Genomic DNA, 119,467 nt, shown 5'->3' with positions numbered 1-119,467 from the left:
CAGGAAGGTGGGGTGTATGTGCTTCGTCAGCTGGAGGGTTGCAACAGCGTCGCAATGCCTATGTTTCTACTGAGTAACAGCTCTTTTTCAGAGAACGATGTTGCTAAATGATAACAGTAAAAATAATGATAAATAACTAGGGTAGCTAGGGAAAAAAGTATCTACTTAAGATATCGTGGAAATAATAGCACTTGATTCTTTGATAAACCCTTTCCGTTCAGAGCAGTTTCTCTGTCTTAAAGTATACATAAACTGTATATATATATATATATATATATATATATATATATATATATATATATATATGTCGGTGAGCGTTAGTACAAAACCTCCCAAAGAAGCGTCATCCTGCTGTAGGGATTAACTAATATGACAACCTTAAACAGTTACAGTCACATATTTTCTTGAACTCCTTCAATCTGAAGACACAGTCTTTTATATTTTCTTCGTATCTCCGGAGGAGCCTGTTCAACTTATATATATATATATATATATATATATATATATATATATATATATATATATATATATATATATTACATCGTTAGATATAACCTTCATTAGCCTCCTCACAGAAGGAAATATCCCCTATGAATGAAATTGGTTGGAGGCTGCAAGATATAAACACACACACACACACACACACACACACACACACATACACATTTTACGTCCCTGCATAGAGCAGATTAAATTGCCATAGGTTTCCTGTGTAATTCTTTTGGTATCGATCTTAGTTATGCTCATATGAATTGTTTGGGAACAGATTATGAGAGGCCCACGGAATGTGTCCTTCACTTTGTTGGCTTAACTCTGGTGGATCTGATCTGAGAGAACATACTCCTATTCTTCGGATATGAATGGAGTGTAATTTAAAGAAGAGTATCCTTATTTTGCATTCAGAATATGAAAGCTATAGTAACACAAGCTACAGTATAGCGGAGTTTAAAGCTTGGGTTGAGTCCTATTATCAAAAGGTGTAAGCAAACCCATAATTTTTGACACTTGTAATTACCTCCGCCAGTGAAAGGCGATTATGTTGTAGCGTACCACTACATGTATTCCTGCCATCCTTTTCTATTCATCTTTTCACCATCAGTCACCATGCTGCCTCGCCACACCTTCCCAGACGAAGCGGGGTCAACCGTCCAGTAGATTCTTATTGAGGAAAGGTTAAGCCGGATTAAACTCGCCGGCTAACACTGATGGCCGGATGCACCTCTGAGTAACTATAGTAGGACTCGCCTCCGTCTGCGGCTGTGGTGTGGCCCGCACCTGTGTACAATGGTGCCACGTTTCCCCAACCTGCGATGTGAAACGGAAGCTATTTATGTACAAGGCAACACAAATACGATAAGTTCAGATGAATAAAACTTACACTTGTGTATTTTGATGGATGAATCAACAGTAATCTTATTATGCCTAAAATATTTATACAGTAACACAGAAACATGGCATACATATTGTACAGTGTTGCTAAAAGAAATTGTAGTCACTTTTAATGTTTTTTAGCGTAGTTTTAGGGTGGGTAATAATATTACAGTTATGGATATAAGAGAATGAGCCTGAAAAAAGAAGAAATATGCCAATATCCAAAGTAAAAGAAATAATTCATATAATTCTTGTGAGTGGCAGCACTGACACACCCGGTGTGGCCTAAGGTAAAGTACGTACCCCTCTGTAGACACAAGGATAGCTTGTACAGGTGTCGCTAGGGAAAAATGCTCACATTTACTGGCTTTTACCGTAATTTTAAGGGCGAGGAATAATCACATTTATAATCGTAAGCTAATATGTAGGACAAAATAGTAGGCATATGCCAATACTGAAGTAAAAAAAAAAAAAAAACATTATTCACTCGCGAGCGGCAACACTTCCACACCCAGTCGGTGGCCTTGACCTCAGGGGTGGTGTGGAGAGAGAGATGGAGGAAGGGGAAAGAGAATGAATGAATGAAAATCAATCATGGTACTGCAATAACTGGTCATCTGTCGCCGTATACAAAAAATGATAAATATCACTAAATATAACAAAACCAAAATAACAAATGAAAGCACAATTATAAACAACTTATAAAAGAATCAAAAGTACTCAGGGTGGCTCACATTTCCCGCCAGGAGAGAGAGAGAGAGAACGGTATAGAAAACGTGGCAACACTGTACACAGGTGCGGGCCACACCATAGCCGCAAACGTAGACGAGTCCTACTATAAGTCCAGTATAAGCACTGAGGACTACATCAGGTCAGCTCACTTCACAGTCACACACGCACACATTGGTACTCGCCCCTTTCACAGCACTGATTACCTTTGTACCACGCTGCTTTTTGTAACTTATCAATACAGAAACAGCTGCTCCAGTACTGAGTGCTTATGTAGTTCCAGATGGCAGAATTAGAAGTATTATTTGCAATAATGAATTTTCTCTTGTCTGTCTGTACTGTACAGTATATCTGTTTGTATTCAAGATATCTCAGAAAGTTGTACCATGTTAATGACATCTGGATACAAAAAAAACACACTGGCAGACGAAAAAAGATGTATTCCAAACAGTTTCGGCAACAGCTGTCGCCCTCTTCAGTGGATCTACAGACCACTCTTGGTCTGTAGATCCACTGAAGAGGGCGACAGTTGTCGCCGAAACTGTTTGGAATACATCTTTTTTCGTCTGCCAGTGTGGGTTTTTTGTATCCTATTTCATGGTCACGATAGTGTGACTCTTCAGCCGTTAATGACATCTGGCGGATTGGTGGAGAGTGGTTCAAGGAAGAGCAGAAAGATTTTGAGGTGGATCCGGATTCGGAAGTAGGAATAAATCTTCAGTACGTCAGCGGAGGTATGCTCTCTCTGAGATTCTGTAACAGGGCATATTAAGACTGTAGAATTAATTGACAGATTAAGTGAGACCGTAAAAATATTTGCCTGGTAGAAACTCTGGAGTACATCGTATATTTACTGGCACTTGCGAAGTTCTACGCTTTGTAAGTGTTTTCTAGTGTTTAGATGTGATAAGCCTGCATCTAGTATTTCTATACTGCGTGGTGTTCCTTCTGACTTTTTCCTTCCAGTTTTCGGCTGGTGGGTTTGGTGTGCAGGGGAGAGCCTTCTTTACTATCCTTGTCTTATTCCAGTATAGTTACTCTTGAAGGAGACAAGGACTAATCACAAACCCTTCGTAGGGGCTGCCTAGCATGGGCCAACTGTCTTACTGCAGTTATTCCCTCTTCTTCTTACATCCCATATATCAGAGTATAATCAACAACGATACAAAACGCTCAGATGTATTCTGTCATAATCATACCTGGTGTTTATCCACACCATAGCGCTGTCAGTTTCAATAAAACGATCGATAGTACGCCACCCAGACTTAAGATGTGACATCACAGGATGGAACAGTATCAGTGTTGTGTAACCACTTACCTATCGTCCCTGGGAGACAAAGGCAGTTTTCTGTAAGAGTTACAACACCTGCCCTCAGTGAGTCTGGATAATACACCAACAAACAGTAGCCATTAACTCACACCGTGTTTAGTGTAGTCTACAGAGCCTCTTGCATCAAACAATAGTCTTTGAGGTAAGTGATATCATTACATAAGGGTTGCATTCTAAGGGCTTCACTTTCGTAGCACCTCTTTCTTAGCTATTTATTTTGCATACGAATATTACATCTTTACAATCTCTTGATTATATATATAATATTACGTCACAGACTTAAGATGTGACATCACACTCACACACACACACACACACACACACACATACACACACACACATATATAAATAAATATATAACTATATAAATATATATATATTTATATATATATATATATATATATATATATAGTTATATATTTATATATATAGTTATATAGTTATATATTTATATATATATATATATATATATATATATATATAACTATAACTATATATAGTTATATAGTTATATATATATATATATATATATATATATAGTTATATATATAGTTATATAGTTATATATATATATATAACTATATATATATATATATATATATATATATATATATATATATATATATATATATATATATATATATATATATATATATATATATATATATATATATATATATATATAGATAGATAGATAGATAGATAGATATATATATATATATATATATATATATATATATATATATATAGTTATATATATATATAGTTATATATAGTTATATATAGTTATATACATATAGTTATATATGTGTGTGTGTGTGTGTGTGTGTGTGTGTGTGTGTCTTATTCCAGTAGTTTAGTTACTCTTCTAGGAGCCAAGGACTATACACAGATCCTTAGTAGGAACTGCCTATCATGGGCCAACTGGCTTACTGCAGTAAATTCTCTCCTTATCTTCTTATATCCCATATTTCAGAGTATAATCAACAATGATATATATATATATATATATATATATATATATATATATATATATATATATATATATATATATATATATAGGTAGATAGATAGATAGATAGATAGATAGATAGATGCTGTTCATCACAACGTTTGTACTACTTTTCCTGGCAAGACTAAGGTTCCCAAGAGGAAGTTCTATTGCGGAGATCACACACACACACACACACACACCATCACTGGAGGGTGATCATGTAATCCAAAGATAAAGTTAATAACACATCATGTACTAAAGACTATGCAGGTAGATATCCCGAGTATTGGAATCTTTACTTATATTGGTTTGGTCATCGTGGGATGTCCTTGAAGCTAGAATACTTATAACCCAGCTGTAGCATTGCTTCGTTTTCTTAACGTGTGAGGGTCACTGACTAATATATGATATGGATAAGTTTATCCACACTACTGTTCCAACTGACATGTAATTTCTTTTATATTTTAACGAGTGGCCATTAGATTAATGAAGATAATATTCAGTTGGCAGTTTCTTCTTCCATGTGGAACCATGTGGATGCTTCGATTCAAGCTAATGCCCCATGTTCCAGGGTTCACACCGCCGAAAAATGAAGATGAAACAATTTGCAGGCTCCCTTTAATGAGGCGCATGTTTAAATGGCATATACGACGCAATGCGGTTGCTTAATATCATATTCCTTTTCCTCTGATATATCAGAATCAGACTTTAAGCTCGGATATAACCTTAATCAGGTACATCAATACATTATTAACGCATAAATTGTGTGGCTGTCCCTTAGATGCAGCGATCATGGTGTGTGGCGGCGGCTGCTGTGGTGGCGGTGGTGGCGACTCTGATGGTGCAGGAGACAGTGGCCTACAGGATTCTTATGCTCACCCCAATCAGCGTTCCCAGTCACAGAATCTTCTATAATGCAATCGCGGAAAGTCTCGCAGAAAGGAATCACTCTGTTAGTATGTTTTATCATCACTATTATTATCATTATTATTTTCATTTTAATGATTAATAATAATAATAATAATAATAACTATAATAATAATAATAATAATGATAATAATAATAATTATTATTATTATTATTATTATTATTATTATTATTATTATTATTTTTGTGGATGGGGCAAGAAAATAATAATTCGTGAAAGGTATGCAATTAGTTTATCTGTTGAAATTATGATTGATGAAAGTTTGATGTTTTGATGGTAAGGTCATCTGAAGAGAAACAAGGCAGATAGGGTGACGGAAAGAGTACGTGTGTGTGAATATGGGAGGAGGGGTGGTAGGTCAAGAAGAATGTTGAGGAATATGGCAAATGAGTGGGTAAGGAAACGGCGTGAAAGAATTAATGCTGGTTGTCTTTCGTGTTCCCTCGTGATCGATTACAGAAACAAAGTAATTACTTAATTACTAATAATAAAAGAGTCATTGATGCAAACGAAACATTCTGCACCCGTAAAATGTATGATCAATTTTGCACATTAAGATTGGTAGTCTTTTGGTTATTCATATATACTGACGTAATGTTGGCTCTTAAATGGAAAAAAGACATCTAATCAAACTTATCTTTCTCTGCTCTGCAAAACAGTTTCTGAAGCAGAACAAATAAGTTTCAATTATCATTGCTCTTGCATAGTATGGTGGGCACCAGGAACTGTATAGCAACTCACTAACTTTTTCTCTGTCCAGCTCCCTAATACAGTTCAGCTTTCAAATTCATGGATTGACCAACATTCTTAGTCAGTCATAAATGCAACTGGTCGACTCTGAAACTGTATTTCTCAGTCTGTATTTCTCTCTGCCTGTGGCCTCCCGTCTATTAAACTCAATGTTTCCAGGCATCTCAGAATGAAAGAATATCGAATTTGGCTTTCTATTACCTGTATTTAGTTTTTTTGGGAGACTTTTTTTTTTTCCAGACTTTGAAGCACTAGCTTTTTTGAAGCACAATAAATACAGATTAATAATTAATAACTAAATAAGTGATAAGCTCACTGGAGGACGACATAATATCATGTCGGCACAGCGATAAGCTATCAAGACCATCAGCCGGTACAACCACCATGCGTAATGGACGATGCCCCATATCTGTCTTCGTGGAAGCTGGTTATCATAGCACTGATAACAGAGTTCAAGGCCAAAAAGCACGGTTCATATTCATGATCGCTGAGATGGCTTTCCAAAATTTATTCTTCAATGAATAATTTCCATACCATGTTGTTTATGCCCGTGTGTGTCAACATACTGTAGATTGCGCTGATAACATACAAGAGAATATAATCTTTTCATCATAGCCTGACTCAGACTTTCATCTTTTTTTTAGGCTTGTTTCACGCAGATTAGTGGCAGAACTTGGCAATACTGCGACTCACATTCTCCATTGCACTTTTTCGTAACTAACATGATATCCTTCTGTTAATCTCTTGTTACAACTGAGCAGTCAAGATGAAGGGATGTTAATTTTAGGCCAAGTTAGAGTAGAATGAGTATAGTGTACCTTAAGCAGAAATAAAACTGATAAGGAGATGGTACAGAGTCTGCTTAACTGACAGGATTATCCAAACCTGACGGCGTGGCGTGGTGACTTGTATTCTTAATGTCTTCAGACGATTTTATTCCTATCAGGATAGGCTTTTTGAACTGCAGAGGATTTGATGTTGCTTTCATTAACTCTTTTAATGCTAGATTTTTTCTAAGTTTAGTAAAGTCAGCTTTCTCTATACTCATTTCAAAGCCAAAGGTGGATAATGTGTATATGTATGCAACGATTTATCTTGCTCTTGTGTTCCTGAACTAGATTCTTCTGAATTCTCTACTCTCTGGCTTAGGCTTTCTTGTCATTCTCTGACTGAATATATCTGTGCTGTTTACTTATCCCCTAATTCTACTGACTATCAGAAATTCTTCGACTATCTTACTTCTACGAAGGAACACATTCTATCCATTTCTCCTTTCTCTGAAATCTCCATTTTACGAGATTTCAATGTTCACCATCACCATTGGCTCTCCTCTTCTTTCACTGATCCACCTGGTGAACAAGCCTACATCTTTTCTATCCTTAATGACCTAGAGCAGCTTGTACAGCACCCTACCCGTATCCCTGACCGCCTTGGAGAGAACTTCAACATACTTGACCTCTTCCTTATAACTAATCCTTCTGCTTACACTGTTAATCTTTCCTCTCTGTTGGGCTCCTCCGATCACAACCTTATTACATTAACTTGCCCAATCACTCCGGTACGGCCTGTGGACCCTCCAAAGAAACGTCGTCTGTGGCACTATGGAGCTGCAGATTGGGAAGCCCTCATACAATACTTCTTTGATTTTCCCTGGAATGATTATTGGTTCCATGGCCGGAAGCCATCTGATTGTGCCTTGCACATTACGGAGGTTATTCTCTCGGGGATGGAAACATACATTCCTTTCTCATATCCTTTGACTAATGCAAGAAAGCCTTGGTTTAATGATGCTTGTTCTAATGCTGTCTGCAACAAGGAGAAGGCCTATAAAAGGTACCAGAGCCAACCCTCCCCTGAATTACACCTTGTTTATGTTTCTGCCCGGAATCGTGCTAAGTCTGTTCGCACTACTAAAAATAATATCATCCGTACTAAGTGCTCACAACTCTCCAACTCGAATTCTTCCCGCTCCTTCTGGCACCTTACCAAAAACCTTTCTAACAACTGTACCTCATTATCCTTCTCTCCACTTTTGTACTCTGATGGTTCTGTAGCTATTTCTTCTACTGGTAAAGCAGATCTCTTCACACAGACTTTCTCCTCCAATTCCACCTTAGACGATTCTGATGCTGTACCTTCATCACTTCCCCCTTCTGACTTGCTGACATGTGGAGGTGTAGGAGGACTACTGGGCCTTGGGATAGGCTACTGCCCCCGAGATATAGGCCATGAAGCCTTTGCCCAGAGTCGGACACATAAAAAAAAAAAAAAAAAAAAAAAAAAAAAAAAAAAAACTTCCCCCTTCTGACTTGCTCATGGCTGACATTAAAATTTCTTCAGGTGATGTATTTTCTGCCATTACAGGCCTCAATACAAACTAGGCATATGGGCCTGATGGGGTCCCTCCTGTTGTCCTCAAGAACTGTGCTTAAGTGCTTACACCCTGCCTAGGCAAACTCATTCGCCTTTGTCTGTCAACTTGTACCTTTCCTTCTTGCTGGAAGCTTTCTCTCATTCAGCCAGTCCCAAAGAAGGGTGACCTCTCCCAACCCTCTAACTATCATCCAATTGCTTTAACATCCTGCGTTTCAAAAGTTTTCGAGTCAATTCTTAATAGAAAATCTTAAAGCATCTTTCCTATCACAACCTTCTTTCTGATCGTCAGTATGGGTTCCGTCAGGGACGCTCCACTGGCGATCTTCTCACTTACCTTTCAGACTCCTGGTCATCCTCCTTTCGGGACTTTGGCAAATGCTTTGCCATTGCACTTGACATCTCAAAGGCTTTCAACCGAGTCTGGCATAAATCTTTAATTTCCAAACTGCCCTCTTACGGTTTCTATCCTTCTATCTGTGCCTTAATCTATAGCTTCCTTTCTGGTCGTTCTACAGCTGCTGTTGTAGACGGCCATCGTTCTTCTCCTAGATCTATCAACAGTGGTGTTCCTCAGGGTTCTGCCCTATCACCAACTCTCTTCCTTTTATTTATCAATGACCTTCTACGCTGTACATCTAACCCTATCCACTCGTACGCTGATGATTCCACCCTTCACCTTTCCATTCGGTTCCCGCAACGTCCATCTCAGCAGTTACTTCAGCAAACAAGGGATGAGGCTATGGCACACCTAATGTCTGACCTGGCTCGTATCTCTGACTGGGGTAAAAATTATTTTGTTTTTAATGCATCAAAAACTTAGTTTTTACACCTATCAACCCGACACAATCTTCCACAGGAATACCCTCTAAGATTTAATAATATCCAGCTCAATCTTGCATCATCCTTGAACATGCTTGGGGTTTCATTCACTCGGGGCTTACCTTGGAAAAATCATATTGCATCTCTTGTAAAATCTGCTTCCAAGAGATTAGGTGTGCTAAGCCGACTCCATTCCTTCTTTACCCCTGCACAGTTGTTGACTTTATACACGGGTTTTATTCACCTCTGTTTAGAGTACAACCCCCATGTGTGGGGAGGCTCCCCTCATACAGCTCTTCTCAATAGGGTGGAGTCAAAACTTTTCGTCTCATCAACTCTCCTCCTCTTACTGGCTCCCTTCAACCTCTGTCTCTTCACCACACTGTTGCATCTTTATCTCCTTTCTATCGCTTCTTCAATGGTCACTGCTTCTCTGAACAATCTGCTTGCATCCCTCCACCTCTACGACGGGCACGTAGCACCCGTCTAGTAACAAATTCTCATCTCGTTTCTGTCCAACTCTCTAATGCAAGTGTTAACCTTTACTCCCAGTCCTTCATTTATGCAACAGGTCAACTCTGCAACTGTCTCCCTTTGTCTGTATTTCCTACTTCCTATGATCTCCAATCTTTCAAACGCAGTGTGTCCAGGCATCTCGAAATGAACGGATCTTGAATTTGCTCTCTTTTGTATTGTTTTTGTTTTTTCTTGGAAGGAACTGTTTGCTGGCTCCTGGCCTTTGGTTCCTTATTTCTTGCATAAATAAAAAGTACGACTTCGTATGAAAAGACTTACAGTATTTTTGGAATGTCCTTTTTTGGTGAAATGGTTGAAAGTTAATACAAGAAATTATGAAACAGATGGGAATTCTGAATATGAACATGGCAACTGCACTGTGCAGTTTCACTGTGATTTAGTGTTGCAGTTTCTTTAGACGATCCTGATTTAACGAAGAGGGCTTATCGTAGAGTTCAACAGACTTTGACCGAGGTTCCTTTTTAGTAGGACTTACCAACATGTATTCATGCTTCTGACAGTAATTTCTAATGGGTGGAAGCACACCCACACGGAGCTACATCACAGCTACATACTGTGGACCGTAGTCCTTATGTCAGTTATTTGTCAGCGTGTGCTTGTTACTGCAGGCCTGTTTACAGTTTTAACATTACTGTCGTTCCCGAGTGCGAGAAGTGATGTTATTCTCACGCGGTGTTTTTCTGCTTAGTGAATCATATGCCCATACTGGTAACTAGAATACAGCGATATCGGCTCTGACAGGTTCCAATACGTTAGTGAAACAGCACCAAACAGCGCAGCTACGATGCTTAAAAGTATCACTGGTGTGTTTCATGAATGGCAACCTATTGGCTGAGGTAGACATAAAATCTAATTTAAGGTACAAACCATTTGATTAAACACCATACTGACGCCTTTTTAACTCAGTTGTAATGTAACTTGTGCTGCATGTTTTTAATGCAAAAAGGAAAGAACCAAATGCTACAAGTCCGCAATAGTTATTTCCAAGAAAAGCAACAAATGAAAGCATAATTAAAGATTCACTGATTCTGAAGTGTCAGAACACAATGCGTTTATAAGACTGGCGGTCGAAGGTAAAGGGAAATACAGACTGAGGAAGACAGCTTCAGAGCAAATCTGATGCATACATGAAGGACAGTATATCGGGTAACTCTTGCATGAGAATGTTGACCCCCCCAAAAAAAAAAAAAGAAGAGGTGAGAGTGGTATGTGGCCGTCGTAATGCTGGAAGGATGTAGACAGTCTGTTCAGAAGAGAAGTGGCTTTTGATGTAGCGATAGTAAAGCGGTGGATCTTAACATTCACTCAGTCTGAGGTTCTACGACGGTATTAATGGAAAGCTTGCCACTTCAGCTTATCAGCACTACCGAACAAAAATGAGCCGAATCACTCACCACTCACGACATTGTAAGATTTTTTTTTTTTTTAATGTACACCACTGACATCAAAAGTTTCTTCACCTGTCGACCCGATGAAACTAAATATGAACGATGTTTCTTTCCTGATTCAGTAGGTAACTGCTCAGCCTAGTACAGTACCATACTAAAGAGTAACAAAATAAACACTTGTGGAGTATATGGATGATTAGAACATAAGCAGCAACACCTCCTCCTCTCTCAAGCATGGCCTCTACTTCTGCCACAGCTCGCGACCCGTTGAGGGGGGCTGATACTGGCAACACTAGGCCTGAAGGAGGAGTGCAGACCGTCACCATCACCGGCACCGTGAAGTGGTACAGCGTCAGGGCGAAGTACGAGTTCATTCGGAGCCAGGATACTGGCGCCGATGTATTCGTGCATCGCTCAGGGATCACTGCTACCTCTTCAAGGCGCCTCTCGCTCTCGTTACCTTAGGGCGAGACAGTGGAGTTTCACATTCACCAGACACCGAAGGGTCCCGAGGCTAGAGACGTCACTGGGCCGGGATGTGCAGCTGTGCAAAGCACTGCCTATGCACGGCGGCGCCCCACGGCCCAGGGGCGCCGGCCAGTGGATCCCCGATGTCCTGGGGATATGGATACCATTGTCGCCATGGGTATCGCGACGGCGAAGGCTTTCTGTGATGATGACAAGGCAGCGATGCTTGTTCTTCTCCCCTAGCTTTTTGAGAATAACGGGCTGCCGCGCCTTGTCATCCCACAGAGCTTCGCTCGTGATACACAGGCAGCCCCTCGTCAGGAACGTCGTTCCGCCACGCTGCAGCCTCCTAGACCCCGCACAACACCGAGGAAAGGCTGCAGCTCGACGCTCCTCTCAACAGAGCGACTGCCTCCTCCACCACCACCGCTGCCGTTGCCATGGAAACCGCCGAGCCCAGAGCCTCACCACTCTCCGCCTGCAGCCGTGGAGAGAGTTGCTTCTCCTGCTCCTTCCATCACCGTGCAGGAAGAAGACTCTCCTCTCCCATCACCACGTGCCACATCTGCTGAGGCTCCAGTGTCGTCTCCAAGAAAAGGCAGAAGAAGAAGAAGGGGAAGGGTAAGCGTCAGGGCAAACCTCCACCCATTGCCCAGCGCATCGCCAACGCTCTTCCGCCCCTCGATTCTGCTACGGCCGCCCATCTAGCCTCCTGCAACGACACTGACCTCCAGGAGATTCTTCTTGACTTGTTTACACCAGCCGACCCCGACGACGCTTCTGCTCCACTCTACAGGCAACTGTACGTCGACCTGAGGGAGGCGTACATTGCACAGTCCATCCCTGCCAGCCTCGAGTCACGACTGTTGGAGAGTTTAGCTGCAGATCCTCCGAGGTCTGCAGTCCTAAATTTTATCGCAGCTCAGCTGCTCTCATAGAGCCCTCACGTATCACCATCGATCTTATCTCTGACGGGCTTCCATCATCTGCCCGTGTCCACTCTTCTCTATGGAGGTGGACGAATCAACAACAACAACAACATAGAACATAAAGTACAGCGTATAACTTAAATAAATGGATGAAGCAGTGCCGTAAAATTGGTCAGAATTTATTTCTGGACTAATAAATTTGGAATTAGCTCACTGAATATTTATAGGCCACTTTGACTGCTCTTATAATCGTTTTAATTTCCAAACTGTCCTCTTATAGTATCTTAATTTCTGAACCTTCAGCTCAAGTTTCTTTAGCTTTCTCTAACCCTACTCATTTGTTGACACTGCATAGAGATCAAAGTCACCCCTGCATGGAAGACGGCTTATCATGTGTAAGGGAGGCCTACCACATAATTCTAAGCAAGGTGGAGTCAACGACATTAATCTTCACCTCATCAGCTTTCTCTTACTCCCTCCAACTAGTCTCTGTTTGTAGCAGTGTTGCATCTCTCTCTCTCTCTCTCTCTCTCTCTCTGTTGTTGCTACTGTTCTTGTTGCTGTTTTCCTGATCTCTGATGTGTGTCTCCCTCAATATTTTGAACCGAGCAGCACCTGTCTAGTTACACACATTCACTCCGCTTCTGACCAAGTCTTTCATGCAAAAGTTAGTAGAGGCTTTTTGCAAGCTTTTTAAACCAATCCAGACTGTCTGGAACCAGTCCCTTGTCGGTACTGGCATGATATTTCTACCAGTCGAAAGGAGGTCAGTGTGGCCCGGCCTCCTAGGCAGGACTGGTTTCGGCCGGTCTCAACTCATAACACGAGGCTGTGCGGGCAGCACTGTGTGACACGGTCAGCCAGGAGTGTCCCGTGGCTCAGAGTAAACAGCTGATAGTACAGCAAAAATAGTGAATGCAAATTATTTATAAATAATAGAAAAAAGTACTATTTCACACATTTGGCGGCCAGCATGGACGTGGGAAGATGATATACAAGGTTTGAAAAACCTGTTCTGATAAAAGTTAGCAAACCCAGTTTCACTTAAACTTCAGTTATCCCTTTCAAAGTACACCCCTCCTCCTTGTTCCGACATTTCTGACACTAACGGAACCATTATTGAAATACTTTTTCTTGATGTTCTTTAGGATATATATATATATATATATATATATATATATATATATATAAATACAGTATATATATATATATATATATATATATATATATATATATATATATATCATTCATTGCCAGACGCCATGTATCCCAAACGGGGTGGTCAAGGGCTTAGAGTTAATTGTTTTACAGGGAGGGGCACTAATCCTCCACCAACCCCACTTGACACGTAGGGATGCCAACAGCATCTGGTGTTCCCAGGCGGTCACCCATCCAAGTACTAACCAGACCCAACGTATATATATATATTATATATATATATATAGTGTGGTAGGTGGTGGCGACCATCATCCACTCACTTGATGTAGAGCTGCCTACTTCTTCCTTAGCCTTTATCATTCTATTTCTGTGTCTGCCCTCCTCTCGTCATATTTCTCCCATCTTTCCTGTCACTTCTTATTGCTTTTCTTTCCTTTACAGGCGGCTTTACGTTGAGTGACAAGCCAAATGCTTTCTTGTAAGCCAAGAAACCATTTACTACGCTGGGTGGTAACCATACAACCAAACCATACGTGCTCCCTACGTGTCAACAATTGGGTTGGTGGAGGATTAGTGCCCCTCCCCATAAAACAAATAACTCAAAGTCAAATGGCCACCCCTTGCGGGATTGTGGCGTCTGGCAAAATATATATATATATATATATATATATATATATATATATATATATATATAGATATATATATATATAGATATATATATATATATATATATTATATATATATATATATATATATATATATATATATATATGTATATATATATATATATATATATATATATATATATATATATGTATAATATATCTATATCTATCTATCTATCTATCTATCTATATACATATATATATATATATATATATATATATATATATATATAGATATCTCTCTCTCTCTCTCTCTCTCTCTATTAATATATATCTATCTATCTATCTACCTATATCTATATCTATATCTATATCTATAACTATCTATCTATCTATCATCTATATCTATATCTATCTATCTATCTATCTATCTATCTATCTATCTATCTATCTATATATATATATATATATATATATATATATATATATCCATCTATCCATCATCCAATCCTTAGTTGCCCCATGAGGAGCGTAGGAGCCCGGGGCTAGGCAGTTGGTCCCGACATTTAAGATGAGAGTGACCAGCCTCACTCATCCCTGAGTTGCATTAAACCCCAACGACCCCTTTGATATAAACCTTCACCGGCTCAATCCGACTGGAGCACAATAATTACCCACTAAACCACCAGGCGCCAAAATTTGGTTATATGGTTACCACCCAATGTAGTAAATGGTTTCTTGGTGTACAGGAAACTATTTGGCTTGTCACTCAGTGTAGGGTCACACACAGGCAGAAGGAAGAGGAACGCATGAAGGAAGAGGGAGTGTAAAGTTACCCGTAGGCAGAAGGAGAAGGAAAGAATAAAGGAAAGGAAGACAGAAGAGGATGGAAGGAAAGAAAGATGGAGGAGAGGAAAGGGCAGACACCCGACAGCAGCACTACATCGAGTGAGTCGATGGTGACATATATATATATATATATATTTATATATATATATATATATATATATATATATATATATATATATATATATATATACTATATATATATATATATTTGAGATCGGATGTTTTCAGTTGTGTGAAGATGGTGTCAGTTCCTTACGGGCTTCAGCTTGGGGGGAAATAAATGCACGGCGAATAACATGGATGTTAGATTAATGAAAATTTTCTCGGTAAAAAATTGTTTGGTAATGAGCTCTGTGTGAACTGATATTCTCATAATCAGTCACCAGCATTCGAATTACAGCATTGTTTGTATCTGACTGCCTCCAGTTTGCGTCTCACTTTCAGGTCTGGGCACCTGTAACTTTACATTTCCTTCCATCAGACTATTATTCCACTTATGACTAAGCAACTACATTCAGCTTTCGAAAGACGACTCGTGTTAAAGGTGTCAGTAACAAACTTTCTTTGGCACAGGTGACCCTGGTGACCAGCGGGCAGTCTTCCCGCGATGTGCCTACCGTCAGAAGCGTGGTGATGCCCGATGGAGACTTCTCATCCGTCATGCCAAACCTCTTCAACACCAGCATAATGGAGGTCTTACTCATCAGTCACGGCTTGTCGTTAGAGAAATGCTGGAAACTGCTCGCCTCTGAAGAAATGAAGAAAATCGAGGAAGAGAAATTTGATTTAGTTATTTACGGTCTTTCTAACACGGAATGTTTATTGCCGGTGGTGCATAGATTACAGGTGAGTGATGTGGCCTTGCTTTATAAAAGAAATTTGTACGGAAGTCATAAGTATCTATAATAATCCACGTCTTCCTTATACTAATGTCTATCATTATGCCGATCTCATCACGATCAGGAGAGTCACTGATGGGTAGAAAACATACCAAACTTCGTTTCAGCTTACAAGAGTTAGTCAGTAGAGTACACGGAGAGTCAGAAATGATGGAACATTAAGCAAAGTTACGTCCCCGACTCCACTTTGTGAGAATAGGACTAAAATGATCTAAAAGATGTAAAAATACCCCTAATTTGTGAACTAGTATAAACATTGGCATTAAACAATACACTACGTATATTGTTAAGGCTTGAACCACCTTGGTCTTACTAAACGAGTATCATTACTTCTTTTCATGTACCACTTCTTAGCAACTTCAGTCCGATGAAGTATTCTTCCACTCCGAGGAAGTATATTTTATTTTATCCTTCAGGTATTTTTATTCAACTAGAAGGAGACTTTTCTAATTTGGTAGGTTAGACGTAGCCTTTATTTATCCTCTCACTGTTAAGGTAGTCTCCTTTACAGTATATACCTTTTTTTTTTTTTTTTTTTTAAGCAGAGAAGAAGGAACCAAGGATATTTCCCCTCCCTCAAGGAAAAAAAAAAAAAAAGAGAGATAACAGAGAGCCAAATTCAAGCCCCATTCATTTCGAGATGCACACACACACACACACACACACACACACACACACACACAGTGTTTAAAGGTCTGGAGGTCTTAGACAGTAGGAAATACAGACAGTGGAAGACAGTTCATGAGTCAACCTATTGCATACATGAAGGACTGGGAGTAACGGTTAACTCTTGCATTAGAGCGCTGGACAGAAAAGGGATGAGAGTTTGCTGCTAGACGGGTGCTACGCTCCCGCCATAGTGGTGGAGGGATGCAAGCAGAAAGTTCAGAGGAGCAGTGACCATGAAAGTAGCTATAGAAGAAAGATAAAGATGCAACTGTGCGGAGAAGAGTCAGAGGTTGAAGGGAACCAGTAAGAGGTGGAGTGAAATTAAAAGCCTTTGATTCCATTTTGTTGCTTGTTGAGAAGAGCTGTAAGTGGATAACCTCCCCACACATGAGAGCTGCACTCCACACAGGGGCAAATAAAATCCCAATATAAAGTCAGCAACTGTGCTGGGGTAAAGAAGGCATGGGATCTGCTGAGCACACTTAATCTCTTGGAAGGCAAGCTTTTACAAGTGAGGTAATATGATCTTTCCAAGATATATCCCGTGAGAATGAAACCCCAAGTATGTTCAGAGATGATGTAGGATTGAGTTGGATATTGTTAAAAATTAGAGGGTAGCCCTGCAGAAGATTTTGACGGCTGGAAGATGTAAGAACAGAGTTTTTGATGCATTAAAAACAACAATATTACTTTTACCCTAATCAGAGATATGAGCCAAGTCAGCCATTAGGTGTGTCATAGCCTCATCCCTTGTTTGTTGACGTAATCGCTGAGTCGGATTCTGCAAGAAGCAAGTGGAAAGGTGAAGGGTGGAGTCATCAGCGTATGAGTGGATAGAGTTAGATATACAGGTACAGTCTAGAAGGTCATTGGTAAATAGAGGTTAGAGAGTTGGTGATAGGACAGAGCCCTGAAAAACACCACTACTGATAGCTCTAGGAGTAGAAAGGTGGCCGTTTACAGCAGCAGAATAGTACGACCAGAAAGGAAACTAGACATGAAGGCACAGATAGAAAAATAGAAACCATAAAGGGACAGTTTGGAAATCAAAGATTTATGCCAAACTCGATCTAAAGCCTTTGAGATGTCAGATGCAATGGCAAAGCTTTCGCCAAGATCCCGAAAGGAGGATGACCAGGAGCCTGAAAGGAAGGTGAGAAGATAGGCAGTGGAGAATCCCTGGCGGAACCCATACTGATGATCAGAAAGAAGGTTGTGATAGGAGAGGTGCTTTAAATTTTTTTTGTCAAGGACAGATTTTAAACATTTTGATATTCAGGATGTTAAAGCTATTGGGCGTATAGTTAGGGGATTGGGAGTGTTCACCCTTCTTTGAGACTGGCTGAATGTGAACAATCTTCCAGCAAGCGGGAAAAGTACAAGTTGACAGGAAAGACGAAAGAGTTTTCCTAGGCAGGCCGTAAGCACAGAAGCACAGTTCTTGAGGATAACAGGAGAGACCCCATCAGGCCAGTATACCTTGTTAGTATTGGGGTCAGTGATGGTAGAAAATTTTTCAATTGACGAAATTTTAATGTCAGCCATAAGGAAGTCAGACGGGGGAGTGATGAAGGAACAGCACCGGACTCATCTAATTTGAAACTGGAGGAGAAAGTGTGAGCGAGGAGTTCTGGTTTATCAGTAAAAAATAGCTACAGAGCCATCCAAAAAGGAAAAGAGGAGGGAAAGATGATGAAGAAGAGTTGTTAGAAAGGATTTTGGCAAGGTATCAGAAGGAGCGGGACGAATCTGAGTCAAAAAGTTCAGAGCATTTAGTAGGAACGAAATTTTTTTTAGAAGAGCGAAGAAAAGACAGCACGATTCAGGGCAGAAACGTAAATGAGATTAGGTTCAGGGTTTGGATGGCTCCGACACCTTTTGTAGGCCTTCTCCTTGATGTGGACAGCATTAGGACAAGTGTGATTAAATATATATATATATATATATATATATATATATATATATATATATATATATATATATATATATATATATATATATATATTGCATTAGTTACAGGATAAGGGAAAGGAATTTATGATTCCATGCCCAAGAGAATAACCTCCGTAATGAGCAAGGCACACTCCATGGCTCTTGGCCTTAGAAACATTAATCATTCCACGGAAAATCAAAGAGGTACTGGCTGAAGGCCTCCCAGTCAGCTCCTCCAAAATGCCACAGCCGCCGCTGTTTGGAAGGGTCCAGAGGCATTACTGGAGCGATAGGATAGGTAAAGATGATAAGGTTGCGATCGGAGGAGCCCAACGGAGAAAAAAACAAAATGACAGCGTGAGCAAGATTAGCTCTAAGGAAAAGGTGAAGTATGTTGGAACTCTCAGCTGTCAGGGATACGGATAGTGTGCTGTACAAGCATGAAAGTCTGACAGAAGCATGAATTAAACAGACAATACTTAGGGGACTGAAAGGATTAATAAGTGTCATTCTGCTGTCCCGGCTGTAACTGTCAGTTCTATCACATGACATTTTTAACTGGTTCATTTTTATTAATTCCAAGGGGTTTTATTAAACTTTCGATAAGCCTCTTCTGTTACACCCGTGAGGAGGTTATGTGTTTGTTCCGGTTTGCATGTCTGTGTGCCTATGTCTGTCTGTCTGTCTTTTTGTCTGTTAGCAAGACTGTGGGAAAATAATCGGATGGAATTACACCAAGTTTGGCACAATGATTTAGGACCATTAAAGGAACAGATGAATAATTCTTTCACTGAAAATGGTCATAAGCCATATGTCGAGGGCTTGGCCAGCAGTATCCGATTTTGACCAAACTTTGTGGAAGGTTTATGGGACAGGAAAGGGTTAAGTGATTCAATTTTGAGAGCAATCAGTCGGAGGTAAAGGCCACAGGGCAAGGGAAAGATTTCGGCTCTACATATAACTCAAATAGGTAAGTTTCAATTTAAATCAACCTTAGTCAAAGGTCTTAAGATTAACCTATGATGAATTCCTACTGCTTACAAAGTGATAGGTCAAATGTCAAGGCCACATGGTCAGTTCAACAAACACTTTTCAGCCGATTTGAACAAGCCTTAGTGGATGAATCGAAGGCCTTAAGGCCCTTTCTCACGATCAGCAGGCACCTGTTGTGTTCGAGCATGCAGCCCATCAGTTTTGAAGCATGATAACGAATTGTTCAATACGCAGTAGATTAGAAGCTGGGAGAGTACTTCAGGTCATCTCCCCGACACGATTATTTTCCCACATTTTATCATTAACATTCTCCGAAAACATAGGTCCACTGGTCGTGTGGACGGACCTGAAGGCAGATTGTAAGGTACGGGCGTTGCACTCTTAGCATTTATTGTTGCCCCATTTATATGGTAAATTTTTACTAATTTCAGATCATTTTATTTAGCTTAGGAAAAGTTTCTCATTTAAGGGGATTAACGAAGATTATATCTCACCCATAAGTTCGCAACCTTAATCCTAAGGAGATAATATTCTGAAGAGAACAAAAATAAACCAAGAACATATCAATGTACTGAAATGATAGATGCTTCTCCCTACCTTTTCAGTGAGTGGGCATAAACTATTTATTTCTTTATTTATTTATTTTTGAGGCGCCAGTGATATACATAACGCCCAACGTGCTGCTGGGCATGATGAGTGACTTGGCCTTCAACCCTCACTTCTCATCCCTCACGTCCGCCTACTTCCTGTCATTACAACACCCACTCACCTTCACCGGCAGGATGGTCAGCACACTCTTTGATACCCTGTGCTTGTGGTCTGCAGGTATTAATGCGCGCAGGTAATTATTCTATATACCTACCACCCTCCCCGTCTCCGTCTGTTTATTATATGGGTTGAGAATAGGGAAAATGATTATGATGATGATGCTGTAGACTCTCTCTCTCTCTCCCTTTCTCTCTGAAGCGATAAATCTGTTTCAGGATCGAAGAGGAATGCCGCGCCCGCCACCTGTGTCCAGCCGATTTACCCCCTTTGGCAGAGCTGAGGGTCAACGCCAGCCTAGTTCTCGTAAACATGTAGGTTTGTGGTTTCTATGGCATAAGAGACTTCGTAACACCCCTTCCTTAGCGATTTATTTTCCATCCTACAGCTTACTGCCATCCGTATGTTGCGCAGCTCTGTTTTAATGGAAATTCCGTGATATCTTTTCCTTGGCGATTTACTCTTTACTTCCTCGTGTATGTTACGTATATATGCTTAATGGAAGCAGCTTAAAATCTCCTCCTTAGCGATTTATTTTCCATCCTGAGCCTGAAACTCTCGTATCTTAGGCCAATGTACTGTATATATGTTTTGTGGATAGACTTTCCAACACCACCTCCTTGGCTGTTTATTTTACATCATTTGCTCAGCTTTCTCTTTTATGCTATGTATATTTATTTTAATAGAGACTTCCCAACGCCTCTTCCACAGCAATTTATCTTTCGTTCTGCACCTGGCTGTTTTAAGTTACGTATATCTATTTAATGAAGTCACCTCACTTGATTCCTTCATCTTCAATTTTCTTTTTCTGTGTCTGCCCTCTTCTCCTCCTAATTCTCCCATCCTTCCTGTCCCGTTTTATTGCTCTTATTTCCTTTTCAGGTGGCTTTACATTGAGTGACAAGCCTAATGGCTAGAAACCATTTACAACGCTGGGTGATAATCATATATCCAACCATACATGTTCCCTACGTGCAACAACAAGTGGGCTGGAGGAGGGTTAGTGTCCCTCTCCGTAAAACAACTAACTCAAAGACAAACGGCCACCCCTTACAGGATTATGGAGTTTGGCTATAGATAGATAGATAGACAGATAGTAATAAAAGGCTATCTATATAGAACATACAAGAGAATATCACAGTAAAATATGCAAAATAAATTGGTAAGGATGAGTGGGTAGGTAGGTGAGTAGGTATGTGGGTAGAGGTGGGTGGATGGGCAGGGTGAGTGGTGGGTGGCTAGGTGGGTGGGTTTATTTTGTGGGTGGGTGGGCAGGGTGAATAGGTGGTTGGATGGATGTGTAGCTTCCCAGAATACAAGGTAGGAGAGGGCTTATGTTCCTAGTTTTTACAGTGGATGAGGAGATCGGCACACATCTTTGTGGCAGGTGAGGGCTGAGTAGTTATGAGCTCTTGAGCTTGTCATGCCAGTCTCTTTTTTTTTTTTTTTTTTAATATTCATACGAAGAAGAGGCTATATTATTATTTTTTTTTTTTACTGAGCTTTTTTTTGTTGAAAGTTGGCGGTTTCAGGGTGAGGACCTTGGAGAATCCGACTTTACCATACACGCCCACGGTGGTCCATGCTGGGGGGATCCAATGTCGCCCCGCCAAGCCATTACCACAGGTCAGTCCCATTACTTGTTGTCCTTCATTGTCTCCGCTAACTACTGTTGCCCTTCACAGTTCCCGTTATCTACTGTTGCCCTTTATAGTTCCCCTTACTTACTGTTGCTCTACCCAGTCTCTCCCTCCAGGTCAGTCCCCATTACTATACTGTTTTAATATACTTTCGCCCAGATTTTTGTCATTTGCAGCTTATGTCACGTACCTCAGTGGCCGAAAAAGACAATAATATGGCTCTACATTCTTTACACATCACCTCTTTGAGATTAGCATCATCTGTTGTTACAACTCAACATTCACGGAGGAGAGAGGGCAATTTTAGACCAAGTTCGAGTGAAAAGCCTTTAGCTGTTGTCAGTATACCGTCTTTCCCACCAGACCCACACATATTCACGTCCTCTTCTTCAGATCAATCACAGTTACCCGAGAAAAACGGTACGAGGTAGTTCCATATTGCCCCAGGGGAGTATTCAGGACCTCAGGAGCGTGGAGGCTTTTCTGTTTGGTAAATCGCCTTAGACCACGATGTCGAGAGGAACGTGAAGGGAGTGAAAACAAGAGAATAAAGCACAAATTATAAAATCGTCAGGGGCCATCCCGAAATAAAATCACTACTATTTGGAATGATCTGTGGAAAGTATATACTGTCATTAGTATATTGTGTTTGTTGAGGGGGTTTTCAGCCTCCCCCCCAAAAAAAAAATAAATAAATAAATAAAATCTCTTCCTTTCCTCTGGTTACCGGACACAGATACTGATAAGATTTTTTTTTTTTTTAAGCTAAGGACTTAATGAAGGTCATCCCTACCGACTACAGCTCAAAAAGTCTTTCCTAAGCTGAGTAAAATCATGTGAGTGGAGGAAGAATAAAATGAAAAAGTCGTACGGGGACTGAAGGGGGTGAGTCTCTTCATTACGATGACGTTTTTTTTTAATGTATTCTTATTATCTCCTGATGATCTTAATTAGACTTGGGAAACGTTTTTAGTTGGAGATCTTAAACTGAACCTTAATTAACCCATTCTCTCCTTTCACGGATCCACCTGGTGAACAAGCCTACATCTTTTCTATCCTTAATGACCTAGAGCAGCTTGTACAGCACCCTACCCGTATCCCTGACCGCCTTGGAGAGAGCTCCAACATACTTGACCTCTTCCTCACAACTAATCCTTCTGCTTACTCTGTTAATCTTTTCTCTCCGTTGGGCTCCTCCGATCACAACCTTATTACCTTAACCTGTCCTATCACTCCGGTACGGCCTGTGGACCCTCCAGGGAAACGTCGTCTGTGGCATTTTGGAGCCGCAGACTGGGAGGCCCTCAGGCAGTACTTCTTTGATTTTCCCTGGAATGATTATTGCTTCCATGGCCGTGAGCCATCTGAGTGTGCCTTGCGCATTACGGAGGTTATTCTCTCGGGCATGGAAGCATACATTCCTTTCTCATATCCTTTGACTAATGCAAGAAAGCCTTGGTTTAATCACGCTTGTTCTAATGCTGTCCGCAACAAGGAGAAGGCCTACAAAAGGTACCGGAGCCAACCCACCCCTGAATCACATCATCTTTACGTTTCTGCCCGGAATCGTGCTAAGTCTGTTCTTCGCTCTACTAAAAATAATTTCATCCATACTAAATGCTCTCAACTCTCCAACTCGAATTCTTCCACCTACTTCTGGCACCTTGCCAAAAATCTTTCTAACAACTTTACCTCATCATCCTTCCCTCCTCTTTTCTACTCTGATGGTTCTGTAGCTATTTCTTCTACTGATAAAGCAGATCTCTTCGCACAGACTTTCTCCTCCAATTCCACCTTAGACGATTCCGGTGTTGTTCCTCCATCACTTCCCCCCTCTGACTTCCTCATGGCTGACATTAAAATTTCTTCAGTTGATGTATTTTCTGCCATCTCTGGCCTCAGTACTAACAAGGCATATGGGCCTGATGGGGTCCCTCCTGTTGTTCTCAAGAACTGTGCTTCTGTGCTTACACCCTGCCTAGGCAAATTCTTTCGCCTTTGTCTGTCAACTTGTACCTTTCCTTCTTGCTGGAAGTTTGCTCTCATTCAGCCAGTCCCAAAGAAGGGTGACCACTCCCAACCCTCCAACTATCGTCCAATTGCTTTAACGTCCTGTATTTCAAAAGTTTTCGAGTCAATTCTTAATAGAAAAATTTTAAGGCATCTTTCCTATTACAACCTTCTTTCCGATCGTCAGTATGGGTTCCGTCAGGGACGCTCCACTGGCGATCTTCTCACCTACCTTTCAGACTCCTGGTCATCCTCCTTTCGGAACTTTGGCGAAAGCTTTGCCATTGCACTTGACATCTCAAAGGCTTTCGATCGAGTCTGGCATAAATCTTTAATTTCCAAACTGCCCTCCCACGGTTTCTATCCTTCTATCTGTGCCTTCATCTATAGCTTCCTTTCTGGTCGTTCTATAGCCGCTGTTGTAGACGGCCACCGTTCTTCTCCTAGATCTATCAACAGTGGTGTTCCTCAGGGCTCTGTCCTATCACCAACTCTCTTCCTTTTATTCATCAATGATCTTCTAAGCTGTACATCTAACCCTATCCACTCATACGCTGATGACTCCACCCTTCACCTTTCCATTCGGTTCCCGCAACGCCCATCTCAACAGTTACTTCAAGAAACAAGGGATGAGGCTATGGCACACCTAATGTCTGACTTGGCTCGTATCTCTGACTGGGGTAAAAATAATATGGTTGTCTTTAATGCATCTAAGACTCAGTTCTTACACCTATCAACCCGACATAATCTTCCACAGGTATACCCATTAATGTTTAATAATATTCAGCTTAATCCTGCATCATCCTTGAACATGCTTGGGGTTTCATTTACTCGGGACTTATCTTGGAAAGATCATATTACATCTCTTGTAAAATCTGCTTCCAAGAGATTGGGTGTGCTAAGCCGTCTCCGCTCTTTCTTTACCCCTGCACAATTGTTGACTCTATACAGGGGTTTTATCCGCCCCTGTGCGGAGTACAACTCTCATGTGTGGGGAGGCTCCCCACATACAGCTCTTCTCAACAGGGTGGAGTCAAAGGCTTTTCGTCTCATTAACTCTCCTCGTCTTACTGACTCCCTTCAACCTCTGTCTCTTCGCCGCACTGTTGCATCTTTATCTCTTTTCTATCGCTACTTTAATGGTCATTGCTCCTCTGAACTGTCTGCTTGCATTCCTCCACCTCTACGACGGGCGTGTAGCACCCGTCTGGCAGCAAACTCTCATCCCTTTTCTGTCCAACTCTCTAATGCAAGAGTTAACCGTTACTCCCAGTCTTTCATTTATGCAACAGGTCAGCTCTGGAACTGTCTTCCTCTATCTGTATTTCCTGCTGCCTATGATCTCCAGTCTTTCAAGCGCAGTGTGTCCAGGCATCTCCAAATGATCGGATCTTGAATTTGGCTCTCTGTTGTGTTTTGTTTTTCTCTTGGAGGGAACTGTTACTGCGGGCTCATGGCCTTTGGTTCCTACTTCCTCGCATAAAAAAAAAAAAAAAACTGACTAATATGGACTGGGGGGAGGGGGTAGTGATAATTTAACGAAAAATACCCAATTACAGTGAACGAGATAAGCGATGATTATTCATTGATATTTTTGCCGCGTTCTGATGACGCCTGCTCACATCGTAATGAAACACGGCCATTTTTTTTTTCTCACTTCCCTGTTCACTTTGCTGTTCTACGCCTTGAAGAAACAAGCCGTTGAAAAATTAATTTTAATATGGTATAATGAGTCCAAGTCCTTCCATAATGACCCATTTGCATGTTTCATTTTGTTCTGACTATCTTTAATTTAGAATTCCAGGGCATACAGTACACGAAGACCTAAATGTTAGTGTTTCCCAGATATAGTCAGAACGTTGTGTTGTTGATTTTTGTTGGATTGGCCGCGGTGTCACTGAGCCGAACACCGGTGCAACGGAGGGAACCGATCTCCTCACCGGATTTCCGGAGATCTGGTGAGGAGATTGGAGGAGATCGGCAACTTGACCGCTGCACTCCCGGTGGGTGAGCTGCCCCGTGACAGCAGCAGCGCTGGGGCACCACACCACCAGGACGAGATAGCTGGGACGGTTTGGCTCCCAGATCTCCTGGGAAGTGGTGCCACCACCAAGAGGTATCCCATTGGCACCAGAATGTAGCGTAATTCTTTCATACTAATTTCATTATTCCATTATTTTGGTGATATTAGTATGTCAGAACAAGTCCAATAAAGATCATGTTGTATTCGATGAGGCGTACATTCTAAAATGTCGAAAGTTGATCAACCAGTACAGTATTTTCAAGCATGGAATTATTTCATTTCCTGCCAGTTATTCATTATCATACAGGTTTATCTTTTTAGGTAATGAGGTCATAAGCTAACAAAGATATTTCTGAAAAGGGCAGTGATTTAACTGGCTGCATGCAACATTATATTAGAAACTTTTTAATTTCACACTAGACAACTTTTGTAACTGGTAGTGACAAAAATGAGAATAGCCGCCGTCTGTTTAGAACTACATCAGGTTCACCTGACACTCATTTTGAACGTGAAGTGAATTCAGATATGCGTGTGTGTATATGTATATTGTGTATATATTCTTCATCAGTTAATAAGTGTTACCATTTTCTTATTCGGATGATGACCATGATTTCTTGACTTACGGCAAAAAACTTGGGACGAAATCATACATTCCAAGTTCAGGGATAAGGGACTTAATAGAGAGGCTACTAGAGATTAAGTAGCGTGGAGAGCCGCCATTATTTGATCAAGGCCGATGCATGCAAACATGTTGGAGTTTTTGTAAACGAAAAGGAATGCAAGAGACTATTTTAGGGCATGAATAATTACTCGAGTTTAGATCTCGTGGTCACTAATAATTATGCACTTCATTGCATGATTTATTCCATCCAAATAATTTTATTTCTCCTTAAAGGATCTGGATGAGTGGGCGAATGGATCAGGTGACGAGGGATTCATCTACTTCAGCCTGGGATCCCTGGTGAAAGTAAAAGAAATGCCAGAGGAGTGAGTACCTTCGCCTCCTCTTCTTCCTCCCAGGTCGTCTCGAGAAATGAGTGATTGTCTTTCTCCTCTGTTATTCAAATTGTCCAGAAGTTTTGAAATGTCTGTAATTGAATTTTCTAACTCTTCCATTTTTATTTCTATGATAAGTCACGGAGCACTTTCCTTTTCTCGGTACCGATGGCTGCAATAAGTATTTCTGAAGGACTGTATAATATTTCAGAACTTAAATAACCCAACCACTGGATGAAAAACAATGATTTTTTGTGATACTGATATAATTTCACAACAGGCAAGTTTTCATTTGAGTCATCTTCAGTCAACATTGTTTGGGCAGCTATTGGAGAGAGAGAGAGAGAGAGAGAGAGAGAGAGAGAGAGAGAGAGAGAGAGAGAGAGAGAGAGAAACAGCTGTTGTAACGATATAAAATAAGTGTCACTAGACACCACAGATTTTCCACTTTGGCGAGTAACAAGTGTTGTCAGATCATTTGAAATGAGCCTATATATTCCACTTGCATCTTATGTCAAAGTATGAGATCATGTGAAATTGTCTAGATTGGTGTCTTGCCTTGTATTTCCTCCTTGAGGCAAATATAATAGTGTTGGAGGCATTTAATGTGTTTTTGCAGGCACCGGTCAGTGCTGCTGAAGGTGTTCGCGTCGTTGGAGCAGCGAGTCCTGTGGAAGTGGGACGAGGAGACCATGGAGGGACTCCCGCCCAACGTGCGGCTCAGCAAGTGGCTTCCCCAGCAGGATGTGCTTGGTCAGTGTGGCGTAGTTGCATAGGTTTATATACCTGTATCTCAACAAATTCATTATGTGTCAATGACTTCTAATATTATTTGTATAACTGTATCTGTTCTTTTACATGGTCTGTAATTCTCGTCCATTCGTAGTACTGACGATCATCTTTCAGCAAAGCCTGGCCTTCCCGTTGCTGACGATCAGATTTTCACTCTTTGCCTAGGTACACTATATTTAAGGGCAAACTTGACCTAAGAAAATCCTTGCACGTAGTATTATATTAGTTGAAATGCATATTATGACAAACGCTTCTGTCCACACTACTCTTTTAAAGACCCTAGTCTACATTTGAACGTCTGTCCACTTTGCTGTCATAAACACATGCAATGATTCTTTTTTCTTGCATGTTACTTAATTACTATAGTCTCCATGTGATCGAATATTTCTATATATATATTATCAGTTTTGGGGAGAATTAGAGGTAGGGAGTTTCCACCGTGCAGGAGCCTACCACGTCTTTAGTTGTGCCAGGTAAAGCGATGTACTGCATTGTTTTTGTCCTCAGCCCTGCATCGCTGAATTCTTCTGTCGAACATGATGTAATTAAACAAGCACTGCACGGTCACTGGTGCTTAAAACCATAAACAAACGTAGGATGAAACTCTTTGTAACAAAATTTAAAGGCTAATTTATCAAAATATATATTATATTATTTCTTCACTTTAGGGTTGCCATATTTTTCCCTCATGTTTATTTCAGCCAAGATAATTGAAAATTTCACAACTTGTAGCATACAAATAGCTCTCTGTAATATATATATATATATATATATATGTTTATGATGTTTTACTTTCATGTATGTTAAATACCGAAACATTTTAAAGTCTCACTTCTCATTTTTACATCAAAGGAATAGAAATCCGCCATTTTTCATAATAACTGTTTGCTCTAAATTATACTTGATAAGAAAACAGAAATAGTCTTTCTTGAAATTTTGATGTTTGCAAAAAATATGTACTAGTATATGATCATATTAACTGTTAATATCATGGTCTATACCAACCTCTTATGGGTAAGAATACCCACGGGTACTGGACATACTGACCAATTCATTGGCAAAGTTACAGATTTGCTTTTCGTGTTTTGTATTTTTAAGCATACCAGTTGCTTGTAAAAAAGCAATTTTCATAATTCCATACTGATTCGTAGCCGTCACATCCTCATCATCTCGGCCTTCACCAAGCTACTTTTAAAGAACAGCATTTAGATGAGGATTTTAGCTAACTTCCCTTTCCTTGATGGGACTCTTGATGATGAGAGAGATGGAATCTTTGTCAATAATGAAGTGAAACAGCATCTGTAGGAAATGATGTGGTCCTTCCTTATACTGCCACTCCCATGGTAATGATGCCCTGGCAGTGAAATGCATGACGGGTTGACTCTTTTAATCTAGATTTCTTAAATGAGTGATATGAAAATTTATGATTTTTTGGAGCTGCAGACTAACAAAAGAATCAGGTAAAATAATTCAGTGCAGAATACACCTTGTGTAATAAGCTTTAAAATGCCATAGAGACCTCTAGAGCACCACACACACACACACACACACACACACACACACACACACACACAAAATGACTGCAGATAATGTCTCTTACTGAAGATATTGAAACACATGCTCAGTGCCATTGTGCTAGCTCATGTGTTTTTGTGATTTAGTTTGGAAAGCTAAGGAAATTTTGGTAATGGTAGACATCCTTTTGACATGAGGTACGAAAAAAATATCCCAAGAAATTATAGGGTAGGGGCACCAATGAAGGTAGGGGACCACTGATTTATATGCTCGGGGTGGTAATTTCTGTTCCATATTAAACATCAACGAATCTGAGTCCCACACTTCATAGTAATGATAAAAATTAAGCTTTTGCAATATACTGTAAGTCCGTAATTTAAACACCAAATCTGAAAAGGAATTGGATCTCTGGTATTAGTATAGCCTTCATTATCCTCATTAACACAAAGCTTCTGAATGATTTGCTATTTGCTCTATGGGCTCTTCATACAGTGCGAATAACCTACAAATTTCACTGAACTCAGACCATATATATGAAGGCAATAAGGGCTTCCGCATGCTGAGTTTGGGCCAATCAGAATGATGCAAGAATATAAAATAAATGCTGTACACCGTATTCAGAAAATGATATAGAACTCTTTTTTCCTCACTGCGAAACGTAACCAAAACACTTATTTCATGAGTGATGCAAGAGCACAATTAAAGTTGCAGCAAAAGATTAACAGTTGTATTGCTGACCTGCACTCCTGTTAATATGGGAATGTTCAGGTTTCGTGCTTATCCTTTTTGTGTTGTCAGCTTATATGCTCGTTTTTTGTTCTTTGTTCTATAATCTATATGATCCGAAAAACTTCAATAATGCAAATTAACTGGTTGTCATCTTTCTTTAACTCTGGAAGTGGTACGAAACGATGGTTAGTCTTATCTTGTATTACATTTCATTGCTACAGAAGACATTTCATTGGGTGCTGAGACGATATTCCAATCTCTCGTTTTCATTGTTTTAAGAAGATAAAATTTCGTGGACTATCTAAATCTAGCCATTCTTAAAGACTGGTCACATGCTGTCTAAGAAAATTTTGTTATTCAGCAGTGACTTGGCCCTGGTATAAGCGGTGAATCACTTCGGTGTTTAATAAGCAAATCAGGTTGTATTGCATGTTTCTTCTAATGCAATGAAATTTGCCTGGCAGTAGCTCAAACAAAGTAAAAAGAAATCTACCCTCGAAGTGAAAAGGCTGATGGAGATTGTTCTATTGGCCAGCTCCACGCTGCCATTCTTGTTAAGCGCGTATTCTTTCTTTCCTACTTTTGGCCGCCTCCATGCTGCCCTTATTTTTAGTCGCATTTTCTTTCTTGCTTGCTTTTTCTTTCTTTTTTGTTTAATTGTGGCAGACACTGCTACCCTTCAGAATTAACCAATTCCTGCCAAACCTGGATACAATGACCAGCCTGTGACCTAGTTGTGTCCGCTTTTCTCGTACTTCTAGCGTTTTGAGCTGTAGAAGCATTACTAATGGGCGTAGAGAGCTCTGACATCTTTAGGCGTAATCTTAAGGTCATTCCCTGTCGGAAGTGTCCCATCCATTTTTTCCCTCTCTCCTCTAGTTTTCGAGTGGCAACCCTGAAGATTGGCTTCAGGGTCCCTAGCAAACAATATTGGTGTTCAAAAATGCCCCCCTAGTTCCCCAGTGGCTCAGTGGAATTGAATGAAAGTTTGCATGCTTATAGACACTGACTACTACTACAACTTTCCATTGTACACCTATGTGCTACATTGGCCAGTTCAGGGATCGAAGGTCATCATATGCTAAAACAGTGAAAATAGCCAAAATCATTACTATGCTCCCGCGAAATGCTAAGGCTCTGAAGATAATTAAGCCAGGGCCATGATTTTTGGGTGGCATGTTGCACTGGAATACCTCCATATAAAAATGACATTTAGTGTCGAAACACAAAGTCGCTGGCAGCGCCATGTAGAAGTTGTATCTCTGGTGAACCATTCCCCCAATTTCAAGTTCCCTAGCACCGCAGTAGGTGGATGGAATCGAATGAAACTCTGCATGCTTATAGACGTTAATGAGTACTGCAGGTGTACTTTGTACATGCATGACCTATATCTGCCAGGTCAGGGATCAAAGGTCATCAAGTGCAGAAAATATGAAAAGTGCAGAATAACGATCTTGCTCACGTGAAATGTTTAGGTTCCGAAGATTAGTAATCCAGAGCCATGAATCATGGGTGGATTGTTGCACTGGAGTACCTCCATACAGAAATGACTTTTAGTGTTGAAACTCACTTTCGGTCGCTGGCAAAGCTTGGTCAGCTTAGAGGTGGCCATCATTACCTACCGGCTTGTTAATAGGGTTAGTTAAGTTGCTATACATCGTTCCAAACTTATAAATAATGTTAACATGGTGTATATCTGCACAGTGTTGAGTATATAATCATATTATTTGTCAACGTAAGTAACAAGCGTCTCTTCACATATCTTTTATGACTGTTGACTATATTGGCAGGTCATCCTCGCCTCCGCTTATTCATGACACACGGTGGCCTTCTGAGCCTACAGGAGGCCACCTACCACGGGGTTCCGATCCTGGGTTTCCCTGTCTCCATTGACCAGAAACACAACCTTGGCCAGGTACATCGAGAGGGCTGGGGCCGGATGCTGCTATGGGAAGACCTCACCTATGAGGCCCTCCGTCACAGTATCATAGACATCATTACCAACACGAGGTATGATCTGACCACGTAACAAAATGAATGAACATCAGTAAAGTCATTTATCACTGAGGAATGAATGAGGAACACACTAAGAATGACCTTACTTTGGGAATGGACAAAAAAAAAAAGTTTTATAGTCACACTCACCCTTGTACTGATCAAAAGAGATTAAGATTATTATTTATTGGTTCATCACTTAAATGACACCCTTCAGTCTCAAAGGTCGTCCTTGTAAAAATAACCTAGTGCCCTGTCCTACCCTGCCCTCTGTATCATACTTGTATTCCGATCAACGACAGTGCGCCGTCGACTAGTGCTCTTGAACTGTGTACTTTTGTGTATGTAAATATGCATGTATATATGTAATTTTTGTCCTACTCATCTGTCATATCTACGGCTATTCTGCAAAAACGCAGGTACGCGGTCGACCATACTCTTTTCATTCAAACTTGGCCTAAAAATTGCCATCTTTCCATCTTGAATGAGTTGTGACCACAGATTAACATTACAAATCGATGCCAGTCATGAAGTACAATAGAATGGGTATAGTGCCATAACAGTGTCTTTTTCTGCCACAGGGTTTCGTGAAATAAACCACAAAAGGACGAAAATCTGGGCCAAGTTATGGTGAAAGACCTATAAGATCCTTGTACTATGTATTACTGTGTGTGTGTGTGTGTGTGTGTGTGGTGAACAGACAAGGAACGTAAGCTCCCAAACATTCTCCCGGAATACGACACGCAACCGTTGATTTTACATCCGGGTACCTATTTTTAGTTCTAGGTACGAACAGGCTAGGGCAAAGGAGACCGTGCCTAAAGGTCTCGTGGTCGACCCGGGAATGTGTGTGTGTGTGTGTGTGTGTGTGTGTGTGTGTGTGTGTGTGTGTGTGTGTGTGTGTGTATTTATATTACCCGCCATCCCTCAACACCTCCCTTATCCCACAAGACCTGGGCTCCATCCTTCAAAACGGTACGGATGAGTGACAGAGTGACACAATAAGGGACACGCTCTGTATTTTGGCGCTGCTGTGGGTGTGAGAAAAGATATCATTGAACTCGGAACATCCCGTATCTGACTGTATGCGAGGGACCACACTAAGTCGGCAGCGGATAAAACAATTTAAAGGCAACCGCCATATCTCGTTTACCACACAGTATAATGGAGGAAGTTGAACGTCGGTCGAGCGTGATGCGTGACCAGCCAATGTCGCCGGGGGCCTGGACCACCTACTGGATCGAGTATGTCATCAGACATCGCGGTGCCACCCACCTCCGTTGCCCTGCCGTCAGTATGCCGTGGTGGGTATTTTAACGAGTCTTCATGGATTCCTCATTTTCTTCATGACAAAACTCATCTCTCTAGTGGATTAGTGGATGCATGTAACTGGATCCTCTTTTATGTCTTCCTTAATCATCCAACCATACTCACAAACGCACCAGTTACATGCAGGGATATATATTCAATAATGTTTGGCAACGGTATTTTCATGAATCAGAGTGCAGTGTTGGTTTGAAATTCAACGTTCCTACCGACTTAATTATTGCCATCGCAAAATCTAACTATTTTAAAATAATTGCTGGATTCGACATAGATTCTTCTGACACTGGTTTCTAAGGATAATGTTGCAACAAAACTACAAACATGCCTGTGACAGTGTTGTGAAGCAGGTCCCAGCTGTTACTGAGACAGTGTTGTAACGCAGGCACCAGCTGTTGCTGAGACAATGTTGTGACTCAGGTACCCTGCTGTTACTGAGACAGCGTTGTGACAGGCACGTGCTCTTACTGAGAGTGTTGTGTCACAATTACCATCTGTTACAGAGACAGTGTTGTGACACAGATACCAGCTGCTACTGAGACAGTGTTGTGACGCAGTTACCAGTTGTTACAGAGACTGACGCAGGTACCAGCTGTTACTGAGATAGTATTATGACTCAGGTACCAACTGATACTGAGACAGTGTTGTGACGTAGGTACCAGCTGTTACTGAGACAGTGTTGTGACGCAGGTACCAGCTGTTACTGAGACAGTGTTGTGACGCAGGTACCAGCTGTTATTGAGACTGTTATGACGCAGGTACCAGCTGTTACTGACACAGTGTTGTGACGCAGGTACCAGCTGTTACTGACACAGTGTTGTGACGCAGGTACCATCTGTTACTGACAGTGTTGTGACGCAGGTACCGGCTGATACTGACACAGTAATGTGACGTAGGCACCAACTGTTACTGAGACAGTGATGTGACGCAGGTACCAGTTGTACAACGTGGACGTGTGGCTGGTGGTGGTGGTAGTGACGGTGGCCGTCCTGTTGCTGACTTCCTGCCTCGCCTACAAGACCCTCACCTGCCTCATCACACGCTGTTGTCGAAGAAGGAAGGACAAGAAAGAATGAAAAGTCTTTATCATTAACATTATTTTCTTGTATATATTCACGTGAGAAGGAGTAATGCTTTTGGTCTCTTCCAGGATATGAATCATAGCGGGAGAACTGTAAATATCGGAAGATCTTCCCTAAGTTGAATAAAATCACCTGAAAAAAGCAAGGATAAAATAAATACGTCATGAGCTTGAAGGGATGAAGTGATTTTTGACCCCTTCAGTATAACTATTTTTTTCATCACTTTATTCAGGCTACCGTCAGACAATTTAATTCAACTGCGGATGGACCTCTATCTCCGCAATGGTTCATGAAGACCGTATCTAAACTCTCAGTTTGGGGAAAGTGAAACCTAAGCTGAATAAAATTGTCTGGAGATAACAAAAACATGATAAAAATACGTTACTGGGGTGAAGGGTAAAATCTGGTCGAACACTGCTAAATATGCTCAAATACCAGTGCACCAGTACATCAGTCCTTTATGAGACAGCCCTAGCATGTATTCAGAACGGACGGTGGGTGTTAGCGCCGAAGTGGTGACATGTGGAGATGTAGGAGGCCTACTGGGCCTTGGACATATACCCGGGCGATAGGGCCTGAAGCCTTTGCCCAGAGTCGGACACATTAAAAAAAATAAAAGAATTAAAAAAATTAAAAAGACAAAGTTTCACTCGAAAGTTCCTCTTCTGTCATTTACCAATACATGTGTGCTTCCTTAAAGGCGACGTAGAGGTTACAGAAAAGCCGATGAGTGACTTAAAGCTTGTTAGTTAAAGTAGATTTTTGCCTGTTGACAGCACACTGCGTAATGAAGACAAATAACCACCATGTGTTTAGGATCTGATGGTAGACTACAGATTCTGAGATCCACTTCACTTTCAACCCCTTGATCTAAAACTCCAATATAGAAGCATCATGGTAAGTTGATAAACTGATTTGATTCACCTGATCGGTTTGTCAGCCAATCCACTCTGCAATTCAAGACCATATTTATGAAGCAGGCTACCCATTAACCACAAAAATGTTCTGCCAAATTCGCAGGTTGTAGTGACATGACATGGAAATGAAATGTTATTAGCATTGCCCAGTTTGTTCAGCTCCCTACCATTTGTGACAGCGAGTCCTCAGGCACTCCATTTTAAGTTTAGTGCAATTTTTACCTCGCCCCGACGGAATCCGGCGAGGTATTGTTTTTGGTCGAGTTTCTTCGTTTCTTTGCTCGTTAGCAACATTACGGAAAAACGGCTGAACGAAATTACATGAAACTTTCAGGATATGTGGGCACTGGTCCCAAAAGAAAGTGATTAATTTTGGAGGCAATCGAGTGACCCTGAAAGGTCAAATTCAAGGTCACGGATTTTCAGAGGGCTATAACTTGAAACTAGATGAAGATAAGAGATATTTACCATTATCAGCATAAAGAAACTCATTTTCATTCATTCATTCATTGCCAAACGCCATGTATCCCAAACGGGGTGGCCAAGGGCTCAGAGTTAATTGTTTTACAGGGAGGGGCACTAATCCTCCACCAACCCCACTCGACACGTAGGGAGAACGTCAAATATGGGATTTCATTTGGCACCAAAACCTTTGACCTTGCGTGTCTTTGAAAGGTTAAACTCAAGGTCACGGTTATTCAAGGGGCTACATCTCTAAACTGGTTGCAGATAGATATTTTCTGTAATCAACTTGTAGGAAGTCCCACATGGACTTTTAATTGGTGCCATGCCCTTTGACCTTAAGTGACCTTGAAAGGTCAAACTCAAGGTCACGGCTAATCAGAGGGCTATAACTCGAAACTGGCTGATGATAGAGATATTTACTAATAACAAGATACAGGAAGTCTCCTATGGGCTTTCATCTGGCACCAAGACCTTTGAACTTGAGTGACCTTTATAGGTCAAACGCAAGAGCACAGATTTTCAGAGGGCTATAATTTGAAAACAGTTGAAAATAAAATAACAGCTTTCGGGAGAGGTTTGTTGAGGCTGGCACCACTTGTACTTTCACTTGTGTTATGCTATTTCCGTTTCTTTTGATCCTACATAATACTGACTCTTCGATTCATTTTTATGTAGTATCATTTTCTCATTCCATTTTTTATCAGTATTCATTTTTGTTACCCATAATTTGCAATGAAATGCAATTAAAGATTTATATATACAGTTTTATCGTTGACCAAAGTATTATGTTCTGCTCAATTCCACCCAAATGATACTACAGCCAATAACGTGCTGAAACGTCGCACTAATAATAAAGGTGTGTGTGTGTGTGTGTGTGTGTGTGTGTGTGTGTGTGTGTGTGTGTGTGTGTGTGTGTGTGTATTCATAAGAAAAATTAAAACTAAAGTTGTAATATCGTGGGTGGGCCCAGTGACGAATGGCATTGGCAGATGATGATGTGGTGTTCACGTACAGTAAATCACTGCTTACTCTCCGATTAAGAGTTTTGAAAAAAGAAAAAGGTTTGGTCGGCGTGTTTAAAAAGTAAATGTAGATATGACTAACGTTATAGTTCATGATGGAGAAAATGACTCTTGGTGTGATGTTAAGTGAATGGAGAGACTGAAATTTATTAAAAATTCTAGTATCTTGGTGCAGAAAAATGAAGAGAGAATCTAGATGCAAAGAAAACCAAGAGTACCACCCCCTGTGGACTGGCTCAGGGAAGACAAGTGGTCGAAGCTACGAAGTCTTTGATGCAGAACTGAGAGGTGAGTATGAAGGTTGCAAGACGGGCGCAGCGCATGAAGAGGAGTTACTGCGTACATTATCATGCAGGTATCAGACTACGGTACAGCATGAATGCGAAAGGAAAAGGAAAGAGCAATGGAAATGGAACTGTTAAAGTTTGTGTGGATGACTTCGACTGGAGAAAAAAAAAAAATCTGCAAAGTATGGAATACGAAAGTCTCTTTATTAGGGAACAGAAGAGGGATTAAACGAGGTGGTACGGTTGTATACTGCGCCAATTAGATAGCATATTATTTACAGCTAGTTTATTTCACTAGTCTTAGATCTGTTTAGTAGTGAAAGCAAATCTCTCCCTCCTTCTATCGTTTTCTCCCTCCCTCCCTCCCTCTGTCTGTCTGTCTCAACTAATCTGTGAAGTGATGCACATTACGTAATACATATACCGGAATAAATTTTCAGTCTAAGCACGAATTTGATAAGAACTCGTGTGTGTGTGTGTGTGTGTGTGTGTGTGTGTGTGTGTGTGTCCTCGTGCTAATCTCTCCTTGATTGGTGTTTCCATGCTCACTTGAGTTCAAGTGTAGTTATAAATTTGCTTAAGTCGAATTTTTTTTTTCTTTAATATTAATCAGCTATCAAACATGCCACAGCCAAAGTAGAGTAGGGAGTAATAACGCAAAAAAAGCGACAAATTAAAATCGTTTTTGAGTACATTTCAGAGCTGAGAGAGAGAGAGAGAGAGAGAGAGAGAGAGAGAGAGAGAGAGAGAGAGAGAGAGAGAGAGAGAGAGAGAGAGAGAGAGAGAGAGAGAGAGAGAGGCGAGTCGTCAGTCGCTCCGCCGCTCCTGCCTCTCCCAGTCTGAATCTTCATAATTCACCGCGTTAAGGTTGGTATTTGTCTTTAATCCGATTTATTTTAATATTACATCATTATAAGTGTGACTGCAGGACATACACCTAATCATTTTCCCGACCTCTTTTCTCCCAAGGATAAAGTAAATCCAGAAACCAAGAAAAACACACACTTCCCAAATAATAAAACTGTATAAACATTAGCTGCCTGACAACAAACCGAACTGTATAAAAATGGTACTGAAAGACGTGTATGGGATCACAATGTACCAATGGACAAGCGTAATAAATCAAATTGCATTACATATATTTGATTCTTCCTGTACAGTACAAATAAGCCATTGCATGTATTGCTTAGTGCAGTGAAGAGGCAGGAGATGTTTACCACACTAACTGGACGATGTCACTCAATCTTGAAAAAAAAAAAAAAAAAAAGGTTTATGAAGGGTTTATTTAGCCACTTAGTTCAAAAATTCTGTCCAGATTTGAATGAAAAGTGTAAAGGGATAATAAAAATAATAAGATAAAGAACAATGACCTCCTCGGGTTGAAGGGATAATTATAACGAGCAGGATTGTAGCACTGGCAGTAAGGTGCATTAGTGGCTTTCAGATGTGGAGGTGTGGTGGCGGCAGGTATGATACTGAACTGTGTGGGTGTCCCTCAGATGCGGCGGTACGGTGTTGTTGCGGCGGCAGCTGTGGTAGCGGTGGTGGCAACCTTGGCGGTGCAGGAGGCAGAGGCAGCCAGGATACTGTACCTGGCCCCCATTGGAGCCAAAAGCCACAAAAATTTCCATCTGGCAATCGCAGAGAGTCTGGCCCAGAACAACCATTCCGTGAGCACTGATTATGTTTTATTTTTCTGCTTCTGAATAGAGGAAGTAATGAGTGAAAACTGTCTGCATTTCCGTTTGTTGATGATAGATGATGCAGTGCTAATACCCGTAGTCGATGAGAAGTGCAAGTTACAGTGTCTGATAGAATACTCTGGCGCGCGTGTGTGTAAAAGTGACTGATGTTTGAAAGAGGCACAGAAATGAACTGTAGGCTGAGAGTATTTCGTACCGAAATAAAAAATATGCTGGTGTTCAAGTATTTGCTCGTATGTAGTGTTGTGAAGAGATGAATAAAAGGAAAGGGTGCATCAAGGACAGAAAGTGGCTGGGGTTTTAAGAGAACTGACGAGAGATAGAAATACAACTGTGCATGGGAGTGAAGAGGCATTGCATTGCAGTTAAGTTCCAGCTTTAACACACCGTAGGGATGTATGGATAAAGCTTGAAGATACCTGTTGAAACAAGTAACCTGAGAGGTGATTGTGTGACATCGTCGTATAGGTTGCTACAGTGGAGAAATAATAATAATAATAATAATAAAAAAAACGGCGTGAACTGTTTTGGTCATGTGGAGCGAATGAAGCATGAGAAATCTGTTAAAGATTGCATGAAAACGTTGTGGAGAGGAGAAATTGGGAGAGGCCAGGAAAGAGACCAAGGTATAAGGTAATGAGAATATGTAAAGGAGGATGTAGTGTGTCCTGTCAAAGGATATGATACTGCTAAGGGATAGAAACGCCTGGAGTTCTTCTTTTGAAATAAATCTTCACAGAATGTGACGTCAGACTGTATACAGTATATATTCGTAATGAGAATGCTTTACCTGGCAAGGATTTTTAAACGTACAGTTTTGCACAGTATCACTACACTTTTTAGCGTAGTAATATAAAACTCCTATGTCATGCCAAGAAAAATCCAGTGAGCTCCGAAGATTGTATCACTGAGTTTCGAAAGAAATTGCTTCGTAACTGTACTTGTCAGTCAAATAAGTATTTACAGCGGCCTACATAGCCACACAGAATAGAGCAACAGCCTAGACCAGGGTTATGAAGGAAAGCGACTCATCACACATGGGGCGGCCTCTTATCATCTGGCGGGGTAAGGTTGGGAGTGGAGGGTGAAGCCATTTCTCAAGGGTAAATACTTAATTGATTTATTTAGCTCCACCTCTCTTATGTCAAACGGGATATCATATTGACAGATACAAGTTAACAAATACAGGAAAATGACTATTGTTTAAAACTGAACTGCTTCTATATTTTTCACTTGTCGACGTTGTCGCATCGGCCACTTCATTACATATAATTATCTATCTATCTGTCTATCTATAACCAGACGTTTTCTCAGTCCTCCTTCCAACTCACACACCCCTCTCATATATTTGTCCACCCCATCCCTCCATCCCATCCTTGGTCTCCCCCATTTCCTCTCTCCCTCCACCTCACTCACACGCACTCTCCTAGTCAGCTTCTCATTCTCCATCCTCTCCACACGGCCAATCCCTCTCAAGGGTACTCTTAACAGTCTTTTTCATAACAAAACATGATCTTTTAGTTAATGACCTTATCTCAAAGACTTACGCGATCCTTATCTTGTATACAACCCAGAATGCTGAAGGCTGGACAGCACACATCACAAGGTATGATGTGATAAGTAGGGAGGGGGAGTGGTGATAATCTAGTGATAACAGTTATCTGTAATCACGACAATAAAGGAATTTCACTTGGTCTTGAAAAAAAAAACTGGTAGCACGAACATAATTCAACAGGGAAACATTACTTGGGAAGTCGACGTATTTCATTTAAATAATCCTACTAATGGTATTGTGGTATGTACTGCAGTGTGATGCATATGTTACGGCAGCGGTATCAGAAAAACTAAATTGTACTGTAGTATGAATTTATTATATTTAAAAAGCTACCTATTTTTTCACATACAAAACTCACAGTAGTTTAGTGATTTAAATATATTATATATTCCTTTCATAATATTTAACTTGTGCATATTCGAGGACTGTAGAATTGCCTTCACCATGAGCGAAAATCTCATAATAAGGAAAGAATCTGAACTTCTGAGCTAGTCAGATGAAAGCTGCACCTGGCTTCATCCTAACGACAGTTGTGAGCATGGTTAATGGTCTCTTGAAACATAAACATAATTGATTTATCGAGCATGGTTTTTGCACACACACACACACACACACACACACACACACACACACACACACACACACACACACACACACAAGGAGGGAGAGAGAGAGAGAGAGAGAGAGAGAGAGAGAGAGAGAGACTCTGCACCCTTACACTATTAAAAGACGTCACCGTTCTGAAGAGTTTAACAGCAGACTAACCCAGGACTCGTATACCTAACAGGGGATAATATGGAATGGCCTGTTAACACTTCTGATCCCACAGGTGACGTTGGTGACCAGCTTCAAGTCCTCCCAGTCCCGCCTCAACATCCAGGAGGTGGTGCTGACGGAGGCTGACATCACCGAACACATGCCCAATCTCTTCACCACTGGACGCGCCTCATTCCTCGCAGGTGCTTCAGTCCAGACTCTCGTCACTCACCATTCAGACTCCCTTCCATCACATCACCTAAATGTCCCCTTGTCCTCTCTCTCCATTCACCATTCAAGCCTCCATCAGTCACATCGCTTAAATGCCCCTTTGCACCTCGTCACTTAACATTCAAGCCTCTTTCAGTCACACTAATACCCCTCATGCCCCTCTTCACTTACCATTCAAGCCTCCTTCAGTCCCATCACCAAAATGAACCCTTGCGTCTCTTCCCCCAGCAGTATTAACATCTTCATTCGCATCAACAAATTGACCCCTTGCATCTCCTCACTCACCATTCAACCCTCCGTCTGCACAGTCATCAAAAAGACCCCTTGCACATATTCAACCAACATTTTCAGTCACATCACCAAACTAATCTCTTGCTTCTCTTCCCTCACCAGTATTACTCCTTTCAATCACATCATCAGGAACATCGTCAACCTCCATGCCAATAGATACGGTTCCTTTCCCTCACTTGCCTCCCATGTGCCCTTCTTCACCCACCAGTGTCAACACCTACAGTCACATCACCAAGCACATGCCCAGCCTCTTTACCGTTGGAAATGTCTCAGTCTCCTCAGCTGCCGACCCCTGTAGTGGAAGCTGTGTGCCTCAAATAGATCATTTTCGTTACACAAGTTATGCAAATATCATATCTTCGCATGAACTACCTGTTGGTATGGTAAGGTGAAAATAGACAACACTAAGAAAAATCTAGCCATGGTTTCTGTGATAAAAGCAGCTACAAGGAAATAGTGTGCAGCATATGACGGGCTTAAAGCTTTCCAAATGACTTGGGTTTACCCTCTAGCATAAATTTGTAAGATTTTCATTTATTTTATAAGTATATGTCCATTTCTTATCACTGTTCTTGAGTTGTACAGACAGTTTCTGCTACCGCTCGTACGTGCCGGTATTATTTAATTTTTGCCAGAAGCAGCCAAAGTATGTGCAATACTGTACACCACAGTAGAATGCCGTGCTTGATCAAGTGTGTCTGCATCTCGGCACACGATTATTGGAACTCCTTGTATGAGAAGATGGACAAGTTTGTGAATGCTTATGTAACTGTACTTGTAAAAAATATAATTCAAGGTAAATCAAAGTAACAACGTCTAGCCTTGGTAATGTATCTTTCAAACTGAGCATAATAATATATTTGGCCTTCTGTGAATAAGCATACCGGTATGGAGGTTATGTTTCAAATAATTCTAAATTTAGATTTTACCTGCAAATTAAATATGGGCATGGATGTTTTAATGCCCAACTTGTAGGGACTTAAGCCATGTAATTCTTTGCAATGAGCTCCTGTAGTCCGAGGACGTCAGACAACGATATTTAGCTGAGGATCGACTGCATGGAGTCATGCAATAGTTGCAGCCTCAGGACTGATGAGCGTGGAGTGAGTGATCAGCATTTTATCAGACTATCTAGGTAAAACAATGCAAAGTAGCAGTGGAGGAAGGTATTTTAAAAAATACCAGTAACTCCCTAAGCCAGATTGTGGTGCTGCAGATTTCCAACTACACCGATGGGGGCTAATTACTGCACCACATTTCGTAACAGAATAAAAATTCACTTACAGATATTGACAAAAATTAGGTACCTTCATGCACAGCAACATAAGTTTTCAGCTATACAAGATATACCGTACCATGAGAGTAAGGCTTGGGGACGTAATATCTCTTTATCTATCTACCTATATATATATATATATATATATATATATATATATATATATATATATATATATATATATATATGTGTGTGTGTGTGTGTGTGTGTGTGTGTGTGTGTATATATATATTTATGCCTTTCAGTTATTCATGGCTGCCCTTCTAGAATTTTGAACCTTAAAAACTGTCAGTATCCTTATAGGAAATCATTTTATTCATTTCCAATCCTAAAGTTGTAATTCAGTAAAAATAACACTTTTGTCACTTGCATAACAATAATTTGGGTTGACATCGCTCACTATTGCTCATTCTCACCAAAGAGTATATGTGAAGACCCGTGACAAGATGCACATACTTTTGATCAATTCCTTTTTGCAACTTACAGTATTATTATTTTTTTCCCCAAGAAGGACAAGGAGAGTGCGGCATCTTCCAGTGTCTCTTGTTCTTCATTCAGAATCAATTTTAAGATACACGAGAAAAATTTCGCCAACTTTTTTGCTTCGTAGGCAAGACAGGGAAAACTGAGTAGTCGAAACTGTTTACGCCTCTTGTTCTTCGTGCAGACAAAAACTTGACTTCGATTGATGGGACTTTAGTGTAATATCGGGTGTTTACAAGTCGTGTTTCTAGGTAAGATCAACATAACATAAACCAGACGTCAAACATTCTCTCAAGGAATCCCCGTAATTGGGGTTGGCTATGTGACGCAGATGATGTCCATGGAGTGGAAGCTACGCCAAGTGCCAAAACCAGTTAATAGACGGTGGGGAGATTTAGGACGGCATTACTCGTCTGTTAAGGAAACACCCTAACACCTTTTCTTAAGTGACTTATTTTGCTTATTACACCTAACTGTCCACCCTGTGTTACATAAATCCTCCCAGTATTGCCATACACTGCTGATATAATTTACACAGGGGTATTAACTAACCATAGCCCCCTCCCCCCAAAAAAAATAAAATCGCTAGGGAAGAGATGCTAGGGAGCTTCCTTACCCAACAAGGATACGGACCTAAGACTTAGCAAAAATTGATTATCTGGATTAATTACCCTCGTACAGTCAATAGGCGTAAACCCTGCCGTGTTCACTTACCAGTGTCATAATTAGGGACCTGGATGTAATAACGGATGTTCTGTTCCAGAGTCAGATTATGACTCAGTAAAAGATTATTTTTTGCCTTTATAGGCCTCGTGCAGTCGATAGGAATAAACTTAAGTCGTTTTCTTTGCTTCCCGCCAGCAGTATAGGCTACAGTAAATGCAGACCTGAATGTAAAACTGACAGTTGCAGGCCGTGTTCGAGGGGAATTATTGTAACTAAGTAATACCTGACTGCCTGGATGATCTTTGTGGAGACGATAGGTATAAACAAAGCCTAAGCTCTTCTTCCTCAGATGTGTACCAGGTGATGGTGGACAAATGTTTCATCGCGCTGGCCTCAGACCAAATGCAAAAACTCCAGACTGACAAATTTGATCTGGTGATGTACGGACTCTTCAACACGGAATGCTTGTTGCCTGTGGTTCATAGGCTGAAGGTAAAATACGTGACCTTTAATTCTTGTAGATATATATATATATATATATATATATATATATATATATATATATATATATATATATATATATATATATATATATATATATATATATATATATATATTCGTTTATTAAAAGTACTAGCCATTCTAAAATGTGTAAGTCTTGGCTACCTGATAACTGTCCTCTAAACTGCTGAATGTATTGATGCATCTCTGATAAGTTCACTAACCTCACCCCAAGTCTTCTTAGGACTGCTCCTTGGCACTCTGCATTCTACACTCATATCCATCAGCCTCCTCAGTTGGTCACCTCTTATATTTACTCCCAGTGTCCATACCATGTCAGTCGTCTCCATTGCATCACATCACTGATATATTTTATACCCTACCCGTTCCCTCACTGCTGCTCAATCCAACGTGTCCTTCTAGGAGGCATAACTCATCCATCCCACTATCTTCATTTCAGTTCCTTCAACCTACTCGTATTACCATCCTCGTCCTCATGATTATGATGCTGCTAATCTAACTGTCCCTCATGAACTCTCCTTAGATGTGTACAATATATGTCAGGCTTCTGTGATCCTAGTGTCGAACGCCCTGTTGATACCATAATTTTAGGCATGATTATTGCAGATATATATATATATATATATATATATATATATATATATATATATATATATATATATATATATATATATATATATATATATATATATATATATATATATATATACTGGTATGGCGTACACAACTGCTAACTACCTGCCTCACATGAATTTCTCTGTTAATCCATCTTTCTTATATGAATTTTCTCTTGATCTAATTCTCTCACATGTCTTTTTCTAGTATTCGAAATGCCTCATCTGAAATTTTTCCCACTCTAATTCTCTCATGTTTTTTTCCTAGAATTCTAACTGCCTGATATGATTTTTCCTTGTATTCAAACTGCCTTATATGATTTTCTAGTATTCTAACTGCCTCATAAACTTTCCTGCTATTCTAATGGCACCAAATGATTTTTTCTAGTATTCTAACAGCGTCATGTGAATCAACTGTTACTCTAATTTTCTCAGACGAAATTTTCTGTTTTTCCAACCACCTCATACGACTTTCTATTTTATTTCACCTTCCTCGTAGGCTGCAAGTTATCAACAATTGTAACTGCCTGGAATGTTTTTTTTTTTTTTTTTTTTCCGAATACGAACTTTTCTCTGGTGTGGATATTTCAGGTGCCAATGATCCTAGTGTCAAACAACGTGTTGACTGGGACGTATAGTGACACGGCCTACAACCCTCACTTCTCCTCCCTCACGGCCAGCTACTTCCTGGAACTGGCACACCCACTCACCTTCACCGACAGGATGATGAGCGCCCTCTTTGACAGTCTAGTGCACTGGATTTACCCCAGCCTTGCACTGCCTCAGTAAGTGTCATTTATCATCATCATCATCATCATCATCATCATCATCACTATCATCATCATAATAAATAATCATATTCATCATCAACATCCTTCCCTTTAATTGACAGGATGGGAAAGTTCCAGAAAAAGGAAGAGGAAACCACCATCATCATCATCATCATAAGTCATCATCAACCTTCCCTTTAATGAATGGGATGGAAGGGTCCCAGAAAAAGAGAAAGGAAAATAGAAAAGTCAAGCAACTATCAGACGGAGGATCCAGTGAAACGGGCCACACATCTACTCACTCATCTTTTAAGCCTTGCAAAGTATCGTCTCTATCTCACAGACCAAACGACCCATACAAAATTGTGTTTCATTAACTTATAGTGACTTGTTTGCATTTTTCCTTCGTCACAAACTGGAAGTAGCTATTCCCGTGCAAGCAGCAAACGCACAGGTCCCAGCGATATCTGTTACTTATTCATAGTGTGACCAATCAGGGGCCGGCTTCACAAACATATTAACTGTAAATTTTCATTCATAACATTATTATATATATATATATATATATATATATATATATATATATATATATATATATATATATTTTTTTTTTTGTGGGGGAGGAGGTAGAAAACAGTAATGGAAAATGCACTGTCTTTTTTATAGTCGCAGTAACAAGGAAGGTGCATAACCATTCCGTGCATCTAGCTGTGCATAAAAAAAAAAAAATCATAAGTTAGGACAGGGAATCAGTCATAAATATGCTTAAAATCTCCCCAAGGTTATTCGTGTTGAAACGTCGCTGATTTTGGTGTCTTCCCTAAGGTAAGTGTAACAATGAATAAGTATAGAATATTGTTGTTTTTGTATATTCTCTGAAACACTGATGTTATAATGAACTCTGGCATTTAACATGTAAGATACATTTCATGTGAACTAGAACAAAACTGTCAGATAGCTATAGTACTGATGCCACTTTTGGTCTACGTACTATCCTCAATATCACATAATTTGTCTTTCCTGCTGAAGCCACATATTAACCCTTTCATTACGATGACGTAGTATTTTGGTCCATTCTTGCTGATTTTTTTTACTCAGTTTAGGATCTCTCGTAGTTGTTCATGTTGTGGACTCAGGTTAATCTGATATGACCACCGTAGACTGCATCAGGGCCGTGCGAAGGATATTTGAAAGAGGAGGGGGTTTAAAAAAAAAAAAAATCATAACATAATTTATTAACTTTATTTCATTCACTCATTCATTCATCATCTAATTCTGTGTTGCCCCATGAGGAGCAGGGGAGCCTGGGGCTGAAATGCCACTCATCCCTCTGTGGCATTACGTGAGCAATAAACCCTAAGCACTCCTTGGAATTTGTAGAACTTTTTAACTTTTTCTATTATTTTTCTATCTCGTAACATTCTCAACAGGATTGAATTAATTTAATGAGTCGAGTTTTTAGTATTATCTTCATTCGAATTTTTCATTCTCCCCCCCCCCTCCCACGTGTGCACTGCCTTGGACTGCAAGGCTGAACTTGCTCTTCTTTTTCCAGTCTACTGTTCTCTTTTCAGGGGACTGGGGGGGAGGTGAAGATGTTTGCACAATAACGGGGAGTTAAGTCACGCGGATTTATTGGTGCAGTCACATGAAGGTTTCACTCCCCAGCTCCATCTTTTTTAGTAATGGAGTTAACCAATAATTGTATTTTGAGAAGTCTTACGCTGGCGTTCATTTATACTGAATACAGGGGCATGATTTACGAGACTAAACAATATTATAAATAGGGATAATAGCAAGACATCACAGAGAGGAATCAGCTAATATAACTGCTTTACATGAACTTTATCAAAGCATGCAAAACGTAAAATGAAGTAGCTCTAAGACAAAAAAAAAAGTAGCACAGTTTGTTACATGAGCCCACCTGGCACCACTCATCATCACACTGGTTCTTTTAAAACTGAGCCTGTTACACCAGATCAACAAACATTTTACGTTGTTTTATTATTTTTTACAGTTTCAATTTTCATGTTTTGGAAATGACTACATTTTCAATGTAAAGGCTTTAAGATCCTTAGTGTAGCTGTAAGAATAACTTTGCATTTTTGAGGGAGTATTTGAATTGCAGGGGGAATGATTGCATAGAATAACCCCTCCCTCCGATCCAGTTGTAGAGGGGATTTGTTCCCCCAACCCCCACGATTTACGCCCATAATTCCTAAGTCAATTATAGTAACTTGGAAATCACAGGATTAACTTAAAATATAAAAATGACGTCATTGCCAAAGCAGCTTTAGTATAATACTCCAGCAAAGACTGGGCAGTGGACTGACAATGTAAATTCTCTCACCATTAACACCCTCATGGTCATGACAATGCTACTATTCGGTTCAGAGGCAGGCTAAGCAAGATGTGCGGTGAGGTCAAATGTGGAGTTCTCCACGATAGGGGACTGAACAGAGAAATGGTTCAAGATGGCGACACAGGGCGAGCGGCGATAGGGTGAAAGAACCTCCATATTCTTTACTCGTTTGACTGGAACGCGGCGTAAAATTGCCACCCCATCATCTTGAAAGCTGAATAGTAGGAAGAGATTAAAACGAAAAAATACAATGGAAAACATGGAGAACCAAATCATTGTCTTTTTCTACTACTGAACTACTTGAAATAAGTTGCTTAGGAACGAGAATCTGGACTGTTACGGTGAGGAGAGTATAATATGGTTAATGGTGTCTAAACGTTAAGGTAAGCGAAGGAATGAGTCCTTATGAGCCTATATTTTACCTTTATTTCAGAATGGAGTCAGAGTGTCGCGCCCGCCAGCTGTGCCCAGACGACATGCCGTCCTTCTCCCAGATGAGGTACTGGAGCAGCCTTACTATCGTCAACAGGTGAGGCAGACGAAGTAGAACAACAAGAATGAGAAGAAAATGAAGACTGTGGGTATAGGGTCATATTCCCCGTTCCTCGTGGCACTGAAGGTGTCACAGCAAGTTATTGTTAACAATTTATTATGCAATTATATCTTCACATTACTCGTTTGTTACTTTGAGTGTTTTATAGTGGACAGAGTTAGCATTAATACAGACCACAAGAGGATATTCAGGTATACTGTGCAGAACAGTTTCCCAAGGATTTTGTGCTCGTTGTCTCCTTTGCCACCTAGTATACAGATCATACGAGCGTATTACTGTTGGCACTAAGGCTTCGTACAACCTTTTTCTTCTAATATTCTGTTCAAGTTGTGAGAGAAGCCCATTTCCCTCGGATGAAAACAAACTGACTATAGTAAAACGGTGTTTTAAAAAGTCAGTCCTTACTGTAGTAATTTCATCCAGCCCTTTTTTGCCCAGTCAGGAGCACAGCAGCCCGGGGTTGGCAACTCAGTCCAGACATTTAAGGCGAGAATGATCAGGGTTACGCCTTTGAGTGGCATTACGTAAGCAATAAACCTCAACCAGTACTCACATGGAAACCCTTACAGGCTCTATCTGGTTAAAGCGTCTTAACCCACTAGAATCTAGACCACCAGACATCATTAGTAAATGGTTTCCTGGGTTGCTGGAAATCATTCGGTTTGTTACTCAGTTGTAGAGTCACCCGAAAGCGATATGACATGGAGTGAATGGATGATGGGCGCCCAAACCTACCATATACGGTAGTCAAGCTTGCATACAACTCCCAGTCACTACAATTATATGTCCCTGTTGGACAGCAAGGGAAAGCAGAGAGCGGAATCTTCCCTTGTGTCTAGTTCTACCTGCAGAAAAAATTTCTCTTCGTCATCATCGTCATTATCCCGACTCTTTTTCCCACCTGGAGGTGGGAACAAGTGTACGAAAAGCCACAAGAAATGAAATGAATTCCCCGAGCTAGGCATCAATGGCCATATAGCCCCGCTAGGTTACAGGAGGGAGCTACCCCTCCCGGCAACGGTAGCCCCGGGCGAGGCTCGAACTTGCGACCCTCCGGTCACGAGCTCGATGCTCTACCACTGAGCTACCGAGCCCCCAAAAGCCACAAGAATAAAGAATACAATAGTGGGAAAACTAATTAACAGCATGTCCAGTAAAATGGGCCACACACTTATTCATTCACTGTTCAAACCCTCGGAGTCTTGGGTTCACCTGATAGGTACACCTGTCGACGTGTAGCTTCATTTATGTTACGACAGGTAAACTATCGCTGCTAAATATCAGTTTTCTGCAGGAAGAATTAGGAAAGGATAATGCAGAATCTTCTCCGTGTCCAGTTCTTCCAGTTGTTGTTATTGCTCAACCCTGGTTCGTCTGACCGAGCAGACGTGAGATTGTCCCATAGGTTCTTTACACCATTGATGTTGTGTCTGCGTCTTTGGCATGTGCTGTGCAGTACTCCATTATGTGTGTTATGTTGAGCGGACCTTTTTTACACGAAGGGAACGTGTCATCCGTGACTCCACCAAACCCAAACCTAAGCTGGTACCTGAGGAGAGCTGGGTCAAGTCCTGATCTAAACCTAGCTAGATGAACTCGATCATATCTATTAAGGATACTTCCAATGGGTGGGAGTCAGGATGTTAGCTTGTAATGTTGTGTTTTAGTCGAGGTGTTGTATTGCCCTGCGCCTGAAGTATGTACAGTAGGTGTTTCTTCATTGCTTGTATTGGAATGTCTGAAGATGGGATATTGTTGTAGAGGGCTTGATAATGTTTGTGTGGCGATTGTCTCATGTGCTTATAGGTGTGCCATGTGTCTGTCTGACATGGGTATTGTGTGCTGGCACAGGCTGCTGCAAAGAACTGTGTCTCTCATATCACGGTAGTCTCTGACAGGGAGGATTTTAGTTTCAGAGTGTAAACAAGCAGTTAGAGTGTTTTGGTGCAGGCAGTGTTGATGCAAAACGATGTTGTGTTGCATGGTTTGCAAAGCTTTGAAATATTTGATGGGATGGTAGTCCAAGCTTGGGAGGTACTGATTTAATGTATTGTTTGCAAAGTAAGGAATGAATTTGTTTTTGCTGTCTGAAGTCTGACACTGTAGTTACCTAAAATGTACTGAGTCTGGGAGGGCTTGGTACCACATTTTAATATTTTGCACATGGTCCTTGAAGGTGAGTCCAGTGTCTATGTCACTCCAAGAATTTTAGTGGTGTGTGTGTGTGTGTGTGTGTGTGTGTGTGTGTGTGTGTGTGTGTGTGTGTGTCACACATACATTGTTGAGAGTGATGTGAGGGAAGTACCTGTGCTCATGTTTACCGCTGGTGATGAGTGTGATGGTGGACTGGGAAGATCGTCAGCGTGTTGTCCTCGACCCAAGAGTATTGAGGTAATTCTGTTAGTGTGTGCAGGCTGTGTCAGTATTGTGGCATGTGGTTGCAATGGTGATGTCATCTATATATGAGGCAGTGTTTGCGAACGGCAGTGGTATGGAACATCAGGCGTGTATAAGTTGAAGGGTGATGGTGCGAGAATAGAGTCCTATGAAACTCCTATAGGGAAATTTCGAGTTCTTGATGACATGCCTTGGAATGTGACATGTGCTTCTCTGCCAGATAAATAGCTGGCAATCCAGCTTTTGATGTTGTCCTCCATGTTTGTATTGCACATCTCGATAATTAGTTTGCATCGGGGAATGACACCGAAGGCTTCACCACAGTTATTGTTGTGTGAAGTGAGAGTTGTGCGGGTATCGCGGAGTTGATGCCATCCGATGTTTGTCGTGAGAGAGTAGTAAATATGGTGTTTGTAGAGTGTAGTGCTCTAAATCCATCTAACGAAGGAACAAGGGGGTCATGGGGTATTGATGCCGTCAGGAGCAAAAGGGACACGGAGTAAGGCAGTGGAGAATGAAGTGTTCAGTTACTTTGAATGATGTGCTACGTAGTGTTATGGGTCTGTACGGAGAGGGCTGCGTTGGTTAATTGTTTGGTTTAAGTACAGTGACATTTGTTTGGCTTAAGTACATTGATAACTGTCCATGCTTCCAAATGTTGGCAACGCTACATTGTACGTTTGAGTACTTGATGTTTGTCAGGGTCTGAATGTCTTGTGGTGTACAAGTTGATGGTGCCATCCGGCCCTACGCTCGTGGAATTTTTTGCTTTGTTAATAATGTTACGTGTCTGTTCTGGAGTGAGTGGGGTTGTATTATGGTTAATGAAATGGACTGCCTACGTTATCAGGAGTGTTTTTCAGACTCAGTTCGTGTTGGTGTTAAGTGACTTAGGTATGCGTAGTGGTTCGCGAGCATGTTTGTTTGTTGTTTATAGGAAGGGGCGTGTTGGGTTTTGGAGGTGATGGCGATATGGGTGGTGGAGTTGCTGTTTGTGGTTTAGTGATATTGTAAGTATTTCGTGGAGTCAGAGGGGTCCGTGGAGTGAGAGTGTTGTTTTTGTTGTAAAACGAATAATCTAGGGTAAACTAGGGACTGGGAAGCGATCGTAAATACATTTGTAAATTCAGTGGCAAATCTGGTTGTTGTAGTTGCAGCCTAAGGCTCATGTGAATGTGAACCCAGTGAACTGCAGGTTGAAAGTGTTACTCTGCAATCCACCGTCCTCCCTTTTGAGAACAGAGAAGGAGTTGAGGGACGTCTGTATAACAGGAAGGAAGTAAGGAATAATGAAGTCAGCACTAAGCTATTATATGGCTATATGAAACTAAGCCTGGCGTTGAAGTGGTTTTGGCGTGAAAATGGTGTATGGGAGAAAAGGTCAACATCAACAGGAAGTCCTTAAACTAGGCTATTCATTCCATGAAACCAAATGTCTAACCTGATAGGAATTTGGATTTTTTTTTTTTTGGGGGGGAAACCCCGAACAAGACCATGATAGATCATATAGCCCCGCTAGGTGAAGGGAGAACTCTACCTCTCCCATCAAAGCAGCTACCCTGGCAGGATAACTATCGAACCTTAGTCTCTAATCAGGAGCTCCACCACTGAGCCACCCTGCTCCCAACCTGATAGGAGCAGAGGGAAAATAAAGACAGGGAGAAGAACAGAAATATCAAGAAGAGAGATGGGACTGAAGAGAAAATGACAGTAAGAAGAGGAAAATGGGAGAGAAAAAGGCGCCTTTTAGTCACCTCTGACGACAAACAGAGATGCTGGGGAAGTATTCTTCCCTTCCCCCTCCCCAGGGGGTTGGCAGCTCTTGGTTGTGCCCTTACCAGCGAGGTGTCCTGCCTGGGAGACCCTGCCAGGACCACTGGGGCAAGTAAGCTCCCCCACCACGACAAGGTGGCTGCCACGGGGGAGGTACCGGGCACAAGCTCCGGTTAGATATGTGTTACAAAAGAGTCATTGTTAAAGACAGAGTAAAAAAAGAGATGGATAAAGACAAGATCACGCCAGCTCAGGCAAATGTTCAAGTAAATCTGGCCAAGCAAGTTTTACCATCAATATTGAAGTAAAGGCTGTTTTTACCGTAATCCATAATACACTTGAAGCCAAACAGAAATTTCTGGCCAAGTATTGCATCATTCTCCGTTTCCCCGACCCACGACACGGGACTCGAAATCGTGTAATCATCAGGCAACGAAATTCTGACAAGTTTTTGAGACTCTTTTAAAGTCTCGTCAAACGTACCGTCCCGGGGCAGGGACACGGGACTCCTTGTTGCCGAGGAGTCAACTAAGATGTTAAATGATTTCGACTTATGAGGGTAAACCGGCTGTATCTGTAGACCTAGACATGGGCAGCAATCATTAGCACAGCTTCGTAGGGGTTTATCCATTTTGTGTGTAGATTTAAAAAATAGCTTTGGCGCGTGGGAGGCGAAGGACTGCACTGCATTAAGTCTCCTAAGCACGGAACAACCCAAAATATTGTTGTTAATAAATAGTTTTGAGTGCACAATTGGGACAAATATATCGGTGTAAAACGTCAGGTTATTTTCCAGTTTAATGTTAATATTCCGGTACCGGAATACCTTAACGTTTTTCTCGGCACCCCAGCGGTCACGAACATCAATACGCGATACATGACAGGGTTTGGTATCTAAGAGTCCGAGTTTTTTAGCTGTTTTAAGGGCAACAAAATTCCCAGATAATCCTGGATTCAGGAAGAACCTGCACTCCTGTCCATTTACTGTGGCTGGCAATGTACACTGCCTATTGAAAACATTGGCGATTTTACCAATCTTATTCGCGGGTAGTAATCTAACAGACGGTAAACCAGCAAGCCGTGGTCGGGGATCCTTCACAAACTGTACATCAGATATTAGATTCATTGTTAAAATCTTCTTGGCTTTTTGTTCCGTTGAAACACTCTTTACTTTTGGCGGACCGTTTTTCTTGTCCTGGAGAGAAGTATTAATTTTTCTACGTAGCTCGACCACCCTGTCCTCCCCACGCCTCCATTTTCCCCTTCGCTGAATTCTTACTTCAGGTTCCACGATTCTCACGCCAGTTTGTTGTACCGCAACTTCCATTTTTCTGTAGTTATGCCGCACGTAACTTCTTTTTACTCTGTTTTTGAATGTAGGCACTGATGTCCTCTTGAAGACAACTAGAAAACTTCTTTGCGATATCCTACTCCTAACTCACTCAAACTCTGAAGTCTGACTGACGAATGTTTGGCAAGTGACTGCTTATATACCCTTGAGGTACAGATGTCGACATTTTGGGAGAGGAACGTCTCGAAAACTAAATATTAAAAAAAAAAAAAAAAAAAAAACTGATGTTGGGTTGAATGATTCTAAGTAACTTGAATCGGGATTACAATAAAGTGAGTAATTTCCTCTAAAGTAATTACCAACGATTATGCTGTAGACGACGATTAAAAAAAAAAAAAAAAAAAAAAAAGTGGATAAAGTAAGTGGATAAAATGAAGTAGTCGTACTAAACAACGACCGTTTTCTCAAAAGATATATTATAGAAAACTGTCTGGTTTGCGCTAACTGTGCTATTTAGAGTAACCATTTTAGTGTTTGAGTTAGTAAACTTTTTTCAAACTACAAACAATATTTTTTTTTTCGTACGATGAGGTAAATAAAGGATCTAAACCGTGGAGCTTCTCCGCGTATATTAAAGCTTCAAAGCTCCTTTCAAAACTTCAGTGATGGACAAATGTCGTGAATATTGAAGGGTAGCCTACATTTGGCGATCGTAGTCAAGGAAGATCCATCATTTTTTATCTGATAACCAAGGCTCATCGAATCTCACTCAGCCATGGCTTAGGTATTTGAGTTTTGGGCGTAGACAGTGCCGTCAATTGAAAACAAACCCGCTTATAATTCAAAGTCTCTAAACAAACTGAACTGTAGTAGAGATCTCTATGGCCGTCACAGGTTAGTGGAAACTGTGGGATGTATTTTAACTGACATGGAAGGCTTCGTGGTAGGCTACCTGTTTGTTTCCAATTTATTTTCACCTGTTACACACTTAGCATTTTGCTGCATGTTATTCATGCATTTTTAATGTTGGCATATTGCCAGCCAGATTACATCATTGGTCCAATGTATTAAAAGTTGGAGAATCAACACTGACACAATATTGGCCCATTCATTTTGTTTGCTGGGAGGTTGCATGCAAACACAGGAAAATATAAAAATATGTGGACGATAAATCGCCAAGAAAGACGTGTTACGAAATCATCAAAGACAAACCAACTAAAGCCGTTTTGTAAGTACGACGAGAGACCATGTAGCTGATTTGGATTTGGAGGATGAGCAAGTAACATGAGACGCTTCTGTTCTCTCCTTTGTACGTTCTTCCTGTAATTTAAGATTTGTTTTTGCAGTAAGAACGAGAGACATGGTAAGGTTCTACTAAAGTCCTTTTACCTCATCTTGGCCCAGATTTTCCATATTCCTCCATTTGCAGCTTATGTCAGGTAGCCCTGGGGCAGAAACAACACGCCATTACAGCTCTATACATCCTTTCCTTTGCACTTCTTCGTGACTAGCTTCACAATCTAATGTTAATGTACTTTTATCCCGCAGCATTGACGATATAGAGATGTAAATTTTTGACCAAATTATAGATAGCACAGTGTTTCAATTTGTCTGTCTTTCCCCTCCACGTCATTCAAAAAAAAAAACAAAAAAGTAAATAAAGTAATAGCTATGATTACTTCCTGTCGTAATATACACTTGTCTCTTGAATGGGAAGGTTGTACACTGCTTTTCATTCTTTGAATATGGGTTACAAAGAAAAGAGCATTTTAAGTTTGTTGGCGGATTCGTGTGCAGAGGCCGATGGGATGGGTGGCAATAGGTGGGATGGATGGCAGTGGGTGGGATGGGTGGCAGTGGGTAGGATGGGTGGCAGTGGGTAGGATGGATGGCAGTGGGTGGGATGGGTGGCAGTGGATGGGATGGGTGGCGGCAATGGGTAGGATGGATGGCAGTGGGTGGCATGGGTGGCAGTGGATAGGATGGGTGGCAGTGGGTAGGATGGGTGGCAGTGGGTGGGATGGGTGGAGGCAGTGGGTAGGATGGATGGCAGTGGGTGGGATGGCTGGGAGTGGGTGGGACGAAGACACAAGCGACAATACGTAATTAATATCATCACTATTGTTATCTTCACCATAATAATTACTATAATCATTATTTTATCATTATACTAATCATCACCACAATTATCCATATCATCATTATTGTTATCATCACCATTATAATTACTGTTGTCGTAACCATAATCATCATAACCGTTATCATCACTACTGTTATCACCACCATAATAATTACTGTTGTCATTACCATAATCATCAACATCATCACTATTGTTATCGTTACTATATACATTCGTATTATTATCACCAAATCATCAATATTATCACTATCATCACCAGCGTTACTTCATTATCCAAGGCCAGATGCAGCACTTTGGAAAGAAAGGGGGGGGGGGAGCTGATTCCAAGGGGAATTACCACTGAATCTATGTAAACAACCAGATGAAAATGCAGTTTTATTTTGTTGTTTTAAGCGATGAGATCACTCCATGTTAACCTTTATGCAACACATATATTGCATTTATTTTGGCAAATAAACAATCACTGGTCTGCTGAAAATAAAAGGGGGCTTGCCCCCTCTGAGTCTGCCGGAATATAGGCTTCATTAACCCCTTCATTCCTAGTGCTCTGTTCTGTGTTGAATGAAATATATATATATAGATAGATAGATAGATAGATAGATATATTGTCTTCAAGGGGTTACTCAGGGCGCCATTAGACGATTTTATTCAGCTTAAAGGAGGTTTATTGTTATGAAAGGGTTAATGAATGTCATATCTCACTGTTCGAAAAATGTCTGCTAAACTGAGTAAAATACTGTAGAGGAACAAGAACAACCAAATGAGTCAACTGAGTGAACAAGTTAATGGTTACATGTTTTAGATGTTGGCCACGAAATATTCCATTTATTATTATTATTATTATTATTATTATTATTATTATTATTATCTTTATTAATATCGCCATCATCATTATCATTATAGGGTTTCGAGTCAAGCTTCGATAAAAATAAATCCTATTACTTATTACTGAGATGCATGGAAAATATATTCGAATTTAAACTTCGGTTATTTGAACATTCACCCGTTGAATTCGTCCTCCGACTCCGAGGGTCTGATGTAGGAAATGTGGTAGAGCGTTTCAGTAGGCCTTGCGTAGATTCGGTCCTATGGAGGTGGCTGGAGGATTCTTGATAGTGTAATGCCATAAAGGGAAGTAGGTTGAACATCTGCTGGCAAATGCTCTGGGCTACGTAGCCTAGCCTCAGGATCCTACACCTTAAAGTGGCTAATATGATTTTTTCTCTTGACATGTGTGGGGAGCCGGTATTGCACTGGATAGCATACCCTGCCCGTAGGTAGAAAAACTGGATTTCAGTTCTCCAGCCACTCAGACTCTGAAAGTTTGTCTCTCGGAAAACCCTGTTCATTCAGCAGTACTGTTGGGGATTTGGATGTCAATTCAATTTCTAACCTGTCATATATATATGTCTTGAAAGACAAGACCTGGATAACAAAAATTCAGTTGTCAGCCTGAACTCCTGCACTCGTCAGAGATCATTTTAAGCCTTCTTCTGTCTTTTTTTTTTTTTTTTTCAGACCTGTATTTAATTATGTTGGCAGTTCATATCTTTTGTTTATATCTTGCCAATATAAACGGTTTTTGGATGGTGACTTAAGTTTGGTTTTAAGCTGGGTTCAGGGAAGAATAGGGGAATGGACATTAATACTGCCATGTGTTGAACCATTAGCCCGAGAAGGGACAAGAGAGGGGATATAGAGGCGAGGCTTACGAGTATCAACGTTTAAATGTCCATGCTCATGAGTCATTGTTTTGGCTGGCCTTCTATTTGTGCCACTGGCTGAATGGAACCAGTAGCCAAAGGTTTATAATGAACGAAATTGTAGTCCACTGTTTTTCCTTTCACCTCAAATACCTCACTTATATTTTATTCTTGTTCCTTTCCTACTTTTTCATTCAGTTTTAGGGAGACGCCTTGTAGTGAAGGGGCTAATGAAGGCTACATTTAACCTTTCTTAGTCAATCTGTCTCTTCTAAGCTGAAGACAATCGTCTGGAAGAAACAAAAATAACTAAAAAAGATGAAGTTGCCGAAGCATGGTTTAGGTGGTAGCTGGAGGCTTTGCCCTAGACAACACAAGTAATTGTTTTTGCTTGGAAATATCATCTTAACAGTGGACGATGGATCTTTGTTGGATGTGAAGCTCTGGCTGTGATGTCCTGTCAGCTCTTGGCAGCGGCAGAGGCTGAACTGAAACTATCGGCGGTATCATTAAACCTGTGGACGCGAAGGGGTAGACAAGCGGCCCCAATTTCCAACAAGTGATTTTGATAGCAAGATGTATATGGCTTACGTACCTGCTTTGTCTAGTGCGTCCTGTAATATGGCATGCAGGCTAATTTCACCTAATGAACTGTCCTATAAATATGGACTAGAAAGTGAGGATTTGCACTGGGTTCCGCCCTCTACAGTTAACCACTTCACCCTGATGGCGTCCTTTATATCCTATTCATGTTACCACCAGAGGCTTTATTCAACCTCAGATATACTGTTTGAACTGGAGAGGTTAGATGTAGCCTTCGTTTGCCCCGCCACTACAAAAGATATCCCATTAACTGATAAATGTCTCATCAAGGTAGTGAGAATCCATCTATCTATCTATCTGTTTGTTTATCTATATATCTATCTACCTATGTACCTATCTATTCATCTGTCTGTGGCGGCCCTTCTGTTTATGTTTCTGTGGCTATCTATTTACAGTATTTATCTATTTGTGGCTATCTATCTGTTTATCTATCTGTGGCTGACCATCTGTTTATATATCTGTAATTTTCCGTGCATTTATCTATCTGTGGCTGTCCATCTATCTATCCATCCTTGTCGGTACATCAGCCAATCAAATCAATGAATCAGACAGTTAGTCAGTCTCTCTCTCTCTCTCTCTCTCTCTCTCTCTCTCTCTCTCTCTCTCTCTCTCTCTCTCCTTTATGTGTAAATGTATCTATCTGTCTAGCTATCTATCTAAATCATCACTGGATTCAGGGTGTAAATAAACCGGTCTTAAAATAAACCTCGATGGTCCTCGTGCAGTCGACAGGCATTAATTCCTGGTTTCTTCTTGATGCCACATTGGTTTCAGTGTGAGAACCTTGGAGCGGCCGACCCTGCCCTACAGTCCCACGGTGGTCCACGCTGGCGGTATCCACTGTCGCCCTGCACAGCCTCTTCCCACGGTGAGTCGGACCTGATTTATTATACACATGAACCCTGGTAGGTGGGGACGCCCATCATCCACTCACTCGATGTAGTGCTGCCTTCAGGTGACTATATTCTGTGAGAGGCAAAATGGTTTCTTCCAACCCAGGAAGCAATTTACTACTCTGGGTGGTAACCATATGACCAAATTACGTCTGGTGGTTTAGGGGTTAACGTGCTTCATCCAGAACGAGTCGGTCAGGTTTACAAAAATCCGTTTATTGCTCAAATAATGCCATGGATAAATGGTCACCCTCGCGTAAATGTCGGGACAGAGTAGCCTAACCCCTGGCTCCTACGCTCCTGATGGGGCAAAACAGGATTGTATGATGGATAATGATGAACCCTCTGTCTTGGCAGTAGTTTAGCTAAGGAAAAATTTTCGTACTGGCTTAGTTAAATGTAAACTATACAGCCATGAATTTTTTTTCACCGACACTTTTGTGGCGATGGAAGGTATTACATGGACTGAGTTTAAGTGCCAGAGGCTTGAAGCACACAACAAAAGGCTATGTGAAGGAAGCATACATTGTCGTTTGGGGAGGAATAAGAAAAAAGGAAGATAGGACAAACTTCTGGTAGAGGATTGCTGGCGAATTTTTGCTCATGGCTGTCGTTGCTATTTTTCTTTTTCTTTTCATTTTTCTTTTTACATTTTCATTAAGGAATTCGTTTAAGTTTAATAAAATTGTGCGATAGCGCCAGTAACATCCAGGTCTTAGCGAGCGTCTTTACCCTGGTCACTGCAGTGGCGAGAACCAGTTATGTTGTGGCATAGACGCTACATGGAGAGAAAAGCAGACATAAGCGGAAGTAAAGGAGCATTATGTTGCTGATGTGTATGTGAATGAAAGTGTTAAGAGAATTACTTCGAGAGGCTTTGGCCGTGTGGAGAGGACTGAGAATGAGAGACGGGCTAGAAGTGTGTGGAGAGATATGAAAGAAGGAGTGTGAGTTGGAGGGAAGGCAGCCAAATGACAGAGGACAGGGAGATTTGGACACGATTTGTCTGGCCATACGCGAACAAGGCGTTTGGCCGTAGATAGATAGACAGAGAGATTAATAGCATAGACGTATCGAGCTCAGAACTGGGAGACCTCCAGTTCGTTCTAGGGCCGGTCAGGCACTTGGACGAAATTTGTTTCCTCCTTGTCCCTGTTCATCCCTTTGGGACCAGGATATCAGTTCTATTGATTCGTGTTGTATTCTAAGGGAAAACTAGACCTCAACAAAAATTATCTATCAGAACGACCTTCATACTGTCATTTGGCATTAATTATCTATCAGAACGACCTTCATACTGTCATTTGCCATTAATTTTCATCCTTCTTCAATGCAATCATGAGTGAATTTCAGTGTAAGCTGCCCGCATCACCATACACTATTTTGATGGAAAAATTATTTTCACATATCGATAAGTTGTGTTTCGGAAGAACTATAACATATTCGACCAGATCTGGACCCTCTTTAATTAGGACGGAGGACGGAGCAAATGGCTTTATTCTACATATAACGAAATTGTCTTTACAGTAGCGCATATGTTCCGTCCTTACTCATAGCAGAACAAGGTCAATCGAGACGGAACTGTTGTATCTCCATATCTCATTCTATCAAGCTTTTTCTGTCTCACTGGACCATACCTCACCCTACCTTGGTGTGGTAAAGAATGTCTGTATGATGATTATGATGACGATGATGATGGTGCTGCTGCTGATGAAAGCGTGTTGTGTTTATCCATCTGAACAGCTGACGGTCCTGTGGTATCTCTTGATATTCTACTTTTAACTCAGCGCTGTTTTCTAGCATTACTTTTTTTTCTTTTTTTTTATCGTACTACATCCATCTCGTAAGTATGGCATGAAGGCTTAACTACGATTACTGACGCACGAAGTTACATAAATAGCGCAACTTTTCATGCCACATTTTCCCAAACTGGTTTTCAACACCTATCTATCTATCTATAGCCCGACGCCCTAATCCCGCAAAGGGTGGCCGCAGACAAAACGCCTCCAAGTCACTCTGTCACCCACCATTTGACTCCCCTCCCCCCAACTCACCCCCCCCTCCCTCATATACCTCTCAACTCCATCCCTTCACCTCATCCTCGGTCTACCCCTCCCTCTCCCTCCCTCCACCTCACCTACATACTCCCTCTTAGTCAGTCTTTCATTCTCCATTCTCTCCACATGGCCAAACCACCTCAGTGTATTTCTCCTAATCTTTTCAACACCACTGTTCTTTTTTCATCGTGTTTACCCATGCAAATACTGACTGGAAAAATTATGAAGTGAATCACTGATGGAAAGATTATAATTGTTTTTTCTGTTTTATTTTATTGATTGATTGATATATTTTTTTTTTTTTTTGTGCGAAAGCTGAAAGATGATACTCGAGTAAAACATAAAGAACAGAGCCAAGAATCGACTGAACTATGTGTAAGTGAAGAACTGAAAAGAACTCCAGATGATGACAATGAAATGTGCTTTTTGTGATTAGCTCATAAAACCTCCTATAATCAAGAGATAATAATGGGCTTAATGGCAGATATAAAATGTCTGAACTAATGGATATCCAGAGAAATACTTAGCCGTGCATAGTTTTCCTCTGTTACGTTAATCATCTTGCACTGTCACCACAAATTGGGAATCTAAATATTTATTCATGACAGAGGATGCCTTCTAGTAAAGTACTCACATTATTTGCCCCACTCCATGCAGAACACACACACACACACACACACACACACACACACACACACACATACACAGAAATAAATGCCTCCGTGTGAGATGTTCCTACACTTTCCCCCTAACCTTCCCACTCCTCCCTCACAGGATCTGAGGGAATGGGCGGATGGTTCAGGCTCGGCGGGTTTCATCTTCTTCAGCCTGGGGTCCCTCGTGAAGCCATCGACCATGCCTGAGAAGTGAGTAAACCATTTGTTTGTCTTAATCTGTCTGTCTATATGCTTGTCCATGTTCTGTCTCTGTTTTATCATCTTCCTCAGCCTGGGACTCCTGATGAAGCTCTCATTCATGGCGGTGAGATAAAAGATTCCCATCATCAAGGTCCAGTGCGCATTTACCTACATTCTCAAGGACCACCCTCTGTGTTACTTGTTAGACTTCAAAATAGTAAGAATAAAATGCTGAAGGCTTATTAAGTGGTTCTGTAAGCTTTTATTAATTTATTTATTCATTGTTTTGAAAGAGCCAAAAGTGTTCCAGACGATACTGTTTGCGTCATTAGAATGATATCTTTGCGAGAAATGGCGTACAAAACGAATTTTTATTAGCAGAATCGAAAGTATTCACAGTAATATGAAGTCTGGCTAACGGATACAGCTAATTTTAAGCCCTGCTTATATTTCAACAGCAACAACGCCCTTCATAGGATTGTCTTCTGATTTGTGGGGTATTACAACTGACACAAAATCTGTAGGAAAATACGATATGGTGGAATGATGTTCAGCTTGAACTCAGAACAGAAAAAAAAAATTATAACATTATCATCATAAACCTGTCCTTATTCTTAGCTGCGGCGAAGCTGAACAGGTCTGTACTCTAGGTGGTACACCTGGAGTATTTTTTTTTTTTTTACCTTCAAGGAAAGTTGGAATATCTGCTCTTGGAGAGTTCTGAACGACTTTCTTATGAAATGCAAAGTTGCTCAGCTTGAAAATTTGGGTTGACCTAACATGTCAGCTGACGTGTTAACTATTAGGCGATTTTCACTTTCGGCTATGAGGCATCTAAGCGACATTCGTATGAAATACAGGTTTGCTCAGCTTAAACTTTTGGGTTGATCTGATATGTCAGCTGTTGCATCAGCTGAAGCATTATTTCGCCACAAGCCTGTATAGACAGTCACTTCTTGTATTACCTAAGAAGAGTAAGAATGTAACATAATACCAAGAAGTGTAAATTTGAGTCGTTCACTGGATGTCTTTCGATTCACGGATCTTTATAGGATGACCCACATTGAACAGCAACTTTATTCTCTTCATTGTCATCGTGTTTCGTTTAGCATTTTTGAAGTAAACCAGATTAAAATGAAGGAAAGATGAGTTTTTGTTGACAAAGAACTGAACTTTCTGTACTATTTGGATGAACCAGTCTCATGCAGTAAAACAGTTAAATGTGTGTGTTGGCAGGTACCGGTCGGTGCTGCTGAAGGTGTTCGCGTCGCTGGAGCAGCGAGTCCTGTGGAAGTGGGACGAGGAGACCATGGAGGGACTCCCTCCCAATGTGAGGCTCAGCAAGTGGCTTCCCCAGCAGGATGTGCTCGGTCAGTTAAGTAAAGATTAGCAGTTAGTAATAACAGAATATTGCAGGACCAAGATGATGAAGTCGGAATAACAGTATTTTCCAGTTATGGACTCAGTTCTTTGAAACAGGTGACTCTCTGTCTTTTCTTAGACTCTGATGAACTTTGACAGTTTAATTTCTGACAGGAGTGTAAAATGCGTTGAGGTACAGTCCTGTCACACTTCGTGTTTCCATATGTCAGTCCAGAGTCATCTCTACATACAGCTCCAGAAATGATGCTTCCATTTTCTTAACCATATTTTTCAAAGTACTGTATATCCGCAGTAACAATGCATAATGGGAGGATTACACGACTCAGTAGTGTAAAATGCACAAAGACTGAAATATCCCACAGTAACTCTATGTTATCCACTGTGTAAAATGCTGTTGGGCAGGTAACCTGTATTTTACCATTAAAGTTCATGAATACAGAAATTTAACCTCGAGTCCCTGTACACTGAAGGGGGAGTAATTAGATTAGGATTTTTTCTGGGAATACTGTTTAGTACTCCTGCTTTTGTGTTTTTCCTTTTTTTTTGGCCCACCTAAGTTTTTAAGGAGAAAGTGTAGAAGGGATTAAAAACTTTTGACGACTTACAATGACCACAATTGCCTCTTTTGTTGGTATGGGAGTGTCAGTGACTACTGACCAGAATGATCAAATTTCAAGGTGCAGCTGCTATTTTCATCCTGTACATCTGCATTTTAATATCTGTAACACTTCATATTCTTCTCATAAGGAAGTATTTTTAAAAAATATGAGACATGGTCATTCAACACCGAAAACATTTTCTGATACCAAGTTGATTATTGGGTTGATATCCAAAACAGTATTTTAAGAAATGATATTAACTTGTGTTTGAATGAAAGTTTTGATTTTATTCTTGCAACTACCAGGCTGTTTTATCCTAGGAAAACCCCTCGTATTGAAGGGGTACATGGAGGCTGCACCTAACCCCTGTAATTAAAGCATCTCCCTTGGACCACAAAATCGTCTGCAGATAGGAAGCTTAAATACAAATATCATCACTGGCTTGGAGATGTTAACTCAGGAGTGTTCTGTACTGACAGGTCACCCTCGGCTGCAACTGTTCATGACCCATGGTGGTATCTTGAGTCTGCAAGAGGCCACTTATCACGGGGTTCCAGTCCTGGGATTCCCGGTACATGTGGACCAAAAACACAATCTGAACCAGGCCCAGCGTGATGGATGGGCGCGGGTGCTCTACTGGGACGACCTCACCTTCGCCAACCTCAGCCGCAGTATTATGGAGGCCATCCAGGACTCCAGGTTGGCCACTGTTTTAATGCTAAAACTCTCTCTCTCTCTCTCTCTTTCCCCTAAAACACGTACAAGCACCAATGAGTAAACAAAATAATACTAAAGTAAACATAGATTTACATTCAAGGAATTGAGAAAAAGATACTAGTTATATGCTGCGGCTCATCATCAAGTGTGTCGTCCTAATTAGCTTCTGTTCTTTCCCCTATTTCTGTCAGGATGAAGGAGGAAGTGGCGCGTCGGTCGAGAGTGATGCGTGACCAGCCAGTGTCGCCGGGGGCCTGGACCACCTACTGGATCGAGTACGTCATCAGACACCGCGGTGCCACCCACCTCCGATGCCCTGCCGTTCTTATGCCTTGGTGGGTCCTTAATCATGTCAGGATGATAATTCTTTTTTCTTTTACCTTTTTGCTGTGTCCTCCTTTATTTACCAGCAAATCCCAACTTATGTTCATGCAAGTCAGTAATGCCAAAATAACCTGGTCGTTCCTCTACGAGTATTTTAATGTCGAGTATATTTTAAAGCAACATTGAATAATTCTTGATTTTCTACATGCATCTGTTCAGTCACATAGGGTATCCGGTTTCACGGTCTTGTGGTAATTTCATTTTGACACAAAAAGAGGAGGTACAGTACAGATCTCGAACGACTAATCATAGATATCAATTGCCATGGAGGCTATTTTGTGATTTACGATCATATTCTTAAAAGAGAGACCGTTAACGCAATCCTCCAAATTCTGACTATACTAAGTGAAAAAGATGATTACACTCGACCATACTAATGAATGCATGCGGCCCATAGACTCACTACAGGTAGCCTTAACGCTTATAGAGGTTTTGTATTGGCCGTAAGATATTTGAACTTGCACTGATCTTCTGTCTCCCAGTTAACAACCATCTTATCTAGAAGCCTCGATTGCATGAAAGAATCTAATTCATCCAGTTTCACCAAAAGGCTGGGCACATGTGTCACGGGGTTTTTATATTATCACTGTAATTTTGATATAAATGGTTAAATATTATTTAATTTGATAATAATATTCAATAATATTGAAGAGCAGAGACAATGATTGTCTTGCTACATCAAGCAACGATTACTTTACGCTGGCTTAGCACGATTCTCTGAGAACGAGAATTTATAAACTTCCTCAACAGTACACAGCAGAGACTAATTACTCACAATTGCTGAATTACTGTACTGTTAGCCTCTGGAGAAAGTTACATCACCCCTGACAATAAATAACTAATACTAATAATAATAACATCAGGTTCTTGCTGATGCATTAACTCCTGGCACAACGGATTTTAAGTTAATACAACAAGACTGGTCTAAGTACCAGTTATGAATAGTAAACGTTTATGCAAGCTAGGAGCTGTATGGAAAATAAGCTTAATTATGGAGAAATGAAACAAGATTTACTCTACATTAAGCTCAAGAAATAGAACTGTTAAATTTATTAATTACAAAAATAAATTTAACATTACATTTCAAATCAAATCAATGAGACGCACTCGCTCACTCACACAGAAGCTAAATACTTACGCCTAGGAAAAACACCTTAACTAAACTCTTAAAACTAGGAAATACACAAAGGAAATACCAGTCGATGAATACTATGTATCACCCGAGGAGTGGGTGGGAGTACTGGGATTAACTGTACTAATGGAGCTTGGGGTGCTAGCTGACCTCTCCACTTCTGAGCACAGACCCTTTCTCCGTCACAGCAAACACAAGACTGCATTCAAATAATGTATGGGCAGGAAGCACGAGCCACCGGAAGAAGGCGTGGCTAACGGTTTATGCAAGCAGAGGCGAACGATAAAGAAACAATTGTATCGCTCAGTAGCGCACTTAGTGACGTGCATTAAATCAGTCACTTTTGAAAGTGACGAATGATTTGAAAAGTATACCCCGAAATGGAGAGAGAAACGGTTAACTGAGCGATACACAGTGAGTTTTCCATTAATAGTTCGTGGCTTCTCACAAAAAGGAAATGTCGCGAATTGATTCGTGACATTACGCCCCATGAAAATTAAATCTTTCTTCCTTCAGAAGAAAGATTTCAATATACATATATATAAATCCTAACTCAGTCACACAAGATTCACACTGTGGTGTGTGTGCTATCCTGCTACAGGAGAAAGTCGCAGTCGTCAGTGAGCGAAAAAACCTCGTATTTACGTTAATAGAAGCAAGCTTGAGGGAAAAACTCCGTGACGACAGTGAAAATCCTGTACTCAGGTCAAACTGAGCGAAAAGTCGCTACATTTACAGACAACTAATTGTTGTGTAGCGTGGTGTATGTAATACACAGTGTAGGTGTGACAGTTGTAGTGTAACTGTACCTACATGTAAAATGACACAGTAAATAATATTATGGCGACGACGGAGGCAGAGGAGAAGAGGCGGCAGCGTGCGGCAGACGATCAGCTGGTCCGCACAGCAAAACTGCTACACCCATTGCTGAACCTGCAAAACCAATTGAGGTGGAGCATCAAAAGTGTCAATGGGACAAAATTTTATTATGTTACAATTACTCTCTGCCTAGCAGTCAGTGCTACGACGTACATTCGAGGTCGCCATTAATTATAGCACACAATTATGGTCGGCAAGTTGAGAATCCTTGTGCAAACTTGGGTCTTCCATAGCCTCAAACCGCACACGGGTCCTCAACCTGTGCCTTAACCTACAATACTTATATTAGTATCGGAGAGCTGAGAATCCTTGCAAACTTGGGTCTTCCATAGCCTCAAGTCACCTCTGCGGAATTCTCACTTCCCCCCTTAACCTACAGTACAATACTTATATTAGTACCGGGAAGCTGAGAATCCTTGTGCAAACTTGGGTCTTCCATAGCCTCAAGTCGCCTCTGCGGAGTTCTCTCTCGAACTTCCCCCTTAACCTACAGTACTTATATTAGTACCGGGAAGCTGAGAATCCTTGTGCAAACTCGGGTCTTCCATAGCCTCAAGTCGCCTCTCAACTTCCCCCTTAACTTACGGTACATATATTACTACCGGGAAGCTGAGAATCCTTATGCAAACTTGGGTCTTCCATAGCCTCAAGTCGCCTCTCAACTTCCCCCTTAACTTACGGTACATATATTAGTACCGGGAAGCTGAGAATCCTTATGCAAACTTGGGTCTTCCATAGCCTCAAGTCGCCTCTCAACTTCCCCCTTAACTTACGGTACATAATATGTATGTACAGGCCCCGGACATAATGTCCTGTGGGGCCAATGGGTGAGACGTCAGGTCTGCACCCACTTCACCACTACCCTGTCTCTCAACTGACTCAGAGATTACAGGTGTAGTTACAAATGGCACAGGAAGGGCATGTCCCTGAGTAGTGGCGATACTTTGGCACACACTGCAAGAACGGACAAAACTATCTATGTCCCGTCCCATCCCTGGCCAGAAAAAGTCAGCTCGGATACGGCCCTGGGTCTTCCTTTTGCCCATGTGACCTCCTGAGACTGAACAATGACCCCATTGTAACACTGCTAGGCGGTACTTGGCGGGAACGACAAACTGCAGTCGAACCTCGCCCTCGGGTGTTCGTGACTCACGGTAGAGCCGTCCTTGTTTACGAAGGAACTTGGCTCGACCTCCCCGTGAATACTTAATCACTCGACCCTTTTGTTTATTCCGCACGGCAGCAAGTGTCGGGTCAGAATGTTGTTCTTGCACAACAAGTTGGCTACACATCAGATCTTGCGGCGATTCAATGATCACTGGGGTGACACAATCTGGAGCCTCAGCCATGGCTCGTGTTACCGCAGCAGCCGAAGTCTGAGTGGCGCCATCATCGGAGCAACTATCCTTGGCTCCTTGAATATTGCCTACTATCAAGTCAAATAGAGGCTCTGGCATGACAACTGCAAGTGTCATACCAGTATAAAATGGAGATGCCACCTGGATACATGCCTCAGGGAACAATCTCACTGATCCATCAATAAGGCCTGCATGGATCTGTCGACCTGTATACTGCTCAGGCCGAACTAGACTCTGCTTGACAGAGCAACCTGAGGAACCATTGTCTCTCAGGACCTTCACAGGAATGTCTCCCACAAACCCTGGCTGAACAAGGAAGGTACTGTCACCTGTGGGAGGGCCTGTGGAGGAAGCAGCTAGCCACTCATGAGGCTGCTGAATTGATGTGGCAAACATTGTGCCCTGAGGGTTATATACTTGAGAAGATGGAACATTGGCCATCTGTGGAGGGGGGTTCACTGTCACTGTGGGACTAGTGAACTGTGGGGAAGTACCCACACTGGTAGGGACGTGACCACCAGGCTGCTGCTGAGGAATGAAGGCTGCATTCGCTTCCTGCCTCTTTTGAGCTGGTGGTGGAAAAGTTTGTCCCGACGGTCGGTTGCGTGGCTGATACTGCTGTTGATTAGGGTACTTGTTGTACCTCTTCCACTCAAGTTTCTGAGTGTTTTGCCCCTGGTCCTTCCACTGCGGTTTTGGACCTTGGCCATTATTCTGAGAACGACCTTGGTGCTGGAATTCAGTCTGAGACGGCTTCCCAGACTTGGCAGTATCTTTTCTGATCCAGGTGTTTTGCTTACGAGCTTGATACCCGTATGCAGTAAAGAATGCGTCAGCCTTCTCTGCCATTTGGCTGGCATCTTTCACCTGGCAGATCTTAAGCTGTGCTATGAGCTCAGCAGGCCACGACCTCTCTAGCTGTGTACGCAGCATAAGGTCAATTATCCCCTCACGCGTGGAAGGAGTTTCATCTTTCTCCATCCACTCATTTAAGTAAGCTGTGAGACGATCAAGGAACTGAACAGCTGTCTCCTTGTCTTGGAGACGAGCTCGCATGAACTGAACTTTGGCGTCGTCTACTGTGAGACCATACGCCTTAATGAGTGCAGCTTTCATCATCTCATATGTGAGATTGTCTCCACGAATTCTGTGGAGAATATCGAGGGCAGGGCCCTCAAATAAACTAAGGAATTGGATCCGCTTAGCTGCCTCATCCAGTTGATACATGTCTGCCATGTCCTCAAAACGAGCTATGTACGGCTCGATTCGCTCGCTTTCCTTGTATGAAGGAAGCTTGATGTGTGGTGTCACCATAACATGTGCAGGGAGAGCGCTCGTGGAGCTTGAACCAACTGCACCAGATGTGTCTGAACCCAAGGAATCTCGCTTGAGCTTCAGCACTTCAAGTTCATGTTTTTCGCGTGCTTCTCGCTCGGCACGTTCGTGTTCTCGTTCTCTCTCTCGTTCCTCACGCTGTTCTCGCTCGTGTTCCAAGTCGAGTTCGCGTTGTTTCTGCTCGTATTCGCGCTGTTTCTCACGCTGCTCTTGTTCATAAGCACGCTCTCTTTCACGTTCCTCACGCTGTTCTCGCTCGTATTCGCGCTGTTCTCGCTCGCATTCGCGCTGAATCCTACGCTCTTCACGAGCATCTTTCTCACGTTCTTGCTCGTAATTGAACCGTGAGAGAACGTAACTCTGTATTTTCTCTGGGTCTGTGAGACCAATATCTTTGGCTTCCTGTACATATACAGCTGTAGCCATGATGCTAGCTCAATTTACTAAGTAACCGAAATTGAGTACTGACTGCTTAGCGACGAATACTAATAAACACAAGTAAAGAATACAGACACAAGCTAGTGGTGACCAGTCTTATCTAGTTAACTGGCAAAGAATAAATCAAAAATGTAAATGACTGGGAAGACTCAATAATAAACACAATGGGTACGGCGACTTCCCAGGAGCGAATAAAATCGTCTGGCGTTACCAAGAATAAACTAGAGTTAAGTACTCTATTGATTAATAAAGCAAAATTCACTTGCTAAATTAAGGGTAAACACCAGTAAGCTTGTGTCTATAAACTTTAATGATAAATACCTAAATATGAATGAGTGAGCACTATCTCGTGAATAGCTTTAGAGCTAGGAGTTAATATCCTGGAATGAGGTCGCCAATTGTCACGGGGTTTTTATATTATCACTGTAATTTTGATATAAATGGTTAAATATTATTTAATTTGATAATAATATTCAATAATATTGAAGAGCAGAGACAATGATTGTCTTGCTACATCAAGCAACGATTACTTTACGCTGGCTTAGCACGATTCTCTGAGAACGAGAATTTATAAACTTCCTCAACAGTACACAGCAGAGACTAATTACTCACAATTGCTGAATTACTGTACTGTTAGCCTCTGGAGAAAGTTACATCACCCCTGACAATAAATAACTAATACTAATAATAATAACATCAGGTTCTTGCTGATGCATTAACTCCTGGCACAACGGATTTTAAGTTAATACAACAAGACTGGTCTAAGTACCAGTTATGAATAGTAAACGTTTATGCAAGCTAGGAGCTGTATGGAAAATAAGCTTAATTATGGAGAAATGAAACAAGATTTACTCTACATTAAGCTCAAGAAATAGAACTGTTAAATTTATTAATTACAAAAATAAATTTAACATTACATTTCAAATCAAATCAATGAGACGCACTCGCTCACTCACACAGAAGCTAAATACTTACGCCTAGGAAAAACACCTTAACTAAACTCTTAAAACTAGGAAATACACAAAGGAAATACCAGTCGATGAATACTATATATCACCCGAGGAGTGGGTGGGAGTACTGGGATTAACTGTACTAATGGAGCTTGGGGTGCTAGCTGACCTCTCCACTTCTGAGCACAGACCCTTTCTCCGTCACAGCAAACACAAGACTGCATTCAAATAATGTATGGGCAGGAAGCACGAGCCACCGGAAGAAGGCGTGGCTAACGGTTTATGCAAGCAGAGGCGAACGATAAAGAAACAATTGTATCGCTCAGTAGCGCACTTAGTGACGTGCATTAAATCAGTCACTTTTGAAAGTGACGAATGATTTGAAAAGTATACCCCGAAATGGAGAGAGAAACGGTTAACTGAGCGATACACAGTGAGTTTTCCATTAATAGTTCGTGGCTTCTCACAAAAAGGAAATGTCGCGAATTGATTCGTGACAACATGGTAATGGAATGCTTAATGAACTAGTGCTTCTCCTTCTGATGGTACTTGTTTGCAAACTTTTGGAGTTTTCCAGATCACACGGTATTTGTTGTCAGGCAGACAAATTGTTGCTGAGGCACTGATGTGCTGAGGGTACAATCCCAGGTGTTACCGAGTCTGCTGTGACGCAGGAGCTAGCTGTTAGTTAAACAGTGTTGTGACGCAGGAGCCAGCTGTTAATTAGACAGTGTTGTGACGCAGGTGCCAGCTGTTAGTTAGACAGTGTTGTGATGCAGGTGCCAGCTGTTAGTTAGACAGTGTTGTGACGCAGGTGCCAGCTTTTAGTTAGTGTTGTGACGCAGGTGCCAGCTGTTAGTTAAACAGTGTTGTGACGCAGGTGCCAGCTGTTAGTTAGTGTTGTGACGCGTTGCCAGCTGTTAGTTAGTGTTGTGACGCAGGTGCCGGCTGTTAGTTAGACAGTGTTGTGACGCAGGTGTCAGCTGTTAGTTAGTGTTGTGACGCAGGTGCCAGCTTTTAGTTAGACAGTGTTGTGACGCAGGTGTCAGCTGTTAGTTAGTGTTGTGACGCAGGTGCCAGCTTTTAGTTAGACAGTGTTGACACAGGTGCCAGCTGTTAGACAGTGTTGTGACGCAGGTGCCAGCTGTTAGTTAGTGTTGTGATGCGTTGCCAGCTGTTAGTTAGACAGTGTTGTGACGCAAGTGCCAGCTGTTAGTTAGACAGTGTTGTGACGCAAGTGCTAGCTGTTAGTTAGACAGTGTTGTGACGCAGGTGCCAGCTGTTAGTTAGACAGTGTTGTGACGCAGGTGTCAGCGGCTAGTTAGTGTTGTGATGCAGGTGCCAGCTGTTAGACGGTGTTGTGATGCAGGTGCCAGCTGTTAGTTAGACAGTGTTGTAACGCAGGTGCCAGCTGTTAGTTAGACAGTGTTGTGACGCAGGCGCCAGCTGTTAGTTAGACAGTGCTGTGACGCAGGTGCCAGCTGTTACTGAAACAGTGTTGTGAGGCAGGTACCAGCTGTTGCTGAGAGTGTTGTGGCACAGGTACCATCTGTTATACTGAGGTTGTGACGCAAGTACAAGTTATTACTGAATGTTGTGGTGCAGGTGCCAGCTGTTACTGAGATAGTGCTGTGACTCAGGTACCGCTGTTACTGAGACAGTTCTGTGACTGTTACCAGCTGTTACTGAGACAATGATGTGATTCATGTGCCAGCTGTTACTGAAACAGTATTGTAGCTTAGGTACCAGCTGTTACTGAAAGTACTGTGGCATAGTTAACCATCTGTTACTGAGACAGTGCTGTGACGCAGTTACCAGCTGTTACTTAGACAGTGCTGTGGCGCATTTACCAGCTGTTACTGAGAGTTGAGACGCAGGTACCAGTTGTTACTGAGAGTGCCGTGACGCAGTTACCAGCTCTTACTGAGTGTTGTGACGAAGGTACCAGCTGTTACTGAGAATGTTGTGACGGATGTACCAGCTGTTACTGGGACAGTGTTGTGATGCAGGTATGAGCTTTACTAAGACAGTGTTGTGACGCAGGTACCAGCTGTACAACGTGGACGTGTGGGTGGTGATAATGGTGGTATCGGTGGCCGTCCTGTTGCTGACCTCCTACCTCACCTACAAGACCCTCACCTGCCTCATCACACGCTGCTGTAGGACCACCAAGGACAAGCGAGAATGAATATTGGCAATACAAGTTATACAGGTATCTTGAGCTTCCAGTAGGCAATAAATATTATCGTTTTGTTCAAGTATATTTACTTTTTTTTCCTTCGTTACTTAATGCTAGTATTGGATGGGAATATTAAAATAATAGTATATTCGTCAGATAATAATACTTACAGTATATAGGCTATATACAGTACTAAGTACGGTGTTCACAGTTTTAAAAAATTTCCAAATATCATTATTATTATTATAATCAGTGTGTAACACGTTGGGGGGGGGGGGCGGAAACGGTGATAATACACCAGGGATAATAATGTCTGTTTACAATGATCTCCAAACACTTGATCACAAAACAAACACCAGCAAACTCTACAAAACACTAAACAGCATTACACTCTCCAACAGTAACACTACACAATCACACGCTGCCATTACAACAGACACCATACCCTCAAACAAACAACAAGCAAACACTCTCATCGATCACTTTTCACATGTCAGCCATCTATAAACCCCCACCGCGATGACCGACGTGTCATCCGATGCAAGAGGCAGTTCCCCAAAGACCCAGACTTTGCACCTTTTATTTACCAGACGAAGTATATCACTAGCACTCATCAGCCTGTAGACCAGACAACACAAGCAACAAACACCTTAAATACCTTGGATTACAGGGCATACAAGCACTCACTAACAAATCAAACTACAGCTACTCACACAACATAATACTCAACATCTGGAAGCATGGCACTATCATCACTATCCCCAAACCCCAAAGACACCACGTTACCTTCCTCACACCGCCCCATCACACTCCTCTGCACCCTCTCCAAAGTCACCGAACGACTGGTGTTACTAGTTATACCTCACATCCTCTTAGCCCCATCTCATTATGGTTTTAGGCTGCTACACTCCACAAACACTCTTCTTACAGACCTTATACAGAGTTTTTGGTGGCATCAATTCAGCTAAGCCACCACACGGAACACTCCTAGTCACACTAGACATTACCAAAGCTTTTGATGCCATCCACCGCCACAAAATCACAAACAAAATATTCAACACAAACATGCACAATAACACAAAAAGATGGCTGGCAAACTATTTACCAGGCAGATATGCACATGTAACATTTGCCAGTCAGTCATCGAACATCAGAAACTTCACAAACGGCGTCCCCCAAGGATTTGTTTTGTACTCTACAGTCTTTAACTTATACATGCACGACATACCCACAGTCCCACACCCCGCACACCACAAATACACATAGTTTACTACGCGGACGACATAACTCTTATTTGTACAGTGAGCAACAGTAGTCGTGTCGCGGTTTTGTCCGAAGTTTAAATGAAACTCGTGAAACATTATGAACCGTCCGTATGACAGAGGGCGGAATGTACCAGACGCTTAGCCCGTTAGCTTATGTTTTCACCAAATTTCACGACACGATTATTGTTGCTTACTGTACACACCAGAATGCAAACACAGCCGCACACATCCTCCAACCTTATCTCAACACACTACGTGGATGGTGCACCACAAACAGACTCAAAATAGTCCCAGCCAAATCTACAGTGACTTTTCTCACAAACTGGACAGGAAAACACAGTCACATTCCACATCTCACCATAAACAACACTCCCCTACCACACACACACACACACACACACACACACACACACACACACACACACACAAATCCTTGGTGTAACATACAATACATCGATGTCATTTAAACAACACATCACAAACATTAAAGATAAATTAACACCAAGACTCAGTGCCTTAAGGTCACTTGCCCATACAACATTTGGACACAAAAAAGAAACCACCACCACAGTATACAAACAATATATACGTTCAGTGATGAATTATGCAAGCCCTGCTTGGGCTTCTGACCTCACTAAAACACACTGCAATACTCAACAAACCATACAGATCAAGGGCCTAAAAATAATCACAAACTGCACAGCTACTACACCCACAGACCACCAGCACCAAGAAACCAAAATCCTCAAAGTCAAGGATCATCTAGACATGGGAGTCACACAAATTCTTGCCGCAGCCTCCACAAACCCACACCATCCACTACACTACAAGGCAGCGCATCCACACACACCAAGGAACATCAAAACAACACCCAACACACGGTATCATACACAAATACTGTCATTTCTTCTCTCTCGCCCGCCTCAAACCAGCTTCCAGAAGCATATCCATACTCAAATCACTCGTCGCTCCATTCAGTCACTTAAAGACAACACACAGCTCCATGCATGGCCTCCTGATTTCCACCCTTCTGAATCCTACCTCCCTCGTGAGGACGGCGTCCACCTGGCCAGGCTGAAATGTTGGCATCATCCAGCCTTCTTGAGTTACCAGAAGAGGCTGGATGACTCTGTCGCTGACGCCTGTCCAGGATGCAACGCAGCACCCCAAACTACTAACCACATTATGGAAGACTGCATTGCACACAATCGCCAGCGCCAACAACACAACATACACTCCTTCAGAGCTCTGTGGGAAAGCCCGATCTCGGTCACGGCCTTCCTTAGGAACTCGGGGCTGTTAGGCCAGGCTGCCTAAGGAACAACAACAACAACTGCTAGTACAATGATTCGTCGGTGGATAATACAGTAATTACTGGCAACGCCATCAACTTTTGTGATAGCATGAGTCTAAAGAAGGAAATTACATATATCCGTATCTGTCTGTATATTAATCTGTGTGTGTTTTTTTATTTCATCTTAGATAGTTTGTACATAATAAAGGAATTAGAAAGTTGTTTTGCTTAGTGCTGTAACTATTATACGTGATCAGTTATTAATATCTCTTATTTGTCACGGAACAGCTGTCATTCTTAGTACCGCGGAACAGTTGCCTCTTATAGAATCACGTGATATCTGTCAAGGACCAGCTATCTCTTACAATATCACAGAACAGCTGCCCTAATTTAGTATCATGAAACAGTTGTCACTTAAGGTACCATGAAACAGCTGTCACTTACTGTGCAACGAAACGGCTGGCACTTATAGTATGACGGAACAACTGCCTCGTATAGTATAACGGGACAGCTGCCACTAGTATAAAGGAACTGCTTTCACTTACAGTATTACGGAGCTGCTGTCACTTATAGTACCACGGAGCAGCTGTCACTTTAGCACAACGAAACAGCTGTCACTTACAGTACCACGGAACAGCTGTCATTTGTGGTATGGAACAGCTGTCCATATCATCGAACAGCTGTCACTGATAATATTATGGAACAACTGCCACTCATAGCAGCTTCATTTTATACAGTTAGTAATTCACCGTAATTGCTGAAAGGGCAATATCTCTGTGGTTGTCCGTGATTAGATACTGGAGGTGTCCTTAACCCTTTCACTATGATGGTATCTTTGTTTCATTCCTGCTTTCTCCAGGCAGTTTTGTTCAACTTCATTTCTTTCTCGATATATCTCAGCAGTTTTAGTCGTGTTCCATAATTACGGTAATTCTTGCTATGTTCAGTCAATTTTATTCAGGTTTGGAGAGACTGTTGCAACTAGAGTGATACTATCAATAAAGCCTTCACTACTATGGAACTCTTGCTGACTAATATCGTCTAATAACATTGATAATGAAATAAACTGAAGGTCGTCTGGGTGACGAGATTTAGACACTATAGTTTGCTTCACCGATATTACCAAGTCATGAAGGCAGAGTAATTATGACAAAGCCTATTGACACTCTCAGGCTTGTGTACTTACACAGGGCAATAAAATAATCCTGCATTAGATACAACACAATACTAGAAATGTTCCACCCATGGCTGAAAGGATGCAAACTCCTGCGTCAGTGACACAATCTCTGAAGGATAAAATCGCCTGGCGTCACGTGAAATACAATGCTAGAGTTCTCCCCTCTGGGAAAGGGTTAATAACACTGTAGGCCTACCTGCAGCGGACAAGCTCTACATCTATTATTAATTTTAATTTTATTTATGTCCGAGGACGTATTTTGTCATTCTTGTTGCCTCCGGGTGATTGTATTCACTCCAGGAAAGATTTAACGAACTCGTGGAGTTAGATGTAGCCCTCGTTAACCCCTTCACAACCCCAAGCCAATAATACGGCTTGGCAGCAGCAAGAATAAACCCAAATAACACGTCCACGTGGTGAAGGGGTTGATTTTATCGTAGGCCATTTGACTAAAAATAGTAATAATGTCGATGTTTTATACCATATTGTTTTAAGTATATAAATTCTTCCAAAAAACAAATTCCAATGAATAAATTCATCAGTAATTCACTGATCAAGAGAAGGTTGTTCTAAACTTTATCTCAGCAGCTGCTGCTGCTGCTGATGATGATGATAGCGATGACTAATGAAACTGCTGCTGTTGTTGATGATGATGATGATGACGATAGTGATGACTGTTGTGAAGCTGCTGCTGCTGCTGATGATAGTGATGACTGTAATGAAACTGCTGTTTTTGCTGCTGCTGCTGATGATGATGATGATGATGACGGTGATGACAGTGATAACTGTAATGAAGCTGCTGCTGCTGCTGAAGATGAGATGACTGTGATGAAGCTGCTGCTGCTGCTGATGGTGATGGTGATAGTGATGACTATAATGATACTGTTGCCGTTGATGATGATGACGATGATGATACTGATGATGGTAATGAAGCTGCTGTTGCTGTTGAAGATGATGATTGTGATAATGATAGTGACGCTAATGGTGATGGTGGTGATGATGATTATGATAATAATAATAATAATAATAATAATAATAATAATGATGATGATGATGATGAGAGCAATAATTATGATGATGATAATAATAATAATGATGATTAGAGTGATGGACCATCCTAACCACCGCCACCAATCACCACCACCCTCTGGGACACAATTCACCAAGATAATTACTATCACCACCGTCTCCTGAGGTTGTGTGTGTGTGTGTGTGTGTGTGTGTGTGTGTGTGTGTGTGTGTGTGTGTGTGTGTGTGTGTGTGTGTGTGTGTGTGTGTGTGTGTGTGTGTGTGTGGAGGAAAAGCAGTGTAGAATATTATCGTGCATCACAAATTTATCTCCAAAAGACGTGATCATACTTATTACTTTTTTGTTTGTTTATTTTGAAAGACGTGGAAAGGCGAGAGAGTTTCATCAAAATATTATACCCTTTCTACTATAACTTGGACTACAATTGCCACTTCAGTATCTTCAATGCTGAGTGGTAACAACAGATTAACTTTCAAACATGATGCTAGTCACGAAGAAGTGCTACGGAAATGATGTATAGAGCTGTAATGGCGTGTTGTTTCTGCCCCTGAGCTACCCGACATAAGCTGCAAATGGAGGAAAATGGAAAATCTAGGCCAAGATGAGGTAAAAGGACTTTAGTAGAACCTTACCATGTCTCATTCTTACTGCAGAAACGAATCTCAAGTTATAGGAAGGACGTACAAAGGAGAGAACAGAAGCATCCCATGGCGGTTGTTCATCCTCCAAATCAAAATCAGCTACATGGTCTCTCGTCGTATAAGACTCCCACGGCTTTATCTGTTTGTCTTTGATGATTTCGTAACACGTCTTTCTTGGCGATTTATTATCCACATACTATTCTGTATTTTATTGTATGTTAAGGGTTCAAATAGTGCCAATATTAAATTGGCATGAATAACATGCAGCAAAATGCTAAGTGTGTAACAGGTGAAAATAAATCGGAAACAAACAGGTACCACGAAGCCTTCCATGTCAATTAAAATACATCCCACAGTTTCCACTAACCTGTGACGGCCATAGAGATCTCTACTACAGTTCAGTCTGTTTAGAGACTTTGAATTATAAGCGGGTTTGTTTTCAATTGACGGAACTGTCTACGGCCAAAACTCAAATACCTAAGCCATGGCTGAGTGAGATTCGATGAGCCTTGGTTATCAGATAAAAAATGATGGATCTTCCTTGACTACGATCGCCAAATGTAGGCTACCCTTCAATATTCACGACATTTGTCCATCACTGAAGTTTTGAAAGGAGCTTTGAAGCTTTAATATAAGCGGAGAAGCTCCACGGTTTAGATCCTTTATTTACCTCATCATACGAAAAAAAAATATATATATATATATATATATATATATATATATATATATATATATATATATATATATGTATATATATTGTTTGTAGTTTGAAAAAAGTTTACTAACTCAAACACTAAAATGGTTACTCTAAATAGCACAGTTAGCGCAAACCAGACAGTTTTCTACAATATATCTTTTGAGAAAACGGTCGTTGTTTAGTACGACTACTTCATTTTATCCACTTACTTTATCCACTTTTTTTTGTTATTTTTTGAATCGTCGTCTACAGCATAATCGTTGGTAATTACTTTAGAGGAAATTACTCACTTTATTGTAATCCCGATTCAAGTTACTTAGAATCATTCAACCCAACATTAGTTTTTTTTTTTTTCTTTTTAATATTTATTTTTCGAGACGTTCCTCTCCCAAAATATCGACATCTGTACCTCAAGGGTATATAAGCAGTCACTTGCCAAACATTCGTCAGTCAGACTTCAGAGTTTGAGTGAGTAAGGAGTAGGATATCGCAAAGAAGTATTCTAGCTGTCTTCAAGAGGACGTCAGTGCCTACATTCAAAAACAGAGTAAAAAGAAGTTACGTGCGGCATAACGACAGAAAAATGGAAGTTGCAGTACAGCAAACTGGCGTGAGAATCGTGGAACCTGAAGTAAGAATTCAGCGAAGGGGAAAATGGAGGCGTGGGGAGGACAGGGTGGACGAGCTACGTAGGAAAATTAATACTTCTCTCAAGGACAAGAAAAACGGTCCGCCAAAAGTAAAGAGTGTTTCAACGGAACAAAAAGCCAAGAAGGTTTTAACAATGAATCTAATATCTGATGTACAATTTGTGAAGGATCCCCGACCACGGCTTGCTGGTTTACCGTCTGTTAGATTACTACCCGCGAATAAGATTGGTAAAATCGCCAATGTTTTCAATAGGCAGTGTACCCTGCCAGCCACAGTAAATGGACAGGAGTGCAGGTTCTTCCTGAATCCAGGATTATCTGGGAATTTTGTTGCCCTTAAAACAGCTAAAAAACTCGGACTCTTAGATACCAAACCCTGTCATGTATCGCGTATTGATGTTCGTGACCGCTGGGGTGCCGAGAAAAACGTTAAGGTATTCCGGTACCGAAATATTAACATTGAACTGGAAAATAACCTGACGTTTTACACCGATATATTTGTCCCAATTGTGCACTCAAAACTATTTATTAACAACAATATTTTGGGTTGTTCCGTGCTTAGAAGACTTAATGCAGTGCAGTCCTTCGCCTCCCACTCGCCAAAGCTATTTTTTAAATCTACACACAAAATGGATAAACCACTACGAAGCTGTGCTAATGATTGCTGCCCATGTCTAGGTCTACAGATACAGCCGGTTTACCCTCATAAGTCGAAATCATTTAACATCTTAGTCGACTCCTCGGAAACAAGGAGTCCCGTGTCCCTGCCCCGGGACGGTACGTTTGACGAGACTTTAAAAGAGTCTCAAAAACTTGTCAGAATTTCGTTGCCCGATGATTACACGATTTCGAGTCCCGTGTCGTGGGTCGGGGAAACGGAGAATGATGCAATACTTGGCCAGAAATTTCTGTTTGGCTTCAAGTGTATTATGGATTACGGTAAAAACAGCCTTTACTTCAATATTGATGGTAAAACTTGCTTGGCCAGATTTACTTGAACATTAACCTGAGCTGGCGTGATCTTGTCTTTATCCATCTCTTTTTTTACTCTGTCTTTAACAATGACTCTTTTGTAACACATATCTAACCGGAGCTTGTGCCCGGTACCTCCCCCGTGGCAGCCACCTTGTCGTGGTGGGGGAGCTTACGTGCCCCAGTGGTCCTGGCAGGGTCTCTCAGTGAGGGCACAACCAAGAGCTGCCAATCCCCTGGGGAGGGGGGAAGAATATTTTCCAAGTGTCTCTGTTTGTCCTCAGACGTGACTAAAAGGGGTTTTCATCTGCCATCGTCCCTGCCTTACTGCCCCTTCACTTCTGTCCTACCCCTCTTTTTGATATTTCCGTGTTTCTTCCGGTCTTTATTTTCCCTCCAGTCCCATCAGGCTTGACATTTGCTTCCATGACATGAATAGTTTATGGACTTCCCATTGACACTGACCTTTTCTGCCTTACACCACATTCTCGTCAAGACCACTTCAACTGCAACCTTTGTGAAATATAGCCATACTATGGCTTAATGCTAACTCTTCAATATTCCTTCCTTCTCACTCCACAGACACCTCTCGGATCTACAAAATACTTAATAATATCAATAAACTACAAACAAACACATGTGAAAGACAAAGTATTGTAGTAACTATAACTGTGTGTGTCAGATTCTGTGTGCCAGTGGCAGACACGAAACTATGCCAACATATGCAAGCATAATTATAAAAGGACATACCACCAGTACCCACTTAAATACCCGCCGCGGCCAGAGTACCAACCCAAGACTCCATGCATACTGTATACATCGCGAGGCGAGTACACTATCGATCCAGCCACCACAGCCCATTTGACTAAGAACAGTAAGAGTGTCGATGTTAGTTAGCTTAGCAAGAGATACTACACAATATTAGTAAGCTTAGCAAGACATACTACACAATATTAGTTAGCTTAGCAAGACATACTACACAATATTAGTTAGCTTAGCATGAGATACTACACAATATAAGTTAGCTTAGCAAGAGATACTACAGAACATTAGTTAGCTTAGCTAGAGATACTACACAATATTAGTTAGCTTAGCTAGAGATACTACACAATATTCAATCGCTCATCTGGCGATACTACACAATATTACTTGGCTCAGCTAGAGATAGTAGACGATATTAGTTCTCTCAGCTAGGAAGACAAGACATTATTAGCTCAGCTAGATATACTACACAATATTAGTTAGCTCAGCTAGAGTTACTAGACGATATTAGTCAGCTTGGCAAGAGTTGCTTAACGATATTAGTCAGTTTAACAAAATACTAACAGATATCACGCAAGACAATATTAATCGTTGGTGGTGGATGAATCGGTAGAGATGTGGCCTATAGTCCTAATGGACCCAGGATAGAATCAGGGCTGGATCAAGAAATAGTTTAAGGATTTGAATTTCATAAAACAGATTTTCCTTATCTACCAGAAGACCCGTTGACTTGTAAAAATCTCTCCGCTAATACCGATATACCAGTCCTGTATGAGACAGCCCTAGCATGTATTCAGTATGGACGGTGGGTGTTAGCGCCGAAGTGATGACATGTAGAGGTGTGTGGTACGTAGGAGGACTACTGGACATTGGAAACAGGCTGTGAAACCTATTCGCAGAGTCGGACACACACACACACACACAACTTAACGACAATTATCTAGTCGATGTTACGTTTTTTTTTTTTAATATATCCGACTCTGGGCATAGGCTTCACTGCCTGCTTTCAAGGCCCAGTAGTCCTACGTACCACATACCTCTACATGTCACCACTCCGGCGCTAACACCCACCGTCCATACTGAATACATGCTAGGGCTGTCTCATACAGGACTGGTGTATTGATATCAGCGGGCGTATTTTTACATGTCGGGGGTCTTTTGGTAGATCAGTAAAGTCTGATATTTATGAAGTTCAAATCCTTAAACTCCTCCCTGCCCCAGCGGGATTTGAACCCGGGTCCGTTAGGAATGCAGGCCAACTCTCCACCGATTGAGCCACCGCCTCCCCTTGACGATATCATTCAGCTTAGAGAGAAGAGAATGATACTGATTAAAGGCCATTGCACTGGTGTGCCATTCCAGTCTGTTATTCTGTTTTCCCTTATTACCCTGTCAGGATGAAGTGGCGCGTCGTTCGAGCGTGATGCGTGACCAGCCAGTGTCGCCGGGGGCCTGGACCACCTACTGGATCGAGTACGTCATCAGACACCGCGGTGCCACCCACCTCCGATGCCCTGCCGTCCATATGCCTTGGTGGGTACTTCACTATGTCAGGCTCATCACTTGTTGGTAGTTTCATTACTCTTTCTTGGTCCTTCTTCACGTCCATGAGAATCATGGTAAGATTCTCATAACTTAAATCTGAACGTTCCTCTTGTCAGTATACGTCAGTGGTAAAATAAAACGTTCTGCAGCTTCTGTTTAGATTTACTCTGATCTGCTGTATTCTCTTTCATGCTGTTATGAGCATTTCATCCTGGAGCAACAGTGAAGAGGTATACTCACGAACAAAAATGAGCACATACCAGCTGCACCATAGCCATTTTTTGATATACAAATCTCGTAAAAATGATGCAAGGACAGATTTTGATAAAGATAAAAGCAAAAAGAACTTAGCTTCTATACCAAACGAGTGAGAGCTGTTTGCGGAAAGGCATTAAGTTCTCTAGGTCTAATACTAAAAAACAGGTACAAACGTATTTGCCCACTAGAAATTAGGATTCTTTATATATTTTCATCCTCGTAGCTTTGAAAATACAGCAGCTGAGCCTCGTTTTAAAGAGTGTCAGCTGCAGAACATGGAGCCAGTGCATCCAGTCTTTCACCACTAGGCTGGGTCACTGGTGGTAGTATTATGAAAGACCCGGATGTTTCTGATGTTGATGGAATTTCCTCGCAGAACTGAAGTACTCTCTGGACCTAACACTGTTTACTGTTGTGAGGTAGATAGCAGGTCTGAATGAGATGTCTGCAGTGTAGGCATCATTGCGAGTGTTGTGACCCAGGTACCAGCTGCTCCTGAGACAGTTTTGTGACGCAGGTACCAGCTGTTTCTGAGACAGTTGTGACACAGGTATCAGTTGTTCCCGAGACAGAGATGTGACACACATACCAGTTGCTCCTGCGACATTGTTGTGACACAAGTACCAGCTGTTACTTAGTGTTGTAATGCAGGTACCAATTGTTAAATAGTGTTGTGATACAGGCACCAGCTGTTAGAGATTGGTGTGATGCAAGTACCACCTGTTACAGAGATTGTTGTGACGGAGGTGCCGGTTGTTACAGAGATTGTTGTGACGCAGGTACCAGCTGTTATACTGAATACGGGGCGCAGGTACCAGCTGATACTTAGTGTGTTGTGATGCAGGCACCAGCTGTTACTAAGACTGTTGTGACACAGCTACCAGTGTTACTGAGACTTGTGACGCAGGTACCAGGTGCTATTGAGACTTGTGACGCAGGCACCAGCTGTTATTATGGAGTGTTGTGACACAGGTACCAGTGGTTACTGAGACAGTGCAGTGACGCAGGTACCAGCAGTTAATGAGACAGTGTTGTAACGCAGGTACCAGCTGTTACTGGGACAGTGATGTCATGCAAGTACTGTACCAGCTGTACAATGTGGACGTGTGGCTGCTGGTGGTGGTGGTAGTGGTGGTGACGGTGGCCGTCCTGTTGCTAAGTCCCTGCCTCACCTACAAGACTCTCACCTGCCTCATCACACGCTGTCGTAGAAAAAAGGACAAGAAATAATGGCCTGGCTGGCTACTGGAAGTCCCCTGAACTCCTTCACAGCGATGACGTCTTCTGTTCCTCAGTCTTGCTGTTTCCAGGCAATGTGATGTACTGTAGCTTACGACAGACGATATGATCTGGAGAGGTTAGATTATCAACCCCTTTATTACTAAGGCGGAAAATACCGTCTAGCAACATTGACAGTAATGTAAAGTTCAGTGGCTGCAGGGATTAAGATACAGTAGTTTCATAATCGGACATTACAAATATCGGTAATTATGTAAAGGAATGTTGACACTCAGGCTCCTATACTTACTCTCAGTTGAATCAAGTCATCCAGGGTTGGACGAAATTGAATATTAGAGTTGTTCCGACTGTGAAAAGATCAATGGTGGTAATATCAACACTCCAGTTCCTATGATTCACTCAGCTGAATACAATGGCCTGCCGTCAGCTGAAACAGAATACCATTGCTGTCCCGAGCATAAGAAGGTAAAATAACTATATTTTGTATACGAGCAATTATGCAGGGGAGAAGGTTTGCCTGCTCTCCTGATGTTAAATTAGTATGTTAACCCCTTTGATCCGATGACCTGTTTTGTATTTTATGCTGATTACCGGCAGACGATTGTGTTAAGTTCGGGGGAGGCTTAACGAACTGGATGGTAGCAAGAATACAAGTAACATATCTTTGGGGATGATGAGGTTCATTTTATTACGATAATTCATTTGGATGGCAATGATAATAGGTTGAAGCTTTATAAACTATTTGGATTTATAAAACCCTTGCTAAAACAAAGTCCTTAGAATCAACTGCATGCACACTGGTTCTTGTAACCGTCGGAGATTCTTAATTTTATTCTGGTTACCATCATAGGGGAGCTGCAGTGGCTCAGTCGGTAGCGTACCGGGTCTCGCGGTGTGTATGCCTTGAGTCTAGGGTTTCAACTCACGCCACAGCGGACAAAGTGGTTACCGGTAGCATGAACAGACTAACACACGCTATAAGAGTCATTATAGCACCTCGATTTTCACAAATCGAAGACACCCCTTCCCAACTGGTACCTGACCAGCATGAGGAAGTGTTAATTTTGGCTATTATTCTCCCTCCAACGAGCGGGTTATCATCATCATATCATCATCATCAGCAGCAGCAGCAGCGCAACAGGGACAGCTTATCATCGTCATCACAATCAACATCATCATCATCAACTTCATTACAATCATCACTATCATCAGCAGCAGCAACAGCAGCAGCTCATCATGATCATCATCACTATCATCAGCAGCAGCAACAGCAACAGCTTATCATCATCATCATTATAATCATCATCATCATCAGCGGCAGCTTCATTACAATCATCACTATCAGGAGCAACAGCAGCTTCATTACAATCATCATCCACTCAGCTGATGTAGTCTATCTATCTATCTATCTATTGCCAGACGCCTCAATCCCGTTTGGGGTGGTCACAAACAAATCGCCTCCAAGTCGCCCTGTCCTCCGCCATTTCACCGCCCTGCTCCCAACTCACACCCCCCTCTCTCATATACCTCTCCACCCCATCCCTCCATCTCATCCTCGGCCTCCCCCTCCCTCTTCCCCCCTCCACCTCACTCACATACACTCTCTTCGTCAGTCTTTCACCCTCCATCCTCTCCACATGGCCAAACCACCTCAGTGTGTTCCTCATACCGCTTCCTATCACATCCACATCCACACCACAACGCTCCTTTATATCCTCATTCGTCAGCCTGTCTCTCCACGTGACTCCACAGGCTCCTCTTAAATAACTCATTTCCACTGCTCTCACTCTTGACTTGTGTCCTTCCAACAATGTCCAAGCTTCACTTCCGTACGTTAGAGTTGGTATCACAATACTGTCATGTAGTAACTTTTTCACTTCCATGCTCACTTCCCTGTTTCTTATCACTGCTTTCAAAGAACCAGCAACCTTTCTTCCCTGCTGTACCCTTTCAAGCACTTCACCCTCCAAACCTCCATCCCTACTCATCACGCTGCCCAAGTACTTAAACGTACTCACATTTTCCAATTCCTCACCATCCAACCTCGCTGTACATTCACTAACTTCACCTCTCTCAAAGACCATCACTTTACTCTTCCCTACATTCATCTTTAGATTCCGTTTCTTACACACTCTCTCAAACTCATCCACCAAGCCTTGCAGCTCCCCTTCGTCTTCACTCAACAACACAGTATCATCTCCAAACAACAGTTCAGGGAGTTTCCAAACACTATCCTCTCTCACCAGGGCCACTCTGACATCCACCACCCTACCTTGTACCTCTTTTATTACCCCATCCATGTACAGATTGAACAACCATGGAGACATGACACATCCCTGTTTCAACCCAACTTTCAAAGAGAAAAATTCACTTAGTTCACCATCCACACGCACTGCAGCCTTAGCACCATCGTACATACTCTTCACAGCATTCAACAACTTCCCATCTACTCCATATATTCTTAACACTTTCCACAATCCTTGTCTATCCACCCTGTCATATGCTTTCTCCAAATCCATGAAAGCCGCATACAACTTCTTTCCCTTCTCTAGAAACTTTTCCACTAAAGATCCAAGAATGAATATCTGATCTACACAACCTCTTCCCTTCCTAAAGCCTCTCTGTTCTTCTCCAACTAATTTTTCTGTTCTTTCTCTAACTCTGTCTATAAGTATCCTACCATACACTTTTCCTATTATACTAAGAAGACAAATGCCCCTATGATTACCACACACTTCTTTTTTCCCTTTTCCTTTGTACAAGGGAATAATTATACCTGACTTCCAATCCTCCGGGACTCTACCTTCCTCCCAGGCCAATCTGCACATCTTCCACATCCATTCTACTACTATCTCTCCCCCATGCTTCAGCATTTCACCACACACTCCATCAATTCCTGGGGCTTTCCCCGATTTAACTTTCTTCATTGCTTCCACAACTTCTATCCTACTGATTTCTTCCTGTCTTCTCACCTCCCTCCTTCTCCCAGCCATTCCCCAGCCACTTATACTCGCATTACTTCCATCTTCTACGTTCAACAATTCCTTAAAGTGTTCTCTCCATCTGCTCACTTTTTCTCCCTTCTCCACTAGTAATCTACCATTTTTATCTTTCACTCCCCTGCTAACTTCACTTCCACCCTGTCTTACTCTTTTCACTTCTCTCCAGAACATTTTCTTACAGTCCCTCCACTTTACACTCAAATTCCTTCCAAATTCCTCATCCACTTTCTTCTTACTCTCTCTTACTAATCTTTTCACCTCTCTCTTTCTTTCTACATATAACTCCCTCTTCTGCCTCTCAACTTCTTCCATGCCCCTATTTCTCATCCATTCATTGTATGCTTTCTTCTTTTGTGCCACAGCCTGTTTCACCTCTTCAGTCCACCACGCTGTTCCTTGCACCCCCCTCCGTCTTCTCTTCCTTCCACACACCACATCACATGCTGCACATATTTCTTCTGTAAATATCTTACACACACCTTCCACGTCTCCCATCTGCTCCAATTCATATTTGCCCAATCGTTCCTCCACTTCTCTCTTATACTCTGCCTTTTTCTCATCCTCTTGTAACCTTTCCACTCTCCTTGCAACTACTCCTTCCTCTCGTCTTTCCCTTCTTCTATTCCTCCATCTCACTTGCATTCTTATTCTAGCCACCACCAAGTAGTGGTCAGAAAGTCCACTCCCCCAACCTCTATACACTCTTGCATCCTTTACACATCTTCGCATCCTTTCATCCACACACACATAATCAATCATTGCCTTCCTTTCATTCAGTTCACCACCCACCCTATTTTTTCCATCATCTTTATCATTCTTTTTCTCTCTGTCCTGCTCTTGTTTTCCTATATTATCCATCCTTCCTGTCACTTTTTATGACCCTTCTTTCCTTTTCAGGCAGAGCGACAAACATGATGTTTTCCTGTGAGCCAGGAAATAATAAATTTATAGCGCTGGATGCTAACCGTATAATCAACACAAACATGTTCTCTACGTGCCAGCAAATGTGTTGGCGGAGGGTTAGTGCCCCTTCCCATAATACGATTAACTCAAAGACAAACGGCCACCCTTTACATGATTATGGCGTCTGGGGATAGATAGGTAGAGAGATAGAGACTTATCATCATCATCACCAAAAGCAGTAGTTTCAGTACAGTCATCACTATCATCATCAGCAGTAGCAGTTCACAAGTCATCTCTTTCGTCATCATCATCATCAACAACAACAGCAGAAGCTTCACTACAGTCATCACAAATATAACCGTCATCATCATCAACAGCAGCAGTTTCATTATACTCATCACTATCACCATCACCATCATCATCATCAGCAGCAGCAGCTTCATCACAGTCATCTCATCTTCAGCAGCAAGAGCAGCTTCATTACAGTTATCACTGTCATCACCGTCCTCATCATCATCAGCAGCAGCAGCAGCAGCAAAAACAGCAGTTTCATTACAGTCATCATTATCATCATCAGCAGCAGCAGCTTCACAACAGTCATCACTATCGTCATCATTATCATCATCATCAACAACAGCAGCAGTTTCATTAGTCATCGCTATCATCATCATCATCATCATCATCAGCAGCAGCAGCAGCAGCAGCAGCAGCAGCAGCAGCTTCATCAGTCATCACTATCATCTTCAGCGGCTGCAGCAGCTTCATGACAGTCATCACTATCATCTTCAGCGGCTGCAGCAGCTTCATGACAGTCATCACTATCATCAACATCATCATCAGCAGCAGTTTCATTACAGTTATCATTATCATCAACACCATCAGCATCAGTAGCAGCAGTTTTTATTACAGTCATCGCTATTATCAACATCAACACCAGCAGTAGCAGCAACAGTCATCACTATGATCAACATCTGCATCAGCAGTAGCAGCAGTTTCATTTCAGTCATCACAATCATCAACATCAGCAGCAGTAGCAGTTTCATTACATTCATCACTATCATCAACATCAACATCATCATCAGCAGCAGTTTCTTTACTGTCATCACTATCATCAATACCATCATCATCAGCAGTTTCATTAGTCATCACTATCATCAACATCATCACTATCATCAACATCAACATCAGCAGTAGCAGCAGCTTCATTACGGTCATCACTATCATCAACATCAGCAGTAGCAGCAGCTTCATTACAGTCATCACTATCATCATCACCATCAGCAGCAGCAGCAACAGCAGCAGTTTCATTACAGTCATCACTATCACCAACTTCAACATCAGCAGCGGCAGCAGTTTCATTAGTCATCACTATCATTAATATCAGCAGCAGTAGCTTCATTACAGTCATAACTATCATCAACATCATCATCATCAGCAGCAGCAGCAGAAGCAGCAGCAGCAACAACAACATTACAGTCATCACTATCGTCTTCACCATCATGAGCAGTAGCAGCTTCATTAGTCATCACTATCATCATCATCATCATCATCATCATCAACAGCAGAAGCTACATTACAGTCATGAGTATCATCATCAGTAGCAGCAGGAGCAGCTTCGAACAGTCATTACTATCGTCATCATCATCATCATCATCATCATCATCATCAATGACCGGATCCAGGACTTTGTAAAAGAGAGGTATGACTGCAAGAGGAATTATCATTTGATATATTTAAAGAACTCGATCAAAATTCACTCAGCTTTGTTGTTTTAACTGTTAAAATAGTTCTGTGATAAACTTTATATGTCAAAACATTTTTTGCATTGATTTTTGTAACTAATGCTGTTCTTTTATTACAAGTACTCATCGGTCTGCCGAAAATGCGAGAGGGGTGGGGGACTTACGCTCCTGCCCCCTCATTCGTGTCAGGATGTAGTCTTTATTAACACCTTCATTCCTAGTATCTCTTCTGGGTTGAATAAAATAATTTGATTGTAGCGAGTATACATACAAGAATAACGTTATTCAAGGAGCTACTCAGGTCACCATTTGACGAATTCAATAAGCTTAAAGGAGGGTTATTGCAGTGAAGATGTTAATGGATGATACAGCTGACTCTACTACTCGAAAAGTCTGTTCTAAAGTGAGTAAAATTGTCTGGAGGAAGCAAGACCAACAAAATACATCCTTCTGAACGAACATAAAGGTTATCACAGAAGTGTTATAATAATCAAAACAACAAAGCTGAGATAATTTTGTTCTGGTTGTTTATGTGAATCAAAAGGTAATTGCTCTTGTAATCATTACCTTCTGCAAAATGCTGGATCCTACCTTGCATGATGATGATGATACAACTGCTGCAGCTGCTGCTGCTGCTCCTGCTGATGACGATGATGATACTGATGATGGTAATGAAGCTGCTGCTGCTGTTGAAGATGATGATAGTGATAATGATAGTGACGATAATGGTGATGGTGGTGATGATGATAATAATAATAATAATAATAATAATAATAATAATGATGATGAGAGCAATAATTATGATGATGATAATAATAATAATGATGATTAGAGTGATGGACCATCCTAACCACCGCCACCAATCACCACCACCCGCTGGGACACAATTCACCAACATAATTACTATCACCAGCGTCTCCTGAGGTTGTGTGTGTGTGTGTGTGTGTGTGTGTGTGTGTGTGTGTGTGTGGAGGAAAAGCAGTGTAGAATATTATCGTGCATCACAAATTTATCTCCAAAAGACGTGATCATACTTATTACTTTTTTGTTTGTTTATTTTGAAAGACGTGGAAAGGCGAGAGAGTTTCATCAAAATATTATACCCTTTCTACTATAACTTGGACTACAATTGCCACTTCAGTATCTTCAGTGCTGAGCGGTAACAACAGATTAACTTTCAAACATGATGCTAGTCACGAAGAAGTGCTACGGAAATGATGTATAGAGCTGTAATGGCGTGTTGTTTCTGCCCCTGAGCTACCCGACATAAGCTGCAAATGGAGGAAAATGGAAAATCTAGGCCAAGATGAGGTAAAAGGACTTTAGTAGAACCTTACCATGTCTCATTCTTACTGCAGAAACGAATCTCAAGTTACAGGAAGGACGTACAAAGGAGAGAACAGAAGCATCCCATGGCGGATGTTCATCCTCCAAATCAAAATCAGCTACATGGTCTCTCGTCGTATAAGACTCACAAGGCTTTATCTGTTTGTCTTTGACGATTTCGTAACACGTCTTTCTTGGCGATTTATTATCCACATACTATTCTGTATTTTATTGTATGTTAAGGGTTCAAATAGTGCCAATATTAAATTGGCATGAATAACATGCAGCAAAATGCTAAGTGTGTAACAGGTGAAAATAAATCGGAAACAAACAGGTACCACGAAGCCTTCCATGTCAATTAAAATACATCCCACAGTTTCCACTAACCTGTGACGGCCATAGAGATCTCTACTACAGTTCAGTCTGTTTAGAGACTTTGAATTATAAGCGGGTTTGTTTTCAATTGACGGAACTGTCTACGGCCAAAACTCAAATACCTAAGCCATGGCTGAGTGAGATTCGATGAGCCTTGGTTATCAGATAAAAAATGATGGATCTTCCTTGACTACGATCGCCAAATGTAGGCTACCCTTCAATATTCACGACATTTGTCCATCACTGAAGTTTTGAAAGGATCTTTGAAGCTTTAATATACGCGGAGAAGCTCCACGGTTTAGATCCTTTATTTACCTCATCATACGAAAAAAAATATATGTATATATATTGTTTGTAGTTTGAAAAAAGTTTACTAACTCAAACACTAAAATGGTTACTCTAAATAGCACAGTTAGCGCAAACCAGACAGTTTTCTATAATATATCTTTTGAGAAAACGGTCGTTGTTTAGTACGACTACTTCATTTTATCCACTTACTTTATCCACTTTTTTTTGTTATTTTTTTAATCGTCGTCTACAGCATAATCGTTGGTAATTACTTTAGAGGAAATTACTCACTTTATTGTAATCCCGATTCAAGTTACTTAGAATCATTCAACCCAACATTAGTTTTTTTTTTTTTCTTTTTAATATTTATTTTTCGAGACGTTCCTCTCCCAAAATATCGACATCTGTACCTCAAGGGTATATAAGCAGTCACTTGCCAAACATTCGTCAGTCAGACTTCAGAGTTTGAGTGCGTTAGGAGTAGGATATCGCAAAGAAGTATTCTAGCTGTCTTCAAGAGGACGTCAGTGCCTACATTCAAAAACAGAGTAAAAAGAAGTTACGTGCGGCATAACGACAGAAAAATGGAAGTTGCAGTACAGCAAACTGGCGTGAGAATCGTGGAACCTGAAGTAAGAATTCAGCGAAGGGGAAAATGGAGGCGTGGGGAGGACAGGGTGGACGAGCTACGTAGGAAAATTAATACTTCTCTCAAGGACAAGAAAAACGGTCCGCCAAAAGTAAAGAGTGTTTCAACGGAACAAAAAGCCAAGAAGGTTTTAACAATGAATCTAATATCTGATGTACAATTTGTGAAGGATCCCCGACCACGGCTTGCTGGTTTACCGTCTGTTAGATTACTACCCGCGAATAAGATTGGTAAAATCGCCAATGTTTTCAATAGGCAGTGTACCCTGCCAGCCACAGTAAATGGACAGGAGTGCAGGTTCTTCCTGAATCCAGGATTATCTGGGAATTTTGTTGCCCTTAAAACAGCTAAAAAACTCGGACTCTTAGATACCAAACCCTGTCATGTATCGCGTATTGATGTTCGTGACCGCTGGGGTGCCGAGAAAAACGTTAAGGTATTCCGGTACCGAAATATTAACATTGAACTGGAAAATAACCTGACGTTTTACACCGATATATTTGTCCCAATTGTGCACTCAAAACTATTTATTAACAACAATATTTTGGGTTGTTCCGTGCTTAGAAGACTTAATGCAGTGCAGTCCTTCGCCTCCCACGCGCCAAAGCTATTTTTTAAATCTACACACAAAATGGATAAACCCCTACGACGCTGTGCTAATGATTGCTGCCCATGTCTAGGTCTACAGATACAGCCGGTTTACCCTCATAAGTCGAAATCATTTAACATCTTAGTCGACTCCTCGGAAACAAGGAGTCCCGTGTCCCTGCCCCGGGACGGTACGTTTGACGAGACTTTAAAAGAGTCTCAAAAACTTGTCAGAATTTCGTTGCCCGATGATTACACGATTTCGAGTCCCGTGTCGTGGGTCGGGGAAACGGAGAATGATGCAATACTTGGCCAGAAATTTCTGTTTGGCTTCAAGTGTATTATGGATTACGGTAAAAACAGCCTTTACTTCAATATTGATGGTAAAACTTGCTTGGCCAGATTTACTTGAACATTTGCCTGAGCTGGCGTGATCTTGTCTTTATCCATCTCTTTTTTTACTCTGTCTTTAACAATGACTCTTTTGTAACACATATCTAACCGGAGCTTGTGCCCGGTACCTCCCCCGTGGCAGCCACCTTGTCGTGGTGGGGGAGCTTACGTGCCCCAGTGGTCCTGGCAGGGTCTCCCAGTGAGGGCACAACCAAGAGCTGCCAATCCCCTGGGGAGGGGGGAAGAATATTTCCCAAGTGTCTCTGTTTGTCCTCAGACGTGACTAAAAGGGGTTTTCATCTGCCATCGTCCCTGCCTTACTGCCCCTTCACTTCTGTCCTACCCCTCTTTTTGATATTTCCGTGTTTCTTCCGGCCTTTATTTTCCCTCCAATCCCATCAGGCTTGACATTTGCTTCCATGACATGAATAGTTTATGGACTTCCCATTGACACTGACCTTTTCTGCCTTACACCACATTCTCGTCAAGACCACTTCAACTGCAACCTTTGTGAAATATAGCCATACTATGGCTTAATGCTAACTCTTCAATATTCCTTCCTTCTCACTCCACAGACACCTCTCGGATCTACAAAATACTTAATAATATCAATAAACTACAAACAAACACATGTGAAAGACAAAGTATTGTAGTAACTATAACTGTGTGTGTCAGATTCTGTGTGCCAGTGGCAGACACGAAACTATGCCAACATATGCAAGCATAATTATAAAAGGACATACCACCAGTACCCACTTAAATACCCGCCGCGGCCAGAGTACCAACCCAAGACTCCATGCATACTGTATACATCGCGAGGCGAGTACACTATCGATCCAGCCACCACAGCCCATTTGACTAAGAACAGTAAGAGTGTCGATGTTAGTTAGCTTAGCAAGAGATACTACACAATATTAGTAAGCTTAGCAAGAGATACTACACAGTATTAGTTAGCTTAGCAAGACATACTACACAATATTAGTTAGCTTAGCAAGACATACTACACAATATTAGTTAGCTTAGCATGAGATACTACACAATATAAGTTAGCTTAGCAAGAGATACTACAGAACATTAGTTAGCTTAGCTAGAGATACTACACAATATTAGTTAGCTTAGCTAGAGATACTACACAATATTCAATCGCTCATCTGGCGATACTACACAATATTACTTGGCTCAGCTAGAGATAGTAGACGATAATAGTTCGCTCAGCTAGGAAGACTAGACATTATTAGCTCAGCTAGATATACTACACAATATTAGTTAGCTCAGCTAGAGTTACTAGACGATATTAGTCAGCTTGGCAAGAGTTGCTTAACGATATTAGTCAGTTTAACAAAATACTAACAGATATCACGCAAGACAATATTAATCGTTGGTGGTGGATGAATCGGTAGAGATGTGGCCTATAGTCCTAATGGACCCAGGATAGAATCAGGGCTGGATCAAGAAATAGTTTAAGGATTTGAATTTCATAAAACAGATTTTCCTTATCTACCAGAAGACCCGTTGACTTGTAAAAATCTCTCCGCTAATACCGATATACCAGTCCTGTATGAGACAGCCCTAGCATGTATTCAGTATGGACGGTGGGTGTTAGCGCCGGTGATGACATGTAGAGGTGTGTGGTACGTAGGAGGACTACTGGACATTGGAAACAGGCTGTGAAACCTATTCGCAGAGTCGGACACACACACACACACACAACTTAACGACAATTATCTAGTCGATGTTACGTTTTTTTTTTTTAATATATCCGACTCTGGGCATAGGCTTCACTGCCTGCTTTCAAGGCCCAGTAGTCCTACGTACCACATACCTCTACATGTCACCACTCCGGCGCTAACACCCACCGTCCATACTGAATACATGCTAGGGCTGTCTCATACAGGACTGGTGTATTGATATCAGCGGGCGTATTTTTACATGTCGGGGGTCTTTTGGTAGATCAGTAAAGTCTGATATTTATGAAGTTCAAATCCTTAAACTCCTCCCTGCCCCAGCGGGATTTGAACCCGGGTCCGTTAGGAATGCAGGCCAACTCTCTACCGATTGAGCCACCGCCTCCCCTTGACGATATCATTCAGCTTAGAGAGAAGAGAATGATACTGATTAAAGGCCATTGCACTGGTGTGCCATTCCAGTCTGTTATTCTGTTTTCCCTTATTACCCTGTCAGGATGAAGTGGCGCGTCGTTCGAGCGTGATGCGTGACCAGCCAGTGTCGCCGGGGGCCTGGACCACCTACTGGATCGAGTACGTCATCAGACACCGCGGTGCCACCCACCTCCGATGCCCTGTCGTCCATATGCCTTGGTGGGTACTTCACTATGTCAGGCTCATCACTTGTTGGTAGTTTCATTACTCTTTCTTGGTCCTTCTTCACGTCCATGAGAATCATGGTAAGATTCTCATAACTTAAATCTGAACGTTCCTCTTGTCAGTATACGTCAGTGGTAAAATAAAACGTTCTGCAGCTTCTGTTTAGATTTACTCTGATCTGCTGTATTCTCTTTCATGCTGTTATGAGCATTTCATCCTGGAGCAACAGTGAAGAGGTATACTCACGAACGAAAATGAGCACATACCAGCTGCACCATAGCCATTTTTTGATATACAAATCTCGTAAAAATGATGCAAGGACAGATTTTGATAAAGATAAAAGCAAAAAGAACTTAGCTTCTATACCAAACGAGTGAGAGCTGTTTGCGGAAAGGCATTAAGTTCTCTAGGTCTAATACTAAAAAACAGGTACAAACGTATTTGCCCACTAGAAATTAGGATTCTTTATATATTTTCATCCTCGTAGCTTTGAAAATACAGCAGCTGAGCCTCGTTTTAAAGAGTGTCAGCTGCAGAACATGGAGCCAGTGCATCCAGTCTTTCACCACTAGGCTGGGTCACTGGTGGTAGTATTATGAAAGACCCGGATGTTTCTGATGTTGATGGAATTTCCTCGCAGAACTGAAGTACTCTCTGGACCTAACACTGTTTACTGTTGTGAGGTAGATAGCAGGTCTTAATGAGATGTCTGCAGTGTAGGCATCATTGCGAGTGTTGTGACCCAGGTACCAGCTGCTCCTGAGACAGTTTTGTGACGCAGGTACCAGCTGTTTCTGAGACAGTTGTGACACAGGTATCAGTTGTTCCCGAGACAGAGATGTGACACACATACCAGTTGCTCCTGCGACATTGTTGTGACACAGGTACCAGCTTTTACTTAGTGTTGTAATGCAGGTACCAATTGTTAAATAGTGTTGTGATGCAGGCACCAGCTGTTAGAGATTGTTGTGATGCAAGTACCACCTGTTACAGAGATTGTTGTGACGGAGGTGCCGGTTGTTACAGAGATTGTTGTGACGCAGGTACCAGCTGTTATACTGAATACGGGGCGCAGGTACCAGCTGATACTTAGTGTGTTGTGATGCAGGCACCAGCTGTTACTAAGACTGTTGTGACACAGCTACCAGTGTTACTGAGACTTGTGACGCAGGTACCAGGTGCTATTGAGACTTGTGACGCAGGCACCAGCTGTTATTATGGAGTGTTGTGACACAGGTACCAGTGGTTACTGAGACAGTGCAGTGACGCAGGTACCAGCAGTTAATGAGACAGTGTTGTAACGCAGGTACCAGCTGTTACTGGGACAGTGATGTCATGCAAGTACTGTACCAGCTGTACAATGTGGACGTGTGGCTGCTGGTGGTGGTGGTAGTGGTGGTGACGGTGGCCGTCCTGTTGCTAAGCCCCTGCCTCACCTACAAGACTCTCACCTGCCTCATCACACGCTGTCGTAGAAAAAAGGACAAGAAATAATGGCCTGGCTGGCTACTGGAAGTCCCCTGAACTCCTTCACAGCGATGACGTCTTCTGTTCCTCAGTCTTGCTGTTTCCAGGCAATGTGATGTACTGTAGCTTACGACAGACGATATGATCTGGAGAGGTTAGATTATCAACCCCTTTATTACTAAGGCGGAAAATACCGTCTAGCAACATTGACAGTAATGTAAAGTTCAGTGGCTGCAGGGATTAAGATACAGTAGTTTCATAATCGGACATTACAAATATCGGTAATTATGTAAAGGAATGTTGACACTCAGGCTCCTATACTTACTCTCAGTTGAATCAAGTCATCCAGGGTTGGACGAAATTGAATATTAGAGTTGTTCCGACTGTGAAAAAATCAATGGTGGTAATATCAACACTCCAGTTCCTATGATTCACTCAGCTGAATACAATGGCCTGCCGTCAGCTGAAACAGAATACCATTGCTGTCCCGACCATAAGAAGGTAAAATAACTATATTTTGTATACGAGCAATTATGCAGGGGAGAAGGTTTGCCTGCTCTCCTGATGTTAAATTAGTATGTTAACCCCTTTGATCCGATGACCTGTTTTGTATTTTATGCTGATTACCGGCAGACGATTGTGTTAAGTTCGGGGGAGGCTTAACGAACTGGATGGTAGCAAGAATACAAGTAACATATCTTTGGGGATGATGAGGTTCATTTTATTACGATAATTCATTTGGATGGCAATGATAATAGGTTGAAGCTTTATAAACTATTTGGATTTATGAAACCCTTGCTAAAACAAAATCCTTAGAATCAACTGCATGCACACTGGTTCTTGTAACCCTCGGAGATTCTTAATTTTATTCTGGTTACCTTCATAGGGGAGCTGCAGTGGCTCAGTCGGTAGCGTACCGGGTCTCGCGGTGTGTATGCCTTGAGTCTAGGGTTTCAACTCACGCCACAGCGGACAAAGTGGTTACCGGTAGCATGAACAGACTAACACACGCTATAAGAGTCATTATAGCACCTCGATTTTCACAAATCGAAGACACCCCTTCCCAACTGGTACCTGACCAGCATGAGGAAGTGTTAATTTTGGCTATTATTCTCCCTCCAACGAGCGGGTTATCATCATCATATCATCATCATCAGCAGCAGCAGCAGCGCAACAGGGACAGCTTATCATCGTCATCACAATCAACATCATCATCATCAACTTCATTACAATCATCACTATCATCAGCAGCAGCAACAGCAGCAGCTCATCATGATCATCATCACTATCATCAGCAGCAGCAACAGCAACAGCTTATCATCATCATCATTATAATCATCATCATCATCAGCGGCAGCTTCATTACAATCATCACTATCAGGAGCAACAGCAGCTTCATTACAATCATCATCCACTCAGCTGATGTAGTCTATCTATCTATCTATCTATTGCCAGACGCCTCAATCCCGTTTGGGGTGGTCACAAACAAATCGCCTCCAAGTCGCCCTGTCCTCCGCCATTTCACCGCCCTGCTCCCAACTCACACCCCCCTCTCTCATATACCTCTCCACCCCATCCCTCCATCTCATCCTCGGCCTCCCCCTCCCTCTTCCCCCTCCACCTCACTCACATACACTCTCTTCGTCAGTCTTTCACCCTCCATCCTCTCCACATGGCCAAACCACCTCAGTGTGTTCCTCATACCGCTTCCTATCACATCCACATCCACACCACAACGCTCCTTTATATCCTCATTCGTCAGCCTGTCTCTCCACGTGACTCCACAGGCTCCTCTTAAATAACTCATTTCCACTGCTCTCACTCTTGACTTGTGTCCTTCCAACAATGTCCAAGCTTCACTTCCGTACGTTAGAGTTGGTATCACAATACTGTCATGTAGTAACTTTTTCACTTCCATGCTCACTTCCCTGTTTCTTATCACTGCTTTCAAAGAACCAGCAACCTTTCTTCCCTGCTGTACCCTTTCAAGCACTTCACCCTCCAAACCTCCATCCCTACTCATCACGCTGCCCAAGTACTTAAACGTACTCACATTTTCCAATTCCTCACCATCCAACCTCGCTGTACATTCACTAACTTCACCTCTCTCAAAGACCATCACTTTACTCTTCCCTACATTCATCTTTAGATTCCGTTTCTTACACACTCTCTCAAACTCATCCACCAAGCCTTGCAGCTCCCCTTCGTCTTCACTCAACAACACAGTATCATCTGCAAACAACAGTTCAGGGAGTTTCCAAACACTATCCTCTCTCACCAGGGCCACTCTGACATCCACCACCCTACCTTGTACCTCTTTTATTACCCCATCCATGTACAGATTGAACAACCATGGAGACATGACACATCCCTGTTTCAACCCAACTTTCAAAGAGAAAAATTCACTTAGTTCACCATCCACACGCACTGCAGCCTTAGCACCATCGTACATACTCTTCACAGCATTCAACAACTTCCCATCTACTCCATATATTCTTAACACTTTCCACAATCCTTGTCTATCCACCCTGTCATATGCTTTCTCCAAATCCATGAAAGCCGCATACAACTTCTTTCCCTTCTCTAGAAACTTTTCCACTAAAGATCCAAGAATGAATATCTGATCTACACAACCTCTTCCCTTCCTAAAGCCTCTCTGTTCTTCTCCAACTAATTTTTCTGTTGTTTCTCTAACTCTGTCTATAAGTATCCTACCATACACTTTTCCTATTATACTAAGAAGACAAATGCCCCTATGATTACCACACACTTCATTTTTCCCTTTTCCTTTGTACAAGGGAATAATTATACCTGACTTCCAATCCTCCGGGACTCTACCTTCCTCCCAGGCCAATCTGCACATCTTCCACATCCATTCTACTACTATCTCTCCCCCATGCTTCAGCATTTCACCACACACTCCATCAATTCCTGGGGCTTTCCCCGATTTAACTTTCTTCATTGCTTCCACAACTTCTATCCTACTGATTTCTTCCTGTCTTCTCACCTCCCTCCTTCTCCCAGCCATTCCCCAGCCACTTATACTCGCATTACTTCCATCTTCCACGTTCAACAATTCCTTAAAGTGTTCTCTCCATCTGCTCACTTTTTCTCCCTTCTCCACTAGTAATCTACCATTTTTATCTTTCACTCCCCTGCTAACTTCACTTCCACCCTGTCTTACTCTTTTCACTTCTCTCCAGAACATTTTCTTACAGTCCCTCCACTTTACACTCAAATTCCTTCCAAATTCCTCATCCACTTTCTTCTTACTCTCTCTTACTAATCTTTTCACCTCTCTCTTTCTTTCTACATATAACTCCCTCTTCTGCCTCTCAACTTCTTCCATGCCCCTATTTCTCATCCATTCATTGTATGCTTTCTTCTTTTGTGCCACAGCCTGTTTCACCTCTTCAGTCCACCACGCTGTTCCTTGCACCCCCCTCCGTCTTCTCTTCCTTCCACACACCACATCACATGCTGCACATATTTCTTCTGTAAATATCTTACACACACCTTCCACGTCTCCCATCTGCTCCAATTCATATTTGCCCAATCGTTCCTCCACTTCTCTCTTATACTCTGCCTTTTTCTCATCCTCTTGTAACCTTTCCACTCTCCTTGCAACTACTCCTTCCTCTCGTCTTTCCCTTCTTCTATTCCTCCATCTTACTTGCATTCTTATTCTAGCCACCACCAAGTAGTGGTCAGAAAGTCCACTCCCCCAACCTCTATACACTCTTGCATCCTTTACACATCTTCGCATCCTTTCATCCACACACACATAATCAATCATTGCCTTCCTTTCATTCAGTTCACCACCCACCCTATTTTTTCCATCATCTTTATCATTCTTTTTCTCTCTGTCCTGCTCTTGTTTTCCTATATTATCCATCCTTCCTGTCACTTTTTATGACCCTTCTTTCCTTTTCAGGCAGAGCGACAAACATGATGTTTTCCTGTGAGCCAGGAAATAATAAATTTATAGCGCTGGATGCTAACCGTATAATCAACACAAACATGTTCTCTACGTGCCAGCAAATGTGTTGGCGGAGGGTTAGTGCCCCTTCCCATAATACGATTAACTCAAAGACAAACGGCCACCCTTTACATGATTATGGCGTCTGGGGATAGATAGGTAGAGAGATAGAGACTTATCATCATCATCACCAAAAGCAGTAGTTTCAGTACAGTCATCACTATCATCATCAGCAGTAGCAGTTCACAAGTCATCTCTTTCGTCATCATCATCATCAACAACAACAGCAGAAGCTTCACTACAGTCATCACAAATATAACCGTCATCATCATCAACAGCAGCAGTTTCATTATACTCATCACTATCACCATCACCATCATCATCATCAGCAGCAGCAGCTTCATCACAGTCATCTCATCTTCAGCAGCAAGAGCAGCTTCATTACAGTTATCACTGTCATCACCGTCCTCATCATCATCATCATCAGCAGCAGCAGCAAAAACAGCAGTTTCATTACAGTCATCATTATCATCATCAGCAGCAGCAGCTTCACAACAGTCATCACTATCGTCATCATTATCATCATCATCAACAACAGCAGCAGTTTCATTAGTCATCGCTATCATCATCATCATCATCATCATCATCAGCAGCAGCAGCAGCAGCAGCAGCTTCATCAGTCATCACTATCATCTTCAGCGGCTGCAGCAGCTTCATGACAGTCATCACTATCATCTTCAGCGGCTGCAGCAGCTTCATGACAGTCATCACTATCATCAACATCATCATCAGCAGCAGTTTCATTACAGTTATCATTATCATCAACACCATCAGCATCAGTAGCAGCAGTTTTTATTACAGTCATCGCTATTATCAACATCAACACCAGCAGTAGCAGCAACAGTCATCACTATGATCAACATCTGCATCAGCAGTAGCAGCAGTTTCATTTCAGTCATCACAATCATCAACATCAGCAGCAGTAGCAGTTTCATTACATTCATCACTATCATCAACATCAACATCATCATCAGCAGCAGTTTCTTTACTGTCATCACTATCATCAATACCATCATCATCAGCAGTTTCATTAGTCATCACTATCATCAACATCATCACTATCATCAACATCAACATCAGCAGTAGCAGCAGCTTCATTACGGTCATCACTATCATCAACATCAGCAGTAGCAGCAGCTTCATTACAGTCATCACTATCATCATCACCATCAGCAGCAGCAGCAACAGCAGCAGTTTCATTACAGTCATCACTATCACCAACTTCAACATCAGCAGCGGCAGCAGTTTCATTAGTCATCACTATCATTAATATCAGCAGCAGTAGCTTCATTACAGTCATAACTATCATCAACATCATCATCATCAGCAGCAGCAGCAGAAGCAGCAGCAGCAACAACAACATTACAGTCATCACTATCGTCTTCACCATCATGAGCAGTAGCAGCTTCATTAGTCATCACTATCATCATCATCATCATCATCATCAACAGCAGAAGCTACATTACAGTCATGAGTATCATCATCAGTAGCAGCAGGAGCAGCTTCGAACAGTCATTACTATCGTCATCATCATCATCATCATCATCATCATCAATGACCGGATCCAGGACTTTGTAAAAGAGAGGTATGACTGCAAGAGGAATTATCATTTGATATATTTAAAGAACTCGATCAAAATTCACTCAGCTTTGTTGTTTTAACTGTTAAAATAGTTCTGTGATAAACTTTATATGTCAAAACATTTTTTGCATTGATTTTTGTAACTAATGCTGTTCTTTTATTACAAGTACTCATCGGTCTGCCGAAAATGCGAGAGGAGTGGGGGACTTACGCTCCTTATCCCCCCCATTCGTGTCGGGATGTAGTCTTTATTAACACCTTCATTCCTAGTATCTCTTCTGGGTTGAATAAAATAATTTGATTGTAGCGAGTATAAATACAAGAATAACGTTATTCAAGGAGCTACTCAGGTCACCATTTGACGAATTCAATAAGCTTAAAGGAGGGTTATTGCAGTGAAGATGTTAATGGATGATACAGCTGACTCTACTACTCGAAAAGTCTGTTCTAAAGTGAGTAAAATTGTCTGGAGGAAGCAAGACCAACAAAATACATCCTTCTGAACGAACATAAAGGTTATCACAGAAGTGTTATAATAATCAAAACAACAAAGCTGAGATCATTTTGTTCTGGTTGTTTATGTGAATCAAAAGGTAATTGCTCTTGTAATCATTACCTTCTGCAAAATGCTGGATCTTACCTTGCATGATGATGATGATACAACTGCTGCAGCTGCTGCTGCTGCTCCTGCTGATGACGATGATGATACTGATGATGGTAATGAAGCTGCTACTGCTGTTGAAGATGATGATAGTGATAATGATAGTGACGATAATGGTGATGGTGGTGATGATAATAATAATAATAATAATAATAATAAAAATGATGATGAGAGGAATAATTATGATGATGATAATAATAATAATGATGATTAGAGTGATGGACCATCCTAACCACCGCCACCAATCACCACCACCCGCTGGGACACAATTCACCAACATAACTACTATCACCACCGTCTCCTGAGGTTGTGTGTATGTGTGTGTGTGTGTGTGTGTGTGTGTGTGTGTGTGTGTGTGTGTGTGTGTGTGTGTGTGTGTGTGTGTGTGGAGGAAAAGCAGTGTAGAATATTATCGTGCATCACAAATTTATCTCCAAAAGACGTGATCATACTTATTACTTTTTTGTTTGTTTATTTTGAAAGACGTGGAAAGGCGAGAGAGTTTCATCAAAATATTATACCCTTTCTACTATAACTTGGACTACAATTGCCACTTCAGTATCTTCAGTGCTGAGCGGTAACAACAGATTAACTTTCAAACATGATGCTAGTCACGAAGAAGTGCTACGGAAATGATGCATAGAGCTGTAATGGCGTGTTGTTTCTGCCCCTGAGCTACCCGACATAAGCTGCAAATGGAGGAAAATGGAAAATCTGGGCCAAGATGAGGTAAAAGGACTTTAGTAGAACCTTACCATGTCTCATTCTTACTGCAGAAACGAATCTCAAGTTATAGGAAGGACGTACAAAGGAGAGAACAGAAGCATCCCATGGCGGATGTTCATCCTCCAAATCAAAATCAGCTACATGGTCTCTCGTCGTATAAGACTCCCACGGCTTTATCTGTTTGTCTTTGACGATTTCGTAACACGTCTTTCTTGGCGATTTATTGTCCACATAATAGTCTGTATTTTATTGTATGTTAAGGGTTCAAATAGTGCCAATATTAAATTGGCATGAATAACATGCAGCAAAATGCTAAGTGTGTAACAGGTGAAAATAAATCGGAAACAAACAGGTACCACGAAGCCTTCCATGTCAATTAAAATACATCCCACAGTTTCCACTAACCTGTGACGGCCATAGAGATCTCTACTACAGTTCAGTTTGTTTAGAGACTTTGAATTATAAGCGGGTTTGTTTTCAATTGACGGAACTGTCTACGCCCAAAACTCAAATACCTAAGCCATGGCTGAGTGAGATTCGATGAGCCTTGGTTATCAGATAAAAAATGATGGATCTTCCTTGACTACGATCGCCAAATGTAGGCTACCCTTCAATATTCACGACATTTGTCCATCACTGAAGTTTTGAAAGGAGCTTTGAAGCTTTAATATAAGCGGAGAAGCTCCACGGTTTAGATCCTTTATTTACCTCATCATACGAAAAAAAATATATATAAATATATTGTTTGTAGTTTGAAAAAAGTTTACTAACTCAAACACTAAAATGGTTACTCTAAATAGCATAGTTAGCGCAAACCAGACAGTTTTCTATAATATATCTTTTGAGAAAACGGTCGTTGTTTAGTACGACTACTTCATTTTATCCACTTACTTTATCCACTTTTTTTTGTTATTTTTTTAATCGTCGTCTACAGCATAATCGTTGGTAATTACTTTAGAGGAAATTACTCACTTTATTGTAATCCCGATTCAAGTTACTTAGAATCATTCAACCCAACATCAGTATTTTTTTTTTTCTTTTTAATATTTAGTTTTCGAGACGTTCCTCTCCCAAAATGTCGACATCTGTACCTCAAGGGTATATAAGCAGTCACTTGCCAAACATTCGTCAGTCAGACTTCAGAGTTTGAGTGCGTTAGGAGTAGGATATCGCAAAGAAGTATTCTAGCTGTCTTCAAGAGGACGTCAGTGCCTACATTCAAAAACAGAGTAAAAAGAAGTTACGTGCGGCATAACGACAGAAAAATGGAAGTTGCAGTACAGCAAACTGGCGTGAGAATCGTGGAACCTGAAGTAAGAATTCAGCGAAGGGGAAAATGGAGGCGTGGGGAGGACAGGGTGGACGAGCTACGTAGGAAAATTAATACTTCTCTCAAGGACAAGAAAAACGGTCCGCCAAAAGTAAAGAGTGTTTCAACGGAACAAAAAGCCAAGAAGGTTTTAACAATGAATCTAATATCTGATGTACAATTTGTGAAGGATCCCCGACCACGGCTTGCTGGTTTACCGTCTGTTAGATTACTACCCGCGAATAAGATTGGTAAAATCGCCAGTGTTTTCAATAGGCAGTGTACCCTGCCAGCCACAGTAAATGGACAGGAGTGCAGGTTCTTCCTGAATCCAGGATTATCTGGGAATTTTGTTGCCCTTAAAACAGCTAAAAAACTCGGACTCTTAGATACCAAACCCTGTCATGTATCGCGTATTGATGTTCGTGACCGCTGGGGTGCCGAGAAAAACGTTAAGGTATTCCGGTACCGAAATATTAACATTGAACTGGAAAATAACCTGACGTTTTTCACCGATATATTTGTCCCAATTGTGCACTCAAAACTATTTATTAACAACAATATTTTGGGCTGTTCCGTGCTTAGAAGACTTAATGCAGTGCAGTCCTTCGCCTCCCACGCGCCAAAGCTATTTTTTAAATCTACACACAAAATGGATAAACCCCTACGACGCTGTGCTAATGATTGCTGCCCATGTCTAGGTCTACAGATACAGCCGGTTTACCCTCATAAGTCGAAATCATTTAACATCTTAGTCGACTCCTCGGCAACAAGGAGTCCCGTGTCCCTGCCCCGGGACGGTACGTATGACAACACTTTAAAAGAGTCTCAAAAACTTGTCAGAATTTCGTTGCCCGATGATTACACGATTTCGAGTCCCGTGTCGTGGGTCGGGGAAACGGAGAATGATGCAATACTTGGCCAAAAATTTCTGTTTGGCTTCAAGTGTATTATGGATTACGGTAAAAACAGCCTTTACTTCAATATTGATGGTAAAACTTGCTTGGCCAGATTTACTTGAACATTAACCTGAGCTGGCGTGATCTTGTCTTTATCCATCTCTTTTTTTACTCTGTCTTTAACAATGACTCTTTTGTAACACATATCTAACCGGACCTTGTGCCCGGTACCTCCCCCGTGGCAGCCACCTTGTCGTGGTGGGGGAGCTTACGTGCCCCAGTGGTCCTGGCAGGGTCTCCCAGTGAGGGCACAACCAAGAGCTGCCAATCCCCTGGGGAGGGGGGAAGAATATTTCCCAAGTGTCTCTGTTTGTCCTCAGACGTGACTAAAAGGGGTTTTCATCTGCCATCGTCCCTGCCTTACTGCCCCTTCACTTCTGTCCTACCCCTCTTTTTGATATTTCCGTGTTTCTTCCGGCCTTTATTTTCCCTCCAATCCCATCAGGCTTGACATTTGCTTCCATGACATGAATAGTTTAAGGACTTCCCATTGACACTGACCTTTTCTGCCTTACACCACATTCTCGTCAAGACCACTTCAACTGCAACCTTTGTGAAATATAGCCATACTATGGCTTAATGCTAACTCTTCAATATTCCTTCCTTCTCACTCCACAGACACCTCTCGGATCCACAAAATACTTAATAATATCAATAAACTACAAACAAACACATGTGAAAGACAAAGTATTGTAGTAACTATAACTGTTTGTGTCAGATTCTGTGTGCCAGTGGCAGACACGAAACTATGCCAACATATGCAACCATAATTATAAAAGGACATACCACCAGTAACCACTTAAATACCCGCCGCGGCCAGAGTTCCAACCCAAGACTCCATGCATACTGTATGCATCGCGAGGCGAGTACACTATCGATCCAGCCACCACAGCCCATTTGACTAAGAACAGTAAGAGTGTCGACGTTAGTTAGCTTAGCAAGAGATACTACACAATATTAGTTAGCTTAGCAAGAGATACTACACAGTATTAGTTAGCTTAGGAAGAGATACTACACAATATAAGTTAGCTTAGCAAGAGATACTACACAGTATTATTTAGCTTAGCAAGAGATACTACACAATATAAGTTAGCTTAGCAAGAGATACTACAGAACATTAGTTAGCTTAGCTAGAGATACTACACAATATTAGTTAGCTTAGCTAGAGATACTACACAATATTCAATCGCTCATCTGGAGATACTACACAATATTACTTGGCTCAGCTAGAGATAGTAGACGATAATAGTTCGCTCAGCTAGGAAGACTAGACATTATTAGCTCAGCTAGATATACTACACAATATTAGTCAGCTCAGCTAGAGTTACTAGACGATATTAGTCAGCTTGGCAAGAGTTGCTTAACGATATTAGTCAGTTTAACAAAATACTAACAGATATCACGCAAGACAATATTAATCGTTGGTGGTGGATGAATCGGTAGAGATGTGGCCTATAGTCCTAATGGACCCAGGATAGAATCAGGGCTGGATCAAGAATTAGTTTAAGGATTTGAATTTCATAAAACAGATTTTCCTTATCTACCAGAAGACCCGTTGACTTGTAAAAATCTCTCCGCTAATACCGATATACCAGTCCTGTATGAGACAGCCCTAGCATGTATTCAGTATGGACGGTGGGTGTTAGCGCCGAAGTGATGACATGTAGAGGTGTGTGGTACGTAGGAGGACTACTGGACATTGGAAACAGGCTGTGAAACCTATTCGCAGAGTCGGACACACACACACACACACAACTTAACGACAATTATCTAGTCGATGTTACGTTTTTTTTTTTTAATATATCCGACTCTGGGCATAGGCTTCACTGCCTGCTTTCAAGGCCCAGTAGTCCTACGTACCACATACCTCTACATGTCACCACTCCGGCGCTAACACCCACCGTCCATACTGAATACATGCTAGGGCTGTCTCATACAGGACTGGTGTATTGATATCAGCGGGCGTATTTTTACATGTCGGGGGTCTTTTGGTAGATCAGTAAAGTCTGATATTTATGAAGTTCAAATCCTTAAACTCCTCCCTGCCCCAGCGGGATTTGAACCCGGGTCCGTTAGGAATGCAGGCCAACTCTCTACCGATTGAGCCACCGCCTCCCCTTGACGATATCATTCAGCTTAGAGAGAAGAGAATGATACTGATTAAAGGCCATTGCACTGGTGTGCCATTCCAGTCTGTTATTCTGTTTTCCCTTATTACCCTGTCAGGATGAAGTGGCGCGTCGTTCGAGCGTGATGCGTGACCAGCCAGTGTCGCCGGGGGCCTGGACCACCTACTGGATCGAGTACGTCATCAGACACCGCGGTGCCACCCACCTCCGATGCCCTGTCGTCCATATGCCTTGGTGGGTACTTCACTATGTCAGGCTCATCACTTGTTGGTAGTTTCATTACTCTTTCTTGGTCCTTCTTCACGTCCATGAGAATCATGGTAAGATTCTCATAACTTAAATCTGAACGTTCCTCTTGTCAGTATACGTCAGTGGTAAAATAAAACGTTCTGCAGCTTCTGTTTAGATTTACTCTGATCTGCTGTATTCTCTTTCATGCTGTTATGAGCATTTCATCCTGGAGCAACAGTGAAGAGGTATACTCACGAACGAAAATGAGCACATACCATCTGCACCATAGCCATGTTTTGATATACAAATCTCGTAAAAATGATGCAAGGACAGATTTTGATAATGATAAAAGCAAAAAGAACCTTGCTTTTATACCAAACGAGTGAAAGCTGTTTGCGGAAAGGCATTAAGTTCTCTAGGTCTAAAAAACAGGTACAAACGTATTTGCCCACTAGAAATTAGGATTCTTTATATATTTTCATCCTCGTAGCTTTGAAAATACAGCAGCTGAGCCTCGTTTTAAGGAGTGTCAGCTGCAGAACATGGAGCCAGTGCATCCAGTCTTTCACCACTAGGCTGGGTCACTGGTGGTAGTATTATGAAAGACCCGGATGTTTCTGATGTTGATGGAATTTCCTCGCAGAACCGAAGTACTCTCTGGACCTAACACTGTTTACTGTTGTGAGGTAGATAGCAGGTCTTAATGAGATGTCTGCAGTGTAGGCATCATTGCGAGTGTTGTGACCCAGGTACCAGCTGCTCCTGAGACAGTTTTGTGACGCAGGTACCAGCTGTTTCTGAGACAGTTGTGACACAGGTATCAGTTGTTCCCGAGACAGAGATGTGACGCACATACCAGTTGCTCCTGCGACATTGTTGTGAGACAGGTACCAGCTGTTACATAGTGTTGTAATGCAGGTACCAATTGTTAAATAGTGTTGTGATGCAGGCACCAGCTGTTAGAGATTGTTGTGATGCAAGTACCACCTGTTACAGAGATTGTTGTGACGGAGGTGCCGGTTGTTACAGAGATTGTTGTGACGCAGGTACCAGCTGTTATACTGAATACGGGGCGCAGGTACCAGCTGATACTTAGTGTGTTGTGATGCAGGCACCAGGTGTTACTAAGACTGTTGTGACACAGCTACCAGTGTTACTGAGACTTGTGACGCAGGTACCAGGTGCTATTGAGACTTGTGACGCAGGCACCAGCTGTTATTATGGAGTGTTGTGACACAGGTACCAGTGGTTACTGAGACAGTGCAGTGACGCAAGTACCAGCAGTTAATGAGACAGTGTTGTAACGCAGGTACCAGCTGTTACTGGGACAGTGATGTCATGCAAGTACTGTACCAGCTGTACAATGTGGACGTGTGGCTGCTGGTGGTGGTGGTAGTGGTGGTGACGGTGGCCGTCCTGTTGCTAAGTCCCTGCCTCACCTACAAGACTCTCACCTGCCTCATCACACGCTGTCGTAGAAAAAAGGACAAGAAATAATGGCCTGGCTGGCTACTGGAAGTGCCCTGAACTCCTTCACAGCGATGAAGTCTTCTGTTCCTCAGTCTTGCTGTTTCCAGGCAATGTGATGTACTGTAGCTTACGACAGACGATATGATCTGGAGAGGTTAGATTATCAAACCCTTTATTACTAAGGCGGAAAATACCGTCTAGCAACATTGACAGTAATGTAAAGTTCAGTGGCTGCAGGGATTAAGATACAGTAGTTTCATAATCGGACATTACAAATATCGGTAATTATGTAAAGGAATGTTGACACTCAGGCTCCTATACTTACTCTCAGTTGAATCAAGTCATCCAGGGTTGGACGAAATTGAATATTAGAGTTGTTCCGACTGTGAAAAGATCAATGGTGGTAATATCAACACTCCAGTTCCTATGATTCACTCAGCTGAATACAATGGCCTGCCGTCAGCTGAAACAGAATACCATTGCTGTCCCGAGCATAAGAAGGTAAAATAACTATATTTTGTATACGAGCAATTATGCAGGGGAGAAGGTTTGCCTGCTCTCCTGATGTTAAATTAGTATGTTAACCCCTTTGATCCGATGACCTGTTTTGTATTTTATGCTGATTACCGGCAGACGATTGTGTTAAGTTCGGGGGAGGCTTAACGAACTGGATGGTAGCAAGAATACAAGTAACATATCTTTGGGGATGATGAGGTTCATTTTATTACGATAATTCATTTGGATGGCAATGCTAATAGGTTGAAGCTTTATAAACTATTTGGATTTATAAAACCCTTGCTAAAACAAAATCCTTAGAATCAACTGCATGCACACTGGTTCTTGTAACTCTCGGAGATTCTTAATTTTATTCTGGTTACCTTCATAGGGGAGCTGCAGTGGCTCAGTCGGTAGCGTACCGGGTCTCGCGGTGTGTATGCCTTGAGTGTAGGGTTTCAACTCACGCCACAGCGGACAAAGTGGTTACCGGTAGCATGAGCAGACTAACACACACTATAAGAGTCATTATAGCACCTCGATTTTCACAAATCGAAGACACCCCTTCCCAACTGGTACCTGACCAGCATGAGGAAGTGTTAATTTTGGCTATTATTCTCCCTCCAACGAGCGGGTTTGATCCTCTTGGCAGATAGATATCATCATATGGTTTTACTCAGCTCAGGATCCAAACTTAGCGGTTGCGGAGTCATTCTTATCTCATACTGTTCGCTAGAGAATTGCTGGCCTTATAGCACCAGGGGTCGAGTCCTGGCGCGGGCAGCCGAGTCTCCTCTACTCGGGTATCCATCCATCCTTTGTGGATTGGTGGGTGAAATGAGTACCTGCGGTATCACCTAAGGGATGATGCAGATTGCTTGTATCCCAGGATGGTGGGATGACGTCTTGCTACAGGCTCAAAAGGAAAGTTACGATAATGAAAACCGAGGCTAAGGGCCTCGTGCTGTCTGCCACCACATTTATCGTTCGAAAAGTCTGTCCTCAAATGACAACAATTGTCTAGAGATAGCAATTCTATAACAAATGACGTCATTCCAATGTAGAGGTAAACTGCCATGAAAACATTTTCGGTTGGTTAGTAAAATATTTGATAGCCCTTACTTGAACCTATTATGTGCTCACGTATCGCCGTATGAGAACCGCTGCAAGTGGAGACAATGGATTTTCTTTTACTTTTGTGTTATATATTGTTATTTAAATGATATTTCTGTGATACCTCTCATCTCTGTTTTCTATCAGTAGTCATACTTTGCCAGTAGAAATATATTGACACCACTCAGGTTCTGATTAGGTTGTCAGACGCATAGCACATTAAATTAATATGAAATGGACATTGAGATGACTGGTAATAAAATGAACTAATGTCATTAGAAATGTTATTCCAAGTTAGTGAGGAATTATGTGGACTGTCATAATATTTACACCGGTATTGTGGACAAACACTGCATCACAGGCATGGAATCAATCAAGTTCCTTGGACTCACTTCCATCAGGATAAAGTTTTTTGGTATTAGGTGGTACAAGATGCTCGAGAGGAGACGGCCATGATGCACCATGGTTATTGTCGGTACGGTTCTGGACAAGAATATCGCTTCAGTTTTGGTCAACCAAATATTAAGTTCCGACATAACTTGAAATTGTTGAACGTAGCGGATGGAAGTAATGCGAGTATAAGTGGCTGGGGAATGGCTGAGAGGAGGAGGAGGTGAGAAGACAGGAAGAAATCAGTAGGATAGAAGTTGTGGAAGCAATGAAGAAAGTTAAATCGGGGAAAGCCCCAGGAATTGATGGAGTGTGTGGTGAAATGCTGAAGCATGGGGGAGAGATAGTAGTAGAATGGATGTGGAAGATGTGCAGATTGGCCTGGGAGGAAGGTAGAGTCCCGGAGGATTGGAAGTCAGGTATAATTATTCCCTTGTACAAAGGAAAAGGGGAAAAAGAAGTGTGTGGTAATCATAGGGGCATTTGTCTTCTTAGTACAATAGGAAAAGTGTATAGTAGGATACTTATTGACAGAGTTAGAGAAAGAACAGAGAAATTAGTTGGAGAAGGACAGGGAGGCTGTAGGAAGGGAAGAGGTTGTGTAGATCAGATATTCATTCTTAGATCTTTAGTGGAAAAGTTTCTAGAGAAGGGAAAGAAGTTGTATGCGGCTTTCATGGATTTGGAGAAAGCATATGACAGGATGGATAGGCAAGGATTGTGGAAAGTGTTAAGAATATATGGAGTAGATGGGAAGTTGTTGAATGCTGTGAAGAGTATGTACGATGGTGCGAAGGCTGCAGTGCGTGTGGATGGTGAACTAAGTGAATTTTTCTCTTTGAAAGTTGGGTTGAAACAGGGATGTGTCATGTCTCCATGGTTGTTCAATCTGTACATGGATGGGGTAATAAAAGAGGTACAAGGTAGGGTAGAGGATGTTGGAGTGGCCCTGGTGAGAGAGGATAGTGTTTGGAAACTCCCTGTACTGTTGTTTGCAGATGATACTGTGTTGTTGAGTGAAGATGAAGGGGAGCTGCAAGGCTTGGTGGATGAGTTTGGGAGAATGTGTAAGAAACGGAATCTAAAGGTGAATGTAGGGAAGAGTAAAGTGATGGTCTTTGAGAGAGGTGAAGTCAGTGAATGTACAGCGAAGTTTGATGGTGAGGAATTGGAAAATGTGAGTACGTTTAAGTACTTGGGTAGTGTGATGAGTAAGGATGGAGGTTTGGAGGGTGAAGTGCTTGAAAGGGTACAGCAGGGAAGAAAGGTTGCTGGTTGTTTGAAAGCAGTGATAAGCAACAGGGAAGTGAGCATGGAAGTGAAAAAGTTACTACATGACAGTATTGTGATACCAACTCTAACGTATGGAAGTGAAGCTTGGACGTTGTTGGAAGGACACACGGCAAGGGTGAGAGCAGTGGAAATGAGTTATTTAAGAGGAGCCTGTGGAGTCACATGGAGAGACAGGCTGACGAATGAGGATATAAAGGAGCGTTGTGGTGTTGATGTGGATGTGAGAGGAAGCGTTATGAGGAACACATTGAGGTGTGGAGACAATGGAGGGTGAAAGACTGACGAAGAGAGTGTATGTGAGTGAGGTGGAGGGGGGAAGAGGGAGGGGGAGGCCGAGGATGAGATGGAGGGATGGGGTGGAGAGGTATATGAGAGAGGGGGGTGTGAGTTGGGAGCAGGGCAGTGAAATGGCGGGGGACAGGGCGACTTGGAGGCGATTTGTTTGTTGCCACCCCAAACGGGATTGAGGCGTCTGGCAATAGATAGATAGATAGATAACTTTCTGAAAGGTTGGTTGGCCTCCGAATATCACTTCACTGGTCTACCTAAGTCATTAATCGCCCGTCTCGTTAGTTAGCGTAAGAAAGTGGATCCATTTTAACTCCATCTGTGCAGTGGCGTATTTTGTATTATCTTATTCTATCACCAGATGATTTTATTCAGTTCTAGAGAGCCTTCTCGAACTGGAGGGCTTGGAGGTAGCCTTTATTAAACCTTTTAGTTCCAGAAGAACTTCCTAACCCCCTTCAAACTGGTCACTTTTGTATTTTATTTTTGTCACCGACGCAGTTTCATATAGGTGTGGTGAAACTGTTCGAAGTGGAGGGGTTGGTTATTGCCTTCATTAGCTCCTTCACTACCAGAGGTCTGTACTTAGTTGAATAAAATCGTTTGAAGGTTGCAAGAAAACAGATAATATGCATCACCGTCCTGAAGGGATTAAACAGTAGGTCATGGTATGGAAGAAGAAAATGTCAACAATTGTATGTGCCTGGCCCAATACCCCACTGCAGCTCTACTCCAACTCAGGATTAATGCCCATCGAATGCATGAAGATACAGTTATTATCTATCGGCAGTCCTTACATGGAATACAATAGGCAGCAGTCCAGTTTACTTCCCAGTCTCTAATTTCATTGTAGGGAAACAAAAACATTAACCATTACACCATCGTGCCCATCTCAAAGTAAACAACCCAAGACTTCTACTTTGTTATCATGTCGGAGCTGTGAACCCAGACTCCCGGTATTTAAAGCAGGTTGTCATGTCCCTCTGGCTACCAGCATGATAGAAGAATATGGTAGGGCAACACTGCAACATGTCTACTGCCGAAACTCTTCCATTACTCCAGTTAGCAGGAAGTAAAACTATAAAGTCAAAACATCATTAAATTTTACGATACAGGCGAGCTCATTCAGACAGTACGATATCTAGACAGGATTGCCTGGACTATAAGTGTGGACTCGAGCAAGGTTCACACTAAACAGCCCCTCCCACACCCAGTTACCAACCCACGTCAGTTCATGCATCGTGTTCAAACCTAAAGGATTCGCATGACACTGGTTTGATTGATCAGACTCTCAAATCTGTTGCTGTAAGGGCTCATATTCTCCAGAGCTAGTGATTGAGCTCTGCATTACTCTTACCCACGTAAACTTTTTTTTTTTATGTGAGAAAGAAGGAACCAAGGGCCACGAGCCCGCAATAACTGTTCCTTCTAAGAGAAAAACAAAATACAAGAGAGAGCCAAATTCAAGATCCGATCATTTTGAGATGCTGGTAATATATTAATTAATCTCGCTAATACGGAAAATAGTTACCTGATGTTATAAAGTAAAACAAAGAAAAAAGAGGTTGTCAGTACAATAAGTGACATCGATTCTGACTTTATTCGTCTTTACGATTGCAAAATATTTAAACTTAAAGAACTAGGAGAAATGACGGTTGTTAAGTCCCACAACACTTGTAGTTACCTACCAGGCCTTCTCTACGTGTGGGCTGAAAGTAGGAAATGCTCAGACAAACTCTGTTCATTGGACTACCCCTAGAACAAACTCGCAGACTGACTGTGAGCTACGTCGCACAATGAAACTCACAAAGGGATGGAGATATGGGTATGGTGAGCAAAGGAGTGGGTGGGATGGGTTGGTAATTTGGTGGGTGGTGGGGCGGAGGCAAGGAAAGCACACCTTATGAAAATAAATAGTGTAGAATTAGTAATTTGAGTGCAGTGAAGATTTATTTCAAAATATTCCCCAAGAAAGAATGTGTCCGGTGGGGAGGGAGTAAAAAATGAGTGTGCGAAGCAAAGAAATGGGTGGAATGAGCTGGATTTATAGTGAGGAACGGAGAGGGATCATGAGAGTACCTTCTCTGAAAATAGGTGTTGTAAGCAGTGGAGAGTAGGTGTATTTCAAAGTGTTTTCAGAAAATATTAAGAGATGCTCGCGTTGCTCTCTGTTGCTTGGCGTCTGCGCAGGTCAAAATGTATAATTGGGTGTCTGTTTCAACCTTTTATGTGACCAGAACAAAGACTTAAATCCACACAGTTTAGTGCTTACTCAAACCTGTCTTTCTTTCTTAAGGGTAAGTGACAAATACCTTTGCGTTGTGAGTCAATATTACTAACAATATAGAGGAATATCCCACACCTAGCGAGAGCAGGGTACAGTTCATATTTAATTGCCAATAAGTACAATTAGACAAAATATCTCCAGCGAAAGTCCATGAGGAAAGGGAAAATAATAACCAGTGGTCTGTGAAACGTGCGGATGGTGTTAATAGTAGAATGGTGAAGATATCTTCAGAGTTTTGCTGGCACCACGCCAATACCCCCCTTCACCTCCCCCTCCCAGCAGTGCAGTCCCGCCAAAGCACCACTGCTCTCACGCACTTCCACCTCACTCAGTCACCCGCCCGCCTATGCTCCAGTGAGCAGCTACAGTACAGTGCATTGTTGACATCATCATGGCTCCCGTCTTGGGCTACTGGAAGATCCGTGCGGTAAGGTTACCTTCCCTCTGTCAGCTATAAGAGCATCTTGATGCTGCACTAGCTACCACTTTAGTAACTGTGAAGGCATTCGACTACATGGCAACAACACACACGGTGCTAGATTCGTGCAATACTTGCCACTGACAGTACGGGTCACAGGATGCAGTGAGAGGTGCCAGTATCTTGTCCACTTATTTAGCCTGCATATTTGCGTGTCTCAATCGGAGGATGACAGAAAAGTATACGATGATCACTTCTGTTAATGCTTATCAAAATAATAATTAGTTATTGCTAGTTTAGAGCAAAAAATATCTTTTTGTAAACTTGCATACACAGCAATGTGAGCAGAAAAGTTTTTTTTTTTTTTTTTTTAAGTTAGTGCGATTCAGTGCTTTTAAAGTTAATGTATTATCCTACTGGGGTATGTATGCAAATAAATACATTTAAAAATATTTATTTTATGCAATTTAATTATCAAACTAAAAACGCTCGTCTTCCCATAATACGCTACAATAACAACTGATCTACATTCAAGATTAGTTGTTTTCGTGACCTTTAATAATTGAGGTTAGTACTAATTATCTCCAAGGTGCAATACAGTTCGGCGGTGGTCACTGGGAAGGAGGCAGTCAAGTGGTCGAGTGTCTGACTGCCATTTGAAAGAACGCGAGAACAATCCAAAGCTGGGGCAGGGTAGAGAAATAAGGGAAGGTGATTTTTGTGCCCTTTCACTCCGATGACGTGTTCCTCTATAATTTCTTGCTACTTTCAGTCAATTTTATTCAGCTCTGCAGTGACGTTTTGAAGTACTTGAGTTGAATAAAGTCGCTCAATAAAAACATCTAATGGCAATAAAAATGAAATGAAAAATACGTCTTTAGTTCGAAGGGGTTAGTCTAAAGAGATCTTTCACAGATGAGAGAGAGAGAGAGAGAAATTTAACATCTGACTCTTTCAGTTACTTTAATGCACGGTAGAAACAATTACCATAAAACAGAAACACCACTTCAAAATATACTTGAAAATTTTGCACAGGGAAAATATCCTCTGCCATGGGGGGTGCAACAGTGTAACTTCTTTGGCCCAAGGACGCCATTATTATTTGATTCTTGTTGCTGCCGTTCAGTGTTATGCAGACTGGAGACCCCGTGTAGAGAAGTTAAAGAAGGCTGTATCTTACCCCTTCCATCTGAGGATGTCTCGTGTGCTGAACAGAATCTGGAGGGTGATGTACAGAAATACTAAGATCAAGTGTTTTTAGTCTCTTCTTACCATCTAGACGATTTAACTCTGCTTAGGACTGATATTTAGTACTGGAGAGGTTATATATAGCCTTCAAAACCCCCTCCATTGTTA

General features: G+C 41.6%; 3 protein-coding genes across 3 annotated transcripts in view; all 3 read left to right on the top strand.

The window, feature by feature from the left end:
- Positions 1–11,758: 11,758 nt before the first annotated feature.
- On the top strand, positions 11,759–34,588 carry LOC145389930 (UDP-glycosyltransferase UGT5-like). The gene is made up of 12 exons (XM_080265044.1): positions 11,759–11,868; positions 12,271–12,585; positions 13,376–13,502; positions 15,805–16,077; positions 20,375–20,565; positions 20,708–20,803; positions 22,022–22,115; positions 27,058–27,149; positions 27,778–27,911; positions 31,985–32,204; positions 33,350–33,493; positions 34,444–34,588. Exons 1-12 carry the CDS (start codon positions 11,759–11,761, stop codon positions 34,586–34,588), a joined length of 1,941 nt encoding a protein of 646 aa, XP_080121170.1.
- Positions 34,589–37,177: 2,589 nt separating this feature from the next.
- LOC145389922 (UDP-glucosyltransferase 2-like) lies at positions 37,178–74,144 on the top strand. Its single transcript, XM_080265037.1, has 12 exons — positions 37,178–37,366; positions 38,785–38,955; positions 41,373–41,502; positions 44,596–44,738; positions 45,974–46,167; positions 48,948–49,043; positions 59,749–59,842; positions 62,699–62,790; positions 64,018–64,151; positions 65,243–65,462; positions 65,672–65,815; positions 74,000–74,144. The coding sequence occupies exons 1-12, from the start codon at positions 37,178–37,180 to the stop codon at positions 74,142–74,144; spliced, it is 1,752 nt and encodes a 583-aa protein (XP_080121163.1).
- Positions 74,145–117,983: 43,839 nt separating this feature from the next.
- LOC145419191 (glutathione S-transferase 2-like) overlaps positions 117,984–119,467 on the top strand; it is a 6,328-nt gene continuing 4,844 nt past the window's right edge. Inside the window, exon 1 of the mRNA XM_080287428.1 lies at positions 117,984–118,120. Coding sequence (XP_080143554.1) covers positions 118,085–118,120 — 36 coding nt within the window. The 5' untranslated portion in view covers positions 117,984–118,084. The remainder of the gene's footprint in view (positions 118,121–119,467) is intronic.

This window comes from Coenobita brevimanus, chromosome 14 (genome assembly GCF_032717465.1).
Source record: "Coenobita brevimanus isolate Jiangsu-jjx chromosome 14, ASM3271746v2, whole genome shotgun sequence".
NCBI lineage: Eukaryota > Metazoa > Arthropoda > Malacostraca > Decapoda > Coenobitidae > Coenobita > Coenobita brevimanus.
Note: the sequence above shows the minus strand (reverse complement) of the source record. Positions and strands in the feature narration are given on the sequence as shown.

What these genes read in the sequence shown, in the direction of transcription:
- LOC145389922 (XM_080265037.1), top strand. Translation starts at nt 37,178, where the DNA reads ATGAAGAGAGAATCTAGATGCAAAGAAAACCAAGAGTACCACCCCCTG. An exon ending in AGCCTTACTATCGTCAACAG is followed by an intron (nt 49,044 to 59,748) that starts GTGAGGCAGACG and finishes CATTGGTTTCAG; the next exon opens with TGTGAGAACCTTGGAGCGGC. An exon ending in TCCCCAGCAGGATGTGCTCG is followed by an intron (nt 64,152 to 65,242) that starts GTCAGTTAAGTA and finishes CTGTACTGACAG; the next exon opens with GTCACCCTCGGCTGCAACTG.
- LOC145389930 (XM_080265044.1), top strand. Translation starts at nt 11,759, where the DNA reads ATGTGCAGCTGTGCAAAGCACTGCCTATGCACGGCGGCGCCCCACGGC. An exon ending in TTAGCTGCAGATCCTCCGAG is followed by an intron (nt 12,586 to 13,375) that starts GTCTGCAGTCCT and finishes TATTTCTACCAG; the next exon opens with TCGAAAGGAGGTCAGTGTGG. An exon ending in CCGCCAAGCCATTACCACAG is followed by an intron (nt 22,116 to 27,057) that starts GTCAGTCCCATT and finishes TTCTCCTTAAAG; the next exon opens with GATCTGGATGAGTGGGCGAA.